Source organism: Gossypium arboreum, chromosome 3, assembly GCF_025698485.1.
Source record: "Gossypium arboreum isolate Shixiya-1 chromosome 3, ASM2569848v2, whole genome shotgun sequence".
Classification (NCBI taxonomy): Eukaryota; Viridiplantae; Streptophyta; class Magnoliopsida; order Malvales; family Malvaceae; genus Gossypium; species Gossypium arboreum.
In genome coordinates, this window is record NC_069072.1 from 60,682,127 (window position 1) to 60,826,305 (window position 144,179).

The 144,179-nt window shown below is 36.5% G+C and overlaps 1 protein-coding gene across 1 annotated transcript; it reads right to left on the minus strand.

Annotated features, from left to right (window-relative positions):
• Nucleotides 1–96,296: 96,296 nt before the first annotated feature.
• LOC108458483 (polygalacturonase 1 beta-like protein 3) lies at nucleotides 96,297–98,701 on the minus strand. Its single transcript, XM_017757908.2, has 2 exons — nucleotides 98,370–98,701; nucleotides 96,297–98,253 (listed from the first exon to the last, which is right to left on the minus strand). The coding sequence occupies exons 1-2, from the start codon at nucleotides 98,514–98,516 to the stop codon at nucleotides 96,451–96,453; spliced, it is 1,950 nt and encodes a 649-aa protein (XP_017613397.1). The 5' UTR covers nucleotides 98,517–98,701; the 3' UTR covers nucleotides 96,297–96,450.
• Nucleotides 98,702–144,179: the final 45,478 nt, after the last annotated feature.

Sequence of the window (144,179 nt, forward strand, 5' to 3'; positions counted from 1 at the left end):
ATTATGGCCACCTTAACAAAATTTGAGTTTCTAAGACTCGTGGCTAAAGGTTCTAGCATCCCACTCGACGACCACATAGGCCATTTTCACATGGCTTAAAGTTTACAACCCACAATTCGACAAAATATAATAGCCTATACATGCCAAATGTTCTTCAACAACAAAAAACAATACCACAAGATTTCAGCCGGTGTGATGACTTCAACGACGGTTCCGAGCACGCAACAATACGAGTCCAAGAGACCTAAAATGGGTGACAAGAAAACACCGAGTGAGTTTACAACTCAGTAAGTCATAAGCATTCGTCAATCCATCGATAAAGTTACTACTACATGTACAACAAATGAGGCTAGGTACTCGTCCATATCGAATCTATACCATAATACCTCGGACCTTTCGGTCCAATCTCGCACCAATTCATACATCCACATTTCATATTCTACACAACAAGATAATCAAGCATTTTTACACATTAACTCAATTTACAGCACAACCATACAATTTCAATCATCACATAGATTTAAGGCTTACCAAATTCAACCCCAAGCATGAACGTATTCTCTATTCGTCATGAGCTCGAGGTACTTACCGATTCGCTGTCCGGATTAACTCGATAATGTCGCACACTCAGTGCCAATTGTAATACAAGAGCATATAGTGAATCCGCACACTTAGTGCTATATATTTTCAGCTCGCACACTTAGTGCTATAGAATCAAACGCGCACACTTAGTGCTGTACAATTTTAAACCCGCACACTTAGTGCCAATCTTGTCACCGTGTCCATTTATACCCGCACACTTAGTGCCGTGACCAATACCTTATGCATTTTGCTGCCTTCATACATTCAACAATGGCATCATTCCATACACATACATTTTCATTTACACATCAATTCATTAAACACAATTGCATATATATTATGATCATTTAAACCAACACCAAATATATGCTTAATGACTTACCTTGTGTTAGGTAAAATAGTTCCAAGTCGGCTACTCGATGACCTTCGATTTCCCTTGTTGGACGCCTCTCCTTTAAGATCTTGAGCTAAATCAAACAAATTTACTTCTCAATCAGACACATACACACGGCAACCCTATACATTTCAAAGGTCAATTTATTCAGTATCATTTGTCCATATATTAGCTTTTAACGATTTGGTCACTAGGGCGACCATATTTAACTTTCAAGCATTCATTTCTAATTTTAGTTAAACAATGCCGAATGCCATTAGCTACTAATGACACACACACACACACATAAGCACATTTAGCATTTGATACATTCGCCTTAGCATAATTTCATTAAGAGTCCCCATTAGCCACTTCACTCATCAATTATCTCAACTACTTGATAATCCATACTTATCATGCTAGCCGAATATTTCTTATTCAAGTTCATCATCTTCATATTCGCACTAACATCACAATCTCATATCATGGCGAATGCTCCTCTTAAACTATTGTTCATCTAGATTTAGCATGAAACAACAATCATCACCCTTGTTAGTTACCCTAGCCGAAAAACTCACTTATTCAAAAACCAAGATTTCAACATGGGTTACCTAAAGAACTTGATAACTAGTTCAAATTTCATCCATCTAACTTACTAATCAAATGTGTACAACATTTCCACCATCTTCTTTAACATCTACCATGGCCGAACGTTCATATCACCATAATTTTTCAAAGATTTCGGCATGGTTAAATAAGGGGCTTAGAATCTAGCTTAAAACCATGCTAAGATTTAAAGAGCTACTTGAATTCTTACCTTAATTTCCAGCTCAAGGTGGCTGAATTTCTTCCTCTTTTTCCTCTTCTACACGGCTAAGAAGAACCAAAGTATGAAGCCTTTTCCTTCTCCCCTTTTTTTTTTCGGTCATGCATGAGAATGATGGACACATTTTTTTTTTCTTTGTTTTCTTCCTTTAATTTTCCATTAGTTTATTTCCCATGCTTCTTTTTTTTATTCCTCCTTACATAATCCATTAGCTAGACATGTTTGAAACATGTTTCCCTTGCCCACAACTTGTCATGGTCAACATTTATCCAAAATAAATGGAGTATTTGACATGCAACTCCATTTATTTTACTTCATTCTTTATTAACCTCTTAAAATAGCCACATATATTTAAATTCCTTCACATGAGTCCTTTTTCTTTCAATTCACAATCAAATTAACTAAATCAAAGAATTCAAAATTCACACATGTATTTTCACATATTCTAGACAATAAATATTACGTTTGAACATGTCGGTGACTCGGTTTAGCGGTCCCGAAACCACTTCCCGACTAGGGTTAAATTAGGGATGTCACATTTTCTATCAAAAACATAATTTCAAAACATTTATTAATATATATAATCACTCAAGTCAAACTCATTTATAAATAAAAATACAATCAACTCACAATTCAAAACATCCATCGATTTACATCTTGCATATACAGGTCACAACAAATTTCAACTTGTTACTAACAACATATAATGCATTTAATTGCACAGCATTTTCTATTACCAACATGGTTAAACATACTTCCATTACCACTTATATACTTATGCGTATAGCCGCTAAATCATGTACACAATCTTATAATTTAATAAGCCATAATTCACATCTTAAACTAATTAAAGCATTCATACGGCAATAGTCTTGCATTTCTATACACTTTATTAAAAGTAAATAATCATTAATGTCTACACATACCATTTAATCATTAGATTTTTTTATGCATTTGACCTTAGTAAACTTAACTATTTTAAGCACACATCATTAAAAGGTACACTTATTACATATATTAGTTAATATGTCTAAATTTACTTACATATTAACAAAATGTTAGTTATTATTCGAACATCTTAATCACATATTATCATTCTTGACCTAGCTCATACAACAATTTCATAGTAACCAAATTTACACATACAAATATATTAAAGAATCTAATAAGCAATCATATATGTTTAATTCCATTATACCATAGCCGAACCTGTAAATGAAGTACATATATAATATATACAACTTACCTAAAACAAAGGCCACATTTAACATAAAATACATACCAAACAATCAACCATATTTATCCATGAAGCATACACAATATTTACCAACAATCAAGCTCGATGAATATTTAACCAAGAGCATATAAAACCAAATTCAGACATAACAAGCAACCATTTTTCAAAACACATGGTACTTAACAAAAACATTATACATACATGGCACGTAACTATAAACCAAAGTGAACGTAAACTGAACTTAACATAACCGAATTTGAAAGATAAAAGTTCAGCCATTTTCGCATGGCTTACATACATAACCAACATTCAGCATTTTCAAAATATATTCCAGCCTATACATGCCATAATTTAAGTTTAGCTAATAAGGTACCAAAACAGTAAATACTGTGATGAACTTGGCTGACAGTCCCTGAGCTTGTAGTTTGGCTCCAAAATCTATAAAATAGAGTAATATAATACACAGGGTAAGCTATCACAGCTTAGTAAGTCATAAGCAAATAAATAACTTAATAATATATTCAACTTGTTTAAGCTAACGAATTAAATTATCATTATCAATGCTTAACCTTATACCCACAAATGAGATAAAATAATACATTTCCATGCACCAATTTTACCTTGGCCGAATGCTCACCTAAATTAATTAATCAAATGTCATTTAACTTTCAAGCCAAAATATCACTATATAATCACACATACATAAATACATTTAAATAAGCTCAAGAATCATAATATGACATTTTGCACACATATTTCTTATTTGGCCAAATATACACAGTCACACATATGTATATACATATAGTTAAAAATCACTTTAATGAAACTTAAGTTACTTATCTTCTGTAACGGCCCAATTTTCGGGAATTCTGTGAATGTTGGCATAGGTTTAATTATGTTAGTGGGCCTCTAGAAGGCCCAAGCTTAAGATAGAACCCGGCAATTTTAGTTAATTTTTTTGTTCCGTAAGAAAAAGTGGGTGAAATTATGAAATAGGACCTATGTGAAAATGTTTGAAAATGCTATAGGCTAAATTGAAGTGGCCAAATAAATAGGAGTGCAAAATAGGAGGATTTGCATGACAAACCTCTCATTTTACATGAAGTGGCCAGCCACCATGTTGTTGTAGACAAAATGTGCACTTGATATCCATAATTTATGGTACAAATTGATACAAATTGATAATGAGTTAGGTAAATGTTCCATGATAATGGGTTAGGTAAATGTTTCATGATAATGGGTTAGGTAAATGTTCCATGATAATGGGTTAGGTAAATGTTCCATGATGGAAATTTCATGTCTTTTGTATTAAAGAATTAAATGGATGAAATATGAAATTTTATTGAAAAAAAAGGGGTGAAAAGAACAAAGTTTTGTCCACCTTTGTTCATCATAGCTGAAAGTTAGAGAAGAGAAAGGAGAGGAGAAAGCTCTTGAATGTTCGGTCACTTGGGGAAGAAAATTGAAGGTAAGTTCATGGTAGTTTGCTTCTATCTTGATGTTCATGAGTTCTTCTTGATTCTACCTCAACTCTTGAAGCATATTTTGGTTTTTAGTTGTGTTGTAAGCATTTAGTCATGAATTAAAATGAAGGAAATGGTTGTTGTTTCATGTTCTTTTGATGAAAAATGGAAGATAGGTGAAGTTGAGCTAAACAAATGAGCATGCATGTGCCTTAGATGCTAAGGGGAAAAATCGGCTAACATGTTGTGCTTTAAAATGATGAAATGGAGATTATACTTAAGTAAAATCATAGATATGTGATGATTGATTGGTGATATACATGTTTAAATAACATGCATGCAAGCTATGTGTGAAAGAGTGATTTGGTAATAAATCTGCTTGGGACAGCAGCAGTAATGTGACTTTGGAAAATCACCATAAATTGTGAGAGATGAGTTAGAAGGTGAATAAATTATTTAATTAAAGCTTAATGAGTCTAGTTTCAAATGAAATAAACAAGAACATATTTTGAATTCTGTACAATGAGAAATTTGATTCGTAATGAAGAGTGGTCAGATTAGTCAAACAGTGAAACATGGGAAACTTTAAGAAAAATCTGGTATTGATTGGCCAAACCAAAAATTCTGAATATTTTATGGATAGAAGATATATGAGTCTATTTTCAGGGAAAATTAACGGCACTTGATTTGGAGTTTCTTAGCTCCAGTTATAAATGATTTAGTGACTATTGCTCAGGAAGACAGCTTGCTGTGAAATTATGATTATGTGGTAAACATTGACAAAAATTTGTTAATGAGTTGCTTATTAATTTCTTATAAGCTTACTATGATCTGTAGGTGTGGTTGGCCGAATATTGTAAGGGGTTAATACGTAGTTCATATTTGAATAGTTAGATTAACGTGTTAGTAATCCAATTGTAGGCAATTCGTGTGTGGATCTCGTCAGCATATCGTCGCAAACAGGTGTGTAACTGACACCCTCTTATAGACTAGATCGGCAAAAGCCGAAAAGCCGAGATTTTGAGAACTTGCGAGTGTTCAATGCTCGTGAGATTAATAGTTTGATGTATATGGTAAATTAAAGTGATAATACTGCAGAAGCGCGATTAGTGCATTTCGATGTTTTTGGGCTTAATGGGCCAAAACGGATAATGGGCCAACGGCCCAAGTCGATAAGAAAATGTGGTAAGTGTTTCGATCGTATGTAAATGGCTATGATATGCATGAAAACCTTAAGAATAGTTAAATTACTTGAATACCCCTATGTATGGAAAATTACTGTTATACCCCTAGGAGCAAAATTACCATTATACCCCTAGGGTTACTTTTGACTGAAAAGCATGACGATCTGATTCTGTATGATGTATGCCATGATTATATATATGCTGCATGGGGACATGGGTTATATTATGGAGGAAGCGCCCGGTGGCTATGCCACAATTATTCGATCGGTGGCTCGCCACATATATCTGATTCGGTGGCTATGCCACGATTATTCGATCTAGTGGCTCGCCACATATATTCTGTTCCGTGGCTCGCCACAATATCTCAGATCTGGTGACTTCATCACAATATCCGCAACCTCGCTGCGATTTCGTGGTGTGTAGCGGTTGGGTGGGTCGAGTAGTCTCCCACATGGTGTAAGGCTGGTACGGGGGTGTTATGGATGAATCTGGGTTGGGATTTCTACATTCATGTAATATCTGTTCTGTTCTGTTATGGGCCTATGGGCTTTATTCTGAATTCTGTTCTGGGCTAAGGCCAAGTTATTCTATTTCTGTGGTTTGAGCTGATATAGGCTATGGTTGGGTTAATTTACACATTGAGTTTCCCCAAACTCACCCCATTTATTTCCATCCATGCAGGTAATCCCCAACCATAGTGGGCTAGGAGCTGTGAGGGAATTCGAAGTGGCCACCCGTTCTGAAAGTTTGATTTTCTTTTGGTGAACTGGATATCCTTTTATTTACGTTTGAGGTTTTGGGTTTTTTTTTTAAATGTAATAAGGCCGCTTAATTATTCTTGATGGTTTTAATATGTGTTACTAAGATAAGTATTACTTATTTTAACTGTTGAAGTTGGAAAGCTTTAGGGCGCGTTTTCAAAAACAACAATTGATTTCAAAATACCACGATAACAAGCAAAGCTTCCGCAATGAAAGTATTTTCCAAAATTAATCACTTTTCCTAAAAAGAACTTAATCACGTTAAGGTGTGGCAATGGCGGTATGCATGTCTAGGATTGGGTCCGAAGGGAGCTTGGTACTTAAGCAGTCCGATGGACTCACCTCCTCTTTTCTGATTTCCTACCTGGTGCACAGCTTCCATTCACTTTAACCTATAATGAAATTATCTTTTAAAACACTAAGTAAGTTTTCTGGATCAACAATATAAAATGTTTTGAACGCTTCGATGTGGCATGTCAGATCTGGCCATAACGTTTGGGCCGGGTTTGGGGTGCTACATCTTCAAGGTCGAATTCACATACCATATTCGCACATATTCATTATTAGTTTCATACACAACTTGTAACATACATAAAATAGATGACTTACCTTATTTCAATAGATAACAGACTATTTCGTATCTGGTCCTTCAGTTTAGATTTTGTATTTATTCACAATTTATCGTTGCCCGATGAACCATTCGGAATTGGGTAGGACACTTGGATAATCACATATATATAGTACAATGCCAATGTCCCAGATGTGGTTTTACATGTAATCACATATCAATGCCACTATCCCAGACAGGGTCTCACTCGCTTACATATATCGAACTCATATATCGATGCCATGGTCTTACTCGCACACATATATCAGAACCCTAGGTCATGACATATGCATTCTAACTATTCCTAAGGTTCATACGGGGCTTTTGGACGTCGTAACTCGATCGAAACGAATGCTTGAACATGGTTACCAAGCTTATACACATTCGTCAATTATATGTATAAATTCATACATTGCATACCAGCATATATATTTAGCATTTAACTACAATTAGACACGTCTATTTGCTTATAAGCTTACCTCGGTCGATGTAAAATGGAATAGGGCAGCTAGTCAACGACTTCCGTTTTTCCCCGATCCAAATCTGATTTCTTTAGTTCTTGATCTAAACATATTCAAATTAAGCTCACTCAAACATATTTTCATTCAATTTAGTCCAAAATGGTAAAATTACCATTTTACCTCTGACATTTATACTTTTTACAATTTAGTCCATATTACACAAAACACAAAATATACAAAATTTCAAGATACCCATGTTTGGCCGAATATTCCTAGTGTTCAGACAAGTCCATATATTTCATTTATTTCACATATTAATCCCTCAAATTATTATTTTTGTATAGTCCTAATTACTCAAAATCATCAAAAACTCCAATACAAAATATGTTAATCTAAAACATATCTTTCATATTTCATCATCAAACAAAAAAAATCACAAGCACTCAACAATGGCATAACTCAAAATATTCACCAAAATTAAAATTTTAAGCATGGGTTTTGTAGTACTCGAAGCAACGATCTCAATAACGTAAAAATTATCAAAAACCGAACAAACCACATACCTTAATCAAGCTTGGGAAGTAGCCAAACTCTAACTTTCTTTTCTCTTTTCTTTTGTTTAAGTTTCGGTCATGAAGATGATGATATAAAACCATATTATAAGCTTTTATGCTTTATTATACATATATTATTTCATGTTTTACTATTTTACCCTTTTATAATTTAATTAAGAAACCATATATATCATGCCCATTATCGTCCACCTAAAAACACAATGGTATAATTGCATTATAAATGCCTCCACTAACAAATACAACAACAATTAAGCACTTTCACATTTAACCACCAAATTTTCTTTTTACGCGATTAAGTCCTTTTATTCAATCGGGCACTCAAACAACAAAATTAAACAACGAAAATTTAACAGATATAAATTCACACATAATAAACACAAAAAATAATTTTTATATATTTTTCAAACTCAAATTCGTGGTCCTGAAACCACCGTTTCGATTAGGGTGTAAATCGAGCTGTTACAAGTAGAGATAGAAAGAGGAAAACGAAAGACAGTCCCTCTCAGCCACCACAAGATACTGTGTCGCTAGAAGTGTGAACTGGACACGTGAAATTTGTCTTCCCATCATTCTTCTATTATTTCCTACTATTTATCCATGAATGGATTTGAAGAAAATAATGTTGAATGATATTTTGGTTCTGAATTCCATTTTCCAACCCATGAGCTAAATCTTAGAAGGTTAGGATTACAAGATGAAACCTTTATTTTCTTTAATGGTTGAAGCATAAATCTAAATTAATTTATTGTTTCATTCAAATTTTTTTATTTCTAAATTGTATGTGTGCAATCTCTAGATATCGATGACTATGCAGCATATTAACTAATTTAATTCTGAAAAGGTTAAATTAGTTAGACCCAAATTGAATGATATGAGCAAGTACTTGACAGATACTTGTAGTAGACTCTAGACATAAATCAGTGTTCATACAGAAGGAACTAGTGCAAGGTACCATATTAAAGGCCTATAGACACAAGCAAGGTAACTTTAGGTTTTTTCTCTCGAAAGAAGCAGACCACTTTAGAACTCATCTAAGCAATAGATTGATTACAATTTAGCCAAGGCATTTTCTGGTAGTAAAGGTAGATTCTTAGTAATTTCAACCTTCCATATCAACATCGTATATCCCTTATCCTTTGCCATAACATTCTTAGTTGTTTACTTTTTCGATTACATATTATTCACGTAATCATTCTCGTAATTGCCATTGCATTCTTACTCTTGCATTGCCATAGCATTTTCAATTATCCATCAATTACACATATTGTTCACATTAATATTCCTTTTATTTAACACTGCATTCTTATCATCATTTTTCTATAATATTAACTTTACTATAACTAGACCACTTGTATACCCAATATGATCCCTGTGGAGACGAAATCACTTATCACTTTATTACTTGATTCGACATGTTACTTGTACACTTTGTATATCACATTCAAACACAACAAGTTTTTGGCATCTTTGCCAGGGATCGACAATTTAGTGTAATTTGGTCTGGTTATTTGACTTAATTCTGTTAGTTTTATTTAACTTAGTTTAATTTAACTTCTATAGGTTTGCCAATAGTGTATGAGAAAAGGCATTCCTACTAACAAGGAATATCCTTTTGACCTAGAGATCAAGAGAACTTTGCGAAGAAGGTGAAAAGAATTGAGAAAAATGGCTAGAAACGAGAATGATATCAGTCTTAATGATAATCAAAATGGTCCTAGTCTTAATAATAATCCAAATGGTTAGGATGTTAATCCTCTTATTTGTCAGGTGATATTTGACCGAGACAGACCCATCCCAGAGCATCTTGTTCCAATTTAGGATGACTTGAATCTAGGGTTAGTTAGGCAACAAATACAAGATCAACCACTTGAGTTGAAACTGATAATGTTTTAGATGTTGAAAATAGTAGGACTATGTCTGTTCATTCGGGGAATAATAAAATGCACAACGATTTTAAATAGATGTACTAGTAGTCAGGGATGAAATGTGATATTTCTAAAATTGTATTTAATTGTTTGATATGTCAATAAGTTAAAGCTGAACATCAGGTACTGATACCATCGGGACTGTTGCAGTCAGTGACAATACCAAAGTGGAAATGGGATAAAGTTACTATGGATTTTGTATCAAGATTACCCTGTCTCTGAAAAAGAAAGATGCTATTGGGTAATCATTGATCGTTTGACGAAGTCTGCATATTTATTCCTAGTATAAATGGATTTCTCACTTAATAGATTGTCTGAATTATATGTTTCTAAGATTGTCAGATTACATGGTGTACTAGTTTCTATTATTTCTGATAGAGATCCACGATTCATATTCTGATTTTGGAACAAGTTACAAGAAGCTCTGGGTACACGATTACATTTTAGTACCACATTTCATTTTCAAATGGAAGATCAATCTGAATGTATGATTCAAATTTTCGAAGATATACTTCAGTGCTATGTTTTAGAATTCGAAGGCAATTGGAAAAGTAATAATTGACGTTAGTCGAATTCGCATATAATAACAGTTATTAGTTAAGTATAAAATGGCACCGTACGAGGCTCTATATGGTCTTAAATGTAGAACTCCATTGTATTAGACTGAACTTAGTGAGAAAAGATACATGGAGTTGATCTGATTCATAAAACTAAAGAAAGGTGAAAGTGATTGAGACAGTTTAAAAGCAGTATCTGATCGTCAAAAATTCTATGTGGATTTAAAATGAAAAGAAATAGAGTTTCAAATGAACGACAAGGTTGTAACAACCCGTTTTCAGTGAAATCGGAACAGTGGTTTTGGGACCACAAATCTGAGTCAGAAAAAAATTTTATTTTGATAATATTGCATGGTCTACTATTAAGATAGGAAAGACACATGAAAATTTCGATAAGAAAATTTTACCGATTACATGTTTAATTATAGAAATGACCAAATTGCATGAAATGCAAAAGTTGGATTCTATTAGCTAGAAGAATCAAATAGCTATGGAATTCAAATTTTGAGCTCCTTATATGGTCATTAGACCATTAAGAAAAGGTAGTAGATATTTATGATGATTCATCCATGGAAAATTAGAAAAAGAAAAGGACTAAATTGGAAAGTTGAAAAATTAATGGATGATAAGTTAATTAAATGAATAAAATAATTTCATATTATCATCTTCCCCAAAATTTCTATGGAAACCTAGGAAAGAGAAAAGAAATCAAGCAAGCCTAATTGGGTAAGTAATCTTGTCTCGTTTTTAGTAATTTTCATATTTCTAATATTGTAATAACTTAATCTATTTATTTTGGGGATCAACTTGTAAAGATATTAAAGTATTGAAATTTTTGCATGGATGAATATGCTGAAAAATTGAAATTTATGATAGAAAATGAAAGGTTGTTGATAGATAAACAACTTTTGTAAAGTGAATTTTCATGAAATTGTGATTTAGGGACTAAATTGTTAAGATGTAATATTCATGGAAAAATTTCTGATTTTTATGAGATATAGGTGCTATAAATGTTATATGTAAAAATCAGTTAGGCTTGGAATAAGGATTAAACTACATGAATTTCATTTTCCGAGCCTAGGGACGAAATTGTCATTTAGGAAAAGTATAGGGGCAAAATGGTAATTTTGCCTAGGATGTGAATTGAATTAAATTGACATTAAATGCATTTATTTAGATCCAAAAAGACCTAATACTTAGTTGGATCGAGGAAAACAAAAAGCATCAGATTAGTAGATCCTTGTATACGAACGTTTATCGAGGTAAGTTCGTGTAACTAAATTGTGTATATTTTCATGTTTGAATTAAATGTTGTATAGGTGAATTATGAATTTTTTATGTACATGAAAATAATTATATATCCGACATGCCCGAGAATTGTTAAGTCCCATTTGAATAGATGAAATTCGATGGATACAAGTTTTTCCCGAATTAGTTGTGGCATTGCATATGTTGCGTACACACCACAACTAGAAAGAGCGTCCTGTTATTAACCCTCTCGAGCTTCCCATTATAGGTCTTCGGAGCGTCCCGATAGGTTGTGATCCCACATTTTTTTTGGACACACCTTAGCTCTTATGAGCATCCCGATTATAGGCCCTTGGTAAGTTTCTTGTTAAATTGGATCTTTGTGAACTTCCTCATAGTGCTCACTTGAACTTCCTGATATATGGCTATTCAAAGCTTCCCGTTACATGGCTCTTTAGGAGCTTCCCGATAGACTCTTTGTGAGCTTCCCAATTAAAAGTTCTTTGTAAACTTCCTGATTATGGCTCTTATGAGCTTCCCGTTATATAGCCCAGATAAGCTTCTTGATAGGCTCTTTGTGAGCTTCCCGATATGGCTCTTGGTGAGCTTCCTATTATATTGCTCAAGAGAGGGCTTCCTAGTTATGTGTTGTAATGAGCACCCCTGTATATGAATTGTCGGATCATTGATAAGTACACCTGTGTGTACTACCTTAGTATCCATCGATATTTCAATGATTCAACGGAAAAAACTCTTGATATGAAAAAATATGACAATTAAATGATTATATCTTGAATATCCCTGAAATACCTAGAAACAGATGCATGATAAGCTCATTTCTGTTTTCTTGATAATCATATAAAATTTCATGAGTAAGTTGTTTGGTAAGAGCATGTGTCTAGGCAATTGGCTACGTAGTTTTGGATGAATGTTTATAAACGAATATGATTGGTAAGTTAATTTCCTGTTATACGAACTTACTAAGCATTAAATGTTTATTTGGTTTTCTTTTCTCTGTTTTATAGTACTCGGATGCTCATAAAGGTTGCAATCGGTCAGAGTACCATCATGCTATCCTTCAGCTCGTTTTGGTATAAATAGCAAACTTATTTTGATATAATGGCATGTATAGGCTAACTTGGCCAATGTTGGCATACAAATGGTTGCTTGTAATTGTGACAGCCTTAAAACGACCCTAGTCGAAATGTGGTTTCGGGACCACAAAATCGAGGCATAAAAATAATTTAATATTTATTTTATTGCCTATAATGTGTGTTAACCCATGTGTGACATTTTTTATGCTTTGATTTAGAGTTATAAATGTGAATTTCACTAGAAAGGACCTAGTAGTAAACTTTGAAAGTATGATGGGGAAATGTGTGATGACTAATTAAAGCATGCATGCAAAACAATGGACTTGCATGTCAAATTCCCCCAATAGCTAGTGGCCGCCATGACAAGGAATTATGGGCAAAAATCATGTCATGAAACATGTTTGGTAAGTGGGTTATGTTGGAATAAATAAAATAAGGAGTATGGAATAAAAAAAATGTGTGTGTGAAGGCTTCTCCTCCCCATTGCCAGTGCAGGTAGGAAAGAAAACAAAAAATTTTGTTCATCCATTTTCACTCTCTTTTGGCCGAAAATACTAAGGATAAGGAGGAGTTTTGCTTCATACTTGGTTTGGAAGAGGAATAGGAAGAGGTTGGCTATACTTGCATCAAGATTAAGGTATGTTTGAGGTTGTGCCATGAGATTCATGCATGTTTTTAGTTGCTAGCTTGATGTTCTTGTTAGCCCATGGTTCAAATCTTTGTTATGTCATGGGAATGAAATTCGGCCAAAGTGAATATGGTGTTAATGCCATTGCATGCTAAATATCAAGCTTGATAATGATACATGTGATGGAGGATTGAGGATTCTTAGATTTTCTTTTAGCATTTTTTTGAATGAGATACTAAGTTCTTTGTTTTACCATGACCAAATTGAAATGGTATGGTGTTGTGGTATTCGGCCATGTTATATCCATAAGTATGATTCATGCATGTTGCATGGTAAGTAAGATTTAAGCTTTGGATAGGTGTATATTTGCTTGTGATGATGTCTCGATTATGAGGTAAATGAGAGATGTGCAATGAGTTACGATATGTAATGCGTTAGTAGTAAAATGTATGTTGTTTTGTGTGGTATTATGTATAATTGGCCTCAAATTGGACATGTATATTCGCCACATGAGGGGAAATTGGTGTGCATGCATTCGGTTAGAGGCAAGCATATTGATGCCTATTCTTGGCTTAGAAAATTCGCTAAGAGGAATATTAACTAATGTGTTGAGTTCGATTCATGATTTCGTACATATGCGACTTTGATGCCTAATGAGTATATATATTGGCTAAGTATCTTGAATTCTCTTCGATGCTCACATGATAAAACCAATTTATTTGTTAAATTAAGCTCAAGAGCAAAGGGAGCTAAATCCGATAAGGGAAGGAAAAAGTCATGGAATAGCCGTCGAAATCGTTCGACCACGTCCGAGGTAAGTTCTTGAGTAATAGAGCTTAAATTCGAATTGATTAGATCATGTTTAAAGCAAATTAAAATCATGCTCTTTGTGTGTGGCTATTGAGCCGAAATTGCAAGTGTGAAAAGTGCCTTGTGTTTGAGTTTTGCTAATGAAAATGAAATACTAATGTGTCATAATTTATTGATAATTGTGCTCGGTTATTCAATGATGTCCGGCTAAGTCCTCAAGGCTTTGTGCTAAGTGACTATATCCGGACTAGGATCCAAGGCATTCGTGCGAAGTTACTAAATCCAGACTAAGATCCGAAGGCTTTCGAGCGAGCTACTAAATCGGGTTAAGTCCCAAGGCATTCGTATGAAGTTATCAGAATCGGGCTATGTCCCAAGGCATTTGAATGTGTAGCCATATCCGTTAAACTCAAGATACGTGATTCAAGAATGAATGAACCTGCTGTAAAATTTCAGCTAATACGCTTGAAAATTCCAGCAACGAGGTATGTTCGTATGTGCTTTGGAATAGTTGATTCCTTGAATAATATTCGCTCAATCAAGAAATGAGCTTTGCATTTGGCTAAGATGAACCCTTATGTATGAATATAGGGGTTGGAATGTGAAATAAGTATGATATTGAGAATTTGTGCATATGAAATTATCCGTTAGCTATATGAATGTTATGCTTTTGTTGTGCTGGAATCCTTGCTCTAACTTACTAAGCATAAATTGCTTACTCCGCTTTCTCTGCTTCTCTGTCTATAGATTTTGGCTCGTCAGCTATCGGACTCGGGAATTCTGGAAGTCGAAGTCTCCCACACTATCAAAGTCCCTTTCGTATATATTTTGTTGATTTTGAAATGGCATGTATAAGACTACCCTTTGTTGCGTTTAAGTACTTTTGTGATGTATGTGTATGCGACCATGCGAAAATGGCTTGTAAAAGTGGAGTATGGCATTACACCATTTGTGCTTATGTATATATGTATGGTTTTATGATGTTACTACGGACTGAATGGAAGTGTGAGCAAATGATCAGCCATTGAATGGCTAAAATGATTATATGTGGACCTCTGTATGACAAAACTTTAGTTGGTCCATAGAAACCACGAAATAGGTAAGGTTTACCTGAAAAACAGATGCTGACAGCAGCAGTGGTGTGGATTTGAAAAATCACTAAAAATTGTAGGAATGAAATTAAATAGTGAATAAATTATGTAAATGAACCTTGATGAATCTACTTTCATATGGAAGAAACGAAATGGTCATATGAATTATATGTTAAGAAATATTAAAGTTCTCGTGAAACAGGGCCAGAACGGTTTCTGGATCCCCTGTTCCGACTTTAGAAATTCATTTTAAATTAACCAGAGATAATTAGGAGTCATGCCATATATGTATAGATTCCTCTCTGAGTCTAGTTTCTATAGAAACAAACGGTATCAGTATTTAAGCCCTGTACAGGGAGATATCCATTTCGTAACGCACGAAGGTCAGTGTAGTCGATCCCTGCAACAGGGGAGACTTTAACTAATAAACTGTACTAATTGGCTTGACCAAAAATTCTATAAAAAAATCTGTAGATGGAAATATGAGTCTTGCTTCAGGGAAAAATTACGAAACAAATTTTCGAGCTTTGAAACTCAAGATATGATTTTTAAGGCGACACTGACGCAGTAACCAGCTTGTCTGGAAATTTCTAAATGGACTGTGAAGATAGTTAAACTAAGTTTGTGTGCACCTTGTGTTCTGTAACACCCCGAACCCGAGACCATCGCCGGTGTCGGACACGAGGGGTTAACAAGCCAAATCCACATATTTCGCCCACCAATTGACATTTCCAGTCAGGCTGGAAAACTGCGTCACTGTCGCCTTAAAATCATATCTCGAGTTTCAAAACTCGAAACTGGTTTCGTAAATTTTCCTGAATTTAGACTCATATATCCATCCATGGATTTATTTCTAGAATTTTTGGTCGGGCCAATTGGTACAGTTTATTAGTTAAAGTCACCCATGTTACAGGGATCGACTTCTCTGACCTCCGCACGTTACAACTTGAATATCTCTCTGTACAGGGCTTTAATACTGGTGCCGTTTGTTTCTAATGAAACTAGACTCAAAATGGAATCTGTAAATATAAGGCATGACTTCTAATTCTTTCTGGATAATTTATAGTAAATTTTTAAAGTTGCGACAGGGGACCCAGAAACCGTTCTGGCCCTGTCTCACAATAGCTTTAATATCTCTTAACATGTGACTCCTATGACCGTTTCGTTTCTTCCATATGAAAGTAGACTCATCAAGGTTCATTTACATAGCTTATTCACTATTTAATACCACTCCTACAAATTTTGGTGATTTTTCACATTCACGTCACTGCAGCTGGCAGCATCTGTTTTAAGGTAGGTCTTACCTATTTTGTAGTCTCCATGAACCAACTAGTCTTGCCATACATAGGTTCACATATGATCATTTTAACCATACCAATGGCTGATCATGTGACCAACACTCCCATTTCCAATCCATAATCACATCATGACACCATATATATATATACAAACCGCAAATAGTCTAAGTTCAGATTTCACTTTTACGAGCCATTTTCGCATGGCCGCATACATATACATCACAACATATTTGAACCAACAAGGGTAGTCCTATACATGCCATTTCAAAGTTCAACCAAAATTTATACCAAAATGGAGGCTTTGATAGTGTAGATGACTTCGACTTTAATGATCCCGAATCCGATTGCTATCGAGCAAAATCTATAAAACAGAGAGCCAAAGCAACGGGTAAGCATTTTATGCTTAGTAAGTCTCAAGGAATAAAATTAGCTTTAATTAAAGCAATACATTCACATAGCCAAATGCATCATTTCATTAATACACATTCACATAATCATTCTTACTTCACACTTCATCATTATATACTTTCACAAGGTATCAACCAATTCAATAGCTGAAATTCATTAGTCGATTGAGCTAATGTTGCTCAAGCATGTCGACTTTTCCAATGCACATATAATCATACCTTATTCTTTGGGCTTTTCGAGCGTATTAATGGAATTTATTACAGCAGCCAACACTCACCTCCAGCCCAAGCTTCTTCGAATACAACCGGATATAACCACGCGCACGAATGCCTTGGTCTTAGCCCGGATAGAACGACTCGCACGAATGCCTTTGGTCTTAGCCGGATGTAGCCACTAGCACAATTGCCTTCGGTCTTAACCCGGATATAATTTCCAGCATAAATGTCGCGGGACTTAGCCCGGATATCATTCAATTGCTCATGCACACATACATCAATAATCATTAGACATTCATGTTTCATTTTTGTTACTAAGGCTCAAACACAAATGTAATCACTAGCATAATCGCCTTCGGACTTAGCCCGTATCATTCAAATACTCATACACACATAAATCAATAATCATTACACATCCATATTTCATTTCACATAATTCAAGTAGGGTCACTTCTTGAGGACTTACCTCGGATGTTGTCGAACGGCTTTTACGGCTATTCGATCACTTTTTCCTTCCCCTTGTCCAATTGTGGCCCTCTAAGCTCTTGAGCTAATTCAAACAAATTCAATTTATTAAAACCTCATTATGCTAGCTTATGGCCGAATATGACAAGGAGTTTAAATGGTCATATGGCCACTCTTTAGCTTGAATACACAATGGTCATGCACATTTTATACTACATCAAGCAATTCAATACAATTCATTCAAGCATCAAGGAAAAGCTAAGGCCATCAATAGGCTACCTAAGGCCGAATATACTTGTCCAATTTGAGGCCAATTATACACTTAATACCACACAAAAACAGCATGCATTTTACTAGTTAATGTTTTACATATTGTGGCTCAATACTTATAATATAGCATCAAGCACTCATATAGCCGATTATACTTAGTCATACTTGCACCAAATCAACAATAAATTCCAAGATTTCCACATCATATGTGTACTAGGCCGAATGTACTTGCAATTTCACAAACATTCTTCAACATTTTCTTCTTTAAACAAACATATTCATCACTTACTTCATAACCAAAACATCATGTGCAAACATATATATACATATATGTGCATGGTCAATTTCAAGGTGTCCCTAGCCATCCAAAACACAAATTTTAACTAACATGCAAGAAGCATGAACCACGCTCATGAATGCATCATGGCCGAATACATCACAATCATGCCCCTTTTCAACTTCAATCATGGTTAAACAAAAAGAAAACTCAATGTCTTACTCAAGATGGCTACAAAGAAATTTCAAGAGTAGACAATCCATCATTGCATGCATCATCATCAAGCTTCACACTTAGCATGCAATGGCTTTATCACAATATCAACTTTGACCAAATACCACTTCCATGGCATAACAAGGATTTGAACCATGGCTAACATGAACATCAAGTTGGCAACTAAAACATGCATGAATCTCATGACACAACCTCATACATACCTTAATCTTAGTTTAGCCAAATCTCCTTCTAGATCTCTTCTAAACAAATAAAATGAAGCAAAAATCTCTTCTTCCCCTTAGTATTTTCGGCCAAAAAGGAGAGAACAAGGATGAACAAAAATTTTTTGTTTTCCTTCTTAGTTGCACGGCAATGGGGGGAATGCTACACTCACACACATTTTTTTTGTTTCTCTTCCCACATCTAATTATTAATCATTTCTTTCATGCTCCATTAACAAAACATGTTTCAACATGTTTTCTTTGCCCATAACCCATGTCATGGCCGCCACCACCTATAAAGGGGAATTTGACATGCAAGTCCATTATTTTGCATGCATGCTTTAATTAGTCATCACACATTTCCTATCGTACTTTCAAAGTTCACTACTAAGTCCTTTCTAGTGGAATTCACCTTTATATCACTAAATCAATCATCAAAAATGTCATACATGAGCATACACATATTATAGGCATCAAAATAAATTTTGAATTATTTTTATGCCTCGGTTTTGTGGTCCCGAAACCACATTCCGACTAGGGTCAATTTTGGGCTGTCACAACTCTCCCCACTTAAGAAATTTTCGTCCCGAAAATCTTACCGTAAATAGGGTTGGGTATCGCTCTTTCATAAAGTTCTCGGTTTCCCAAGTAGCTTCTTCTATCCCGTGCTTGAGCCATAACACCTTCACTAGCGGAACCCGCTTATTTCGCAACTCTTTCACTTCCGTGATAGGATACGAATCGGTTCTTCCTCATAACTCATATTGGCTTGAATTTCAACTTCGATGGACTAATCACGTGCGATGGATCGATCTATAGCGTCAAGCATCGAAACATGAAAGACATCGTGAACCTTTTCAAGTTCGGGGCAAAATCAAACGATATGCCACCGGACCGACTTCGCCGGATATCTCATATGGCCCAATGAGCCTCGGGCTCAACTTGCCCCTACGGCCAAATCGAGTATCTTTTTCCAAGGCGATACCTTGAGAAACACTTTATCTCCCACCGATACTCGATGTCCTTACGCTCAGATCCGCGTGATGACTTCGACGATCGGAGGCTATCTTCAGACTTTCACGGATTACTTTCACTTTCTGCTCAAAGATCTCTAATCAAATCCACCGAAAATTTTGCTTTCACCGAGCTCGGTCCAAAACAATGGTGTACGGCATTTACGATCGTATAAAGCCTCGTAGGGTGCCATCTTAATACTTGATTGAAAGTCGTTGTTGTGTTTAATTCAATCATCGGCAAATACCGCTCCCATGAACCACTAAACTCGAGGACGCAACATCTCAACATATCCTCAAGTATCCGAATTATCCGCCGGATTGACCATCGGTTTGGGGGTGAAAGGCGGTGCTGAAATGCAACTTGGTACCCAAAGCTTCTTGCAACTTTTTCCAAAATCGCGAGGTAAACCTCGGATCTCTATCCGACACGATGGAAATAGGCACCCGTGCAATCTCACAACTGAGAAACGTCAGATTCGGCTAGTTTGTCCATTGAAAAGTCAAGACGACGGGGACAAGGTGAGCCGACTTAGTCAATCTATCTACAACGACCCAAACCGCATCCTTCTTACTCACGACAAGGGCGGTCCGGATACAAAGTCCATTGTGACTCGATCCCATTTCCACTCGGGTATCGTGATTGGTCAAGTAATCTCAAGGCACTTGATGTTCCGCTTTCACTTGTTGACATATTAAGCATCTCAAAACAAAGTCGGAGATGTCTCGTTACATACCATGCCACCTAAACCGACGTTTCAAATCGTTGTACATCTTCGTACTCCCCGGGTGGATTGCCATTCGGCTACAATGGGCTTCGTTCAAAATTATCGAAATGAGTTCCAAATTCTTTGGAACACACAGATGACCTTTGAACCTCAAACAATCGTCATCATCGATTTGAAACTCCGAGTCCTTGTTCGAACACACTCATTGCGTTTTGCGTACCAACTCGTCGTCGACTTTTCGAGCTTCTCGAATTTGATGCATCAATAGTGGTTTGGCTTTCAATTCAGCTACTAACACACCGTCGGATCGAATGCATAAGTGCACATTCATCGCTTCGACAAAGTGAATAATGATTTACGACTCAAGGCATCCGCAACCACATTCGCCTTTCCGGTGATAGTCAATGACCACTCATAATCCCTTAACAGCTCGAGCCAACGTCTTTGTCGCAGATTTAAGTCTCTTTGGGTCATCAAATATTTGAGACTTTTGTGATCCGAGTACACATGGCACTTCTCACCAAATAAGTAATGTCGCCAAATCTTTAAGGCGAATACGATGGCGACTAATTCGAGATCATGGGTCGGATAATTTTTCTCGTGTGGCTTTAATTGCCTCGACGATAGGCCACAACTCGACCTTCTTGCATCAATACGCAACCTAACCCAAGGAGGGAGGCGCCACTATAGATGACAAACTCTTTGCCGATTCGGGTTGCACTAGAATTGGGGCTCCCGTCAAATAAGTTTTCAGTTGATCGAAACTTTTTCGACATTTCTCCGTCCATTCAACTTAACATCCTTTTGGAGTAGCCGTCATCGGCGTGGCTATCGTTGAGAAACCTTTACAAATCGTCGGTAATAACCTAAGAAGCCCCAAAAGCTCGAACCTCAAGAATATTTCTGAGGCTTCCAATTAAGTATGGCTGAAATTTTATTCGGTCGACTCGAATACCCGATGCAGATACCACATGACCCAAGAAGCTAACCTCTCTTAACCGTAACTCACACTTTGTGAACTTAGCATATAATTGCTTATCCCGTAAAATTTGCAGACTAACCTCGTGTGTTCAAGATGTTCGGTCTCATTTCTTGAATAGACCAAGATGTCATCAATGAACACGACTACTAATCGATCCAAATATGGTCTCAAGATCCGATTCATTAAATCCATAAATACCGCAGGGCATTAGTAAGCCCAAACGGCATCACTAGGAACTCATAGTGACCATATCTCGCTCAAGGCGTCTTGGGCACGTCCGAATCTCGGATTCGCAATTGATAATAGCCCGATCTCAAATCTATTTTCGAGAACACCGAGGCTTCTTCGCTTGATCGAACAAGTCATCGATACGTGGTAACGGATATTTGTTCTTTATCGTCGCTTTATTAAGTCGACGATAGTCGATGCACGTACCGCATGGTTCCATCCTTCTTTTCACAAACAACACCGGCGCACCCTAAGGCGAAAAACTCGGCGAGCAAAACCTCTATCCACCAATTCTTGCAACCGAGCTTTCAACTCCTTTAATTCCGTTGGCGCCATACGATACGGTTATCGAAATTGGAGTGGTACCGGTACCAATTTGATGCCAAATTCTATTTCCGAACAGTGGTAAACCCGCAATTCTTCGTGGAAAACATCCGGTATTCACAAACCACGGGCACAAATTCGGGTTTCTTTTTTCGATTCCTTGTCATCGAGCACATACGCAAGGTACGCCGCACCCTTTTCTTACATATTTCCGCCAACATTGCTGATATTACGGTGGCAACCCTTTAAGTCCGTAGACTCAACCCGAATTATCTCGTTATTCGCACCTCAAATCGATAGTCTTGCTTTTGCAATTTACAACCGCATCGTGCATGGTCAACCAATCCAAACCAAGAATAACGTCGAATTCATCGAACGGCAAAAGCATCAAGTCCGCCGGAAAACAAGAACCTCGGAACACTAGGGGACTTTTCTTGCACACTTTGTTGACAAGCACGTAATGACCCAAGGGTTTGACACGAATTACAAACTCAAGAGACTCAATAGGCAAAGTCTTCTTTGGATGCTAAGGTTTCACATATATAAGAATGAGTAGAACCAGGTCAATCAAAGCAATCACATTAGTGTTGAAAAGAGTGAAAGTACCGGTAATGACATCCGAGAGGCAAGATCCTCGGCGTGCGCGTATGGCATAAGTCCTAGCAGGAGCCCGAGCCTCGGATCTGATGGTAGCATCTCTAGATCCTCTCTGACCGCCACTAACATTGCCCACATTTCTAGGTGGCCTACCTCGAGCAGTGGTAGCACCCGGGTTTCCACTCTGACTTACATTTTGTTCAAGCAACCCCGGGCAATCCTTCATAAGGTGGTCGGCCGATCCGCACTTATAGCAGGAGCGATCACGGAACCAACAGCTCCCCGAATGCCATTTGCCACAATGCGCAGACACTCGCCTCTCTCGGCGATCATTTCTACCATTTGGCGATCAAGTGACTCGTGTGGTCACAGGGGTCGATCGCGTCCTCGTCTAGAAAAGCCCTAGCGCCTCTAGACCGGCTCACATCATCTCGAAATCTCTTCGATACTGTTGAAGAGACTTTCCGAGGACCTTTTCGAATTCTCTAGTTCCCACCTCAACTTTTTGTTTCTCTTTTCTAAGCTCTTGACTTTACAAGCTCGCTCAACAAGTACTACGAACTCTCGTATTTCGAGAATGCCAACGAACATCCTTATATCATCATTCAGCCTATCCTCAAGCGTTTACACATAATAGCTTGGACGAAATGCATTCTCACGCAGATCGGCTAAGCCTCACAAATTTTCGCTCATAGTCATGAATCGACATAGAACCTTGCTTAAGATCAAGAAATTCCTTCGCTTTTGGTCGATGAATCTCGACTAATATACTTTTTTCTAACTCGGTTTGAAAGAATTCCCAAGTCACTTGCTCTCTAGGCACCACGAAGTCGAGTACTCCACCAATAGTAGGCGGAATCACGTAGCAAGGAGATGGTACACTTTAAGCACTCATCGGTGTACAAGATAGCTCATCGAGCACTTGATAGTGTTGTCCAACCAAAATTCAGCTCGCTCGGCATCATCATCATCCGTAGCTTTAAATTCAGTGGCCCCATGTTTTGAATCTCGTCGATTGGGGCTTACTTGACCTTATTTGGTCGGCCATCGGAGGTATTGTAGGTGCGGGGTTGCATTTGTCGGGAATGGAGGTTGTGGAACAGTAGTGTTAGTTCGAATGTATTGGTTAAACCAATCATTCATCACACTATAAAAGGCTTGCCTAGCCTCATCATTCGGATTGCTGGCCATAGGTTGAGAGTCCGCCGGCTGTCCCTTGCGCGGAGCAGCGCCATACTCTCCACATCATCAGCTATCGCTTCGGTTGGGATCGGGATCCATTACTATAAACAAACACAAAGTCAACTTGTCAGAAATCACCACACTATCGATTCATCATTTAATGGCATGTATAGCTAGACCCCAAACACATCACGGTAGTCCTAGAATCGACTAAACCGTGGCTCTGATACCAATAAAATTGTAACACCCCGAACCCGAGACCATCGCCGGTGTCGGACACGAGGGGTTAACAAGCCAAATCCACATATTTCGCCCACCAATTGACATTTCCAGTCAGGCTGGAAAATTGCGTCACTGTCGCCTTAAAAATCATATCTCGAGTTTCAAAACTCGGAAACTGGTTTCGTAAATTTTCCCTGAATTTAGACCCATATATCCATCCATGGATTTATTTCTAGAATTTTTTGTCGGGCCAATTGGTACAGTTTATTAGTTAAAATCACCCATGTTACAGGGGTCGACTGCTCTGACCTCCGCGCGTTACAACTTGAATATCTCTCTGTACAGGGCTTTAATACTGGTGTCGTTTGTTTATAATGAAACTAGACTCAAAATGGAATCTTTACATATAAGGCATGACTCCTAATTCTTTCTGGATAATTTATAGTAAATTTTTAAAGTTGCGACAGGGGACCCAGAAACCGTTCTGGCCCTGTCTCACAATAGCTTTAATATCTCTTAACATGTGACTCCTATGACCGTTTCGTTTCTTCCATATGAAAGTAGACTCATCAAGGTTCATTTACATAGCTTATTCACTATTTAATACCACTCCTACAAATTTTTGTGATTTTTCACATTCACGTCACTGCAGCTGGCAGCATCTGTTTTAAGGTAGGTCTTACCTATTTTGTAGTCTCCATGAACCAACTAGTCTTGCCATACATAGGTTCACATATGATCATTTTAACCATACCAATGGCTGATCATGTGACCAACACTCCCATTTCCAATCCATAATCACATCATGACACCATATATATATATATACAAACCGCAAATAGTCTAAGTTCAGTACTTCACTTTTACGAGCCATTTTCGCATGGCCGTACACATATACATCACAACATATTTGAACCAACAAGGGTAGTCCTATACATGCCATTTCAAAGTTCAACCAAAATTTATACCAAAATGGAGGCTTTGATAGTGTAGATGACTTCGACTTTAATGATCCCGAATCCGATTGCTATCGAGCAAAATCTATAAAACAGAGAGCCAAAGCAACGGGTAAGCATTTTTATGCTTAGTAAGTCTCAAGGAATAAAATCAGCTTTAATTAAAGCAATACATTCACATAGCCAAATGCATCATTTCATTAATACACATTCACATAATCATTCTTACTTCACACTTCATCATTATATACTTTCACAAGGTATCAACCAATTCAATAGCTGAAATTGTTAGTCGATTGAGCGAATGTTGCTCAAGCATGTCGACTTTTCCAATGCACATATAATCATACCTTATTCTTTGGGCTTTTCGAGCGTACTAATGGAATTTATTACAGCAGCCAACACTCACCTCCAGCCCAAGCTTCTTCGAATACAACCGGATATAACCACGCACGAATGCCTTCGGTCTTAGCCCGGATAGAATGACTCGCACGAATGCCTTGGTCTTAGCCGGATGTAGCCACTAGCACAATTGCCTTGGTCTTAACCGGATATAATTTCCAGCATAAATGTCGTGGGACTTAGCCGGATATCATTCAATTGCTCATGCACACATACATCAATAATCATTAGACATTCATGTTTCATTTTTGTTACTAAGGCTCAAACACAAATGTAATCACTAGCATAATCGCCTTGGGACTTAGCCGGGTATCATTCAAATACTCATACACACATAAATCAATAATCATTACACATCCATATTTCATTTCACATAATTCAAGTAGGGTCACTTCTTGAGGACTTACCTCGGATGTTGTCGAACGGCTTTTACGGCTATTCGATCACTTTTTCCTTCCCCTTGTCCAATTGTGGCCCTCTAAGCTCTTGAGCTAATTCAAACAAATTCAATTTATTAAAACCTCATTATGCTAGCTTATGGCGAATATGACAAGGAGTTTAAATGGTCATATGGCCACCCTTTAGCTTGAATACACAATGGTCATGCACATTTTATACTACATCAAGCAATTCAATACAATTCATTCAAGCATCAAGGAAAAGCTAAGGCCATCAATAGGCTACCTAAGGCCGAATATACTTGTCCAATTTGAGGCCAATTATACACTTAATACCACACAAAAACAGCATGCATTTTACTAGTTAATGTTTTACATATTGTGGCTCAATACTTATAATATAGCATCAAGCACTCATATGGCCGATTATACTTAGTCATACTTGCACCAAATCAACAATAAATTCCAAGATTTCCACATCATATGTGTACTAGGCGAATGTACTTGCAATTTCACAAACATTCTTCAACATTTTCTTCTTTAAACAAACATATTCATCACTTACTTCATAACCAAAACATCATGTGCAAACATATATATACATATATGTGCATGGTCAATTTCAAGGTGTCCCTAGCCATCCAAAACACAAATTTTAACTAACATGCAAGAAGCATGAACCATGCTCATGAATGCATCATGGCCGAATACATCACAATCATGCCCTTTTCAACTTCAATCATGGTTAAACAAAAGAAAACTCAATGTCTTACTCAAGATGGCTACAAAGAAATTTCAAGAGTAGACAATCCATCATTGCATGCATCATCATCAAGCTTCACACTTAGCATGCAATGGCTTTATCACAATATCAACTTTGACCAAATACCACTTCCATGGCATAACAAGGATTTGAACCATGGCTAACATGAACATCAAGTTGGCAACTAAAACATGCATGAATCTCATGACACAACCTCATACATACCTTAATCTTGGTGCAAGTTTAGCCAAATCTCCTTCTAGATCTCTTCTAAACAAATAAAATGAAGCAAAAATCTCTTCTTCCCCTTAGTATTTTCGGCCAAAAAGGAGAGAACAAGGATGAACAAAAATTTTTTGTTTTCCTTCTTAGTTGCACGGCAATGGGGGGAATGCTACACTCTCACACACATTTTTTTTTTGTTTCTCTTCCCACATCTAATTATTAATCATTTCTTTCATGCTCCATTAACAAAACATGTTTCAACATGTTTTCTTTGCCCATAACCCATGTCATGGCCGCCACCACCTATAAAGGGGAATTTGACATGCAAGTCCATTATTTTGCATGCATGCTTTAATTAGTCATCACACATTTCCTATCGTACTTTCAAAGTTCACTACTAAGTCCTTTCTAGTGGAATTCACCTTTATAACACTAAATCAATCATCAAAAAATGTCATACATGAGCATACACATATTATAGGCATCAAAATAAATTTTGAATTATTTTTATGCCTCGGTTTTGTGGTCCCGAAACCACATTCCGACTAGGGTCAATTTTGGGCTGTCACATGTTCGATTCCGGTAACGGACTCGGGTACGGGGTGTTACAATTTTATTGGTATCAGAGCTACGGTTTAGTCGATTCTAGGACTACCGTAATGTGTTGGGTCTAGCTATACATGCCATTTTATGTGATTATTTGATAGTGTGGTGATTTCTGACAATTGAAATGTGTTTATTTATAGTAATGGATCCCGATCCCGACCGAGCGGTAGCTGATGATCTTGAGATTGTAGCGCCTACTCTCGCACAAGGGATAGCTCCGGCGGACTCTCAACCTAATGCTAGTAATCCTAATGATGAAGCTAGACAAGCTTTCTATAGCGTGATGAATGATTGGTTTAACCAATACATTCGAACAAATACGGCTGTTCCACAACCTCCTTTCCCAACAAATACAACCCCCGCACCTACAATGCCTCCGGTAACTGACCAAATAAGGTCAAGTAAGCCCCTAGTTGATAGAATCCGGAAACATGGGGCTACTGAATTTAAGGCTACGGATAGCGACGACGCCGAGCAAGCTGAGTTTTGGTTGGACAACACTCTCCGGGTACTCGATGAGCTATCTTGTACACCTGATGAATGCCTAAAGTGTACTATCTCCTTGCTACGCGATTACGCCTACTATTGGTGGAGTACTCGACTTACATTGTGTCCCGAGAGCAAGTAACTTGGGAGTTTTTCCAAACCGAGTTTGGAAGAAGTATATCATCGAGATTTGTTGATCGAAACGGAAGGAATTTCTTGAGCTTAAGCAAGGTTCTATGTCAGTTACTGACTACGAGCGAAAATTTGTTAGACTTAGTAGATATGCTCGGGAATGTGTTTCGTCCGAGGCTATCATGTGTAAACGCTTCAAGGATGGGCTGAATGAAGATATAAAAATGTTCGTTGGCATTCTTGAAATACGAGAGTTCGTAGTACTTGTCGAGCGAGCTTGTAAAGCCGAGGAGCTTAGAAAAGAAAAACAAAATGTTGATGTGGGAACTGGAGAGTTTCGTAAAAGATCCTCGGGAAAGTCTCTTCAACAGGCATCGAAGAAATTTAGAGATGATGTGGGCGGTCTAGAGGCACTTCGGCCTTTTAGACGAGATCGTGATCGACCCCACAAGGTACACGAGGCACTTCGGTTGCCAGTGTTGGGAATGAACGTCGAGATAGAACGGAGTGTCAGCATTGTGGCAAATGGCATTCTGGAAGTTGTAGATTCCGTGACCGCTCCTGTTACAAGTGCGGATCAGTTGACCACTTCATTAAAGATTGCCCGAGGTTGTCTCGAATGAATGTAGATCGAGTGGGAAACCGGCGCTACCACCGCCCGAGGTAGACCATCTAGAAATATGGGTAATGCTAGTGGTGGTCGAGAGGATCTAGAGATGCTACGACCAGATCCGAGGCTCGCGCCTGCTAGAGCTTATGCTATCACGTGCCGCAAGGATGCTTCATCGCCAGATGTTATTACGGGTACTTTCACTCTCTTTGATACTAATGTGATTGCTTTGATTGACCCTGGTTCCACTCATTCTTATATATGCGAAACCTTAGCATCCAGTAAGACTTTACCTATTGAGTCTCATCGAGTTCGTAATTCGGTGTCAAATCCCTTGGGTCGTTCGTGCTTGTTGACAAAGTGTGTAAGAAATGTCCCTAGTAATTCGAGGATCCTGCTTTTCCGCGGACTTGATGCTTTTGCCGTTCGACGAATTTGATGTTATCATCGGTTTAGATTGGTTGACCGTGCATGATGCGGTTGTGAATTGCAAAGGCAAGACTATTGATTTGAGATGCGCAAATAGAGATAATCCGAGTTGAGTCTACGGACTTAAAGGGGTTGCCAGCTGTAATATCAGCAATGTTGGCCCAGAAATATGTGAGAAAGGGGTGCGAAGCATACCTTGCATATGTACTTGATGACAAGGAATTGGAAAAGAAACCCGAATCTGTGCCGGTGGTTTGTGAATACCCGGATGTTTTTCCCGAAGAATTACCGGGTCTACCACCTATTCGGGAGGTAGAGTTTGGTATTGAGCTTGCACCTGGGACTACACCGATTTCGATAGCTCCGTATCGTATGGCACCAACCGAGTTAAAAGAGTTGAAAGCTCAGTTGCAAGAATTGACGGATAGAGGTTTCGCTCGACCCAGTTTCTCACCTTGGGGTGCACCAGTATTGTTCGTGAAAAAGAAGGACGGAACCATGAGGTTGTGCATTGACTATCGTCAGTTGAATAAAGTGACGATAAAGAATAAATATCCGTTACCACGTATTGATGACTTGTTCGATCAGCTAAAGGGAGCCTCAGTGTTTTCAAAGATAGATTTGAGATCGGGGTATTACCAGTTACGGATTCGAGATTTGGACGTACCCAAAACTGCTTTCAGAACGAGGTATGGTCACTACGAGTTCTTGGTAATGCCGTTCGGGCTCACTAATGCCCTACGGTATTTATGGATTTGATGAATCGGATCTTTAGACGATTTGGACGGTTCGTAGTTGTGTTCATCGATGACATCTTGGTCTATTCAAGAGATGAGACGAACATCTTGAACACCGAGATTAGTGTTGCAAATTTTACGGGATAAGCGGTTATACACTAAGTTCAGCAAGTGTGAGTTTTGGTTAAGAGAGGTTAGCTTCTTGGGTCATGTGGTATCTCGTGATCGGTATTCGAGTCTAATTCGAGCAAAATTACAACCATACTTAACTGGAAACCTCCAAGAAATATTACCGAGGTTCGAGCTTTTTGGGACTTGCTTACATTACCGACGGTTTGTAAAAGGATTCTCGATGATAGCCACACCCATGACGTAAACCGCTTGAAGGATGTCAAGTTTGAATGGACGGAAAAGTGTTAGAAAAGTTTGATCAATTGAAAACTCATTTGATGAAGCTCCAGTTTTAGTGCGGCTTTAATCTGCAAAGAGTTTGTCATTTATAGTGACGCCTCCTACTTGGGTTAGGTTGCGTATTGATGCAAGAAGGTCGAGTTGTGGCCTCACGCGTCGAGACAATTAAAGCCACATGAGAAAAATTATCCCACCCATGATCTCGAATTGGTCGCCATCGTATTCGCTTTAAAGGTATGGCGACATTACTTATTTGGTGAGAAGTGCCATGTGTATTCGGATCACAAAAGTCTCAAATATTTGATGACTCAAAGAGACTTAAATCTGCGACAAAGACGTTGGCTCGAGTTGTTAAAAGATTATGAGCTTGTCATTGATTATCACCCGGAAAGGCTAATGTGGTTGCGGACGCCTTAAGCCGAAAATCACTTTTTTCTTCTGAGCTACGAATGTATACTTGTCCATTCGCGCCGACAATGTGTTAGTAGCGAATTAAAGGCCAAACCATTGTTAACTCATCAAATTCGTGAAGCTCAGAAAGTTGATGAGGAGTTGCTTGCAAAATGGGCTGAGTGTGTTCTGAACAAGGAATCGGAGTTTCAAATTGATGATGACGATTGTTTGAGGTTCAGAAGTCGTTTGTGTGTTCCAAAGAATTCGGAACTTATTTCGATAATTCTGAACGAAGCCCATTGTAGCCGAATGGCAATCCACCCGGGGAGTACGAAGATGTACAACGATTTGAAACGTCGGTTTTGGTGGCATGGTATGAAACGAGACATCTCCAACTTTGTTTCGAGATGTTTAATATGTCAACAAGTGAAAGCGGAACATCAAGTGCCTTCGGATTACTTCAAATTGATTACGATACCCGAGTGGAAATGGGATCGAGTCACAATGGACTTTGTGTCCGGACTGCCATTGTCAGCAAGTAAGAAGGATGCGATTTGGGTTGTCGTTGATAGATTGACTAAGTCGGCTCACTTTATCCTTGTGCGTACGGATTTTTCATTGGATAAACTAGCTGAATTGTACGTTTCTCAGATTGTGAGATTACACGGGGTACCGATTTCTGTTGTGTCGGATAGAGATCCGAGGTTCACCTCGCGATTTTGGAAGAAATTGCAAGAAGCTTTGGGTACCAAGTTGCATTTCAAAGATCGCCTTTCACCCCCAAACCGATGGTCAATCCGAGCGGATAATTCAGATACTTGAGGATATGTTGAGATGTTGCATCCTCGAGTTCGATGGTTCAGGAAGCGGTACCTACCTTTGATTGAATTCGCTTACAACAATAGTTTTCAATCAAGTATTAAGATGGCGCCTTACGAGGCTTTGTACGGGCGTAAATGCCGTACACCATTGTTTTAGACCGAGCTCGGTGAAAACAAAATTTTCGGAGTGGATTTGATTAAAGATGCTGAACAGAAGGTAAAGGTAATCCGTGAAAGTCTAAAGGCGGCCACAGATCGTCAGAAGTCGTACGCGGATCTAAAACGAAAAGACATTGAGTATCAAGTGGGAGATAAAGTGTTTCTTAAAGTTTCGCCTTGGAAAAAGATACTCAGATTTGGCCGTAAAGGCAAATTGAGCCCGAGGTTCATCGGGCCATATGAGATATCCGAACGAGTCGGTCCAGTTGCGTATCGTTTGATTTTGCCCCCTGAACTTGAAAAGATTCACGACGTCTTTCATGTTTCGATGCTTCGGCGCTATAGATCTGATCCGTCGCACGTAATTAGTCCATCAGAGGTTGAAATTCAATCCGATATGAGTTATGAAGAAGAACCGATTCGTATCCTAGCTCGTGAAGTGAAGGAGTTGCGAAACAAAAGGGTTCCGTTAGTAAAAGTGTTATGGCTCAAACACGGGATGGAAGAAGCTATTTGGGAACCCGAGAGCTCTATGAAAGAGCGTTACCCAAACCTATTTACCGGTAAGATTTTCGGGACGAAAATTTCTTAAGTGGGGAGAGTTGTGTGACCTTAAAACGACCCTAGTCGAAATGTGGTTTCGGGACCACAAAATCGAGGCATAAAAATAATTTAATATTTATTTTATTGCCTATAATGTGTGTTAACCCATGTGTGACATTTTTATGCTTTGATTTAGAGTTATAAATGTGAATTTCACTAGAAAGGACCTAGTAGTAAACTTTGAAAGTATGATGGGGAAATGTGTGATGACAAATTAAAGCATGCATGCAAAACAATGGACTTGCATGTCAAATTCCCCCAATAGCTAGTGGCCGCCATGACAAGGAATTATGGGCAAAAATCATGTCATGAAACATGTTTGGTAAGTGGGTTATGTTGGAATAAATAAAATAAAGAGTATGGAATAAAAAAAAAATGTGTGTGTGAAGGCTTCTCCTCCCCATTCTTTGTGTAGGTAGGAAAGAAAATAAAAAATTTTGTTCATCCATTTTCACTCTCTTTTGGCCGAAAATACTAAGGATAAGGAGGAGTTTTGCTTCATACTTGGTTTGGAAGAGGATTAGGAAGAGGTTGGCTATACTTGCATCAAGATTAAGGTATGTTTGAGGTTGTGCCATGAGATTCATGCATGTTTTTAGTTGCTAGCTTGATGTTCTTGTTAGCCCATGGTTCAAATCTTTGTTATGTCATGGGAATGAAATTCGGCCAAAGTGAATATGGTGTTAATGCCATTGCATGCTAAATATCAAGCTTGATAATGATACATGTGATGGAGGATTGAGGATTCTTAGATTTTCTTTTAGCATTTTTTTGAATGAGATACTAAGTTCTTTGTTTTACCATGACCAAATTGAAATGGTATGGTGTTGTGGTATTCGGCCATGTTATATCCGTAAGTATGATTCATGCATGTTGCATGGTAAGTAAGATTTAAGCTTTGGATAGGTGTATATTTGCTTGTGATGATGTCTCGATTATGAGGTAAATGAGAGATGTGCAATGAGTTACGATATGTAATGCGTTAGTAGTAAAATGTATGCTGTTTTTGTGTGGTATTAAGTGTATAATTGGCCTCAAATTGGACATGTATATTCGGCCACATGAGGGGAAATTGGTGTGCATGCATTCGGTTAGAGGCAAGCATATTGATGCCTATTCTTGGCTTAGAAAATTCGGCTAAGAGGAATATTAACTAATGTGTTGAGTTCGATTCATGATTTCGTACATATGCGACTTTGATGCCTAATGAGTATATATATTGGCTAAGTATCTTGAATTCCTCTTTCGATGCTCACATGATAAAACCAATTTATTTGTTAAATTAAGCTCAAGAGCAAAGGGAGCTAAATCCGATAAGGGAAGGAAAAAGTCGTGGAATAGCCGTCGAAATCGTTCGACCACGTCCGAGGTAAGTTCTTGAGTAATAGAGCTTAAATTCTGAATTGATTAGATCATGTTTAAAGCAAATTAAAATCATGCTCTTTGTGTGTGGCTATTGAGCCGAAATTGCAAGTGTGAAAAGTGTCTTGTGTTTGAGTTTTGCTAATGAAAATGAAATCTGAATGTGTCATAATTTATTGATAATTGTGCTCGGTTATTGAATGATGTCGGGCTAAGTCCGAAGGCTTTGTGCTAAGTGACTATATCCGGACTAGGATCCGAAGGCATTCGTGCAAGTTACTAAATCCGGACTAAGATCCGAAGGCTTTCGAGCGAGCTACTAAATTCGGGTTAAGTCCGAAGGCATTCGTCTGATTATCAGAATCGGGCTATGTCCCGAAGGCATTTGAATGTGTAGCCATATCCGGTTAAACTCAAGAAGATCGTGATTCAAGAATGAATGAACCTGCTGTAAAATTTCAGCTAATACGCTTGAAAATTCCAGCAACGAGGTATGTTCGTATGTGCTTTGGAATAGTTGATTCCTTGAATAATATTCGCTCAATCGAGAAATGAGCTTTGGCATTTGGCTAAGATGAACCCTTATGTATGAATATAGGGGTTGGAATGTGAAATAAGTATGATATTGAGAATTTGTGCATATGAAATTATCCGTTAGCTATATGAATGTTATGCTTTTGTTGTGCTGGAATCCCTTGCTCTAACTTACTAAGCATAAATTGCTTACTCCGTTTCTCTGTTTCTCTGTCTATAGATTTTGGCTCGTCAGCTATCGGACTCGGGATTTCTAGAAGTCGAAGTCTCCCACACTATCAAAGTCCCTTTTGGTATATATTTTGGTTGGATTTTGAAATGGCATGTATAGGACTACCCTTTTGTTGCGTTTTAAGTACTTTTGTGATGTATGTGTGTACGACCATGCGAAAATGGCTCGTAAAAGTGGAATATGGCATTAGACCATTTGTGCTTATGTATATATGTATGGTTTTATGATGTTACTACGGACTGAATGGAAGTGTGAGCAAATGATCAGCCATTGGAATGGCTAAAAATGATTATATGTGGACCTATGTATGACAAAACTTTAGTTGGTCCATAGAAACCACGAAATAGGTAAGGTTTACCTGAAAAACAGATGCTGACAGCAGCAGTGGTGTGGATTTGAAAAATCACTAAAAATTGTAGGAATGTAATTAAATAGTGAATAAATTATTTAAATGAACCTTGATGAATCTACTTTCATATGGAAGAAACAAAACGGTCATATGAATTATATGTTAAGAAATATTAAAGTTCTCGTGAATCAGGGCCAGAACAGTTTCTGGATCCCCTGTTACGACTTTAGAAATTCATTGTAAATTAACCAGAGATAATTAGGAGTCATGCCATATATGTATAGATTCCTCTCTGAGTCTAGTTTCTATAGAAACAAACAGCATCAGTATTTAAGCCCTGTACAGGGAGATATCCATTTCGTAACGCACGAAGGTCAGTGTAGTCGATCCCTGCAACAGGGGAGACTTTAACTAATAAACTGTACTAATTGGCTTGACCAAAAATTCTGGAAAAAAATCTGTAGATGGAAATATGAGTTTTGTTTCAGGGAAAAATTACGAAACAAATTTTCGAGCTTTGAAACTCACGATATGATTTTTAAGGCGACACTGACACAGTAACCAGCTTGTCTGGAAATTTCTAAATGGACTGTGAAGATAGTTAAACTAAGTTTGTGTGCACCTTGTGTTCGATTCCGGTAACGGACTCGGGTACGGGGTGTTACAGTAATCTAGCCATTGGAATGGCTAATGATGATATGTTTAATTAATATAATTGAGGTTATAATATGGTTAATATATGTGTGTTTGGTATGGTTAGATTGAACTATGATAAACATATATGTCTTACAAAAGGTAAGTTTGAATACATATGATGATATATCATGTCTAATGTTAATGTTGGTTTTGTTTTAATGTCTTGAATTGGTTGGTATATGTATGTAAGTATTAATGTAGGTACAAGGCAAATTTTGGGTGAGAAATAAGGCTTGGAAATGGCCATGTTTTGTCCACAAGGGTAGACACATATGCGTGTGTCTCAGCCGTGTATTGTGAAACACATGGCTCAACACACAGGCGTGTGTCTTGGCCGTGTGAATCTTGCACCTATTTTTTTATAATTAAATTGTCCACATGGCCTAGCACATAGGCGTGTGGCTAGCCGTGTAACGCAAGTCAATAGCTACCCTAATTTGAACATGAGCTGGGACATGGCCGTGTGCCTCACATCGAATGCCCACATGGCCTAAGACACAGGCATGTCAACTGGCTGAGTGAGCCACAAGGCCTGACCACACGGGCGTGTGTCCCCTGCACCTAAGAAAAAATTTGAAATTTCACGAAAAATTCGCTGAGTTCCCGATATAGTCCCAATTTGATTCTAATGTGTATTTTGGGCCTCGAGGACCTATCTAAAAGACAATATGATAAATTTTGGATATGAATAGTAAATGATATGAAATATTCTGTAATTGATCTGTAAACTCTGGTAATTCTCCGTGACCCTGTTCCAGCGACGGATAAGGGTTAGGGGTGTTACAAAGGTATTCTTGAAAGTTTTCTCTTGGAAGAAAATTTTCTGGTCTGGTCGTAAAATCAAATTGAGTCCTCGATATATTAGGCAGTATGAAATTATTGAAAGGATTGGGCCTGTTGCATATCGATTAGCATTACTACTAGAATTTCACAGAATTCATAATGTTTTTCATATGTTATGTTATGGAACACCCCTTACCTGTGTTCAACGCTGGGACAGAGTATGAGGCATTACCGGACTTAAATATAACCAATCATACAAAACCAGACCATATAATTTCATTCAATTTAATACCATTCATACACATGCATATCGTCCCTTATACGGGCCCATGAGGCCCAAAACATACATCAAGAGTAGTTTGGGACTAAACTTAGTATTTTAGAAAAACTTAGAAATTGTTTTTTTATGAAACAGGGTCACACGCTCGTGTGGGTAGGCCGTGTGGTCACACACGCCCGTGTGGTTTGGGACATGCCCTTGTCCTCAGCCTGTGTAACTCTCTGTTTATGATGTCATCAACTCAATTAGGATCAAATGGCCAAGTCACACGCCCGTGTGCTTAGGCCGTGTGGCGAATTAAATTCCAAAAATTAAGAGCAGACTTCACACGACCTGGGCACATGCCCATGTCCTGAGGACGTGTTCTTTACACGGCTGAGACATACGGTCGAGTTTTTGCTCGTGTGTTTACTACTGGGCATTTTGTTTTACCTAATTAGGGTGTAAGGGACACACGGTTGAATCACACGCCCATGGGGCAGACCGTGTGTCACACACAGCCTAGACACATGCTCGTATGTCTACCCGTGTAGACAATTTTAAGGCTATTTTCCAAGCCATTTGTCACCCTTAAATGCTCACTCACTTATAAATTTTTGATCGCATGAAACATAGTATATTTAGTCACTCAAATACTCATAAACATGATTAATCCATGACTTTGTAATGTCAGCATATCATCTAACCAAACCATCATGCTTTCATATGGCTTTCCACACTAATTTCATATTTATTCATCATGATAAACCTATTTTCAATTTACTCAATTATACTATAGCTTTGGTCATACTTATGAGCCACAATTCATTCATTAAGCACATATGTCATTCATTTCACATATCATCCACAAGCAACCACATCAAGCACAACACATTGCATGCATGCATAATTAATTAGGGTTACAACCCAAATAATCTATATGAACCATATCACATGGCCATATACAAAATGAATCAAATATTACCATAAGCCAACACATTTGACTAAACCAATATGACATATAACAAAAAAAGACTAAGTCCCTATACATGCTATACTCAAAATGTTGAGACTAACTATACCCAATTTTCCAATTGATAGTGTGATCGAAAACTCCGACGTTCTCCGATCCCCGAGCTAGCTTGGTGACACTATAAGAAAAAGGAGAGGAAAATGGATAAGCTTTAAAGCTTAGTAATCTCACATACAAATAAAATGCAATTTAAACAAGCATTAATCATACATTTAATATAATGAACATAATCTTGCATTTTATTATCAAACCACTTAAATTTATTCTTCGGATATATATATTCTTATCACAAGTTTATTATATCCCATGGTATTCTTATGAGTTCGATGTACATACATGTGCCCACTTGCACATAATAACTTACTTTCTCATCATTGACGTATTCATTAAGATTACCCATTGAACTTCTCTTTGGATTACCCGTTGAAAACTTGGAATACCATCGGATACATCAGAATCTCACACCTAACTACCCCATATATAGCCATCGCTACCTCATATCACATATCGCATGTTGCTCGCTTTCGAGCTACTCACGGGTCCGCTCACTCTAGCTGTCTGTCAGGATGTAGCTATATGGGCTGCTCACGCAAGCTATCAGGTATCCGTAACACATGCTGGACTACCCAGCCAATGGTAGAACATACAAGACCAGCACCTGGAACCCCATAACATGTGTCACATAACTCATGAGCTCAGACCACATAACTCATGAGCTCAGATCACATAGTCCCTAATGACATGTTGCTTGTATCCTAAACTATTCCTAAGGTTCAAACGGGATTCTTCAATACCACATTTCTGTCGATTGCTCCTAATGTCGATTTCAATATCCATAACACCAATTGTATACTCATGGAATAATCAAAGCATAATTCATAATAAAATTTAAGCATTAAACGCATGATACAACATCACATTAATTATATATGTACTTACCATACATGCAATATTAAAGCATTTAAAATATGGTACATATTGCATAATTTGCATATGAACTTACCCCGGTACAAAATGATAGAAACGATTCTAATCCTCGTAAACCTTGTTTTTCCCTCGATCAAGACCCGAATCACGTTTTTCTTGATCTATAATGCCAAATTTAGCTTGTTCAATACACACATTGTTTGAATTGACCAATAATTCATACTTTGGTAAAATTACATTTTTACCCCTAACTTTTCATTTATTTACACTTTAGTCCCTAGGCTCGTAAAATTAAATGCGTGCATTTTCTTAGTTACCCAAGCCTAGTCGATTCATATTCTAACTCATATCAGCCCACATTTCTCATTAAATCACATTTCTACTACCTATTTCTACATATTTTGCAAATTCAGCTAGCACTTGGAGAAGATGAGAAAATTTTTACTTATTTTTCCCTTTTTATTCTTTTATTAACCAAATGACCAAAATGCCCTTTTTACTAAACTTTAAATTTTTGCCCATGCATGTCCGTTTTTGTCCAAAATTATAGAAATTGGTCAAATTGCTAACCTTCTAATTTATAATCCATAGCAATTTCATGCTAAAAGCTTCTAGAACTCATATTTTGCAACTTATTCAATTTAGTCCCTAACTTCAAATTGGTCACTTTAGGCATCAAATTTCTTCGTGAAAATTTCACACAAACTTGCATTCATATCATGGACCATCAAATAATTATAAAATAATTATTTTTATTTTGAATTTGTGGTCTCAAAACCATTGTTCCGACTAGACCCTAATTCGGGATGTTACATGTTACGATGATGTCGATCAGATTCGTCACATGTTATTTCTCCAATAGATATTAAAATTCAGTCTGACATGAATTATAATGAAGAACCGATCAAAATTCGGGAACTTGAAGTGAAAGAACTGAAAAATAAAAAGATAGCTTTAGTAAAAGTTTTTTGGAAATGACATGTTATAAAAGAAGCTACCTAGGAATCAGAGGAAACTATTAAAAAGCAATATTCATACCTCTTTACTGGTAAGATTTTCGAGGATGAAAATTCTTAAAGGGGGGAGAGTTGTAACAGCCCGTTTTCGGTAAAATAGAAACAGTGGTTTCAGGACCACAGATTCGATTTTAGAAGAAAAATTATTTTTATATTATTTTATGGTCTATAGTATGATAGTAATGTCGAATAAAAATTTCGTAAAGTAATTTTACCGATTACATGTTTAATTTGATAGAGGACCAAATTGCACAATGTGCAAAAGTTGAGTTCTAATAGCTAAAGGGATTAAATAGCTATAGAATGTTAAAGCGGAGGTCCTTATATGGTAAATAGACCATTTAAAAATGCTTAGTGGTTAAGGATGATGATTCATCCATCGAAAATAAAATAAAGAAAATGATGAAATTGGAAAGTGAAAAAAATAAAAAATGATAATTAATTAAATAATGAAAATATCATCTTTTTCATCATCTTTCCCAAATTATTTCCATGGAAACCCTAGCTAAGAGAAAGTAGCTCAAGCAAGCGTACGTTGATCAATTAGATTTGGATAGACCAAATTTAGAGTTACAACGAGTAAAAGAGAAAATGTCGGTTTAGAAGATTTTACGTGCACGAACATTTGTCGAGGTAAGTTCGTGTAACTAAATTCTGTATATTTACATGCTTGAATTGAATGTTGTATATGTGAATTAATTGTGACAGCCTTAAAATGACCCTAGTCGGAATGTGGTTTCGGGACCACAAAACCGAGGCATAAAAATAATTTAAAATTTATTTTGATGCCTATAATATGTGTTAACTCATGTGTGACATTTTTGATGTTTTGATTTAGAGTTATAAATGTGAATTTCACTAGAAAGGACCTAGTAGTAAACTTTGGAAGTATGATGGGGAAATGTGTGATGACTAGTGGATCATGCATGCAAAAATGAGGGGTTTGCATGTCAAATTTCCCATATATCATAAGTAGTGGCCGGCCATGATGGGCTTATATGCACATAATATGTATTAATTATTAGTTAGTAGCTTATATTTTATAACATAAGTAAATAAAATAAGGAAAAGAGAAAAGAAACAAAGGAGTCTTTCTCATGTTTTCTTCTTGGCCGATTCTAAGAGAGGAAGAGGAGGAGCCATTCGCCCATGGTAGGCCTTCATTAAGGTAAGAAACTCAAGCTAGTCCTTTAAAATCTTAGCATGGTTTTAAGCTAGATTCTAAGTCCCTTACTTAACCATGCGAAATCTTTGAAATGGATGGTGATATGAACATTCGGCCATGGTAGAGGTTAAAGAAAAATGGTGGTAATGTTATATATTTTGATAAGTATGTTAAATGGTTTGAGATTTGAACTAGTCATCAAATCCTCTAGGTAGCCCATGCTAAGAATTTTGAATTTTGGGATGACTAGAACTTTCGGCCATGGTAGCTATTGAGGATTTAGGTTTGTGTTTCATGTTAAATTGGATGAATCTTGGTGTAAGGGTGTTTGAACTAAACTAATGATCAAATAGGTGCATAGATACAAAATGGAAAGAATCGGCCTAAGTGTTTTAGTCATTGACATATATATATATGTTGCGAATGTGTGCTTAAGGAATTGGTTAAGTACATTGTTGTTAAATGCTTGTTTCTAAGGAATTTTGAATGGGTTATAAATTGAGTTTAATGTTCGAGGAACATTGGTTTGGACACCTAGTGCGAATGTGTTCAGACATTAACTTACCAAGTGCATAAATATGATAATGCTATGATGGTAGACTTAATTGGAATTGGCATTGTAAGTGATGCCTTGGGCTCTTATGATGGTTAGGGACAAAATGTGTGTTGTGAGGAATGAAATGATGTCTATGAATTGAAAATGCAAGGTATTAAGCTAGTCCTATTATTCGGTGGTGCATGAGTAGAGCACATGTATAATGCTTGAATAACTAGTCAATAAAGCTATTTAGCCTAATTGTATAATATGAATGTATTTAATCAGATTGTTAAATTGATAAATTATTAAATAAGCTCTATTTGTTTGAATTAAGCTCAAGAGCTTAGAGGACCAAAGTTGGATAAGGGGAAGGAAAAAGTGATCGAATAGCCGTCGAAATCATTCGACAACATCCGAGGTAAGTCTTCAAGTAATGACCCTACTTGATTTATATTGAAATGATTTGTCATATTATGGCGGATAGCCGAATTTGCATAGAGCCTATGTCATAAAGCCAATTGAAATCATGCTCTTTGTGTGTGGCTATTGAGCCGAAATTGGAAAGGTTTGATAAATGATTTGTGTTTGAGCCTTAGTAACGGAAATGAAATATGGATGTGTCATGAATATTGATATATGTGTGCATGAGCATTTGAATGATATCCGGGCTAAGCCCCGAAGGCATTTGTGCGAGTTGTTATATCCGGGCTAAGACCCAAAGGCATTTGTGCAAGTTGTTATATCCGGGCTAAGACCCGAAGGCATTTGTACGAGTTGCTATGTCCGGGTTAAGACCCGAAGGCAATTGGGCGTGTGGTTATATCCGGCTAAATCCCGAAGAAACTTGGGTTTGAAGGTGAGCGATTTGTGCTATAATAATTTTAATTAATACGCTTGAAAAAAAACCCAAACGATAAGGTATGTTTGCATGTGCATCGGAAAAGTTGATTCGTTTTAAATAGTATTCGTTCAATCGACTAACGAACTTTCGGCTCTTAGATAGGTTGATACCTTGTGTGTGTATATGTTGATGAAGTGTGAAGTAAGTATGATTATGAGAATGTGTATTAATAAAGTGATTCATTTAGCTATGTGAATGTAATACTTTAGTCAAAGCTGATTTCATTACTCGAGACTTACTAAGCATTAAAATGCTTACCCCGTTGCTTTGGCTCTCTGTTTTATAGATTTTGCTCGTTAGCTATCGGATTCGGGATCATCGAAGTCGAAGTCATCCACACTATCAAAGCCCTTTTGGTACTCTTTTAGTTGAACTCTGGATATGGCATGTATAGGACTACCCTTTGTTGTTTTTCAAGTACTTTTTGTGATGTATGTGTGTACAGCCATGCGAAAATGGCTCGTAGAAGTGGAGTATGGCATTAGACCATTTGTGTTTATGTATATATATATGGTTTCATGTTGTGACTATGGACTGGAATGGAAGTGTTGGGCAAATGATCAGCCATTGGAATGGCTAAATATGATCATATGTGGACCTATGTATGACAAAACTCTAGTTGGTCCATGGAAACCACGAAATAGGTAAAGTTTACCTTGAAAACAGATGCTGACAGCAGCAGTGGTGTGGATTTGAAAATTCACTAAAATTTGTAGGAATGGAATTAAATAGTGAATAAATTATGTAATCGAACCTTGATGAATCTATTTTCATATGAAAGTAATGAAATGATCATATGAACAGTATATTAAGAGACATTAAAGTTCTCGTGAAACAGGGCCAGAACAGTTTCTGGATCCCCTGTTTCGAATTTGAAAATTTACCATAAATTATCCAGAGACAATTAGAAGCCATGCCTTATATGTATAGATTCCCCTTTGAGTCTAGTTTCATTAGAAACAAACGGCATGAGTATTGAAGCTCTTTACAGGGATATATCCAAGTCGTAATACATGAAGGTCAGAGTAGTCGAACCCAGAATCAGGGGAGAATTTAACTAATAAACTGTACCAATTGGCCCGACCAAAAAATTTAGAAATAAATCCACAGATGGATATATGAGTCTAATTTCAGGAAAAATTTACGGAATCAGTTTTCGAGTTTTGGAACTCGAGATATGATTTTTAAGGTGACAGTGATGCAGTTAGCCAGCCTGTCTGGAAATTTTTTTTTTAAATGGACTGTGAAAACAAAGTAATCAAGTCTGTTAGCACCTCGCGTTCGACTCCGGCAACGGTATCGGGTACGGGGTGTTACATTAATAATTTGTTATGTATATGAAAATATTTATATGTCTGACGTGCTCAATAAATTTTAAGTTTTGTATGAATAGATGAAATTCGATGGATACAAGTTTCCCGAATTGGTTGTAGTCTTGCATATTTTGCTGACACAGCACAGCTCCTACGAGCATCCTGTTATAAGCCCTCTCGAGCTTCCTGTTATATGGTTCCTGTGAGTATCCTGATTGGTAGTGATCATGCATTTGTTGAGGACTATTGCAGCTCTTTGTGAGCGTCCTATTATATGATCGGTTATGATCCTGCTTATATTGCGGACACAAACGCAGCTCTGTGTGAGCATCCTATTTTATAATCGGTTGTGATCCTGCATATGTTGCAAACTCAAACACAGCTCTTTGTGAGCATCCTGATATGGCTCGCTTGAACTTCTCGATATATGGCTATCCGGAGCTCCTGATGAAAAGCTCTTCGTGAGCTTTCTGATGAAAAGCTCTTCGTGAGCTTTCTGATTAAAAGTTCTTTGTGAACTTTTTGATTACCCAGATAAGCTTCTCGATACGCTTTTTGTGTGCTTCCTAATTAATGGCTCTTTGTAAGTTTCCTGGTACATGGCTCGAGAGAGGATTTTTCGATTATGTGCTTTAATGAGCACTCTCAAATATGAATTGACGGATTGCTAAATTGTACACTTCGAGTGTACTACCTGTGAATCCATCAATATTTCAAATAAAATTCAACGTGCAAAATCTTGACATGAGAAAATATGAACATGAAATAAATTAATACACGTATTTACCTGAAATACATGAAAATGATACATGATATATGGAAATACGAAATGATAATATATGAACATGGAATTTGTTTGATGAATATGTTCATCCCTGATTATAGATTTGTACACCTTAAGTGTATTACCTATATGACACTAACGTTTCAAATGATTTAATTAGCAAAGTTCTGACATGAAATAATTTGAACTCGAGAAGAATTATTATGAAAACGTACCATAAATACAAGGATATGATTTGTATATGTTATATGAATACATGATGTGGAAAGTATATGTACATGGAAATCTAATTATTGTTGAGCCCATACATTTTTCTTGATATTTATATGAAATATATGACTAACAAGGGTGATGAGAATATGTGTTAAGGCTCGTGATTAAGTTGATTGAATGCTTCTTGTATGTTTGTATAAAATTTAAATGAGTGGTAAGTTAATTACCACGTTATACGAACTTACTAAGCATTACATGCTTACTCCATTTTATTTTCCCCTGTTGTAACATCCCGAATGTGGGCCTAGAAGTATTGAGCCTTGAGTGTGGGTCCGTAAGGAGGTTATATATAGGTATTTAATTGTGCAATGAAATGACACAATTAAATGTCTGCTTTGGTGGTTAATGGCTCGAAGAACTGTTGGAGAAATCTTGGGTTCAAACCTGGGCTTTAGCAAAAATTTTGGTATTAAGTGAATAAAACCCTGGTTGGATGATGGCCTTTTAAATTATTGTGTTAAATAAATGACACAAGGAAGCTTGTAGCCTAGTGGTTGTGGCATCATTAAGGCTGTGTGGAAGCTTGGGTTCAAGCCTTGGCTCTTGCAATTTATTCTTGTTTTTTTAAGGGAACCTGGACTTTGGCCTTTAGACCTTATAATTAATTGGGGATAAAATATGACACAAAAAGAGCCTGTGGTGAAGTGGCAAGGTGGCGTCATAGAGTTGGCAAGGAGGTCCAGGGTTCGAAACTCATGGCAATCAAAGAGCATTTATTTTGCTAACAGAGGGCAGCAAGAGTTGGTGTTGAATTTAAACTCTGATGTTGGAGGGATCCCACATCGGGAAGCTAATATAAGAGGGGATGCGAAGCTGGCTTTAAATAGAGAGAACCATGAGGAGAGTAGAGGTACCTTTCTTGGCTCATCCCTTTCACTTTATGGCGTGCTCGTTTGGGTTCGGCGTTGGCTAAGAGTGCTTGGAGCGTGGATTAACTCCAGTCTCCAATCAAGTGTGTATTTTTTTGCTACTCTAGCTGTAGGATGGCTACTTCGGGCTGCGATGGACCGAAAGGGGTCATATGGGCCCAATGGGCCTACGGGCCCAATTGGACAGTTGTTTGATTGTGTAGTAAATATTGGACTAGGCTAGGTGAATCTCATATTTGTGGCTAGATTTGGGCTAAAAGGGCCACACGAGCATGTGGGCCCATTTAGGCTGAGAATAGCCTTTAGGCCCATTCGTATTGTTATCCCTGTTTAGAATACTTTAGTTTACTAAATTACTGAAATGCCCTCAATTTGTAAAATTACCAAAGTACCCTCGATTTACAGAATTACCATTTTACCCTCAATTTATAGAATTACCGTTTTACCCTCGATTTATAGAATTACCATTTTACCCTCGATTTACAGAATTACCATTTTACCCTCGATTTACAGAATTATCGTTTTACCCTCAATTTACAAAATTACTGAAATACCCTTGGTTTACAAAATTACCAAAATACCATCGATTAGTAAAATTACCAAAATACCCCTAGTTTGTAAAATTACTAAAATACCCCTGGTGAGTAAAATACCAAAATACCCCTGGCTTGTAAAATTACCAAAATACCCCTGATTTGTGAAATTAACAAAATCCTCTCAATTTGTAAAATATTGAAATACCCCTGTAGGGTAGAATTACCGAAATACCCCTGTAGGGTAGAATTACTGAAATAACCCTATAAAGTAGAATTACCGAAATACCCCTATAGGGTAGAATTACCGAAATACCCCTATAGGGTAGAAATATCGAGATACCTCTGTAGGGTAGAATTACCGAGATACCCTTGTGGGGTAAAATTACCATTTTGCCCCTAGGGTGTTAAATGATTGTTTTGCCCTTGTGGGCAAGTGGTGACTTAATTTGTGTGGTTGTGGTTTAATTGTGAATATATATTGGTGGTATGAATGACTTGACTGTGATTCTTTGATTCAAATATGGACATGACATTCTGCATACATGACATGTTGCATGGGTTGGGTTTTATAAATGGAGGAAGTGCTAAAAGGGCTATGCCTCAATTTACCGAAATGGGCTTTGCCCCAGTTTATCAAAAAAGGCTTTGCCCCAGTTATTAAAAGAGGCTAGGCCTTCAATTATATGATAAAGCAGCTATGCTGCCAGTGGAGAGTTTGGTTGGGTGGGTTGAGTTATTCCCCACATAGAGAGCTTGGTTGGTACGGATGGAGAGTAGCGGATGGTGGGTTGAATAGTATCCCCAAATGGGCTTGCATACATTCATTGGTATTTCATGTGATATTGAAATGGGCCTATGGGCCATACCATTTACAATAAAGGCTTCGGCCCAGTGATATGATTTATGAAAAGGCTTGACCCAAAGAATCGATTCAACGAAAGGCTTGACCAAAGATATGTCGAGAATGAATAGGATTTGGCCCAGATTGTATCGATAGTGTTATTCACTATTTTTTGTTATTGGGATTACACTTTGAGTTTTGTAAACTCACCCGTTTCTAACTGTGCGGTAATACCTAAGCTTAGATGGTTTGGAGCTGCGAGGGACTCGAAGATGGCCACACTACTGTTTTTGTTTCTTTTAATTGCAATTAGATTTTGTTTTGGGTTTTTAATTTATGTAATAAGGTCGTTGGTGGGTTTTAAGTTTTAATTTGGATTGTGATTTCTTATACGAAACTGCTAGTCTGGGAAAACTCGAGATTCAAAATGGCATGATTTTTCTAAGGAATACGAGCTTCCAACAACAAAGTTTTCAAAATGCTTCCGCGATTTTAAACGAGGTAATATACCAAAGGCAAACAAATTGGTAAATATTTTGATGGGAACTGTGGTTTAATTATAAATTTAGATTCAGTAATGGATTTTCACCTGAAAGATCAAATTTGAAAAATGGTTTGATGTGACGCACTAGATTTGGCCATAACGTCTAGGCTGGGTTTAGGGTGTTACATTTAGTTGTATCAGAGCCAGGTTACAAAACTCGACTCTGGTATGCGTAGCAGAAAATTATTGTTATTTTTTTTCTTTTTCTTTTTCCGAAATTGGGGTTTTTCTAAAATTTTGTTTTGAAATTTATCAAAAAAACTTGACTTGTTTCTGAAAAGATGTTATTGGAAGCCTGGCACACCGAGTCTCTAGAACCAAATCTGTAAGTTCTCTAACTCTGTTTATTGTTATAGATTGAAGTGCTATATTAAGAAACTACTATAGATAGTAGCACTATACTGGAACTCTCTAGCGCTTGAATTTAGATTTAGTATTTATTTGGTGTGTGTTCTGGAAATGTAGAAATTGTTTGCATGTGAAATCTATCCGCTCCGATGGATAAATGTTTTGGGTGTATGTTAGTATTATTAGTATCAGAGTGCACAGCGGAAGTGTGATGGTGTAGTCTGAGAGTGGGAAATTTCGAGGACGAAATTTCTTTAAGGGGGGTAGAATTGTAACACCCCGAATTTGGGCCTAGAAGTATTAAGCCTTGAGTGTGGGTCCGTAAGGAGGTTATATATAGGTATTTAATTGTGCAATGAAATGACACAATTAAATGTCTGCTTTGGTGGTTAATGGCTCGAAGAACTGTTGGAGAAATCTTAGGTTCAAACCTGGGCATTAGCAAAAAATTTAGTATTAAGTGAATAAAACCCTAGTTGGATGATGGCCTTTTAAATTATTGTGTTAAATAACTGACACAAGGAAGCTTGTAGTCTAGTGGTTGTGGCATCATTAAGGTTGTATGGGAGCCTGGGTTCAAGCCTTGGCTCTTGCAATTTATTCTAGCTTTTTTAAAGGAACCTGGACTTTGGCCTTTAGACCTTATAATTAATTGGGGATAAAATATGACACAAAAAGAGCTTGTGGAGAAGTGGCAAGGTGGCGCCATAAAGTTGGCAAGGAGGACCAGCGTTCGAAACTCATGGTAATCAAAGAGCATTTATTTTGCTAACAGGGGGCGGCAAGAGTTGGTGTTGAATTTAAACTTTGATGTTTGTGGGATCCCACATCGGGAAGCTAATTTAAGAGGGGATGCGAAGCTGGCTTTAAATAGAGAGAACCATGAAAAGAGTAGAGGTACCTTTCTTGGCTGATCCCTTTTGCTTTATGGCGTGCTCGTTTGGGTTCGACGTTGGCTAAGAGTCCTCGGAGCGTGGATTAACTCCAGTCTCCAATCAGGTGTGTATTTTCTCGCTACTCTAGCTGTAGGATGGCTACTTCGGGCCGCCATGGGCCGAAAGGGGTCATGTGGGCCCAACGAGCCTACTTGCCCAATTGGATAAGTTATTTGATTGTGTAGTAAATATTGGACTAGGCTAGGTGAATCTCATATTTGTGGCTAGATTTGGGCTAAAAGGGCCACACGAGCGTGTGGGCCCATTTGGGCCGAGAATAAGCTTTAGGCCCATTCGTATTGTTATCCCTGTTTAGAATACTTTAGTTTACCAAATTACTAAAATGCCCTCAATTTGTAAAATTACCAAAGTACCCTCGATTTATAGAATTACCATGTTACTCTCAATTTACAGAATTACCGTTTTACCCTCGATTTATAGAATTACCATTTTACCCTCGATTTACAGAATTACCGTTTTACCCTCGATTTACAGAATACCGTTTTACCCTTAATTTAAAAAATTAATAAAATGCCCTTGGTTTACAAAATTACCAAAATACCCTCGATTAGTAAAATTACCAAAATACCCTTGGTTTGTAAAATTACTAAAATACCCCTAGTTTGTAAAATTACCAAAATACCCTCGGCTTGTAAAATTACCAAAATACTCCTAATTTGTGAAATTATCGAAATACTCTCGATTTGTAAAATATTGAAATACCCCTGTAGGGTAGAATTACCGAAATACCCCCATAGGGTAGAATTACTGAAATACCTCTGTAGGGTAGAATTACTGAAATAACCCTGTAGGGTAGAATTACCGAAATACTCTTGTAGGGTAGAATTACTGAAATACCCCTGTAGGGTAGAATTACCAAAATACCCTTGTAGGGTAGAAATACCGAAATACCCCTGTAAGGTAGAATTACCGAAATACCCTTGTAGGGTAAAAATATCGAAATACCCCTGTAGGGTAGAATTACCGAGATACCCTTGTGGGGTAAAATTACCATTTTGCCCTAGGGTGTTAAATAGTTGTTTTGCCCTTGTGGGCAAGTGACTGACTTGGACTGTGTGGTTGACGGATTTGATTGTGAATATATGTTGGTGATAAGAATTACTTGAATGTGATTGTTTGATTCAAATATGGACATGACATTCTGCATACATGACATGTTGCATGGGTTGGGTTTTATAAATGGAGGAAGTGCTAAAAGGGCTATGCCCCAGTTTATCGAAAAGGGCTTTGCCCCAGTTTATCAAAAAGGGCTTTGCCCCATTTATTAAAAGAGGCTAAGCCTCCAGTTATATGATAATGACTATCTTTGCCGGTGGAGAGTTTGGTTGGGTGGGTTGAGTTATTCCCCACATGGAGAGCTTGGTTGGTACGGGTGGAGAGTAGCGGATGGTGGGTTGAGTAGTCTCCCCAAATGGGCTTGCATACATTCATTGGTATTTCATGTGATATTGAAATGGGCCTATGGGCCATACCATTTACAGTAAAGGATTCAGCCCAGTGATATGATTTATGAAAAGGCTTCGACCCAGTAACCGTTAAACGAAAGGTTTCGGCCTAGTATATGTCGAGAATGAATAGGGCTTTGGCCCAGATTGCACTGATACCGTGTTATTCTTTGTTTGTTTGTTATTGGGATTAAACATCGAGCTTTAGTAAACTCACCCCATTTCTAAGCTGCAGGTAATCCCTAAGCTTAGATGGTTTGGAGTCGAGGGACTCGGAGATGGCCACACTCATTGTTTACATTTCTTTTAATTACAATTAGATTTCGTTTTGGGTTTTTAATTTATGTAATAAGGCCGTTGGTGGGTTTTAAGTTTTAATTTGGATTGTGATTTCTTATAGTAAACTACTAGTCTAGGAAAACTCGATATTTCAAAATGGCATGATTTTTCTAAGTAATACGAGCTTCCAACAACAAGTTTTAAAAATGCTTTGGCGATTTTAAATGAGGCAATATACCAAAGGCAAACAAATTGGTAAATGGGAACTGTGGGTTAGTAATAAATTTAGATTCAGTAATGGATTTTCACCGGAAAGATCAAATTTGAAAAATGGTTTGATGTGACGCACCTGATTCAGCCATAACGTCTAGGTTAGCTTTGGGATGTTACACCTGTTCTATGGTAACTTAGAGGCTCATTGGATTGGAAGCTTGGCGGATCACTCACACTATCATCAGCCCATTTTGGTATATATATGGTAAATCAATTATGGTTATAATTGCATACATAGGTTAATTTGTCAATATTGGCATGTATATATTTTGGTTACAATTAGCCATTTTTATGGCTTGTGATGAACTTATTTTGATTTATATAAGATATTATGTCATGTTTGATATGTTTTTGAAGTGATTCATTTAAGCTAGTATATTTGATAAAATATGAATAAAGGTGAAGTTGATATCTAGGTAAGTATGAGTATAAGATTGACATGATAATAAATTATCATTTGAGGTGCCTAAAGGCACATTGGTTGAATGCTTGTATTGCATATTGAATATATAAATATGTTGGTATAGGTGGAAGACAAATTGGGTGAGAAATGTGGCTTGGAAAATAGCCTATTTTCGTCTACACAGGCATAGACATGAGCATGTGTCTTAGCCGTGTGTGACCTAGCTGTGTGTCCCCTGCATCTTTAAAATTTCAAAACAGAATGCCCAGGTATTTACGCACAGACTAGCACACGGGAGTGTGGCTTGGCCGTATGACCCAAGTCAGAAAGTTACATGGCCTAAGATACGGGCGTGTTCTTTGACCTTGTGAGCCACAAGGCCTGACCACACGAACATGTGTCCCCTGCACCTTGGCAAAATTTTATATTTTTTGAAAAAATTTTTGAGTACACAGTTTAGTCCCAATCTAATTCTAATGTATATTTTGGGCCTCGAGGGCTCATATAAGGGACATTATGATTGATATATTATATGAATGCTATAAGGCATGAATTTATCTATTTATCTAATCTGTAAATTCTGGTAATGCTTTGTAACCCTATTCTGATGACAAATACGGGTTAGGGGTGTTACACCATATCAACATACCGCTAGTAGAATCTTTGGAGTAAATGCCCATTTACATGAAATTTATTAAGGATATATTGTCAAAAAAGCATAGATTGGATGCTCTTACTGAAGGGTGCACGACAATGTTTGTGAATAAACTACCCCTGAAGTTGAAGGATCCAGGGAGTTTCACTATCCCATGTTCAATTGGAAATCGTTATATTGGTAAGGTATTATGTGATTTAGGAGCAAGTATAAATCTAATGCCAATGTTTATTTTCAGAAAGCTGGGAATTTGTAATAGGCCTAATTTGACCCTAGTCGGGAAGTGGTTTCGAGACCACAAAACTGAGTCATGAAAATAATTAAATGTTAAACTTCATGTCTGTTATATTAGATAATGCATGTGTGAAAAATTGATGCAATGATTTTTATCATTTGAATGTGAATTCATTAAATAGGACTTAAGTTGGAAACTTAGAAAATGTGCTTGGTTAAATTTTTTTTAATGGCCAAACATTATATGATTTAATAGATGAGGATTTGCATGTCAATTTTTCCATTTCCAAATTAGTGGTCGACCATGTTGATTGCTTGAGTTAAATATATGTATTATATATATACATTATTAAATGAAATGAATTTAAAACATGAAAACAAAATTAAATAAAAGGAAAAAGGGTGAACAAAAAAAAAAACAATGTTTTCCATATTCCTTCTTCCATTGCCGTAAGTGAAAGAAAGGTTGAAGCTAAGCATTCGGCCCTTTAGATATCTTGAATTAAGGTATGTTCCATGAGTTTGCTTTTAAAATTTTAGTGAATTTGAGATAGTTGCTAAGTCTTTTACTTAGCCCATGTGTAAATTTTTAGTTTGGTGTTGTCATGTATATTCGGCCATGGAAGTTTTCTACTTCATGGATAGTGTGTTAATGTTTTGAAATAGATATGGTAGAAGGATAAGGTTTGAGCTTGTCTTGAATTGGTTAAGTTTGATAAAATTTAATATTTGTGGCTTAATTGTTTAATGACAGTCGGCTATGTTGAAATGCTAAATTAGTGCTAAATTGTAAGTATTTAATTGAGTGTTAGCCGAAATTGAGCTTATGATAGTAATTAGAATTTGCGAAATTTATGCATTTTGTGGTCCAAGTGTGATAAGAACCATACGGTTATGGCATGTAAGCATGAAGATTAGATGATGGATAATTTTAAATGTGAGATGGTTAGAAGTTGATTTAAAGGCTTAATAAGTTAGTTTAAGGTAAAGTCATTAGCTTATGATATTCGGTTTTGGCTACTATGTGTTGGATCTTGAATATTTTAATGTTTTGAATTAGTAATGGATGAAAGATAATGTTTGAGTTTGCTAAATATTGAAATTAAAAGTTAATTATTTATTTGTTGTGTAAGAGCCGAAAGTGAACTTAGGAGATGAATTGAGGAAAATTGTTGTTATATGTTAAATGGTTGAGGTTTTGTTGTCATGTAGTGAAGGAGGGTTAAAATATTTAATATGTCAATTGAGTGAAATGTTAATGTACGAAATCTCATATTAGTAACAACATCTTAGTGCCCCTATTATGGTCCTACGAGGCCCAAATCATACATTGAAAAGGGTCCAGGACTAGACCGAGAACTTGAGAAAGTTCTTAGAAAATTTTCTAGGTTAAGCCTCACATGCCCATGTGGAGGCAATGTAAACGCCCGTGTGCTTTGGGACACGCCCGTGTCCTACACCCGTGTTGAATTTCTAAATATTATTTTCCATTTCAAACCTACAGGGGTTTTCACATGGCCAAGCATACGGCCGTGTCCCTAGCCCGTGTCCTTCACAAGGCCTAAACATGCCCGTGTGGTCTCCCGTGTCCAAAAACTCGAGCATTCTATTCATGACATCAGCATGCATTTAGGGGGACATGGCCAAGACACAAGCCCGTGTGTTAGGCCATGCCCTCCATACGGTTGAGACACACGGTCATGTCTCTACCCATGTGTTTTCTACAATGCATTCTGACTTAAAACTTTTAGGTGCACGGGACACACAGCCATACCACACGCCTATGGAGTGATCCATGCGTCACACACGGCCTAGACACACGCTAGTGTGTCTACCTGTGTGGACCTTGTTAGGCTATTTTCTAAGCCTTTGGTCACCTTCTATCAACCCCATACTCTTATAAGTTCCCATAATACATAACAAGGCCTAATTATACATCTTGAATGACCTTGATAAACCTCATTGCATGTTAACCTCATCTCATCGGTTTTACACATGCTAGGTTATTCCCTTTGTATTAAGGATTTCTATGCCTTAAAATACTTTGAAGATTGGCTCATTATTATTACTCATTGCCAATTATGACCCAGTCATCCCATGTGATTTGGTCACATTACATGTATGGAAATGTGGTAGGCCATATTTCATCCTTACTAGCATAAATGAACATAAACATGCAACAATTTGTAGGTCATAACCTATATCAAAATGAGCCAATTCCCATGGCCATATACAAGTGAACATGTATACCTTTACAAGCCTTCATATTGGCAAATCAAATGACACATATAACAAAATAAAGAAAGGACCCATACATGTCATTGAACAAAATAAAAACATCTATATACCAAAGCTAGGCAAGTTGATAGTGTGTTGACTCTCCAACCGTCTTCCAATATTTACGAGTCCTCGAGCTCTGTTAGATAGGGAAAAGAGATGGGTAAGCATTTACATGCTTAGTAAGCCCGAATAACTAGAAAGTAAACTTACCGATTAATTAGCATGCAACCATATTAGGCAATAAGACCAACAAGCACGGAATGGTTTTCCTATCACATGCACTCAATCAACAAGATAGTCACATAACAATGCACCATGTACCTTGTCTAAGATGAGCTCATCATTCAATGTTTTCATTTTTATATATCATGTTAATCCCGTTGAGTTTCCTGGAAATCTCGATGGATTACCTATTTACCATCAAGTCATAAGAGCGATCATCTCATGTACGCACTCCCGCAAACCTTGCATCTTACGAGGGGTTATCAGTCCAGGCTAAATCCCCCATAATATCAACTCATAAGGTGATGTCAAGATTACCAGTCCAAGCTAAATCCCTTATAGCAAAAAACACCTTTAGTGAGCTCGGATTTGAATTACCAGTCTAGGCTAAATTCAGACCCTAATCAGATTACCTGTCCAGGCTAAATCCATAATGCACACATATTCTTCAGGAGGCTCGATCACTCAAGGAACACCCGTTCGGGCTAGATCCTTTCTATATTTGAGATCAACGAATTACCTATCCGGGGTAAATCCTTTCTGCAACACATGCAGGATCTCAAGTCACATGTAAATCATGGTTTAGCCATCGGACTTCCTTTTTAACCTCAACCGGGACATTTACCATAATGTCATTATTAATAACGCATTTCATGGATTTTTATGCCATCATCAAATACAATATTCATAAAAAATGCAATTAGGTATATTATGATTTTACTTTAAGTTATTCGAACTTACCTGGTATTCATCTCGGTTTCGCGTTTCAATTATTCTAAAACCTTTCGTTTTCCTCGATCGACCTCTGGAATTTGTTCCTCAGGGTCTATAACAAAAAAAATGAATCATTAATACCTTACATTATTCCTTTCGAGTCTAAGTTTCACCCTCAGACAAAATGATCGTTTTGCCCCTAACCTTTCACATTTTTACGATTTAGTCCCTAGACTCGTATAATGAAATGCATGCAATTTCTACCTTACCTAAGCCTAGCCGAATGTTCTTTCCTCTTATGGAAGCCCACATTTTCCCATTATTTCTCATCTTGCTACCCATTTTTACAACTTTTATAAAATGGTCCCTAAAGCTATTTCCATAAAAAATCACTTAGTAAAAGTTGTTTACCATCCTTTAAACTTTCATATTCCTCCATACACCATCAAAATACAAGTGACTCATGTATTGGTAAATTTCTAAACATGAACCCTAGCATGAAATATGGGTAGGAATAGAGAGAGTAAGTTATCGGGATTTCAAAAATACAAAGAACATTAAAAACGGGGCTTAGGAGCACTTACTATTGAGCTTGAAAATGTTGAAAACCCTAGCTATGGAGGGCTTGAGAATTTTGACTGGATGAGCGAGAAGAATGGCTAATTTTTGCCTTCATTTTCTCATTCCATTCCATTAATTAGCCAAATGACCAAAATGCAATTAAGCCTTTCTTTAAAATTTCATCCATACATGCCTATTTTTGTCCAAAAACTTAGAAATTTGGAAAATTTCTCTTTAAGACCTTCTAATTAATAATCTAAAACAATTTCGTACAAATTGCTTCTAGAATCCAAGTTTTTCAATTTATTCGATTTGGTCATTATTTTCAAATTAGGCACCTTACTCATAAAATTTCCTCATGAAACTTTAACACATGCATATTCTCATATTCTAGACCTTATAATAATCAAAAAATAAATATTTCAATGTCAGATTTGTGGTCTCAAAGCCACTGTTCTGACTAGGCCCTATTTTAGGATTTTACATTTCTCCCCCCTTAGGGACTTTCGTCCTCGAAAGTCCTACCAGTAAATAGGTTCGAATATTGACTTCTCATGGTTTCTTCCGGCTCCCATATAGCCTCTTCCACACCATGTCGATACCATAAGACTTTTACCAAAGCCATATCTTTATTTCTTAGTTGTTTAACCTCACGAGCCAAAATTTTGACTGGTTCCTCACCATAAGTCATGTCCGGTCTAATTTCAATCTCCATCGGTGAAATCACATGAGAGGGGTTTGATTGATATCATCTTAACATAGATACATGAAACACATCATGAATCTTTTCCAGTTCGGGTGGCAATGCCAAATGATAGGCTAATGGTCTAACTCTTTTAGTGATCTCATACGATTTGATAAATCGTCGACTCAGTTTGCCCTTCTGGCCAAATCTCAACACCTTTTTCCATAGAGATACTTTCAAGAATACTCTATGTCAAACTTGGAACTCAATCTATTTTCTTTTCAGATCAGCATATTACTTTTGCCTATTTAATGCCACTTTTAAACAGTCACGTATCACTTTAACCTTTTCTTCAGTTTCCTTAATTACATCAACTTCGTGAATTTGACTCTCCTTGAGTTCTGTCCAATACAATAGAGTTCGGTACTTCCTTCCATATAAGGCCATATAAGGCGCCATCTTCAAACTCGTTTGAAAACTGTTGTTGTAGGAGAATTCTACCAACGACAGGTATTTTTCCCAGCTACCTTGAAATTTTTAGGATGCAACATCGCAACATATCCTCAAGAATCTGAATCATCCGCTAAGACTGACCATCGGTCTACGGGTGAAAAGTTGTACTAAAGCTTAACTTTCTACCCAAGCTTCTTGTAACTTTTTCCAAAATCGCAAAGTGAATCTCGGGTCTCTGTCTGAAATAATCGATAACGACACCCTGGGTAATCTCACATCTCAGATATATACAAGTCGACCAACTTATCAACTGAATAATCTGTCCTTACAGGAATAAAATGAGCTGACTTTGTCAACTTATCCACCACAACCCATATAGCATCTTTTTTTCGGGGTCAATAGTAATCCTGTCACAAAGTCCATAGTAACTCTATCCCACTTCCATTCAAGGACCATTATAGGTTGTAACAAACCTGAAGGTACTTGATGTTCAGCTTTTACTTGCCGGTATATCAAGCATTTCGATACAAGTTAGGAGATATCTCTCTTCATGCTGTCCCACCAGTACATTTTCTTCAAATCATTGTACATCTTTGTACTTCTCGGATGAATAGACAAACGACTATCATGTGCTTCTTACAAAATTCTCTAAATAATTTCATCATTCCTCGGTACACAAACTCTACCTCTGAACATTAAGCATTTATCAGGACCAATCTGAAAGTCTGATTCAATGCCCGACTCACATTGAGTTCTTTTAGCTTGCAGGTCATTATCATTAGTTTTAGCATCATAAATTTCCCAAAAAAATGTCAGCCTAGCCCTTAGCTCTACTAAGACTGAACCATCATCAAACAACGCCAATTAAGTGCCTATGGCCATCAATACAAACAAGGATTTTCTGCTTAACGCGTCGACGACCACATTCGCCTTTTCAGGGTGGTAATCGATGATCAGCTCATAGTCTTTAATTAATTCTAACCATCTCCGCTGTCTCAGATTCAATTCTTTTTGAGTCAGCAAATACTTCAAACTCTTATGGTCTGTGAATATACGACAAGTCTCACCATATAAGTAATGCCTCCAGATTTTCAAGGCAAAAACAATGGCGGCAAGCTCTAAGTCTTACGTCAGATAATTCTTCTCGTGTGGCTTCAACTGCCATGAAGCATTACTGTAGTAACCTCGAAACTCTGTTGACACTTTTTTCTCCATTCAAACTTAACATCTTTCTGTAGCAACCTCGTCATTGCAGTCGCTATCATGGAGAATCCTTTCACAAATCTTCGGTAGTAACCGGGTAAGCCCAAAAAGCTTCTAACCTCGGTTACATTTTTAGGTGGTTTCTATTCAACGATAATAGAGATCTCACTTGGATCAACTCGGATGCCTTCACCCGAAACAATATGACCCGAAAACCCTACTTCTTGGAGCTAAAACTCACTCTTGCTAAACTTAGCATACAATTGCTTTTCCCGTAAAGTCTGCAACACAGTTCTCAGATGCTTCACATGTACTGTCTCATCTTTGGAATAAATCAAAATGTTGTCAATGAACACGACGATGAACTTGTCCAGGTACGGCTGAAATATCCTATTCATTAGGTCCATAAATACGGCCGGTGCATTCGTTAACCCAAATGGCATGACAAGGAATTCATAGTAACCATACCTCGTTCTGAAAGTGGTAGGTGATATTCATGACAGGTTTTAAAAATTTATAATTAATTGTTCTTGGAACTAACTATTATCACAATGAAGGCAAGTGTACTAGTAATTACTTTCTTTTTATTATCTAACCTAAAAATTAAGAGATTTGTTTATCTAGACTAATTAACTAACTAAGGGTGCACAGAGAGAAAATTGGGAAAAAAACTTTTGGGAAAACTCGATTGATTAAGACAATACCCAAGGAAAAATCCACTTAGACTTCACTTGTTATTTGACTCTGAATCGGACGATTTATTCATTTGACTTGATCCGTAGAAATCCCTAAGTTATATTATTATCTCTCTCGAGACTAATAACGTCTAACCCTAGGTTGATTAATTGAAATCTCTTTCTAATTAACACCTAGTGTTGCACTAACTCGATCTATGGACTCCCTTATTAGGTTTCACCCTAATTCAAAAAAATCTTGTCACCCTATCTCTAGGCGTGCAATTAAATCCGCTCAATTACGACAAATTTAATCTTTAGACAGGGTTTATTCCTCCTCTAAATAAGAGCATTAACTTGAATCAATACCCTGGAATACTAAAACAAGAATTAAGAACACATAATTAAGAACAAGTTAAATATTTATCATACAATTCAGATAATAATAACGATATCCATCTTAGGTTTCATTCCCCTTAGGTATTTAGGGGTTTTAGTTATTAATTATAAAAGACAACACCTCAGAAGAATAATGAATATAAAACATAAAGGAAACCCAAAAAAACCCTCTAAATGGAAATTGAAGGGAGATCTTCAGTCTTGACGACGAATCCTGCTTCTGAGATGGACCAATCGGCTTCCCTTGAGTAATTCCTTACCTCCTACTCTGTATGTCTCTTCTAGGTGCCTCCTTAAGTATTTAAATAGGCTCTCGAATGCCTAAGAGCCCTCAAAAGTGTCCTTTTCCAAATAGGACTATACTTGGGCTCGATAGGGACACGCTCGTGTGACACGCTCGTGTGACACGCCCGTGTGCGATTGCTCTAGCCCGTGGTCAAGGCTGTTGAATAGACACGGGCGTGTAGTTTACCCGTGTAAGTCATGCTTTGATCCTGCCAAATGGACACAATCGTGTGGCTTACCCGTGTGAGGAAATCCAGGCCGTGTTGATTTCCCATGTGGGTCTATTTTTTCCGTTTTTGGCCCGTTTCTCGCTCTTTTTACTCTCCTATGCTCACCTAAGTATAAAACATGAAATTAAAGAATTAGGAGCACCGAATTCACCAAACCTAAGGAGAAACCATTCATAAATGTGCTCAGCATGGGATAAAAACATGTATAAATTACGGTTTATCAAATACCCCCACACTTACGTGTTTGCTTGTCCTCAAGCAAAATCCTCAACTCATAATCAAAATAAATTCTTCTCAATTTACAATCCCTATCACTAATATCTCAAAATAATCCATAACTATTCATACGTTGAAAATTCAACTAAAAGTAAACCAAAGTTTCAAACATTCCAAGTTGAGCATTTTATCACGAAAATATAGGTGTCCTCCATCATCTAAGTAATCACCTTGATCAAAATATCACAGAGTTTCACATCCTCACTAAAGATTCACTCAAATCACTCGAGGTGTTTAAGGACATAATGTAAAGTACTCATTATTCAATATGAGAAGTTATTACCATAGGCTTGCATGAAAATCAAATCTCAACCACTATAAATTGAGATGATACATCAATCAAAAAGGTCTTTAGAGGGTTGTAACGTGGCTTTGGTTAGGGGGTGTGGTCACAAGCTGAAAGAAACGGTTAGAGTCGAGATTGAATTGAAAAAAATCACTTAACTAGAAAAATAACTAATTATCAGTTGAACATAAGTGAGCTTCTTCTCAGAATATAAAATTAACACTTAAGCTTAAAAACGACGAATTACTACTAATATGTATGTAAGTATTGTTTTTTTTAAGAACAAGTCAAAGAACATAGAACTTAATTATTGCAACGAAGAATAAAACATAGCTAAGCAATTAATTCAAATCAAATCTAGACAAAAATAGGGATAAAATTAGGGGATTTCAACAATAATGGGTTATGGGTTAATATTGAGGGTAAATCAATTAATGGCTTATTAGGCTCAAGGGGGTTCACTAAGGGTTAATTATGAAGGTAGGCTTTTGTGGAGTGAGTGGGTTAAACCTAAGTGCCTTTGTCATCTCGACATATCAAATCAAATGGTGTGGTCTTGACATGCATAATCAAGCAAGATCTAGAATAACAAATCAATATTGACGCACTCATAATAAAAGTGAGCACGAAAGAAATAACATATGCTCTATAGGCTCAAGATCTCACAAAAATTATGGCTTTTTGATGTTTAAACTAGTGAATTTCAATTCAAGATAATACCTAAACTTAGGGAAGTAACCTAAAAGTTTTTAATCCTTCAAAAATCAACTTATCATACTTGATTCCCTAATGTCTTAAAGTTTAAACAATCAATGCATAAATGTCTATGTTTTAATTCAAGACATATTAATAAAAATCATAAATTAATTAAAATTCATTCTAATAGTGATACGAGAAGATTACATGAGAACAAGACCAAATTCATGGATTTCTGATAATGATATAAAGGACCCCCCACACTTAAGATGTACATTGCCCTCAATGTAAAAAGATAGATTTAATGAAAAATATAGATATAAGATCATAAGATAGGGAGAGAAGTGAAACTTCCTGAATAATGAATGGACTCCTTGAATTGGAGTTATGGAGAATAATCAGCCAAGGCAATGATAAGATTGAAGGAGGATACTTCGGTGGTGGTAGAGGTTCATTAGTCCCTAAGTCCTGCACCAAAAGAATATTATATCTGGTAGTAGCTATGGTCGTGTTCGAGTAGGACATGGCAGTCGTGGAGAACCTTTGCCAGTGGAGTTTTTAGTTTCTATCTGATGATGAGCTTTGGAGCTCTTTATGACTGTGATAAAATCAGGAACTCTTTAGGAAATATAAGGAAGCATAATTACTTGTAATGAAATAGTCAAAAAATTTATTCAATAAAAATTATAAAAACTAATATTAAACTAATATTAAAGAAAAATGAAATAAAAGGTACTTAAAGAAGATAAATAAAGATAAAAGTGAAAATAAAAATAATAAATAAAAAGTTTTTAAATGTCGTCGTCGCCGGATGGTTCGCAAGGTGGTGGTGGGGATGAGATGTGCAGGTGCTAACAAATCTAATGAAGAATAGCATCAATGTGATCAAAACGTTGAAAAACTGCTGCTCAAATCTAGTGAGGCACTCAGAGATGTCAGGATATGAAGCTGCCGCATGGACTGGGCGATGGATGGGTGGGGGCTGAGATGGTGGGTCCTCATGACGTGGAGCGACATCATCAGGGATGTCCTCTGGGTCCTCCTCCTCGGTGGACTGGATGAGGCCGCACTGAGGAGGGTAGGTGCCACGTCGTTTCTCAATCATCCTCATATGTAGCATGCTCAAGATGCCCTATGGGGACATCTGGCCGATAAGACTGAGGGAAGATGATTTTCCTGTTGTGTTGAGGAGCCCGAAGTACCGAGCTAATTGAGTCACATAGGGGTCAATGGAGATGACTCGCTTTCTATGCCACTCTATCTGATGGTGAATGGCGAGGGTAATGAAATAACCAAGGTCGAAGACGTGCCCGTTTGCCATACTCCATAAAAAGTAGGCATCGTGAGTGTTGACGACGCAAGTGCTCTCTCACTGCCCTGTCAGAGTGTGGGCCAAGATAGCGTGTAAGTACCTCAGGGATGGGGCGAGGGCCGATGCCTTGGAGCGACTAGGGTCGTAGGTGGCCGAAACAAGAACGAGGGCCCCCCAGCAGTTAGAGGGAGACATGTGGATATGGCGATGGAGTGTGTCAATATCATCATCATCCATGAACTCTTCTGTATAGAGCCCTAAAGTGACATCGAACTCAAGTACGCTCAACTAGCAGACTAAACCGCCAAGACGGAACTGGACTGTTCCGGGATCATCGAACTCCATCATAACTACTTGGAGGTGGAAGGTCGAACAGAGTTTGAGTATGAGCTCGAGGTATGTCGGTTCGACAATCTCAAAGAATAGTCCCTACAGGTCAGTCGTCAGGAGGGCTCGGACCGTGTCAGCCAGTTAGATTTGCTCAAGTCCATCCTAGTCAATGCAGCGGCCCGCACCTAGGGGTCGAGCCCGTAATATCTAAAATAGTTCCTCCTGGGGTCCTAAGGGAAACTGAAGAAAGAGATTCCTAATCTCCGCGATAGGACCCGAGGATGATGCTACTCCTTTTCTTTTCTTAGAAGCGGGGACAGCGATTTTCTTACCACAATTCCACATGATGAATCTACAAGACAAACGAAGAATATAACATAAACTAACTAATTCAAGAAGTAATCATGCATGTAGTTAAGCTAACTAATCCAACCAACTGAACAATACTCAGCAATTTAATCTAGATGATAGAAGTTTATATAGCAAATGACGTAAGAAAAGCATGATTATTTTCAACATGAAATGAATGAAATAGACTCTGTGGGAACATAAGAAAGAATGAATGTACCAGAAAGCATTGACTAATAATGGAAAAAACTAAAAGCATATTTCTATAGTGAGAACTATGAATATTCATAAAAAATTAGCCAAATAACACCATAATAATCATAAAATTAGTAAAAGAGATGAAGAAAATAGAGAGAAAAGAATAAATAAAGGCAATATGTTGGTGGAGGGAGGAGCTTGGGTCGTCTAAGGAGAGCTATCGGGCGGCCACGGGTGTGGTGTTGATGGCGTGTAAAGGAGTTGCAGTGGCTAGGGTTAGGTTTTGGGGAAGGGGATGATGAATAGTGATGAGCTATTTAAAGAAATTAGGGCACACGGCCATGGGGCACACCCATGTGTCCTCATTTTAGCCAGTGTGTTTCGTAATTTTGAAATTTGGGCTTGTCTAAAATTTGGCCTACGTCCGTGTTCTTTGGGTGTGTTGAGGCACACGGCCGTGTCGCTCGGCCGTGTCTTACTTTGTTCACTTCTCCCACGCCTGTGTTCAAATACGCACGCCCGTGTTATTTCATCAGTCTTGAGCACGGGTGGTGGGCATGGGCGTGTCTAACGCCCATGTTACTATCTCAGTTTCAACCACGGCTCCTGGACACGGGCGTGTCGAATGCCCGTGTTGGTTTGACAAACTCGCCCACAGCCATGTCGTACGGACGTGGCCACTTATCGCAGCCCGTGTTAAGGAAAAATTTTACCCTATTTTCGCAAGGCCGCGTCGCACGGCCGTGTCTACTCCCATTGTGTGAGCACGATCCTAAGGCACGTCTGTGTGCCCGGCCGTGTGGATTAGAAAACCTGTGTTTCAATGACTCAGTTAGTGATTAGATGTTAAAACTAAAATTTTAAAGAGGTCAATACTGTTAATGCTTGGGTTGCCTCCCGAGAAGTGCTTATTTATAGTCTAAGCTCGACTTACCTTTCTAGTATATGGTCACGGTGATGCGAGGAGTTTACACTCCTCATCCCTGCTATCAATGTTATCAACATAAGGTTTAAGACGAGTATTGTTTACCTTAAAAGTACCAAATTTGGGATGAATTACCTCGACTGTATCATATGGGAAAATTCTGAGTACCATAAGAGGGATTGCTCCGTTAGGTTCACAAGTGGCAATATGGGGGTCTGCTGCATCTAGTAGTACTTTGTCTCCAACCTTAAGTTGATTTGGTGCGATAATGAGCTCGTCATGGCGTGGTTTTGGTTTATCGTGTGCCTTCGGTTTATATGTCCGCCATTCATCTAGTTCTTCGATTTGTAGCCTACATTCTTCATAGATAGGTCCTTTGTTGTTGCTTGAACATGGCTCGTGTAGGTTCTTCAAACTTATTTCCTGCAAAGTAGGTTGCACCACATGGTCAGTTTTAGTAGAATGATTTATACAAACACCTTTAATTTTTGATATGTTACTCGAATTACGAGCTTGAAGGGTGATTGTTTCGCCTCCCACATTGTAACACCCCGAACCCGTGACCGTCGCCGGTGTCGGACACGAGGGGTTAACGGGCCAAATCCTCTCAAGGTACCAACCAATTTGGCATTTCCAGACAGGCTGGAAAACTGCATCACTGTCGCCTTAAAAATCATATCTCGAGTTCCAAAACTCGGAAACTGATTCCGTAAATTTTCCCTGAATTTATACTCATATATCCATCCATGGATTTATTTCTAGAATTTTCGGTCGGGCCAATTGGTACAGTTTATTAGTTAAAGTCACCCATGTTACAGGGGTCGACTACACTGACCTTCGTGCGTTACAACTTGAATATCATCTCGTACAGAGCTCTAATGCTCATGCCGTTTGTTTCTAATGAAACTAGACTCAAAGGGGAATCTATTCATATAAGGCATGACTTCTAATTGTTTCTGGATAATTTATGGTAAATTTTCAAAGTTGCGACAGGGGACCCAGAAACCGTTCTGGCCCTGTCTCACGAGAACTTTAATATTTCTCAGTATACTGCTCATATGGTCATTTCGTTTTGTCCATATAAAATAGATTCATCAAGGTTCAATTTCATAATTTACTCACTATTTAATTCTACTTCTACTATTTTTAGTGAGTTTTCAATCTCATCTCACTGCTGCTGTCCGCAACAGTTACTGCAGAGACTATGCCAATTTCATGAATCTTTCCTTGGCCTTAATCATCCATCATACATGACACAAATTATGGCCACCTTATCAAAATTAAAGTTTCTAAGACTCGTGACTATAGGTTCTAGCATCCCACTCGACGACCACATAGGCCATTTTCACATGGCTTAAAGTTTACAACCCACAGTTCAACAAAATATAATAGCCTATACATGCCAAATGTTCTTCAACAACGAAGACAATACCAAAAGATTTCAGCCGGTGTGATGACTTCAACGACGGTTCCGATCACGCAAACAATACGAGTCCGAGAGACCTAAAATGGGTGACAAGAAAACACCGAGTGAGTTTATAACTCAAGAAGTCATAAGCATTCATCAATCCACCGATAAAGTTACTACAACATGAACAATAAACGAGGCTAGGTACTCATCCATATCGAATCTATACCATAATTCCTCGGACCTTTTGGTCCAATCTCATACCAAGTCATACATCCACATTTCATATTCTACACAACAAGATATTTGAAGCATTTTCACACACTAACTCATTTCCACCACAATCATACAATTTCAATCATCACATAGATTTAAGGCTTACTAAATTCAACCCCGAGCATGAACGTATTTTCTATTCGTCATGAGCTCGAGGTACTTACCCGATCCGCTGTCCATACTCAACTCGATGGAGACACACCTCCATATATATAGAGTACGCACACACACAGTGCTTAATACTCGATTTCGCACACTTAGTGCCACATAATTTAAGCCCGCACACATAGTGCCATACCCTTCGAGCTCGCACACCCAAAGGTCAGTATTTTTCCAGCATGCACACTTAGTGCCATATATTTCCAGCATGCACACTTAGTGCCAATCTCATCACCGTACACACGATTGTTCAAGACACTTAGTGCCGAAAGCAAACTTTCTACACATTTCACTATTTCTTTTACATTCAACAATTGTCATCACTCCATACACATACAATTTCATTTATATATATATATAGCATCCCATTAAATACAATTGCATAGATTTTACAATCATTTAAGCAATATCAAACATATGTGCTTAATGACTTACCTTGTGTTGGGCAAAATGGTTCCAACTCGGCTACTCGATGTTCTTTCCTTTGCCTTTGCTTGTTTCTCCACCTCGAGCTTCTTGAGCTTAGTCAATAAATTAACTAGTTTAACCGTCTTGCCAAATATTTATACATATATACATGACATCAACTATACTATCATCATTAATACATCAATTCACAAAATTTTATCTCATGAGCATATGACCCATTTTTACCCCATATGGCGAATGCTTCATTCATTACCCAACTAGCCATTCAACAATTTTCAACCTCATTACCACCCTTTTATGTCTAATTGTCTAAATGAGATTATCAACATGCCTATCTATAGCCGAATGTGCTAAAATTGATCTAACATCACCTACACACTTGATTAAATGGCGAATACCTATACTATCAATTATGGCATCATTTTTTATTCTTTCAAACACTTAGTTTTCCTCCCATGAACACTTGGTCAATTTCTTTTCTCTTCTAGCATAGCTTCACACCTATTTGTAACATCCTATGAATCCACATACATCACATTTCTACATAAATTTCTTTTACTTTTCTTCTACTTCCATTCACAACATCAAAGACACCATACACATATATCATTACAAAGCTTGACACTTAGGATGCAAATGACATCCACACAAACCCACCTTAGCGAAACTTAACTCATCTTCATGCCTCACCACCACAACATCAAACATCAAACATCAATGATACCAAGAAGACAACACCCATGGCCGAATATCATCCCCATTTCATGGTAAAGGTTTAGACCATTGTTTAGGTGGAACTCAAACTATCAACTAAAAACGTGCATGAATCTCATGGATAACATCAACATACCTTAGTCTAGCAAACTCCCATGGCTGATTTTCTCAAGCTTTCCCCCCCTTTCTTCTTAGTACATTCGGCCAAGCAAGGAGAAAATGAGAGAATGAACACTTTTTTTTTTCCTTTTCTTTGTTTTTCTTCATATTCTCTTTCTTTTTTTTTTCATTTCTTTATTCTTTCTACATAATCCACTAACTAAACATGTTGGCAACATGTTTCCACTCATAGCATGGCCGGCCATCTAGCACTTGGGGGGGTGAATTTGACATGCAAGTCCTCCCTTTTGACTACATGTACTATTAGGTCCTTACAGATTAGCCTATCATTTTTCAAAAGTGTCATACAAGTCCTACTAACTGAATTCACATGCAATCGACTAAACCGAAGCTTGAAATTTTCACATATTCATAAATACATATTCTAGACAATAAATATTACGTTCAAACATTTCGGTGACTCGGTTTAGCGGTCCCAAACCACTTCCGACTAGGGTCAATTTTAATGTCACAACTCTCCCCACTTAAGAAATTTTCGTCCCGAAAATCTTACCGTAAATAGGTTTGGGTAACGCTCTTTCATAGAGTTCTCGGGTTCCCAAGTAGCTTCTTCCATCCCGTGTTTGAGCCATAACACTTTTACTAACGGAACCCTTTTGTTTCGCAACTCCTTCACTTCACGAGCTAGGATATGAATCGGTTCTTCTTCATAACTCATATCGGCTTGAATTTCAATCTCGGAGGGGTTTATTACATGCGAAGGATCGGATCGGTAACGTCAAGCATCGAAACATGGAAAACGTTAGGATCCTTTCGAGTTCGGGGTAAAAGCAACCTATACGCTACTGGGCCAACTCGTTCGGAGATCTCATATGGCCCAATGAATCTCGGACTCAATTTGCCCTTACGGCCAAATCTGAGTATCTTTTTCCAAGGTGATACCTTAAGAAACACTTTGTCTCCCACCTGATACTCAATATCTCTTCGTTTTAAATCCGCGTACGACTTCTGACGATCTGATGCTGCTTTCAGACTCTCACGAATTATACTTACTTTCATTCAAAGATCTTTAATCAAATCCACTCGAAAATTTTACTTTCACCGAACTCGGTCCAAAACAATGGTGTACGGCATTTTTGACCATACAAAGCCTCGTAAGGCGCCATCTTAATGCTTGATTGAAAACTATTGTTGTGCTTAATTCAATCAAGGGTAAATCGTTCCCATGAACCACTAAACTCGAGGATGCAACATCTCAACATATCCTCAAGTATCTCGAATTATCCGCCGGATTGACCATCGGTTTGGGGATGAAAACCGGTGCTAAAATGCGACTTGGTACCCAAAGCTTCTTGCAATTTCTTCCAAAATCGTGAGGTGAATCTCGGATCTCGTCCGACACAATAGAAATCGGTACCCGTGTAATCTCACAACTGAGAAACATACAATTCAGCTAGCTTATCCAATGAAAAATCCGTGCGACGACGGGATAAAGTGAGCCGACTTAGTCAATCTATCAACGACGACCCAAATTACATCTTTCTTACTTGCCGACACTGGCAAGCCAGATACAAAATCCATCGTGACTCGTTCCCATTTCCATTCGTGTATCATGATTGGTGAAGCAAACCCGTGGGCACTTGATGTTCCGCCTTTACTTGTCGACATACTAAGCACTTCGAAACAAAGTCAGAAATGTCTCGTTTCATACCACGCCACCAAAACTGGCGTCTCAGGTCATTGTACATTTTCGTACTCCCCGAGTGAATTGACATTCGGCTACAATGAGCTTCGTTCAGAATCATAGAAATGAGTTCTAAATTTCTTGGGACACACAAACGATTTCTGAACCTCAAACAATCGTCATCATCAACTTGAAACTCGATTCCATATTCGAACACATTCACCCGTTTTGCAACCAATTCATCATCGACTTTTTGAGCTTCACGAATTTGATGAGTCAACAAGGGTTTGGCCTTTAATTCCGCCACTAGTACATTGTCGGATAGAATGCATAAGTGTACATTCATCGTCAGAAGGCAAAGCGGTGATTTACGACTTAGGGCATCCGCAACCACATTAGCCTTTCCCGGTGATAGTCAATGACAAGCTCATAATCTTTTAACAACTCGAGCCAACGTCTTTGTCGCAGATTCAAGTCTCTTTGAGTCATCAAATATTTGAGACTTTTGTGATCCGAATACACATGGCACTTCTCACCAAATAAGTAATGTCGCCATATTTTCAAAGCGAATACGATGGCGCTAATTCGAGATCATGGGTCGGATAATTTTTCTCATGTGGCTTTAATTGTCTCGACGCATAGGCCACAACTCGACCTCCTTGCATCAATACACAACCCAACCCAAGTAGGGATGCGTCACTATAAATGACAAACTCTTTGCCTGATTCGGGTTGCACTAAAATCGAGCTTCGGTCAAATAAGTTTTCATTGATCGAAACTTTTTCGACATTTTTCCGTCCATTCAAACTTAACATCTTTTGAAGTAGCCGTCATGGGTGTGGCTATCATCGAGAAACCTTTTACAAACCGTCGGTAGTAATCGACAAGTGCCAAAAAGCTCGAACCTCAAGAGTATTTCTGAGGCTTCCAGTTAAGTATGGCTGAAATTTTGCTCGGTCGACTCGAATACCCGATGCCGATACCACATGACCCAAGAAGCTAACCTCTCTTAACCGTAACTCACACTTGTGAACTTAGCATATAACCGCTTATCCCGTAAAATTTGCAACACTAATCTCGGTGTTCAAGATGTTCGGTCTCATTTCTTGAATAGACCAAGATGTCATCAACGAACACAACTACGAACTGGTCCAAATCTCGTCTCAAGATCCGATTCATCAAATCCATAAATACCGTAGGGCATTAGTGAGCCCGAACGGCATCACTAAGAACTCGTAGTGACCGTACCTCATTTAAAGCGGTTTTGGTACGTCCAATCTCGAATCCAAGAATCGAGAATAACCCGACCTCAAATCTATCTTGAAAACACCGAGGCTCCCTTTAGTTGATCGAACAAATCATCAATACGTGATAACGGATATTTATTCTTTATCGTCACTTTATTCAGCTGACGATAGTCAATACACAATCTCATGGTTCCGTCCTTCTTTTTCACAAACAATACTGGTGCACCCCAAGGTGAGAAACTTGGTCGAGCAAAACCTCTATCCACCAATTCTTGCAACTGAGCTTTCAACTCCTTTAATTCCGTTGGTGCCATACGATACGGAGCTATCAAAATTGGAGTGGTACCAGGTACCAATTCGATGCCAAACTCTATTTCCCGAACAGGTGGCAAACCCGGCAATTCTTCAGGGAAAACATCCGGGTATTCACAAACCACCGCACAGATTCGGGTTTCTTTTCGACTCCTTGTCATCGAGCACATACGCAAGGTACGCCGCACCCTTTTCTTACATATTTCGGGCCAACATTGCGATATTACGGTGGCAACCCCTTTAAGTCCGTAGACTCAACCCGAATTATCTCGTTATTCGCGCACCTCGGATCGATAGTCTTGCTTTTGCAATTTACAACCGCATCGTGCATGGTCAACCAATCCAACCCAAGAATAACGTCAATTCGCCGAACGACAAAAGCATCAAGTCCGCCGGAAACAAGAACCTCGAAACACTAGTGGACTTTTCTTACACACTTTGTTGACAAGCACGTAATGACCCAAGGGTTTGACACCGAATTACAAACTCAAGAGACTCAATAGGCAAAGTCTTCTTTGGATGCTAAGGTTTCGCATATATAAGAATGAGTAGAACCAGGTCAATCAAAGCAATCACATTAGTATCGAAAAGAGTGAAAGTACCGGTGATAACGTCGGGGAGGATGCCTCCTCTCGTGCGCGGATGGCATATGCTCTAGCAGAGCGCTGGTCTCGGATCGAACAACCAGATCGGTGGCTCCTCTCGATTACCACCCCTACCTCCCGAAATCCTCGGGGTCTACCTCTAGTCGTCGCCCCACTAGATCTTGCACCTTGCATCTTATTCTTCTCATCTAGTTCGTGCAATCTCTAATGAAGTGGTCCTTGAACCACATTAAATAAAGTCTTGTTAACGGACTTACACCAACATTTACCTAGGTGTCGTCTTCCACATTGGGGGCATTCAGGTTGCTCTTGACGATTATTGCCCACACTAGCTACCGATGTAGCTCGAGTCTGTCAATGGTCGGGCTCGATGGAAATTCCCGCGATCGCCTCGACTTACTAGTGTCCTCCACGAATTTCTTTACGATCGAGAACGGAGCTTTACTCGCCGATCTTTTACGATAATCTCTTGCTTCAAATTCAGCCTTCTTCTTCTCCTTTCCAAGTTCTTCCGCCTTGCGTGCTCGTTCGACTAGTGTTACGAACTCCTTTATCTCCAAAATACCCACTAGTAGCTTTAAATCTTCATTCAATCCTTCTTCAAATCTTTTGCACATAGCAACCTCATCAGCCACACACTCCCGAGCATACCGACTAAGTCTTACGAACTCATGTTCAGATTCGAGATCTTGTCATACGGCCTTGCTTGAGCTCCAAAAATTCCTTACGTTTCGATCGATGAACCGTTGACTAATATATTTCTTCCGAAATTCGTTTGAAAGAAATCCCAAGTAACTTGTTCCTTTGGGACTATGGAAATCAAGGTCCTCCACCAATAGTAGGTGAGTCTCGTAACAAAGATATAGCACACTTAAGACATTCATCGGTGTGCATGACAGTTCATCAAACACTCTAATGGTGTTATCAAGCGAATTCGCCCTTTCGGCATCATCGGTAACTATGGCCTTAAACTCCTCGCCCCACGCTTCCTAATCAAGTCCATAGGTGGTTTACTCAGCCTCACGGGATCGAATCGATGGCATCACGGGCTCTTGGGGTGGATTATTTAAATTCGGGAATGGTTGGACAATAGGATTAGTTCGGGCATCTTCTGCGACCCACTCATTCATCATGGTGAAGAAGGCTTGTTTCGCCCTTCATTTTGATTATTCGCGGATGACCGAGGCTCAACAGCGGTGTCCCTTGCAGGAGCAGCCGCTACACTTTCAACGTCATCCGCCAAGGGTCTCTCTATCCGGGTTCCATCGCTAATCAAAACAAAAATTTCAACCGTCAAGTCATCACATTATTAAGCACTAACAATTTGGCATGTATAGCTAGACTCACACGCTCTATGGTAGTCCTAGAACCGACTAAACCATAGCTCTGATACCAATAAAATTGTAACACACCGAACCCGTGACCGTCGCCGGTGTCGGACACGAGGGGTTAACGGGCCAAATCCTCTCAAGGTACCAACCAATTTGGCATTTCCAGACAGGCTGGAAAACTGCGTCACTGTCGTCTTAAAAATCATATCTCGAGTTCCAAAACTCAGAAACTGATTCCGTAAATTTTCCCTGAATTTAGACTCATATATCCATCCATGGTTTTATTTCTAGAATTTTTGGTCAGGCCAATTGGTACAGTTTATTAGTTAAAGTCACCCATGTTACAGGGGTCGACTACACTGACCTTCGCGCGTTACAACTTGAATATCATCTCGTACAGAGCTCTAATGCTCATGCCGTTTGTTTCTAATGAAACTAGACTCAAAGGGGAATCTATTCATATAAGGCATGACTTCTAATTGTTTCTGGATAATTTATGGTAAATTTTCAAAGTCCCGACAGGGGACCCAGAAACCGTTCTGGCCCTGTCTCATGAGAACTTTAATATTTCTCAGTATACTGCTCATATGGTCATTTCGTTTTGTCCATATAAAAATAGATTCATCAAGGTTCAATTTCATAATTTACTCACTATTTAATTCTACTTCTACTATTTTTAGTGATTTTTCAATCTCATCTCACTGCTGCTGTCCGCAACAGTTACTGCAGTAGACTATGCCAATTTCATGAATCTTTCCTTGGCCTTAATCATCCATCATACATGACACAAATTATGGCCACCTTATCAAAATTAAAGTTTCTAAGACTCGTGACTATAGGTTCTAGCATCCCACTCGACGACCACATAGGTCATTTTCACATGGCTTAAAGTTTACAACCCACAGTTCAACAAAATATAATAGCCTATACATGCCAAATGTTCTTCAACAACGAAGACAATACCAAAAGATTTCAGCCGGTGTGATGACTTCAACGACGGTTCCGATCACGCAAACAATACGAGTCCGAGAGACCTAAAATGGGTGACAAGAAAACACCGAGTGAGTTTATAACTCAGTAAGTCATAAGCATTCATCAATCCATCGATAAAGTTACTACAACATGAACAATAAACGAGGCTAGGTACTCATCCATATCGAATCTATACCATAATTCCTCGGACCTTTTGGTCCAATCTCATACCAAGTCATACATCCACATTTCATATTCTACACAACAAGATATTTGAAGCATTTTCACACACTAACTCATTTCCACCACAATCATACAATTTCAATCATCACATAGATTTAAGGCTTACCAAATTCAACCCCGAGCATGAACGTATTTTCTATTCGTCATGAGCTCGAGGTACTTACCCGATCCGCTGTCCATACTCAACTCGATGGAGACACACCTCCATATATATAGAGTACGCACACACAGTGCTTAATACTCGATTTCGCACACTTAGTGCCACGCAATTTAAGCCCGCACACATAGTGCCATACCCTTCGAGCTCGCACACCCAAAGGTCAGTATTTTTCCAGCATGCACACTTAGTGCCATATATTTCCAGCATGCACACTTAGTGCCAATCTCATCACCGTACACACGTATTGTTCAAGACACTTAGTGCCGAAAGCAAACTTTCTACACATTTCACTATTTCTTTTACATTCAACAATTGTCATCACTCCATACACATACAATTTCATTTATATATATATATATAGCATCCCATTAAATACAATTGCATAGATTTTACAATCATTTAAGCAATATCAAACATATGTGCTTAATGACTTACCTTGTGTTGGGCAAAATGGTTCCAACTCGGCTACTCGATGTTCTTTCCTTTGCCTTTGCTTGTTTCTCCACCTCGAGCTTCTTGAGCTTAGTCAATAAATTAACTAGTTTAACCGTCTTGCCAAATATTTATACATATATACATGACATCAACTATACTATCATCATTAATACATCAATTCACAAAATTTTATCTCATGAGCATATGACCCATTTTTACCCCATATGGCCGAATGCTTCATTCATTACCCAACTAGCCATTCAACAATTTTCAACCTCATTACCACCCTTTTATGTCTAATTGTCTAAATGAGATTATCAACATGCCTATCTATAGCCGAATGTGCTAAAATTGATCTAACATCACCTACACACTTGATTAAATGGCGAATACCTATACTATCAATTATGGCATCATTTTTTATTCTTTCAAACACTTAGTTTTCCTCCCATGAACACTTGGCCGAATTTCTTTTCTCTTCTAGCATAGCTTCACACCTATTTGTAACATCCTATGAATCCACATACATCACATTTCTACATAAATTTCTTTTACTTTTCTTCTACTTCCATTCACAACATCAAAGACACCATACACATATATCATTACAAAGCTTGACACTTAGGATGCAAATGACATCCACACAAACCCACCTTAGCCGAAACTTAACTCATCTTCATGCCTCACCACCACAACATCAAACATCAAACATCAATGATACCAAGAAGACAACACCCATGGCCGAATATCATCCCCATTTCATGGTAAAGGTTTAGACCATTGGTTAGGTGGAACTCAAACTATCAACTAAAAACATGCATGAATCTCATGGATAACATCAACATACCTTAGTCTAGCAAACTCCCATGGCTGATTTTCTCAAGCTTTCCCCCCCCTTTCTTCTTAGTACATTCGGCCAAGCAAGGAGAAAATGAGAGAATGAACACTTTTTTTTTTCCTTTTCTTTGTTTTTCTTCATATTCTCTTTCTTTTTTTTTTTCATTTCTTTATTCTTTCTACATAATCCACTAACTAAACATGTTGGCAACATGTTTCCACTCATAGCATGGCCGGCCATCTAGCACTTGGGGGGGGAATTTGACATGCAAGTCCTCCCTTTTGACTACATGTACTATTAGGTCCTTACAGATTAGCCTATCATTTTTCAAAAGTGTCATACAAGTCCTACTAACTAAATTCACATGCAATCGACTAAACCGAAGCTTGAAATTTTCACACATTCATAAATACATATTCTAGACAATAAATATTACGTTCAAACATTTCGGTGACTCGGTTTAGCGGTCCCAAAACCACTTCCCGACTAAGGTCAATTTTGGGCTGTCACACACATGAAGTGTGGGTTCACCTATGCCAACATCGATTTTTGTTCTAGCAGTTGCTAAAAAGGGCCTCCCTAAAATTAAAGGAATGTTACTATCCTCTTTTATATCTAGAACAACGAAATCATCTGGGAATATAAATTTGTCAATTTTAATGAGTACATCTTCAATAATCCCCCTAGGAAATCTGGTTGTTTTATCAGCTAATTAAATACTCATCCTAGTTTGTTTGGGTTTCCCAAGACCTAGTTGCTTAAACATTTTGTAAGGTATGACATTGATACTAGCCCCTAAATCAGCCAAAGCATTATTAACATCTAGGCTACCAATTAAATAGGGAATCGTACAACTCCCTGGATCTTTTAATTTGTTGGCCAACTTATTCTGTAGTATGGCTGAGCAAACCACATTTAGCTCCACATGCGAGGTCTCATCCAACTTTCGCTTATTTGTTAAAAGCTCCTTTAAGAATTTGACTGCGTTTAGCATCTGCAAAAGAGCTTCAATAAATGGTAAGTTAATCTGTAACTTCTTTAATAATTTAAGGAATTTACTGAATTGTTCTTCTGTGAGGTCTTTCCTTGTCGCGTTTGGGTATGGCACACGAGGTTTGTATTCTTTACTTACCGGTTTTTGTCATTGTAGTCCACCTCACCTTTACCTTTACTTCGTACAGTTTCTTGCCTCAGTTCTGGTTCAGGTGCAACTAACCCTTCTTCATCTTGAATGGTAATTGCATTGATTTGCTCCCTTGGGTTAGATTCAGTGTTACTCGATAGGCTACCTTGTGGTCGTTCAGATATCAATTTAGTGAGCTAACCTATTTGAGTTTCGAGCCATTAGATCGATGCCTGTTGATTTTTAAGTACTATCTCGGTATTCTAAAAACGAGTTTCTGACACCAAGATGAATTTTGTTAGCATCTCTTCAAGGTTCATTTTTTCTCTTGTTGGTTGGGTGGTTGTTAGAAGCCTGGAGGTGGTGGTGGTCTTTGATTTCCTTGTCCTCCCCATGAAAAATTTCGGTAGTTCCTCCAACCTGCATTGTAAGTGTTACTATAAGGATTATTTTGAGATCGAGGATTATTACCCATGTAATTTAACAGCTCGTTCTACATGTTATGGCCATAGGGTGGGTATTCTGAATTACTTGATCCACCTCGACTTGCTTCGCATTGCATTTCTGGGTGAACCTATGAAGAACCAAGAAAATCGTCAATTTTTTTGTTCAAAAGTTCTACCTGATTAGAGAGCATAGTGACCGAATCGACGTTAAAAACACCGACTGTTTTCATTGGCTTTGTCCTCATGACTTGCCACTGATAATTATTCAGTGGCATCTCTTCTATAAATTCATAAGCATCCTCAGGTGTCTTATTGTTGATAGTTCTTCTAGCAGCTGCATCAATCATTTGTCTAGTCGAAGGATTCAGGCCATTGTGAAACGTTTGAACCTGTAGCTAGAGTGGTAACCCATGGTAAGGGCATCTTCGCAAAAGGTCCTTGTATCTCTCCCATGTATCGTAGAGTGTTTCTAAATCCATCTGCACAAAAGAGGAGTTATCATTACGTAATTTAGCTATTTTAGCCGGTGAAAAATATTTTAATAAAAACTTTTCGGTCATTTTTTCCCAAGTAGTGATGACCCTCATGGTAACGAGTTCAACCACTGTTTAGCTTTGTTCCTCAATGAAAAACGAAATAATCGAAGGTGAATGCATCATCAGAAATGCCATTGATTTTAAAAGTGTCACAAAACTCTAAGAAATTTGCCAAGTGAGTGTTGGGATCCTCGTCCTGTAAACCATCAAACTAAACAAACTGTAGGATCATTTGAATGGTGTTAGGTTTTAGTTCAAAATTATTTGCAGTAATAGTAGGCCTAACTATGCTCGATTCAGTTCCTGTTAAAGAAGGTTTAGCATAATCATATATAGTACGTAGAGTAGGATTCTGATTAGCAGTAATTGCAGAAGGTAGCAGATTTTCTTGGTTTTCAGCCGTCTCCTCGGTTGTGGTTGAAATATCGTCCTCTTGCTCTTCCTCTGTGTATCCGGCCTAATCCGACTGCACAACAACCTCCACTCTCAACTAATCTCTCTTTGATACCTGTTATACCTCAAGTGAGTGATCCGTTGAGATTGCTTAAGCCACAAGTTAATAAAATCAGAAAACACGGGGCCGAAGAGTTCAAAGCTACTGATGATGATAATGCTGAGTGAGCTGAATTTTGGCTTGATAATATTATCCGTGTGTTCGATGAGTTATCTTGTACTCCCGATGAATGTTTAAAATGTGCCATATCTTTGTTACGAGACACTGCATATCACTGGTGGAATACACTAGTATCGGTGGTTCTAAAAGAGCGAGTGACCTGGGAGTTCTTTCAGACTGAGTTTCGTAAGAAATACATCAGCCAGAGATTTATCAACCAGAAACGCAAAGAATTTCTAGAGTTGAAATAGGGTCGGATGACCGTGATAGAGTATGAGCGAAAATTCGTGAGACTCAGTCAGTATGCCCGAGAGTATGCTTCCACCGAAGCTATAATGTGTAAAAGATTTGAAGATGGACTGAACGAAGACATTAAACTACTAGTTGGCATACTCGAGATAAAAGAGTTCATAGTACTGGTTGAGTGAGCCTACAAAGCTGAAGAGCTCGGGAAAGAGAAAAGAAAAGCTGACTTTGAAGCTAGAGATGCATGTACGAGGTCATCGAGTAAGTCATTTCAGTTGGTACCAAAAAAGTTCCAAGATGATTTAAGCCGTTCTAAGGCTACTTCAGGTTATTCATGACGAGATCGGGACAAACCACCTGTGAGCTCGAGAGCTACCTCAGTAGCTAGTGTTGGAAATGTCAAATCAAATAAACTTGAGTGTAAACATTGCGGCAAACGACATCCCGAAAGTTGCAGATTGTATGATCAGACCTGTTTTAAAAATGAATTAGTGGATCATTATATTCATGAATGCACAGAGTTAGCTGAACAAAATCCGATATAGAATACGAGATCAGATAACACTACAGCTCGAGGTAGACCACCCAGAAATACGGGTAATGTGAGTGGTAGTCAGAGAGGGACTAAAGATATATCAGTTAGATCCTAGGCTCGTGCACCTGCCAGAGCCTATGCTATTCATGCACGCGAGGAGGGCTCATCCCCATATGTTATTACCGGTACATTTACTCTCTATGATACTAGTGTAATTGCATTGATTGATCCAGGTTCGACTCATTCTTATGTGTGTGAGACTTTAGTATTCAGTAAGACTTTACCTATTGAGTCTACTGAGTTTGTGATTAGAGTATCGAACCCCTTGGGCCGGTGTGTTATGGTTGACAAAGTGTGTAAGAATTGTCCCTTGATGGTTCGAGATTCGTGTTTTCCAGCTGATTTGATATTGTTGCCATTTGATGAGTTCGACATAATTTTGGGTATGGACTGGTTGACTTTGCATGATGCTATTGTAAACTGCAAAAGAAAGACCATTGATCTACAAAACAAGAATGATGAGGTTATTCGGATGAATCTAGTGATTTGAAAGGTTTACTAGCAGTGATTTCTCCGATGCTAGCTCAGAAATATGTGAGGAAAGTTTGTGAAGCTTATTTTACTTATGTGCTTGACAGTAAACTGGTCGAAAGAAACATTGAATCAATACCAATTGTATGTAAGTATACGGATGTGTTTCCTGAAGAATTATCTGGTTTGCCACCTATTCGAGAAGTTGAGTTCGATATTGAATTAGTGCTGGGGACTACTCTAATATCGATAGCTCTGTACAGATTGGCACCTACTGAATTATAAGAATTGAAAGCTCAATTGCAAGAGTTGACAGATAGAGGTTTCGCGCAACCGAGTTTCTCTCATTGGGGTGCACCTGTTTTATTTGTGAAAAAGAAGGATGAAACTATGAGAATGTGCATCGATTATAGACAGCTCAATAAGGTGACTATAAAGAATAAGTATTCGTTTTCATGGATTGATGATTTGTTTGATCAACTGAAAGGGGCTACAGTGTTTTCAAAGATAGATTTGAGATCCGACTACTATCAATTGCAAGTTAAAGACTCCAACGTGCCAAAGATTGCTTTTTGAACGAGGTACGGACACTATGAGTTTTTAGTCATGCCTTTCGGACTTACTAATGCACCTGCTGTTTTCATGGATCTGATGAATTGGATCTTCAGACAGCATTTGGATCAGTTTGTAGTTGTGTTCATTGATGATATATTAATCTACTCCCGTGATGAAACTGAACATGCCGATCATTTGAGACTTGTGTTACAGACTTTGTGAGAAAAACAGTTGTATACGAAGTTTAGTAAATGTGAGTTTTGGTTAAGTGAAGTCAGTTTTCTGGGTCATGTTGTTTCAGCATCAGGTATTCGAGTTGATCCGAGTAAGATTTCAGTAATACTTGACTGGAAACCTCCGAGAAACATGTCTGAAGTCTGAAGTTTTCTGGGACCTGCTGGTTATTATAGATGATTTGTGAAAGGGTTCTCAATGATTGCAAACTCGATGACCAAGCTACTACAAAAAAGATCATAAGTTCGAGTGGTCAAAAAAGTGCTAGAAAAGTTTTGATCAGTTGAAATCCCTTTTGACTGAAACTCCAGTACGAGTTCAACCAGAATCAGGTAAAGAATTAGTTATTTATAGTGATGCTTCTTTAAATGGTTTGAGCTGTGTTTTGATGCAAGAAGGAAAAGTTATAGCTTATGCCTCGAGATAGTTGAATCCACATGAAAAGAACTATCTGACACATGACCTAGAATTGGCAGCTACCGTGTTTACATTAAAAATTTGGCGTCACTGTCTGTTCGGTGAAAAATGTCATGTTTATTCTGATCACAAAAGCCTAAAATACTTGATGACTCAGAAAGACCTAAATTTGAGACAACGCTGATGGTTAGAATTGCTAAAAGACTACGAGCTTGTGATTGACTATCATCCGGGAAAGGCTAATGTAGTTGCTGATGCTCTAAGTCGAAAATCACTTTTTGCTTTGTGTGCAATGAATGCACATATGGCTATGTTTGATGATGGTTCGCTAATATTAAATTAAAAGCAAGACCATTATTTGTTCAACAAATCTGTGATGCCTAGAAAGTTGATGATGAAATGATTGCAAAACATGTCCAATGTAATTCGAATGATGATTTAGAGTTTCAAGTTGATAACGAAGGCTGTCTGAGGTTTAAAAACCGAATATGTGTTCTGAGAAATCCGGAGTTAATTCAGATGATTTTGAACGTTCACAGCAGTCAGTTATCAATTCACCCGGGTAATACAAAGATGTATAATGATCTGAAATAGCACTATTGGTGTCAAGGTATGAAACAAAACATTTCTGAATTTGTTTCAAAATGTTTTGTCTGTCAGCAAGTAAAAGCTAAACTTCAGGTACCTTCTGGATTGCTTCAGTTGATCATGATACCTGAATGGAAATGGGACAGAGTCATGATGGATTTTGTATCCGGTTTACCATTGACACCGAGCAAGAAAGATACAATCTGGGTTATTGTAGATAGATTGACTAAATCTGCTCACTTTATTTTGGTTCGTACAGATTACACGCTTAATAAGCTGGCTGAATTGTATGTTTCTCAGATTGTGAGGTTACATGGTGTGTCTATATCTATTGTTTCGGATAGAGATCCAAGGTTTACATCGCAGTTTTGGAAGAAACTACAAGATGCACTAGGTACGAAATTACATTTCAGCACTGCTTTCCATCCGCAAACAGATGGTCAATCTGAGCGAATCATTCAAATACTTGAGGATATGTTGAGATGTTGCATTCTCGAGTTCGAAGGTATGTGGGAACGATATCTACCTCTGATTTAATTTGCGTATAATAACAGCTTTCAATCGAGTATCAAAATGGAACCTTACGAGGCTTTGTACGGTCGTAAATGTCGTACACCATTGTATTAGACTGAGCTCAGTGAAAATAAGATACACAGGGTTGATTTAATCAGAGAAATAGAACATAAAGTAAAAATGATTCGTGAAAGTCTGAAAACAGTGTCAGATCCTCAGAAATAGTATGCGGATTTGAAACGTAAAGATATAGAGTTTCAAATTAGGGACAGAGTGTTTTTGAAAGTCTCACCATGGAAGAAAATACTTAGATTCAGTCGTAAAGGCAAATTAAATCCGAGATTTATTGGGCCATATGAGGTTATAGAGCATATCAGGCCGGTTGCTTATAGACTGTTGTTGCCACCTGAGTTAGAAAAGATCCATAATGTATTTCATGTTTCGATACTTCGTAGATATCGATCTGATCCTTCACATGTGATTAGTCCGACTGAGGTTGAGATTAAGCCCGATATGACGTATGAGGAAGAACCAATTCGCATTCTGGCTCACGAGATTAAAGATTTATGAAATAAGAAAATTTCGTTAGTTAAAGTATTATGGCATAAACACGGAGTTGAGGAAGCAATGTGGGAGCCAGAAGATGAAATGAAAGAACGTTATCCAAACCAATTCACCGGTAAGATTTTAGGGGATGAAAATTCCTAAGGGGGGAGAGTTGTAACAGCTCGATTTAGACCCTATACGGAACGGTGGTTTCGAGACCACGAATCTGAGTCAGAAAAATATTTAAAAATTATTTTATGTGTTTATTATGTGTGAATTTGTGTGTGTGAAATTTTCGTGATTTAATTTTGTTGTTTGAGTGCCGATTAAATAAAAGGATTTAATCGCGTAAATTATAAAAGTGACTAGCTATTTATTAGAAGTGTTTAATTGTTAAGGCTTATTAAAGGGAAGGTTTTTATGTTGTAATTTGACCATTAAAAGTTTAGTGGAATTTATGGTTTGGCATTTTGGTAATTATAAATATTTTAATGGATGGTTAGGTAAATATATTATTAATGTTAAATAAATGAAACAAATGGCATGAAAATAAAGCCATTTTATCATCTTCTTGCCGAAATAAAAGAACAAAAGAAAGAAAAATAGACAAGTTAGGTATTCGGCCATTGTTGATTCAAATTCAAGGTTAGTTTGGTTTCAGTTTTTGATAATTTTTACATTTTTGAGATCGTTGCTTCGAATACTATCCGGCCCATGCTAGAATTTCTGATTTTGATGAATATTTTGAGTTATTCCATTGATGAATATTTGTGTTTTGTGATGTTTGATGATGAATTTTGGAAGATATGTTTTGGATTAATATGTTTTGTATTGGAATTTTTGATGAATTTGAGTAATTAGGGTTAAATTACAAAAATAATAATTTGAGGGACTAAAATGTAAAATAAATGAAATGTAAGGACTTGTATGTATATAAGGAAGGTTCGGCCTAACTATGTTGTTGTGAGATTTTGCATATTTTGTGTTTTGTGCAATAAGGGCTAAATTGTGAAAAATGTGAAATATCAGAGGTAAAAGTATAATTTACCCATTTGTGTGTTTTTGGATAAATTTGATTGAATGTTTGATTTAATAAGTTTAATTTATATTAATTTAGATCAAGAAAAGAAAAAATCAGATTTAGATCGGGGAAAACTAAAGTTGTCGACTAGCCTATCCGTACCGGTTTTTCATCGTCTGAGGTAAGTTTATAAGCAAATAAACGTACTTAATTTTAATTAAATGCAAGTTATATATGGTGAAATGAAATGTGAGAATATTTAATTGCAAATGTCGAATGTATATAAGCTTGGTAACCATGATCACGTGTTCGTTTCGATCGAGTTACGACGTCCGAAAGGCCCGTATAAACCTTAGGAATAGTTAGGATACATATGTCATGACATAGGATTCCGATTTATGTGTGCGAGTAAGACCATGGCATCGATATGTGACTCCAATATATGTGTGCAAGTAAGACCTTGTCCGGGACAATGGCATCGATATGTGATTACATGTAAGACCACGTCTGGGACGTTGGCATTGTACTATATGTGTGATTATCCAAGTGTCCTATCCAATTCCGAATGGTTCAATGGGCAATGATAAGTGTGATCAAATGTGTAAAACGAGCTAAATGACCAGGTATGAATTAGCTTGTTACTTAATTGAATTAAGGTAAGTGAGTAATTTGATTATTAAGGTAAGTGAGTAATTGCATTCGATACAAATGAAATATAGATGTGATTATAATATGTATATTTGACCAAATAAGTAATAAATGTACATGATGTTATATTATGATTCTTAAGTTTGTGTATTGAGCATATGTATGTTTGGTTATTTAATGACATTTTGATTATGAAAGTAGAATAACATTTGATAAATTTGATCACTTGAACATTCGACCAAGGTGGAAAGTGGAGTATGAAATGTATTATATATATGTAATTTTGTAGTTTGAGATTAAGGAATGATGAGTTTAATATAATTTGGTTGACTTAAATGAATTGATTATATAATTTGAATTTTTTATTTGTTTATGACTTACTAAGCTAAAAAAGCTTACTCTATGTATACATGTGATTCTGTTTTATAGATTTTGAAGCAAGTTACGAGCTCGGGGATCATCAGCAAAGTTCATCACACTATCCACTGTTTCGGTATTTATATAGTTGAACTTGAATTATGGCATGTATAGGCTGGAACATACTTTTGAAATGTTGACTATGGTCTGTATAAGGCCATGTAAAAATGGCCAAATTTCCATGTTTGATTTTGGTTAAGTTTGCTTATGGATTGAGTTCATTTTGGTTAAAATGATATGTGATTTAAATAAGTATTGTTTGAGTTATGTGTTATGTGATTTGGAATTAGCTTGATAATGTTTGTATATATATAATTGATCATGTCTGACTTTGAGTTTAATTATTACTTTTGTGAGTTATATGCTTTAAAAAAATTGGTTAATGTTTTTGCATGTATATGTTTTTTAATTCAATTTTGGTATATGTATAGTCAATTATAAACAATAGTTCAGATGTTAAGCTTGTTTAGGGTATATTTAGATGTGCATGATATAGGTATGTTTTGTTTTAATGAATGAAACTTGGTTTTGGTTATTAACGGATTAAAAATGTTAATGATGTATGTGTATGTTCGAATATGCATAGATTATGTTGGTTTGGTTTGCATGGAAACTATATGTGTACTTAAAGTGTTTAAATGGTTAAATAAATAGGTATGGTTAATGAAGTTAAATAATGATTATCTATTGAGATTGTTTTGTTTAATATGGTATGTAAGTGAGACGATACTAAATAACCAAATGAATAGTGATTTGAACAATAGTAAACCATGGGAATTATATGAGTTTTAGTGTGATGTATAAGTGACCTACTTGATGTTAGATGAATGTTGTATAATGTATAAGTTAGTACTTTAATTATGATTATAAAAATTGATTGTACATGTTATAAAGTACAAACGCCGAATATAAGTTGATCAAATTGTAGTGATTATGTGTATTTGGTTTTGTGGGTTCTATTAATGTATAATTTTAGTTTGATTTTAAAGTGTAACGTAATTTGCATGTTTTGCATATTATTTAAGTTACATTAAAATTATATTCGGCTATGTCATATTTATATATATATATAAGGATTGGTTGGTTTAAAAGTTTATGCAAGTGCATATTTATGATTGTTTGAAAATTGTGTCTTGTCCTGTAATACCTCATAACCCTATTCTGGTGACGGATACGGGTTAGGGGTGTTATAGCTTTTAACTCTTTCAGCTCGGTTGGTGCCATCCTGTATGGAGTAATAGAAATAGGAGCTGTTCCTGGCACCAGTTCAATACCTAACTCTATCTCTCTTTTAGGAGGTGATCCGGGTAATTCCTCCATGAACACGTCTGGATATTCACATACTATTGGTACGGACTCAATCTTCAACTCAGTTTCCTTAGTGTTCAGAACAAAAGCAAGGTAGGCTTCGTACCCTTTTCTCACATATCTCTGAGCCATCATTGAGGTAATTACAATCGGCGGTGTACCCAATTCTCTTTAATCAACCTGTAGAACCATCTGGGCACTTCAATACAATATATTTGCTACCACAGTTTACAATTACATCATGCAGGGCTAACCAATCCATACCAAGTATTACATCAAACTCATCAAATGGTAATAACATAAGGTTAGCTAGAAAGCAATGACCCTGAATCGTCAAAGAACAATTCTTACAGACTTTATCAACTAGGACTGACTTGCCTAATGGGTTCGTCACTCTGATAATAAATTCTGTAGGTTCAATGGATATATTCTTACTAGACAACAATCTCATGCAAATGTATGAATGCGTCGATCCCGGATCAATTAAGGAACAACACAAGTATTAAAAAGAGAAAAGGTACTCGTAATAACGTCAGGAGCAGAGGCTTCCTCTTGAGTGCTTATTGCATACGTTCTTGCCGGGGCTCAAGCCCATGATTTTGTAGTGTCTTTGGCCACAACTCGACTGCCACTAGCACTTCCAGGATACCTTAGAGGTTTACCCCGTGGAATAGGACCAATCTTCTTCGGGGCTACTTCCACCTCTTTATCGGTTAGCTCAGGGCAGTCTCTGAGGAAGTGGTCAAGAGAACCACATCTGTAGCATGCACCGCTCTTCATTCGGCACTCTCCGAAGTGAAATTTATTGCAGCTTTTGCACTTTAGCTTTTGATCATCTACACTCCCCCACACTAGTCACCTTCGGGGAGGAAGACATTTGGATATGTCGTTTGGAGCTTCTCGTTCTACCTGAATATCCTACCGATGGAGTGGAGCGTTCATGTTGACTCCTTGATTTCTTTGTGGGAAATGAGAGCGTCTTACTGCTGGATCTCTTGCTCACAACTCGAGCTTTTCTCTTAGCTTGCTTCCTTTCATTATTGAGTTCCTCGGCCTTCTTGGCCCGATCAGCTAATGCAACAAACTCTCGTATCTCAAGAATTCCAATCAATAGCATGATTTCCTCATCCAGACCTTTCTCGAAGTGTTTACACATTTCTAACTCTGTTTGAACCCATTCAGTCGCATACTGACTTAGCCTTACAAACTGACTTAGCCTTACAAACTCCATTTCGTATTCTACTACTGTCTTATTTCCTTGTTTGAGTTCCAGGAACTCCTTCCGCTTCGAATCCAAGAACCTTTAACTGATGTATTTCTTCTTAAACTCTGCCTGGAAAATTTCCCAAGTGAGGTTTTTCTTTGGTACCACTAAAGATACAATCTTTCACTAGTGGTATGCAGTATCCTTTAGAAGAGATACAGCACACTTTAAACACTACTCAGGTGTGCATGATAATTCATCCAATACTCGTGTAGTATTCTCGAGCCAGAACTCGGCTCGTTCAGCATCATCATCAATCTTATCTCTAAATTCCTCATCCCCATACTTTCTAAGCTTGTCTACAGGGGCTTTACTAATTCTTACAGGTGTCATACCTCGTGGGAATTCCTCATCAGGTTGGTTAGGGGGTGGGGGAGGTCGTGGTATGCTGGCACGATTTCTCAAATAATCCCCAAACCACTCGTCCATCATGTCAAAGAAGGTGGCTCTTGCCTCTTCCCGGACTTCAGACATAGGCCTTCTACTGCTACTAGAAACATCTTATCGTACGGAATCTGGAGCATGGCTCTCGGCTCCCTCAGACTCATCTTGCGCTTGATTGGAAGACATTTACTATATTTAAAGACAATTAAATAGTTAGGAGATATCACACTATCAATGTTCGTATAATGGAATGCATAGCTAAACTTGTTACACTCTACTGTAGTCCTAGAACTGACTAAACCATAACTTTGATACCACTAAATGTAACACCTCTTACCCATACCCGAGACCGAAACCAGGTACGAGGCCTTACCAGACATGTACTCGAACATTTTCGGGTAATATGGGTTACAAAATTTTGTTCCAATTTGAAACCATTCAAATAAAATCTTAGTGTCCCTATTATGGGCTTACGAGGCCCAAATCATACATTGAAAAGGGTCTGGGACTAGACCGAGAACTTGAGAAAGTTCTTAGAAAATTTTCTAGGTAAACCTCACACTCCCGTGTAGAAGCAATGCACACGCCCGTGTGCTTTGGGACACTCCCATGCCCTACACCCGTGTTGAATTTCTAAAAATTATTTTCCATGTCGAACCTACAGGCTTTTCACACGGTCAAGCATACGCCCGTATCCTTCACAAGGCCTAGACACGCCCGTGTGGTCGCTCGTGTCCAAAAACTCGAGCATTCTATTTATGATGTCAGCATGCATTTAGGGGCACACGGCTAAGACACACGCCCGTGTGCTAGGCCGTGCCCTCCACACGGTTGAGACACATGGCCGTGTCTCTACCCATGTGTTTACTACAATGCTTTCTGATTTAAAATTTTTAGGTGCAGGGGACACACGGCCATACCACACGCCCATGGGGCGATCTGTGTGTCACACACGGCCTAGACACAAACTCATGTGTCTACCCGTGTGGACCTTGTTAGGCTATTTTCCAAGCCTTTGGTCACCCTCTATCAACCCCATACTCTTATAGGTTCCCATAATACATAACAAGGCCTAATTATACATCTTGAATGACCTTGATAAACCTCATTGCATGTAAACCTCATATCATCAGTTTTACACATGCTAGGTTATTCCCTTTGTATTAAAGATTTCTATGCCTTAAAATACTTTTAAGATTGGCGCATTATTATTACTCATTGCCATACTTTTAAGATTGGCGCATTATTATTACTCATTGCCAATTATGACCCAGTCATCCCATGTGATTTGGTCACATTACATGTATTGAAATGTGGTAGGCCATATTTCATCCTCACTAGCACAATTGAACATAAACATGCACAAATTTGTAGGTCATAACCTACATCAAAATGAGCCAATTCCCATGGCTATATACAAGTGAACATGTATACCTTTACAAAGCCTTCATATTGGCAAATCAAATGACACATATAACAAAATAAATAAAAGCCCCATACATGCCATTGAACAAAATAAAAACATCTATATACCAAAGCTAGGCAAGTTGATAGTGTGTTAACTCTCCAACCTTCTTCCAATCTTTATGAGTCCTCAAGCTCTGTAAGATAGGGAAAAAGAGGGGTAAGCATTTACATGCTTAGTAGGACCGAATAACTGGAAAGTAAACTTACCGATTAATTAGCATGCAACCATGTTAGTCAATAAGACCAACAAGGACGGAATGGTTTCCCTATCACATGCACTCAATCAACAAGATAGTCACATAACAATGCACCATGTAACTTTTCTAAGATGAGCTCATCATTCAAAATTTTCATTTTTAAATCTCATGTTAATCCCGTTGAGTTTCCTGGAAATCTTGATGGATTACCCATTTACCATCAAGTCATAAGAGCGACCATCTCATGTACGCACTCTCGCGAACCTCGTATCTTACGGGGGATCAGTCCTGGCTAAATTCCCCGTAATATGAACTCATAAGGTGATGTCGGGATTACCAGTCCAAGCTAAATCTCTTATAGCGACAAACACCTTTAGTGAGCTCGGATCTAAATTACCAGTCCAGGCTAAATTCAGACCCTAATCGGATTACCCATCCGGGCTAAATCCACAATGCACACATATTCTTCAAGAGGCTCGATCACTCAAAGAACACCCGTCTGGGCTAGATCCTTTCTATATTTGAGATTAACGGATTACCTGTCCGGGCTAAATCCTTTCTGCAACACATGCAGGATCTCAAGTCACATGTAAATCATGGTTTACCCATCGGACTTCCTTTTTAACCTCAACCAGGACATTTACCAAAATGTCATTATTAATAACACATTTCATGGATTCTTATGCCATCATCAAATACAATATTCATAAAACATGCAATTAGGTATATTATGAGTTTACTTTAAGTTATTCGAACTTACCTGGTACTCGTCTCAGTTTCGCATTTCAGTTATTCTGAAACCCTTCGTTTTCCTCGATCGACCTCTGGAATTTGTTCCCCGGCTCTATAAAAACAAAAATGAATCATTAATACCTGACATTATTCCTTTCGAGTCAAAATTTCACCCTCAGAAAAAATGACCCTTTTGCCCCTAACCTTTAACATTTTTACGATTTAGTCCCTAGACTCGTATAATGAAATGCATGCAATTTCTACCTTACCCGAGCCTAGCCAAATGTTATTTCCTGTTATGGCAGGCAACATTTTCCCATTATTTCTCATCTTGCTACCCATTTTTACAACTTTTACAAAATGGTCCCTAAAGCCATTTCCATGAAAAATCACTTAGTAAAAGTTGTTTACCATCCTTTAAACTTTCATATCCCTCCATAAACCATCAAAATTCAAGTGAATCATGTATGGGTAAATTTCTAAACATGAACCCTAGCATGAAATATGGGTAGGAATAGAGAGAGTAAGTTACCAGGATTTCAAAAAAACAAAAAAATTAAAAATGAGGCTTGGGAGCACTTACTATTGAGCTTGAAAATGTTGAAAACCCCAGCTATGGAGGGCTTGAGAATTTCGGCTGGATGAGGGAGAAGAATGGCTGATTTTTGCCTTCATTGTCTCATTTTATTTCATTAATTAGCCAAATGAACAAAATGTCCTTAAGCCCTCTCCTTAAAATTTCATCCATACATGCCCATTTTTGTCCAAAAACTTAGAAATTGGGAAAGTTTAAGACCTTCTAATTAATAATGTAAAGCAATTTCATGCAAATTGCTTCTAGAATCCAAGCTTTGCAATTTATTTGATTTGGTCCTTATTTTCCAATTGGTCACCTTACTCATAAAATTTCTTCATTAAACTTTAACACATGCATATTCTCATATTCTAGACCTCATAATAATCATAAAATAAATATTTTAACATCGAATTTGTGGTCCCAAAACCACCGTTCTGACTAGGCCCTATTTCAGGATGTTACAGAATCAAAGACTCAATGATTAATCCTCTAACTGCCTACCCAAATCTATTCTATCCAAGTCAGTTTAATCTGCAGCTTAGCCAACAAACTTTCGTCATCGAACAAACTAAGTCGAGTTAACATCACTCTCAAATCAGTCATCACCCTACGGCTCAACACATCAGCCACCACATTGGCCTTGCCAAGATGGTACTCAATACTATAGCCATAATCCTTAAGTAGCTCAATCCATCTACGCTGCCTAAGATTCAACTCCTTTTGAGTCAGAAGGTACTTAAGGCATTTGTGATCGGTGTAGATAATGCACTTCTCACCATACAGATGGTACCTCCAAATGTTCAGTGCAAAAACCACAGCAGCCAATTCCAAATCATGCGTCGGATAGTTTGTCTCATGCGTCTTGAGCTAAAGAGACACATATGTCAGAACCTTACCGTCCTGCATTAGATCACAGCCTAAACCTACATGTGACGCATTACTATAAACCATAAACTCCTTCCTAAGTTCAGGCTATATCAGAACAGAAGCCTCAGTCAGAACAGCCTTGAGCTTCATGAAGCTCTCCTGCTATACATTAGTCCAAACAAACAGAACACCCTTACGTAGCAGCTTAGTTAAGGGTGCTACAATTAGTGAAAAATCTTCCACAAACTGCCAATAATAACCCACTAAACCTAGAAAATTACGGATCTCAGACACATTCTTAGGTTTTTTCCAATCCAGAACAACATCGATCTTACGAGGATCAACTCAAATCCCTTCAGTAGAAACTACATGCCCTAGAAAAGTGACTTCACAAAGCCAGAACTCACACTTACTAAACTTAACGTAAAGCTGTTTCTCACGCAGAATCTGGAGTACAACTCTAAGATGTTCATCATGCTCATCTTTATTCTTAGTGTATACCAAAATGTCGTTGATGAAAATCACGACAGACTGATCCAGATAGGGGTGAAACACTCGATTTATCAGATCCATGAATGCTTCTGGTGCGTTAGTCAATCCAAAAGGCATCACTAGGAACTCGTAGTTCCATAACGAGTCCTAAATGTCGTATTATGCACATCAGCTTCTTTAACTTTCAACTGATGATACCCAGAATGTAGATCAATCTTGGAGAACATAGAAGCCCCTTGGAATTGATCAATCAGATTATCAATCCTTTGGAAGTGGATACTTGTTCTTAATGGTCAGCTTGTTCAACTGTCGATAGTCTATATACATTCTCATGGTTTCATCCTTCTTCTTAATAAACAGAACCGGAACTCCCCATGGAGACACACTGGGACGGATGAAACCACGGTCCAAAAGTTCCTACAATTGGGTCTTAAGCTCTGTAAGCTCCTTCGGTGCCATACAGTAGGGGGCGATAGACACCGGAGCTATGCTAGAAAGAAGTTCAATCCCAAATTCTACTTCCTAATTCAAAGCTAAACCCGGTAACTCCTCAAGGAAGACGTCTAGAAAATTCTTTACAGTTCTGATGTCCTTTACAGTAGAGTCCCTAGAAACGAAAACACTAATATAGGCCAAAAACATCTCACATCCTTTATGAATCAGTTTCTCAGCCACCAGTGCAAAGATCACATTAACCAAATAATTTCGACGTTCTCCAATCATAACTACCTCATTATCCTCCTCAGTTCTCAAGACGACCCTCTTAGTCGCACAATCCAAACTGACACGGTGCTTGACTAACCAGTCCATACCTAGAATTAGGTCGAGCTCTCCAAACGGAAGCTCTATCAGATTAGCCAGAAATACTGACCCTTGAACCTCTAGCGAAACATCTCTATATAGTTTACTAACCATAATCAATTGCCCTAGTGGACTCAGTACAGTCATCTCACTAGAAGTACTCTGAACCAAAATTCCTAAGTTTCTAGACACAGTGCTAGCTACATAGGAATGTGTGGAACCTATGTCTATCAAAGCAAAGTAAGGTACATCATAAATTAAAAACGTACTGGTAATGACGTTTGGAGCAACTCTATCTTCTCAGCAATGAGTAGCATAAACAAGAGCAGGCTGTCTCGCCTCAGTCTGTCCAATACTTCTGTCTGGTACTCTTTATCCATGACCCATATCGTCACCACCCCTAGCCTGACCTCGACCCCTCTGTGGTTGCTGAACTACCCCTTATGGCTGCACAGTACCAGTACCCGGAGCTTGCATCTAATCGACCTTCAGCGAACACTCCCGAATGCAGTGCTCTAATGACCCACACCTCAAACACACCTCAGTCTTCCTCCAACACTCACCCTGATGGCGTCTACCACAATCTCCACACAACTACAATCCAGTAGGAGCAACAAGGGGCCCAGCTCTAATTGACCCAACTCTAATCGGCCCATCAGTCCTAGCCTTTTTCTTAGGCCTCTGCTCCGAACTCGAGGGCTCTGAATCCCTCTTGTTCTTACCTTTTCACGATCTCTGTTTTAGCGCTTAACGCACTCGACTTCTTCTACGATCTTCGTCTTGTCCACCAGAACGGAGAACTCTCGCTCCCTCTGTGAAGCTATCAACGCTCTTGGATTATCTCTAAGGCCGTCCTCAAAATGGACGTGTCTCTCATATTCAGACGCCACCATACCTCGCGCATAGCGGCTCAATCTCAAAAACTCAGCCACTGATCGGTATCCCTATGTGAGGTTCAGAAACTCATGCATACAAGCATCGATGTAATTTTCTCCTACATACTTCCCTTGGAAGGCAGACTTAAAGAACTTTCAAGACAGACGATTGGGCTGAGTGCCCTCCTTCACAGTCAGCCACCACTGATAGACCTCATCGCAAAGCAACGAGACTGCACCCATCAATTTCTGCTCAGGGGCACAGTCTAAATTGTCCATTATCCTCTCTGTAGCCTTCATCCAGTACTCAGCCACATTAGGGGTGACTCTAGTGACACCCCTAAAAAGTTCAGCTCCATTGGATCGGAGTCACTCCGTAATTGACCCTCGGCTCCCAGATCCAGTGTTAGGCCCAACGACCCTCTCAAGTATCCTTTAAATAGCCTGGGACAATACGTCGTCCCAAGCCATGCGACATTGAGACCCAGTCTCAGTGGCAGGTGACACCGGTGTCTCACTAGTGTCCAGGTTCGGCATGCTGTCCAGAGAAAAGGACTCAGCTCGAGCCCCTCTATGGCCTCTACCTCATCCTCTAGTACCACGTCCACGGAGACCTCATGCGCTCATGACTATTTAGATTTATCTGTATTATGAATTTTATGAATCAGTTACAGTTTTAGTATTTATTAATAGATGTTTTATGTAAAGCAGCATCATAATTTCAGAGTTTGTTTTTTGCAAGTATAGTCTCTATCAGTTTTAGTTTCACAATAGTTTCAGTATACACTAACTAGAGTGTTTTCAGAACAAACTATCTATAATACCATAACAGTTTATCAAAATACTTATAGGATTGGCGCTGGAGACTCGGTGTACCATATTCCTAGTCAAATCATTTCTAATCATTTGAAAATCAGTTCTTTAAAACCAAATTTTAAAACCCAAAATCTACAGTCGAGTTTTGCAACTTGACTCTGATACCACTAAATGTAACACCCGAATTCGGCCTAGACGTTATGGCCGAATTTGGCGATGTCACATGAAATGAAATCTGAAATCGAGTTTATCAAGTTAAAACTGTTTCCATTTATTAGCTTTCATTCATCTCTCGTCAAATTCAAAATTATTTTTCTCGTGTAATTTGACCTGTTTAAAATTACTTTCTGTAGTGGAAGCTTTTAAAATTGTGAAATTTGGAAAAAAATCATTCGTGTTTAGGAAAAACGTTGTTTTTAATTTAAACCTAGTTTCGTTAAGTTTTGTAGTTTAAAAGTCCATGAAAACAGTTAAATCCAAAATAAAGGAAAATGACTAAAGTTCCCAAATTACATAAAAAATAACCCATAAGAATAGAGAAATAAAACCATAAATGAAGTTTAATAGTGAGATAAACATGTGGTCATCGTTGAGTCCTCCGCCGCACCGGTCCGTCTCAGTCTGGGGATTACCTAGACAGTTAAAACAGAAAGGGGTGAGTTTACGTAAACTCAGTGTGTAATCCCTACAAAAAACATGCACACAGTCAAATAACAGTTTCAGTCAAATGTAGTCTGGCCTAAGCCCATTACAGATTCAGATACAATTAGGGCCTTATCCCATTCAGATACAGTAACAGATATCAATGTCCTACCCACCAACCTCTAAACACCATCTCCGACCATCTCTATACACCATATGGGGTTTAAAGCACCCACCCAGCCCTACACACCAAGTCGTACTGAATGCGACACATATCAGTAATATTGTAGCTAAGCGGCCAGATATTAGGAATGAAAGCCTTTCAGTACACTTCCTTCAATAATTTATTATCCCACCCCGATGTAGATGCAACTAACATGCTCAATGCAAACATTCAAAAATACATGTTTATATCTATGTTTCAGTCATCAGTCATACATACAGATCAGTAAACATGCGTAAACTTGGCATGCTCAATACATACATTATATATTCAAATCACACAATTTTAGGGTCTAAGTAGCGCTTACCGACCCTACAGTAGGTTCACAGTCGACTTGGGCGACCCGTGTAACCCTAGGAAACATATTAGCTAAATGAGCCCACATGTCCATGTGGTTTTCCCGTGTGGCCTACACACCCAGATTGGCTTTGCCCGTATGGATCACACAGCCTTGCCCAAATATCACACGCTAGTGTGGTGTGCTTGTGTGGCCAATACTTCTAGTTTGGTTTAGCTTGTGTGGCTCACACGGCCACACCCCGGCCATCACACGGTCGTGTCTTGTACACGGCCTGGCCTTCGTCGATCACACGGCCGTGTTGGCGTACACAGTCTACCACACAGGCGACCACACATCCATGTGGCATCGACAGTGAGGTTTTTTAGCTTTCACCGAACCTCATTTTTCTGTGTTTCGGGTACACACCTAATTTGTTTTCGTCGCAGAAGCACTCCCGATACTACCGAACCTAGATAACAACAACCAAAAACCCTAGTTCAATACACGATTGCAAAACTCAATCCGAAACCAATCCACATACACAGCTTAACAACATCTACCATGGAGTTTGAAAACTTACCACCAACAACAGAGATTTCCCCTAGCAATCAAATTGCTGAAAACGTACCCCTTACTTCCTGACCTTCCCCTAATCGAGAGCAGTACAGAAAAAAAAAACCTACAAGAACACTAGCCATTAAACACGAAGATCACAACAACGCATAACTTACCAGTGAACATAGTCAAACGTTGCACCGAACAAAAGTGAGTTTAGAAAATCAAAAAGATGAGAAAGAAAAGTAAAAACAAAAATTTGGCAGCAGAAAAGATGGAAGAGTTGACGTCCAAAAATTTTGGGAAGAGAAAATTTTGAAAATAAAATAAAATAAAATAGTGATAATACCAAACTAACTTCCCCATTCCTCAAATCTCTCCACTAATCCACTATTCAACCTCCTCAACACACCAAACCCCCTAACTATTCGAACCAACAAGCTTATTCTAATATAAAATTAAAAATAATTTACTATAAGCCCGCTGAACAGAAAGAGGGTTTAATTCCAAAAATAAACAAAATTTGTCCAAGCTAGAGCTTGAACTTGGGACCTCTCATACACACCTAAAACACTTAACTACTAAAACAGTTACACAATTGTGTCACATTTTCACAAAAGTCAAAATAAGAATTTTGGAGCGTTATAGATATTGATGATCTTGTTATTCTTGATTCTTCCTAAAAAGTGGTAGTGACTTTCGACTTCGTTTTTTATCAAAAAAAAATTAACATGTCTTATTAGTCATCCTCTATGTTCAGGAAAAGAATGGTTGTATAAAATAGTGATATTATTCATTTCAATAATTTAATATTACATCAAAATTTCATCCTAAATTTTAGATTTTTAGTTGGATTTAATTTTTTAAAATAAAAATACTAAAATTTAGGATGAAAATACGATTGTAATATTAAACTAATAAAAATAAATACAAATGATATAACATTACTGTTTTATATAATCATTTTCCATATTTGGGATAGTTTTTATATGGTTATTATAAATTATTGATATTAACTACTCTCCTAAAAGATTTGGCAGTAAAAGCATATTTAATTTATCGAACTAATCGAACACTCTGGCCAATAAAATAGAAAAAAACCAACCAGCATAAAGTTCATGATAAAATTATAATATGATAAAACAAAACAATTGAAACCCATTGTTCATACGAGATACAGAAATAAATAAGTAGGACCAAAAATAGCTTTCTTTTTTTTAAGGAAAAAAAAAGTTTTCAGCAATTCAATCCACAATTGTCCAAGTCATGTCATTCTCAAAGATCCAATGACAGACTTCAACTTGTCCAGGGCTGGATCCAAGGGCTAGAAAGGCACCATGAGTGGGACTCCAAGCTGACGTGTCAAGATGACAAATGGCAACCCCATGATTAATCTTGGATTTGCTTGTAACATCAAGAATTTCAGCTTCATAACCCCTAACCTTGGGCACTGAGTGACAATAATAGAGTAGGTAGGGGTACAAACTCTGATGGCATGACACCGATTTTGTCACCTCCCCACCGTTGATACCTTTGACTTCTCCGATCATGATCTCTTGCTTTGATCCCTTCACATTTTCTGTTGTTCTCACCGTAACACTGAGGCCTAAAACCGATGTGGCGAAGTCAATCATGTCTTCCACAGACCCAACGCACCGCTTCGTCTCACCTCGGCTAGCTGGCCTCTCGCATTCTGTCAGTGCGTTCTCAAGCATGCCCTCCATGCTTGCACCAAAAATGTTCCTAAGCTCAGATAAGTGAGAGGTTGAAAATGGTAATTTACTCAAAATCCCTCGGGGTAAAAATGACCTTCGAGGCATCTTATCCCTTATGTCTGGCATCACCATGACATTCCCTTGCTTCAAAACCGACTCCCTAAAAAATTTACCTGGTTCAACCCATCTATTCACTGAAGTTTCTTTAGAGCTTGAGTTTGTGTATCCAGCAAATGTGACGCCCTTTTTGGCATAATCCAGGAATGAACGGGCCAAATCATACATTTTGAACCCTATTGTGGTGGAACCAGTGGAACCTTTACCATATTCTTTGAATGTAGAGTTCCCAACATTAAATGTTTTCCCATAATTTACAAAATTAGCTTTCCCGGAATTTGCATCCCTTGCGTAAGACTGAAAAGAATCAACTCCAACATTGGCTGAATCTCGATAGCTAGTAAAGTTGTCAATCCCCAACTTAGAAGCTAAACCATAGATTTTAAAGTTATTGCGGGGATTGTTACCTGAGTCACCATAGGCTTTAAACGAGTCGTTTGCTGAGTTCCCTAACACCCCATACCCTGCAAAACTCGACCCGATGGTGTTAGCATTTGAACTATAGCTTGTGAACTCAGCTGGAACTGCCTTGCCCTTCTTCCCATAATTGATGAATGCCTCGGACCCTGAGTTTGTCTCAGAGCTATAGGTTGAGAAAGAGAGTTTATGCTTGTTACCATCGGAGTCGTAGCTGGTGAACCGGAGGTTTGGCACGTTAACTCGGTCCTGATAGTTGTTGAACCCACCAGAGCCGCCCGTGGCGCTGGAGCCATAGTTGGTGAAGTTATCAATAGCGACGTTGGCATCTTTGGCATAGCTTGTGAAGTCTTCACTGTGGGCACTGGATCCCCTGCTGTATTTCTTAAAAGACTCGTTGGGAGTATTTAACCCATCGGAGTAGTTCTTGAAGGAGTCGATCCCTCCGCGACTTAACGAGCCATAACCTTTAAAGTTTTTACTGGAATACACTGCGAAGTTTGCATCCCCTTTACCCTTGCCAACTGCGTCTAGTTTCGAGGATTCCTCCTGGAATGAGCAGAAAAGATTGGCTAAGGAACAAAAAGATTCAATGTGGGAAGACAGAGAGTTATGATTGGCAAGTTGAGTGAGCTTGGCCAAGTCAATGGCGTTTAGTGGGGAAGCTTTGGAGATAAGAAATGGTGGCTTGGGAAGATTGTTGGAAATGTGATTGTTCCAGTAACGAATCAACGAGGCTTTGGCTGTAAATGGGTTCTCCTTACCCTCGCTTCTGCCTGTACCGAATACTTGCACCACCTGGAAATAGAAATAAATAAATTAAAGCAACAAAGTCTAGAATGTAAGTATATCAAATGAAAATGTAGAAAAGACAATATAGAGCAAAAACAAGACTAGGGAATTTAGTTTCTTACATTGAAATATGAGAGAGATAATAAGTACAAGAAAAAAAGGGAGGTTTTCATGTTGTTTTGTTGTCTACTCGAAGCTAGTTGGGGAAGAGAGAGTGGCATGTTTGGGGGAATATATAAGTAGAATTGGGGCCTTCTTTTCTCTCCCATACAATCTTTTTGTTTAAGCTTCGTTCCCTTTTTTGAATGTTGTTTATTTTCGGTGCTATCAGGCCAACAAACTTTTATGTGGGCAAGTTATTGCCGGTAAACCCACACAGTTGAGAGGTTTTACTTTAGAAAAATAAAGTTGGTCCAATTCGAAATGACAAGATATCAATGAAATTTAAAAGCTTGTATTGCGTGTTAGGTTTAGCAACCATTTATGTTGATTTAGCAAGAATAGTGATGTAGATATGTTAATTAAATGTTTGTTTTCCCGAGATTTACCTACAATATATATTTGCATTCCTCAACCTCAACTTCAATGTGTTCATACCCTTTAATTACAAAAATTCTATTTTTGACTTTATTCAAATAAAATTGTTTTTGAATTTATATTTTCCAATTTTAATTACATAAAATTATCTTCTTTTTTATGTTTTTAGACACTATTTGACAATTTAATTTTTTCAATTTATATATTTATCTAAAATTTAATTTATAAAATCTATAATTATAAATATTTATTAAAAATCTAATTAAACCTTAATTTAATCACTTTCAATTTTCATTCAACATAATCAAATGTTAAATTATTTATATTTTATAATTCTTAATGTGTAATGACAACAAAAAAAATACCCGAGTTGAAAATGTTAATAATGATAACTAAAATTTTAGAGATTTTAACAATAACAACAATAATAAAAAGAATATATTGTATAATAAGTAAAAAGATATAAACACTTGAATTTTTGAAAGTTTTAACAACAATTCATGAGAGACTGGCAGTAAAATTAGATTTTGGTTTTATTTTTTATTTAATTATAAAATATGTAAAATGATAATAAAAGCTATATTTAGAATTTAGAAGTAATAGGTTTTGTTTTGGGTTTTAAATGGATTTATGTATTGGACTTATATGTATTAAAAATATTGCTTGTTTTTTTTAAATATTTAAACTGTATTTGTTTTTTCTTTTTTTTTACTTTTTGTGTCTAATAAAATAAATCAAAACCGAACTAAATTAATATGGTTAAATAATATTATTTAAACGAAATTAAACTGAACTATAAAAATTTGAACTAAATTAAACTAAATTATCTATTCAAGTCGATTTTTCGATTTGATGAATTTTTTCTCAGCGATAGCAATTTCTACCTTTTTATATTGGGTAGTTGTTAAATTTAATGTTGGATTGGGATAGTTTAATTTTTAACTTAATTGTGTTAAATGAATGCTTATGTTACCATCCTTATTTATTTGTCTTCATTAATATTTATAGAAATTTTCTTTTAACCTTTATGATTTCTTATTAATTTTTTTTGTTTTTAATCAATATTAATCAAAATTCAAGTGACAGGAAGTAATATAAATCTGAGCATATTATTATTATTATTAGTTGAAGTTGATAGGATCTTAATGAATTATTATTTTTAATTAGTAATGAAATAAAATTTTAGTTCGAACTTTATTCCATCATAAATTATCGGCTTTGGAATCAAATATAAAAATCAATGATTAAGTAGATAAATTAAATGGAGTGAATTTAATATTTAACTTAAATTAAAAAATTCTAATCGAACATTTATGAAATTTATAAATCCTGGTGCAGCTTACATGGAAGAGCATCCGAGGTTAAATTTATTTGTTTAGAATATTTTAAAATTAAAAATAAAATTAAAACTGAACCCAATAATATTAAAATTAGAATTAATCCAAATCAAATTTCATCTCCGGAAAACAACTTGGGTCGTTGAACGTTTTCTTAATTTTATAACATTTTTTTTATGTAGCATTCACTAACATAGAAACATTATATTATAAAAATTTAAAATTGAATACGCTATGCAAAGCTCAATTCATTCTGTTAGTTACGATATTTTAATTTATGCCAAATCAAATGCTATTCCATGCTGAACTACCAAATTTAATACAAATTAATTTGAGTATCATTTTTAATTTAATTTTTCTAAACCCTCGTTTTCTATTTGTTCTTGGAATTAAAAAAAAAAAGGTCACAAATTCCCATAGTAGACAACTTGAGCTGCGTAGCACGTGGGCGCCATTAATTGGAGATATTTGCAATTGGAAAAAGTAAATATAAAAGAACATGGTGGTTTAGTATCCGTTAGAGGCTAACAGCACCGTTAAAGTGATTTAGGGGTTAGGGATCCAGATTGTAGACCATCCTTTTTGGGTATTTAGTGGAAAGAAATAGATTAAAAATAATTAGATTACATTTTATCTTTTTATTTAAAAATAGATAAATTAATTTATTTATATTATATTAAAAATTAAATTAATTTTTTGTTAAAATTTATTTATTTTTACTATTAAAAATAGATGTCTATATATTAACATGTGGCACATCAAATGTTTTTGTTTAGTTATTCTATTTATTTTGCTAGTTTTTAATTTAGAAATAGATAAATTTTAATTAAAATAATTAATTTATTTTTAATTACTATTTTTAATAAATAAATAAAATATAATTTGACATTTAATACAGAAGTGCAGAGACCCATTGCTTCATGTCTCAAAGCCTTCTGCCTTGTTGAAAAAACTAATTCAAATAGGACTACACCATTACCCAAAAGGGGTGGCCGGTGATAAAATAATTAGGATAATAACCGGAAAATATCATGGATCACAGTTTAATTAGCATTGTTATTGGAAAGTTTTTAGACTGTTGAGAATGTATTTAAAAAGTATGATTAGAAGTACCTGTTTAAAAATGGGGGTTGTTATTTCAACGACCTTGTGTTTTAGTGGGCGAGATTATTATATTAAGAGGCATGAAATTATCCAAAATAATTTGGGTTCTTATAAGGATTAAGATATAACATGTATTTTATTTAATTTTTAAAAAAATTTAAACTAATCTCAAAATGTACATGTCATCATGATTGTAATTATAAAATTTTTACTTTTTACCCGTACTGTACCAAAAGTTTACAATGTTCAACATTGTTGTGAAGAACTAAAATGTAAAATTTAGTGAAATGAGATTAATAAAGTCGTTTTATTTAAAAGTACAAATTTAAAACTCAAAAGGTTTTAGTTTTTTGCTTTTGGTTAGGGTTATCAAGCCATGAGTTTATGGTTTAAATCTAAATTTGGCGGTTAAACTATTATTTTTTTTCTTTCCACACTATCAATTTCATCCATGGTACTGTCCATTGTTTTGTAATATATATATATATATATATATATATATATATATATATATTCTTTTGTAAGTACACTAGCAAAGGGATGAAGCAAAGTAAAGCAGCAGCATGCTTATTTTTTGTGTGAATATATTATTTGATATCAAAATTTAATTTCAAAATTTAATTTGGTATTTAAATTTTTTATCTTAATTTGATATTTAAATTTAACTTCAATGTTTATTTTGGTGTCTAGTTTTTAGAATTTGATAATTGAGCTTTTCTTTGTATCATTTAAGTACTAGAGTTTACTTCAATTTGATACATGAGGGTTTTTTTTATGTCAATTAAGTACCTATGTCTTTTACTAGAGTATATATGTCTAACATTTACTGAATTATTTACTTTGGATATCAAATTGAATATTAAATTTAAATTCAAGTACTATATTAAACAAAAAAAACTCAAATATCAAATTAAATATTGAAGTTAAATTCAAATATCAAATCGTATATTAACCCTCATTTATATTTTTTCTTTCATTTTATGAAGACAGGCTTAACTTTTTAACTTTGTCTGTCGAGTTTATAACAATTAATAATAAGATACATTTAATTTAGAAAAGAAATTTGAAAAACAAAATATTTAAATAATTAATTTAATTTAAATTATATATTAGAAAGATTCAATCGCATATTCATTTACAGAATATTTATAATCTATTAGATTTTATCACATCTAGATTGTAGAGTGAATACATATTTTATATTAAAAATATATTTGTAGAACTATATCAATAAATAATTATTAATAGAGTAAAAATAGATTTTTTATATGAATTTGTTGGTCTTGTGATACGAACTCGTTTCGGTGATGTCTTGAGTCATAGTTGTTGCCCAATCGTGAATTTGAGTAAGGATAAGTTTGTTTCGGGTTAATTGAAACAAAATTTAATAAATGGCTTCAAACAATGGTAGTAGGTAAAATGGGTAATAAATAAAGGATAATTTGACTAAGACCGAGAATGAACCAACAATATTGGATTGTTGACCCAAGTCTCAGAATGGTTCTTAGATGATTTACAGATTAAGAAAACAACAAAGGACCTTGACCCGCTATCAAAATTGATAGGAACCAAAGGTATATGAACGCCTCACTCGAAAGTGATAAGTTCGGTTAACAATGGAAAGGAAATGACACGACAAGCTATACTTGATAAGTCAAATTAGTCTTAAGAGAACAAAGGGATTTGAAATCTCACAAATATCAATTTAATTCAAATATTTTGCAAAAGTCTATCACAATGAGCTGATTACAAATATTTATACGGCTAGATAAAGGCTAGCTGAATAGTCACAAGTATTAGCTTAAATGAGTTGTTAATGGCTGAAATAAAGCTTAATCAATAAGCACAACTCTTGGCAACTCAATAGACACAACTCTTAAATTCCCCTAAGTCTAAGCAACTCCAACCATCAATATGATTTATTGCTCCAATTCAGCTGATTTAATGAATTTGAATGCGTAGGTTTCATTCTTGAGCAACCGAATAGACACTAGCAACTTGTTGATATTTTGAGCAATTGAAGAAGAAGAAAAGGCAGCTGAGTTTAAAGGATATATAATGCTCTCCTTTAAATGATGTAACAGGTCCTTTAAGTGATGAATAATGCTCTTCTTTAAGTAATGTAACAGCCGCATTAACACTTTATAACAGTTCCATTGGACATAACTTATTTCAACTGAATAGTCACCTACAAGCATTAACAAATACATTAAAAACACATTAAACACATTATACTTAATAAACTTAGTCCGTAATAAACACTTTTAACTCTTAACTTGATTTAATAAACTGTAAATAAACATATTTAACAATAAGTTATTCCAACAATTAAATAAACTAAGATAAACATTTATTCCAGCAATTAATTAACTAAAAAGAGTTTAATGAAAATGAAGTCCAGCAAATCAATAATTAACTAAGATGAGTAAAATAAAGTCCAGCAAATCAATAATTAACTAAGATGAGTTTAATAAAGTCTAGCAACTCAATTATCAAACTAAAATTATAAGCTTCATTTTGCACTTGGACCCCTCGAGTTTGGGCCAATCTCGGTGTTGTGTAGTTGGGTCATAACATGATGCAACTAGGTTCGCATCATACCCTCCCTCTTGAAAAGGATTTGTTCTCAAATCGAGCCACTTGCTCGCAAAAAAGAATTTTTCATTGTCACGAACACCTTTGTTCATAAACCTGACAGATTCGTTTCCAAAAACCTGATAACCAAAAATGGTTCGAAAAGGAAACATGTGATTTTCATGCCTTTCCTCTTTAGGAGGAAACCATTCCAAATTGACTCCTACACAATAATGGAATAAATCAGTGATACTTTGAATTTTGAACAGAAAATAACTTTTCGACAACCTATACAAACTTGGAATGCTTAAACTGATACCAGGATCAAAAATAGAAGTTGATCTCACCTTCTCATAATGAATCAAAATGTTCTTCAATGGAAACAAACCAGAACCATAAAGTATTTGAAAGATATAATCTTGGAAAACTAAATTCCATGGCTTAAGTCCCTTGAACCATAATATAGAACTATAATCACAGGGATCAAAAACATAGGTTTTTCTTACCATATCAATCTGAATTGAACATTTCATCGCCGACAACATGGTAGGAACATGAATTAATAGAAAGTTATAACCATGCAAAATACGCTCAAATCCTTTAAACCACAATTTAGAATATCATCTGGAATCAAAGATTTGATTTTGACTTTGCAAACTATCAAAATTCACATATTTTATTTTCGGGAATAAAGATAAAACTTGGAGGGAATGGAAGGGTTCAACACATTTATTCAAGATAAAATTATGATGCTTACCTTCACTTGACAACAACTTAGGAATACATGCTTCAGGTTTAAAAATATAGTTTTGATCGGTCATTTCGCCAAGCAACGAAAATTTCATTTTCACCAAGACATCACACATGCCAAACAAACAAGATTTAGGCATACAAATATTCGAAGAATCAAACCTTTCACATTTTATTCGTAAAGTCTTGCTCAAACATGTGGTTTTTGCACAACATATTAAAGAATTCACATTATCAACACAAACAAACAGTTTAGGCATTTTAGATGTCAACTTTTTACCACACGAAATCAAATTTTGTTTATGCTGATTCATTCTTACTACATCAATAAATTTGTCAACGCAATACTCATCAATAGTAAGACTCTTCAAACCATTATCTAAAACAAGGTCATCAAGAATCGAGTGAGGTTGGGAAGATTCAAATACGGTAGAACCCTTATCTGGCTTACCTTTAAGCACTTGTGGACTAGGGTCATTTATGATCTTACCTTTCTCGATCAATCGAAATCGCCTCTCGTCAGGAAGGTAATGAAGCCGGAACTTGTTAATCGAATCTTCAGAAACCTGAAAAGAAACAACACGAGAAAGATTCACATGTTGGTTAGTAGAAACATTGCTCATATTTTCTTACTCACTTTCATTTTTTTATTCATTTTTTTTACATTCTTGATCTCTTTTTGCATTCTCTCACTCTCTTTTTCTTTTTCACTCTCAATCTCTTTTTGTTCTCTTTCGATCTCTTTTTCCTTTTGCTTTCTTTTATCATTTTTTTCTTTTTCACATGCTTTTTCGATTTCATTACAAAAGAAAGACAACAAGAAGAAATCATCAAAATGAGAAGCCTTTCGTTGAAAATAAGAGGAAAGGTCTTCATATAAAAGACGATCATCTCTTCGAAATTGAATCTTCATGGATAAATATCTTGATGTATAGACCAAATTGCTTTAATCTTCTCGCTTGCTACCATAATAGGCTTCAAGCTCAAAGCTTGAGTTATTTTGACTTGAAGTCCTTGTTGAATAGGAATCTCGATAAGAGTCTTTTCTCACATAGTCGTTGGACGTTAAACTCTTTGACGATCTCATTTTCATCCTTTAGCTTGAAGAAATTTACTCCCGATGGTAGAAAGATGGGAGGAAATGCTTGCGCATCATATCTTTCATTTTAGACCAGGTTGATATTGGGCACTCTCCATTTCATCTTCGACTCATGGTGAATTGATCCCACCAAGTCATGGCATAATCGGAGAAACTGTTCGCCACAAGCCTCACTTTCTTACTTTTCGAGTAGTCGTGTACTCAAAAACCAATTCTACCTTATTTTCCCATTCAAGGTATACCTCCGGGTTGGATCGACCTTGAAACGGTGGAATGGCTAACTTGTAATTCTTTAAATCGCCATCAATAAGTTCATGCTCTCTAAAGACTCGGTTTCTATGAACGCGTTTCCTTTCACTTTGATTAGATGCATGGTATGTTGGGTCGAACTAAGCACCAATAGCAGCAACTTCTCTTTCGAAACTTAGAGTCATTTTATTTGAACCTCACTTGTAACACCCCAATCCTGTATCCGTTGCCGGAATAGGTAAAGGGGTATTACCGGACTTGAAACTCATATCAGAATAGTAAAATTTGTTTTTTTTTTTGAACATTCCTTTAGGTAAGTACTAAAGACAGTCAGGGATACAATTTAAACTTCTATAAGTACACATTCAAAAGATGCCATTTTCGCATGGCTTATATACATTAACCAAAATATTCTTCGGCCACTGGTCTATTCTATACATGCCATAAAATAATTCTAAACATAACAATAACAAGCAATGGATAGTGATAGTGTGACTAGTTGCTGACGATCCCGAGCCTGTAGCTTCGAAATGAGATCTATAAAACAGAGAAAACAAAGTAAACGGAGTAAGCATTACAATACTTAGTAAGTTTTAAGCAGTGTCAACAGATAACAATCAAATTATAACATAGTTGTTCGTATTTTTTTTCACTCTTCCTTCGGGCATACCATCCCTTTACCGAATATGCACATCTCATCATATACAATAGGCAGATAAACTTTCACATAAAAGTGAGCTCATGTGACATAGATATATTGTATAATTTCACATAACCTCTCACACTGATCCGATGTCACATAATCATAGGAATAGTCTCATAGATTGCTCTCGTATGCATCACATAACTACCTTATGATTTAGTTCAAATCAAGCTCACATATAAACTTGGAGTACATACTGCTTAACCTTTCGCATTGAATATATTTATAAGCAATTCTTATTACGAAGTCTTATAGCTTTAACCTCTACTCGGATTATCATGAGACCTTTAGCTCGATGAAATCTCCACACGGTTATCGGGTCTTACTCGGACAAAATCTCCACACGTAGTCATCGGGTCTTACCCGGACATAATCTCCACACGTAGTTATCGGGTCTTACCGGAATATATTTCAAGTTTCATGTACATTTAATCACATGTTACAACATTCACATCGATGTCATATTTGTAATTCATTTGCCTCATCAAATATCTAATAATACACACCTTTCACATTTGGTCATTCGCCACAATATACACACATCGCCTACATATTTCACACTAGCCATTCACTTTACCACATATACATATCTCATACATATTTCACACTAGCCATTCGGCTTTACCACATATACATATCTCATATATATATTTCACATTGACCATTCGGCTTTACCACATATGCATATCTCATACATATTTCACATTAGCCATTCGGCTTTACCACATATACATATCTCATATATATATATTTCACATTAACCATTCACTTTACCACATATACATATCTCATATATATATATTTCAGCATTAGCCATTCGGCTTTACCACATATGCATATCTCATACATATTTCACATTAGCCATTCGGCTTTACCACATATACATATCTCATACATATTTCACATTAGCCATTCGGCTTTACCACATATGCATATCTCATACATATTTCACATTAGCCATTAGGCTTTACCACATATACATATCTCATATATATATATATATATATATATATATATATATATATATTTCACATTAACCATTCAGCTTTACCACATATACATATCTTATGCATCAATTTCAGCAATAGCTTATAAGCAACTCAAATAGTTTCATCAATGTTTACAACAAATTCACATATTCACTACAAGCTATTTTCCTGAGCAATAGTCACTAAATTATTTATAACTGGAGCTAAAAAACTCAAAATCAATTTCCATTAATTTTCCCTGAATATAGACTCATATATCTTCCATCCATAAAATTTTCAGAATTTTAGGTTTGGCCAATCAATACCAGATTTTTCTTAAAGTTTCCCCTATTTCACTGTTTGACTAATCTGACCACTCTTCACTACAAATCAAATTTCTCATTGTACAGAATTCAAAATGTGTTCTATTTGATTTCATTTGAAACTAGACTCATTAATGAGTCTAAGCATATAAATTTTATCTTATAACCATTTTTTTACAAATTATAATGATTTTCTAAAAACCAAACAGGGGATTTCGGAGTCATTCTGACACTGTCTCACTCAACTTTAAATATCTCTTTATAGGAAATTTCTTTGCTCACACGGTCTCTTTTATAAGAAACTAGACTAATTAAGCTTTGATTACATATTTTATTCAGCCTATAATTCCACACCATAAATTTATGGTGATTTTCTAAAATCACGTTACTGCTGCTGTCCTAAGCAAAATATTACAATTTGCTCTTAAATTTCCAAGTCCAAACACTTATGAACTCACCATTTGAGTTTAAAACATATCATGGCCACATCATATCTTATTAAATCAACTCATTATGTCCTATTATGATTGAATTTACTCAACGTTTAATCACTTAAAACTTACCTCGGAAGTGGTCGACGACTAGATATCCACGGCTATTCGTTTACTTTCTCTTTTCCCCTATCCGACTTTGATCCTCTTTGCTCTTAAGCTTAAGTAAAACAATAGATTTGCTTAAGTACTTAACTAATATTATTCACTTAACAATCACATTTGGCAATCACATATCATTTAATCTATATCTAAAACAATAGATTTCAATATGTATCATATTTAATAATTCATGCCATGAGTCGATCTCATGCTTATTTAATTTATATCTAATTCACGTTCACAAGCAAAGAGCCACTTAATTTATCATGCTTCCTTATACATGAATTTAATCATATTACCGAATATTAACCCAACATCACAAGCATAATCACCATGAAACTTGCCTTAATACACATTTTATCCCATTGCCAAATACATATATATATCAAACAAATATTTATTCACATAACAACAATTCATTCACATCTCTATAAATGGTCATAATCGGACATTATAAACAAATCAACTAGTTTAGCATTCAAATTCTTCTAACCATTCCTCAACCATTTACTCAATGAACAACAATCCAAGCACATCAAAGCATAGTCGAATGTATCATTCTTCTTAAATTCAAAAATAAATGCATGGGCTAACTGCAAAATCTATTTAACAACTCAACTTTATAAACACATATTTGGCTAGGAAGAAAGATTGATAATTTAACAACCTTAGCTTAACATATAATTTGTTGTAACACATCTTTAAGCATTCTTTTATTCCATCAACTCAAAACACATTCATCATTCACAATAACTAAGTTCATATTCGGCAATGGCCTCCAATATAATGACCGATTCTTCTCAACTAGCACCTAGTGTACACACACATGATCATTTGTTTGATTCAAACACCTATCCACCAAAAATTCATCCAAATTAATAAGAACAACAACCACATTCCTTGTTATCTACCATGACCGAAACCCATATTCATTCACCAAATATCAAAAATTTAACATGGGTCCAATAAGGAACTTAGAAATTTACTAGGATTTAACTAATATTTCAAAAATTAACCAAAACTTCTTACCTTAATATTGACCTTAGATGACCGAATGCTTCACTCCCTTCTTCCTCTTTTCATTTCGGCCAAGAAGAACCGATTTATTCTCTTGTTTTCATCACACTTTCATTCTTTTCTTTCTTTTATTATCCTTAGTATTTCTTTTTATTTATTCCCTTTCTTTTACATAAAATAATGACCATTTCATGAAGATTCACTACATATTCTAATATATGCACCATCATGGCCGGCCACTATGTATAAAAAAAGGAGTATTTGACATGCAAAACCATTGTTTTCACTACATGCTTTAATAGGTCCTTATAGATTAACCTATCACATTTCACAAGTGTCACACATAAGTCCTATTAACTAAATTCACAAGCAATTAACTAAATCGAAGCTTAAAACTTTCACACATACATATTCACATATTTTAGACAATAATTATCATATTCAAATAATTTGGTGACTCGGTTTAGCGGTCCCGAAACCGCTTTCCGACTAGGGTCACTTTAGGGCTGTCACATCACTTCAAACCTCTCTATTCACTCGCAAAGAAAGGAAATAATTTAGCACTCACACTCGTCTTTGCACTTGATATGAGGCTTTTTCTTCACTCGATTGCTCTCATAAATCTCTTGCCTTTTACCACTCGAGTCGCCTCTCGAAGTTCTTAATGGACTACTTAAACAAATCAGCAATCGGTGTGGAATCGGCTTCAAAATTTTATGTAAGTGTAGGGAAAGATTTTAGGACAAAAGGGTAAGCTAGAAACAAAATAAAATTGATGTAAGTGTGGCCGAATGGTAGGAAAGATAGAGTAATGAATTCTGGTAGCAAATGAATTTTCAAAACTACCTTCTTTTTTTCTCGAAATTTTTTTCACTTACAAAACTTGATACCCACTCCTTGAATTTGAATGAAGAAAAAAACACTTTTTTTTAATTCATTCTTTTTGAAATAAACTACAATACCGTAATGCCGAGAACATCGATTCTTACCCCAAATTTCACTAGCTCTGATACCAAATGATACGAACTCATTTCAGTGATATCTTGAGTCGTATTTGTTACCCAATCTTGAATTTGAATAAGGATACGTTCATTTCGGGTTAATTGAACAAAATAGAATAAACGGCTTCAAACAATGGTAGTAGGTAAAATGGGTAATAAATAAAGGATAATTTGGCTAAGACCGAGAATGAACCAACAATATTGGATTGTTGACCCAAGTTTCAAAATGGTTCTTAGATGATTTACGGTTTAAGAAAACAACAAATGACCTTGACCTGCTATCAAATATGATAGGAACCAAATGTATATGAACGCTACACTTGAAAGTGATAAGTTTGGTTAACAATGGAAAGGAAATGACGCCACAAGCTGTGCTTGATAAGTCAAATCAATCCCAAGAGAACAAAGAGATTTGAAATCTCATAAATATCAATTTGATTCGAATATTTTGCAAAAGTCTATCACAATGAGCTGATTACAAATACTTATAGGGCTAGATAAATGCTATCTGAATAGTCACAAGTATCAGCTTAAATGAGCTGTTAATGGCTAAAATAAAGCTTAATCAATAAGCACAACTCTTAGCAACTCAATAGACACAACTCTTGAATTCCCCTAAGCCTAAGCAACTCCAACCATCAATATGAGTTATTGCTCCAATTCAGCTGATTTAATGAATTTGAATGTGTAGGTTTCATTCTTGAGCAGCTAAATAGACACCAGCAACTTGTTAATATTTTGAGCAATTGAAGAAGAAGAAAAGGCAGCTGAATTTAAAGGATATATTATGACAGCCCTAATATGACCCTAGTCGGGAAGTGGTTTCGGGACCACAAAACCGAGTCATAAAAATAATTAGCTGTCATGTTTGGTGCTTACTATATGTATATATGCATGTGTGAAAATTTCATATTTGAATTTTGCTAATTGTAGGTGAAATTTAGTAAATAGGACTTATGTGAGAAAATTTAGAAGTGTGCTAGGCAAATGTAAAGTGGCCTGTTAATGCATGTTATAGAAGTGAGGGGTTTGCATGTCAAATTGCCCAAAAAATTGAGCTAGTGGCCGGCCATGCTATGGGTCATAGCATATTTTAAGCATGGTGTGCTAATGTTCATGTTGGAAAGAATAAAATAATGAGTTAGTAATAAAATAAGGGGGATGAAGGGTGAAGGAAAGAAAAAAAAAGGCATCACATTGTTCTTCTTAGCCGTACAAGAAGAAGAAGAAAGAAGTAAAGGGGTGAAAGAAACAAGTCTTTATTCTTGTTTCTTCTTGGCCGATTCTAAGAGGGAAAGAGGGAGCAACCATTCGGTGATTCTAAGTCATGAATAAGGTGAGAAATTCATGTTAGCTTATGGATTTTTTTTAGCATATTTTGAGTTAGATGTTAAGTTCATTACATAGCCCATGACAAAATTTTTAGTTTTATGGTGTCTTGAGCATTCGGCCATAGGGGAAAATGGTAGGGGATAGATTGATGTTTTAAGGTTTAATAGAGTTTAAGCTACTAATACTTAATTTTTGGTATTTATATGTGAAAGAGATGAACTTGAAATTTTTGAATTTACATGAATAAATCTTTTGGTTTGTCTTAGTATTAAATTGAAGGGAATGCCGTAGGTGCTTGAATGTACTAACTAGATATTGTTTTATATACATCTCTCAATAGGTTCGGCTTTGTGCATGAATTTAGGGGATTAAACCTTGAATGATGTTATGTATAGGTTTCGGCTATGAATCTTTGTGTTTAATTTCTTTATGTGTTGATGTTTGAATTGAAAAGGGGATGTTAGTTATGTTATAACATTTGCTTAATAATGAAAGGACATGAGCTTAAAGCTTGAGTAGCATTCGGTATTAGAGTAAGTTAAAATTTGTTAGAAAATAACTCCCAAGTTAGTGAATCACGAGTTGAGAAATGATTTCTAATGTCTAAAATAATATTCAGCCTAGGCTTGTAAACATGTCTAATCGGTGTTAAATGTTTTAATTAGGAAAGATTATAAATTGAGTTTAGTGTTCAAGGAATATTTGGTTGGACACCTAGTGCCAAACGTGTTCAAACCCAACTTCCCAAATACATAAATATGATAATGCTATAATGGTAGACTTAATTGGATTTCGGCATTTTGAGTGATGCGTTTGACTCTTGTGTCGATTTGGGACAATATGTGTACTATGTAAAACTAAATGATGTCTATGAAATCCTAATATGCAAGGTATTAAGCTAGTATTATGTTCGATGGGGCATGAGTAGAGCATATGTATAATGCTTGAATAACTAGTTAATAAAATCATTCGCACTTAATTGTATAATATACATGTATTTAATCGAATAGCTAATTTGATAAGTTATTAAATAAGATCTATTTGTTTGAATCAAGCTCAAGAGCTAAGAGGGTCAAAATCAGATAAAGGAAAAGAAAAAGCAATCGAGTAGCCTATCCGCAACTATTCAAAATATCCGAGGTAAGTTTTAAGTGATTAAACGTTGAGTAAATTCAATCATAATAGAACATAATGAGTTGATTTAATAAGATATGATGTGGCCATGATATGTTTTAAACTCAAATGGTAAGTTCATAAGTGTTTGGACTTGGAAATTTAAGAGCAAATTGTAATAATTTGCTTAGGATAGCAACAGTAACGTAATTTTAGAAAATCACCATAAATTGTTGGTGTGGAATTATAGGCTGAATAAAATATGTAATCAAAGCTTAATTAGTCTAGTTCCTTATAAAAGAGGCCGTGTGAGCAAACAAATTTCCTATAAAGAGATATTTAAAGTTGTGTGAGACGGTGTCAGAATGACTCTGAAATCCCCTGTTCTGTTTTTAGAAAATCGTTATAATTTGTACAAAAATGGTTATAAGGTAAAATTTATATGCTTATACTCCTTAATGAGTCTAGTTTCAAATGAAATTGAATATAACACATTTTGAATTCTGTACAATGAGAAATCTGACTCGTAGTGAGGAGTGGTCAGATTAGTTGAACAGTGAAACAGGGGAAAATTTTAAGAAAAATCTGTATTGATTGGCCACACCTAAAATTCTGAAAATTTTATGGATGAAAGATACATGAGTATACATTCGGGGAAAATTAACGGCAATTGATTTTGAGTTTTGTAGCTCCAGTTATAAACAATTTAGTGACTGTTGCTCAGGAAAACTGCTTGTAGTGAATATGTGATTTTGTTGTAAACTTTGATGAAACTATTTGAGTTGCTTATAAGCTATTGCTGAAATTGATGTACAAGAAAAATATGAAATATGTATGAGATATATATATGTGATAAGGCCGAATGGCCAATGTGATGAATGTGAAAGTGCATATATGTGATAAGGCCTAATGGCCGATGTGATGAATGTGAAAGTGTATATATGTGATAAGGCCGAATGGCCAATGTGATGAATGTGAAAGTGCATATATGAGATAAGGCCTAATGGCCGATGTGATGAATGCGAAAGTGTGTATATATGTGATAAGGCCTAATGGCCAATGTGATGAATGTGAAAGTGTGTATATATGTGATAAGGCCTAATGGCCGATGTGATGAATGTGAAAGTGTATATATATGTGATAAGGCCTAATGGCCGATGTGATGAATGTGAAGGTGTATATATGTGATAAGGCCGAATGGCCAATGTGATGAATGTGAAAGTGTATATATGTGATAGGGCCGAGTGGCCAACGTGATGGATGTGGAAGTGTATAAATGTGATAAGTCCTGAAGGGCATTTGTGTTAGTACTATATCCGGGTTAAAACCCCGCAGGCTTTATGCGAGAATATTATCACCGATTAATGACCGTAGGCTTCATGCTCGTACTATATCCGAGCTCTAATGACCCGATGACTACGTGTGGAGATTTTGTCCGGTAAGCCCCGAACTAAAGGTTTTTTGAAGATTCAAGTAAAGCGTAAGATTATGCGACTTCACAGTGACAATTAGTAATAAATACGTTCAATGCGTTAAGTTGGTCAGGTATGTATTTTGAGATTATATTTAAGTTTGATTTAGACTAAATCACAAGGTCGTTATGTGATGCACATGTGAGTAAAGCAATGAGACTGTTCTATGATTATTGTGCATTTGGTCAATGTGGAAAGTTAGGTAAAAAAATATGTAATGTACCTATGATCATAAGAGGTCACCATCAAGTGAGAATTTATCTGCCTATTACATATGATGAGACGTGCATATTCGAAAAGGGGATGGTATGCCCGAAGGAAGAGTGAAATAAAATACGAACAACTATGTTATAATTTGATTGTTATCCGTTGACACGGCTTAAAACTTACTAAGCATTGTAATGCTTATTCCGTACTTTGTTTCCTCTGCTTTATAGATCTCATTTGGAAGCTACAGTGCTCGGGGATCGTCAAAGAACTAGTCACATTATCACCATCCACTGTTTGGTACTGCTACATTTTGGAATATCTTATGGCATGTATAGAATAGACTAGTAGTAAGAGGATATTTTGGTTAATGTATAGGACTACCCTTTTGTTGTAGGTCATGTACCTTTCGGTTTTGTGTAAATTTGGATAGCCATGCGAAAATGGCTTAAGTACACTTTGATCATAGCATTATAATCGTTTTGTATGTCGTCCGTCGAGAGGTATGGAAATGTTGGTAACGGTTAGTCATGGGAATGGTTATCCATAATCACTTTTGGTATATGTATGACAAACTCTAGTTGATCCATGGAGGATCATGAAATAGGTAAAGTTTACCTTAAAAATAGATGCTGGCAGCAGCAGTGATGTGGATGTGGAAAATCTCTAAAACTAGTAGGAATGTAATTAAATAGAGAATAAATTATGTAATCGAACCTTGATGAATATATTTTCATAGGAAAGTAACGAAACATTCATATGAACAGTATATTATGAGATGTTAAAGTTTTCGTGAGACAGGGCCAGAACGGATTCTGGATCCCCTGATCTGACTTTGGAAATTCATTATAAATTAACAAGAGACATTTAGAAGTCATACCATATATGTATAGATTCCTTTTTGAGTCTAGTTTCTATAGAAACAAACGGCATCAGTATTGAAGCCCTGTACAGGGAGATATCCAAATCGTAATGCATGAAGGTCAGTGTAGTCGCACCCTGTAATAGGGGAGGATTTAACTAATAAACTGTACTAATTGGCCAGACAAAAAATTCTAGAAAAAAATCTGTAGATGGATATATGAGTCTAGTTTCGGGAAAAAATTACGAAACTGATTTTCGAGTTGTGGAACTCAAGTTATGATTTTTAAGGTGACAGTGACGCAGTTAGCCAGTCGTCTGGAAAATTTTTAAATGGACTGTGAGAGTAAATGAATTAAGTCGGTTAGCACCTTGTGTTCGACTCCGGCAACGGTCTCAGGTACGGGGTGTTACATATATAATGCTCTCCTTTAAATGATGTAACAGGTCCTTTAAGTGATGAATAATGCTCTTCTTTAAGTAATGTAACAGCCGCATTAACACTTTATAACAGCTCCCTTGGACATAACTTATTTCAACTGAATAGTCACCTATAAGCATTAACAAACATATTAAAAACACATTAAACACATTATACTTAATAAGCTTAGTCCATAATAAACACTTTTAATTCTTAACTTGATTTAATAAACTGTAAATAAACATATTTAGCAATAAGTTATTCCAATAATTAAATAAACTAAGATAAACATTTATTCCAAAGAATTAATTAACTAAAAGGAGTTTAATGAAAATAAAGTCTAGCTGTAACACCCCATATCCATATCCTATGCCGGGGCAAAATACGAGGCGTTACCTAACTTGAACACATACTTACAACCAATTTCGAATTTTCATAACTTAGAAAATTTAAAACTTTCGTAAACTTATCGATATATTCTTAATATGGGCTTACGAGGCCCAAAACACACATCGGAAATCATTTGGGACCAATCCGGGTCCTTTTGACAACTATAGAAAAATGTCACTTGACACAGGGGCACACGCCCATGTGGGAGGGGCAACACGCCCGTGTGACCATTCCAACATGGCCGTGCTATTGGCCCGTGTATCTCACAAGGCCTAAGCAAAACAGGGACACGCTCGTGTCCTCTACCCATATGGAATTAATTCTAAATGCACACCTACAGGGGTTTTCACACGGCCTGGCACATGCCCGTGTCCCTGGCTCGTATCCTTCACACAGCCATGACACGCCCGTGTCCTAACCCTTGTGCACAAACCTGGACATTCTGTTTCTGACGTCAGCATTTCATAAGGGTCGTATGGCCAAGGCACATGCTCGTGTGCTAGACTGTGCCCTTCACACGACTGAGACACACGGCCGTGTCTCTACCCGTGTGTTTACTATCATGCATACTGACTTGAAATTTTTTAAGCACAGGGGACACATGGTTGGACAAAATGCCCATGGTGCTGGCCGTGTGTCACACACGGCCTAAACACATGGGCACACGGCCTAGACACACACCCGTGTGTTTATTCGTGTGGACAAAATCATGCTGTTTACCAAGTCTCTTTGCCACCCTTACTTACACAAAAGCAACCAAAACCAGTACAAGACTATTTCATGCAATAAAATCAGCTACAATAGACAACATTTCATTTGTGCATTCTACTCATCCATGAACATAACACCATTTGCATATATCAAAATGAATATTAGGCATCATTCAAGGCCTAATAAAAAATAAGGAATTTATCCCAATCTAGCACATTTGGCGAAATTAATAACAACACAAAACACAAGTCTAGTTCCCTATACATGCCATATTCAAAAATATAAATCAAAATATACTGAAAGCTTCGATTGATAGTATGATCGATATCTTTGACTTCCATTGATCCTGGAGCTAGATAGACAGCACTATAAGAAAAAGGAAAGGAGAGGGACTAAGCATAAACCTTAGTAAGTTGCATATAAATAATTATATAATAATACTTTGCCATTCATCAACAAGTATCATAATACACAAGTGGGCATAAGCAAAACTTACTTATCAATACTCAATACACATCATATAACATATAATATGGCTCACATTTTATACATACCAAATGGGTACCTGTATTGCTCACAACACGGTTATACTTTCCTCATTAACTAGAAATTAGAACTCCCACCGTTGAACCATTCGGAGTGCTATCGAATATACCATAGCCTCAAACGTGAGGTAAGGTGTCGATACCGTGTCCCAGACACGGTGTTACACTGGCTTACATCTCAAGCCAAAGCCATGTCCTAGACATGGTCTTACACTCATCTCGTAGTCGATGCATGTCGTAGACATGTCTTACATTGGCTTACATCTCGAGGCGCATGTCCCAGACATGTCTTACACTAGCGCTCGTCTAAATGCCGATGCCATGTCTCAGACATGGTCTTACACTAGCTCTCACAAATGACCCCATCGTCATGGCATGAATATCTGATTTATTTCCTCAGGGTTCTAACGAAAATTTTACTATCTCTATTCTCATCACATTTTCTCATTTCCAAGAGTCAAGCAATTTATGCTATAATAATTTCAATACAAATCAAACACATATATCATCAATGTAGTTGTATTATTTACATACAACTTACCTCGGATTATAAAATGTGGCGACTAGTCAATTTGCATGGCTTTCCCTCGGTCTAGGTTCGGATTTGGTATTTCTTGATCTATAATAGCAAAATACACTTATTTAATCACGAAATAAAATTAGGCAATCGAAAATTCACTTCTTTAGTAAAATGACCATTTTTCCCCTAGACCTTAACAAAATGACCATTTTACCCTTAGGCTAGAAAATCAATTTTTATCAAATTTTTTTTTATTTCTCAAGACTAACCGAACCTCTTTGACTCTTATAGCAACTCCAAATTCCCACTATTTCACACATTTAAAATCTATTTTACAACTTATGTACATTAGTCCTTTTAGGTGTTTTCATGCTAACACCTTTCACAAAAGTTGTTTATAAGAGACTCAAGATTCATTTTCTTCCATAAAAACTTAGAAAAAATCACAAATCCTTTCATGGAAAAACCCTAGACTCTTAATCATTTTCCAAAATAGTACCCTCATTTGAAAGCTCATGCTTCAAGGGTCCCAAAAGTACAAAAATATTTAAGAAAAGCTATTAGGATCACTTATGTGAAGGCTTAAAGTTGCTGAAATTTCAAGCTCTTAAAACCCCATTCTTTGCTGAAAATTTCGGTGGAGGAAGAAGATGAAAAGGGATGATATCATCCTTCTTTTATCTATTTCTATTTTTGTCAAAATAAGCCACCTAACCCACCAAATTTTAAAATTTTGTCTCCTTTTTGACTCTATGGCCGGCTATGCTCCTTTAAAAGGATCTAATTGCCCTTTAAAATCCCCCAATTTTGATTCTCTAATAAAATAACACCTTTAGCTATCAAATTAGGACATTTGCACTTTATGTGATTTAGTTCTTTTTCGCAATTGAACTCACAAACGTTAAAATTAGCTCACCATTTTTTTTATGCACTAATATAAACATGCTATGACCCTATATTAATAATTAATTTTTTTTTCTAACTTTAGATTTGTGGTCCCGAGACCACTATTCCGACTAGCCACAAAATCGGGCTGTTACACTAGCAAATCAATAATTAACTAAGATGAGTAAAATAAAGTCTAGCAAATCAATAATTAACTAAGATGAGTTTAATAAAGTCCAAAAATTAATTATTAAACTAAAACTATAAGCTTCATTTTGCACTTGGGCCCCTCGAGTTTGGGCCAATCTCGATATTTTGGAGTTGGGTCATAACATGATGCAACCAGGTTAGCATCATCTTGTGTTAGATTCTCAAATGATGCATTTCAATTGTTTTAGTTCAAGATTATATAAAAATATGAAAAGATTGAAATGTCTTTATAATAATATTAATTATCTTTTAAAGGTATTTGAGTAATTTTATAGTTGAGTTGGTTTATGTGTGGAGCGCCAGGTTAGTAAGTTCTCGACCCCTTTAAAATGGGAAAAAATTCCTTTTAGCCATTTATAATTTACAAAATTATAAATTAATAATGGTAAAAATATACTTTGCCCCAAAAATGATAAAAAAATTGATTTAATTATTTAAAATGATAAAATATAGGTTATTAAAATTATGAAATTGTATTTTTTCTATTGTAAAAATATACAATTTAATTTGAATCCTCCAAATTTTTTTTTGACTTCACCTGAATTAATATAGAATTAACTTGTAATACCAACTCAATTAACTACTTTATATATAATATATACAATTAATTAGTTGAAAAGTATTTTGTATAGCTTTAAATGATATATTTGAAATAGTTACTCCTTACATTTATTCCAAGTAGATTGAGTATCTACACTCAATCGGCAAGAAAAAAAGGGTTCTATTTTTATTTTTAAATGGTGCATATAAAATAAATTTTAAAATGATTAATTGGTAAGTTAAGTCGCAGATCAATTTATTATCTATATGTTTAAATTCAAAATATTTGTGAGGAAGGAAATATCGGATCAATATACCATAATTTGAGTTTTATAATTAATGTGTACTTCTAAATTATTAGAATATGTTTTAAAATTGTTAGGACAAAATTAGCTGTTTAGGATTAAGTTTAAAATAAATGTATTTCTTTCGTTATATATTATATAATATAAAATTTCATCAACACCAAACACCAAAATTTAATATACTATATATGTAATATATGAATACATTTGAATTTATATCTATAATATAATGAGAAAAAATTTATAAATTTTACATTTTATAACCTTAAGTTAATATACAAGTTATTTTTCAAATGTATCGTGTAACAAATTCCACCAAAATATGAGCAAACTATGTCTTGTGAATTAATTCAAATACTTTTAATAATAAATATTACTGAAAATAATACCATTAAATATTTGATTCAAATACTTGTTAATTGTAAAAATTATTAAATATACATAAATTTATTTTTTATTTGATAAGAGTAATTTTGTAAACTACAATTTCATTTTTAGGAAATGTGTTAGTGTATAAAAATGTTAGTGTATAAAAATGTTAATATATCTAAAATATTATAAATTAATTTTTTAACAACGAGATTCTCCTTAATCACATTTAATTAAAAAGAAAACATCAAATACTCTGTAAGAATCATTTTTAGTATTAAATAAATAAATAAACCATAAAAATTTTGAAAATCTCCGACGTTTGTGGAGAGTGAAGTGATTCATATTATTTATGTACACCTGAATTCAACTATATTCAATAATTCAATAAAAAATTATATTAAATAAAGATAAAGTAGTCATTAATTAATATTGTCAATTTGAACATGGTTTTAGCTTAAAATGATTTATTTATTTCTTTTAAAAAGTTCACTATTTCAAACTTCAATGCAATTTTTTCAACTATCCTTCACACTCAGTCTTCTTTTATATATGAAAAGGGAAAGAAAAGAGAAAATTCGAAATATGAAGTGATAAAACCATTTATGTTGAAATATAAAAATGTAGTGGTATGGTTCTAGGAGATCTCATAAATGCACTCCCTTACAATATTGATTGTTTACAACCTACAACAATCTTATTTCATTCACCGAAACAAAATTGTGCCAGAACCGAAAACGACGACGTTGTGTAAATTTATTAACATCAAAACTCTCTCCAGGAATTCCAAGAAATTAATGCAGATTCTTCGATTAATGTGTCGATAATTAATCGAACCAAGAGAAACTACATTAATCAAGTTCAGAACAGCACATCTTTTAATACTTTTTAAATAAATTAATTTATTTTTGGATAAATTATAAAATTAATTATGTTTATGTGAATTTACGATTTTGTCATTAAATTTTAAATATATATATATATATATGATTTATAATGTTACGTTTTATAATTATTTAGCTGTTAATTACTGTCAAAAGTATAACAGTAAGCTATGCCCAATACCACATTTTTTTATACAAAGTTAAAAAGATACGATTTCATTCCGATTTCTTCCTTTTATTATTATTATTATTATTATTATTATTATTATTATTATTATTATTATTATTATTATTATTATTACTCTAAGACATTGAAATTGAAAGCTTTATTAGCGTTTTGGATCTTTTATAATTTGCTAGAGTTTTAAAAAAATGCATAAAATGAGTTTTAGACTGCTTCATGTAATGGAAATGGTGTGATTGTTTTTCTTGAACAAAAGGAAAGCTTTTAATGCTATATTTAGCTTGTCTTTTCCTTCTAAAATTCTTAGAATGTGATTGTAACACCCTTACTTAGACCATCAACAATTTCAGAACATCCATACTACACTTGATGCCCGAAGATACTTACATCTTTTCTTAACAGATGTATAAACTTTAAGAAACATGTTTTGATGATGATAGTCAATAAAAAAAAAAATTCAAATTCGTGCAATTCAATTCAATAATCAATTGACGGTAGTGTCACATGAATTACAAAAATCACTTATACATATTAAAATTCAATAAAATAGTAATATCCTACATACATGTTTTACTGACATTAAATTATGCAATATAAATGACTCAAACAGGTTTATACGTTTGTGTGATGTGAGTTGACTCGATGCAAAACTTTAGTGACTTATCTCCTCTTGTTCGATCTCCAACCTACGCATGGAAAAAAACAATCCAGCGCTAAGCATGCATTTATGCTTAGTAGTACTAAAGTGAATTCCAATAAACATACATTCTTACAAGCTTTATAAATTATTAAAATATGATATAAACAAATAGTATGCACAAACTTATAATAGGCAAAAAGAGCATTCTTATCATTTAAAGCATAATTGATTTATTTACACAACTTCTACGTTATCATTCAACATTACACACATATATCAAAATAATTCATTATGGCAGTATAGCATAATGTTCCAATTCAATTTTTACTGCAACAGTTCGTTTTTGGGTCAAATTGGAACAGTGGTTTAAAGACCACAAATTCGAAATAAAAACATTCATTTTATTACTATTTTTAAGGTCTACAGCATGATAGAATAACTGTGTGAAAATTTCGTTAAAAAATTTTATCGATTGAGTGATCAATTTGACTAGAAGGTTAAATTCTATAAGTTAAAGGTGTCTAATTGCTATGAGATTTTAATTGGGGGTCCTTACATGGTAACTAGAGCATTATACTTTAAGGTGGACAAAAATGGACATGGTTAGGTGAAATTTTAAAGTTATGCATTAAGGGTATTTTAGTAATTTGGTAAATAAAGACAAAATTAACTAAAATAAAAGTGTCCATCTTCTTCAATTTCATCCCCCATAGCCGAAATTTTCAAGGGAACCCTAGCTAGGGTTTGGCCAACTTTCAAGCTCGATTGTAAGTCCGTTCTTGTCCCGTTTTTAATGATTTTTATATTTTTGAGATCGTAGTAACTTGATCTAGCTATTTCAAGGACCAATTGAAAGAAAGTTAAAGTTTAAAATCTTACCCATGTTGAATATGTTTGTATTTTGATGTTTGATGATAGAAAATGCATGTTTGTTGTTAAATAAACAATATTTGTAAAGTGATTTTTGATGAAAATGTCAACTAGGGACTTATTTGTAAAGTGTTGTAAAGTGTGTGGTAAAGTGTGAATAAATGAGAAATGAGGGCTGTTATGAGTAAGGGTAAGGTTCGACTAGGCTTGGGTTGGGAAGAAATTGAAAGAAATTCATTTTACGAGCCTAGCGACTAAATTGTAAAATGTTAAAATATTAAGGGAAAAAATGTAATTTTTGCCATAATGTGATTTTGGACTGAACTGAATAGCTTGATGATTAAATGAGTTAAATGTGGTATTATAGATCAAGAAAAATGAAGTTCGGATGTAGATCGGGGGAAAAACAAAATAATTGACAAATAGATCCTTTTCGCCGTTTTTGTAACCGAGGTAAGTTCGTATGTAAATAAGCTTTATTATAATTGTAAGTTTAAATGCTTTAATTTTTGCATGAATTGTGTAAATGACTTTACGGACACGTTCGACGATGTTTTGGAAAACGAGAAATCCCAATCGAACCTTAAGAATAAATTAGGATACAACTGACATATCATTAGGGTATTATGTTATGTGATCCGAGTGCTGGTCCTATACATCCTACCGGTGGCTGAGTATACTGGCATATGTTGCAGTTACTTGACAGCTTGTGTGAGCAACACCGTGTAGCTACGTCTTGACTAACAGCTTGTGTGAGTTGGCCCGTTGATGGCTCAAGAGCGAGCATATATGTGTTATGAGTAGAGGTAGCAATGGCTACATATGTGGCACCTTGTGTGCAAGATTTCCTGAGTATCCGATATTAGTATTCTAAGTGGTTCATTGGGTATGTTAACAATGAGAATAAGTATGAAATTATTATGAGATGGTATAGGTATGTACATAAAGCTTATGGTTATTAAATTTGTGAAATGATGATTTCAAGGTAAGTTTGTGATGGAATGAATTATGGTCATGAGATTATGGTAAATTACATTATCTTATATTACATTACATGAATGTTAAATGTGACAGCCCTAAATTGACTCTAGTCGAAAAAGGGTTTCGGGACCGCTAAACCGAGTCACCGAAGTATTTGAGTATAATATTTATTGTCTAAAATATGTGAATATGAGTGTGTGAAAGTTTTAAGCTTCGATTTAGTTAATTGCATGTGAATTTAGTTAATAGGACTTATGTGTGACACTTTTGAAATGTGATAGGTTAATCTATAAGGATCTATTAGTGCATGTAATCAAAAGGGTGGACTTGCATGTCAATTTCCTCACTTTGATAGTAGTGGCCGGCCATGACAATGAGGATAGACAAAATGTGATGGGTAAAACATATTATAAACATTTTGTGATAACATGTTGTGTTAAGAACAATAAAATATGAGGGGAATGGGAGGAGAAACCAAAGTTGTTTCATCCTTGCTCCCCCATTTTGCCGTAACTAGAAGAAAAAAAAAAAAGCTTCATCCTTTTTGATTCTTCTTGGCCGAATTGAAGAAAGAAAGAAGAGAAGGTTTCGGTCACTTTAAGCTTAAGGGAGGTTAGTAAGTTGTGTTAGATTTTTTTTAAATTTTAAGCTTGTTTCTAGTTGATTAGCTAATTTCTTACATAACCCATGTCAAAATTTTGAAATCTTGGTGATGGTTTGAGCATTCGGTTTTAGTTATTAAAGGATGAAATTGGGTTATAGCTTTTATGTTTTAGGAAGAATTGTTGAAGAAAAGGGTTTAAGTTAGTCAAATTATAAATTTTAATGCTCATGGGTACAATGGCCAAACATAGATTTGTCTAATGAGTTGAACATATGCCGTGTGAGTGATTGAAATGATGAGGTATGAAAATGATTGAGTTTGAGTGCTTAATAAAAAGGATTGGAGGTGAGTATGTGTGAGAATTTGAAAAGGGTAGGTCTTAGTAACTTCATGAAGTGTTCGGCCACGGTGCTAAAATGTTGTATTGTGTTTAAACTTAGAATTTTTGGTTATATGGTTAGTATAGGCATGGATGACCGAATATGATATCAGGAATAGATGAAGAGTCTTGTAATTATAAAAAAAAAAAGGGGTTGGCTAATTGATATGTGGTAAATGTTAAGTGTTAGATGAAATGGAAATGATATCATATTGGAATATGCATATTCGGCCACATGAATGAATACATAGATTGATGTTGTACGTTCGGCTATAGGTAAGCATATTGATGGCTTTATCTTGACTTAGATAATCGGCTAAAGGAGAATATTGGCTAATATGTTGAATTTGATTCATGATTTCATATATATGACTCTAATGCCTAATATATATATGGGCTAAGTACCTTGAATTTCTCTTTGATGTTCGAAATGATTAAATCAATTTATTTGTTAAATTAAGCTCAAGAGCAAAGGGGAACTAAATCCGATAAAGGAAAGGAAAAAGTAATTGAATAGCCATTGAGGTCGTTCGACAACATCCGAGGTAAGTCTTCGAGTAATGAAACTTAGTTTATGAATTGATTAAGTCATGACATATAAGCATAACGAATAAACGGAGATATAATGATTCTACTTGAATGATATTTTGAGGTGATTAGTTTATACCTATGACCGAGAGGCGAATGTGTATAGAGATCATGTTATAAAGCCAATCAAAATCATGTTCCTTGTATGTGGCTATTGAGCCGAAATTGGTAAGGTTTGATAAGTGTCTTGTGTTTGAGCTTTAGTAATGAAAATGAAAAATGGATGTGACATGATTTATTGATATATGTGCATGATTATTCGAATGATATCCGGGCTAAGTCCCGAAGGCATTTGTGCTAGTGACTATATCCGGGCTAAGACCCGAAGGCATTTGTGCGAGTTGCTATATCCGGCTAAATCCCGAAGGTACTTGGGTTTGGAAGTGAGCGATCTTGCTGTAATAATTTCAATTAATACGCTTGTAAAATCCAAACGAGGAGGTATGTTTCGTATATGCATTGGAATAGTTGATTCCTTTTAAAATAGTATTCGCTCAATCGATTAACAAGCTTCCGGCCTTTAGCCAAGTTGATTCCTTATGTATGAATATAAGGGTCGGAAATGTGAAGTAGGTGTGATTTTGAGAATATGTGTATATGAAATTATTCGTTTAGTCATATGAATGCTATACTTCAGTTGTGCATGATTTCATTACTCAAACTTACTAAGCATTAAATGCTTATTCCGTTTCTTTGATTCTCTGTTTTATAGATTTTGGTTCGTCAGCTATCGGAATCGGGAGTGTCAAGGTCGAAGTCGCCCACACTATCAAAGCCCTTTTGGTACTCTTTTGGTTGAACCTTGATAATGGCATGTATAGGACTGCCCTTTGTTGTTAGTCAAGTACTTTTGGTAATGTGTATATATTCGGATAGCCATGCGAAAATGGCTTAAATATTTTGAGCATAGTATTAAAATCATTTTGTATATATATGGTTATTGAGAGGTGTGGAAATGCTTGGCAATGACTAGCCATTGGAATGGTTAATCACGATCATATTTGGTGCTATGTATGTCAATGGCTAGTTGAATCATGGAAACTATGAAATAGGTGAAATTTACCTTAAAATAGATGCTGACAGCAGCAGTGATGTGAGTTTGAAAATTCACTAAAAATAGTAGGAATGTAATTAAATAATGAATAAATTATGTAATTGAACCTTGATGAGTCTATTTTCATATGGAAGAAGCAAAAAGACCATATGAGCCGTATTTTTTTGAGATGTTTAAGTTTTCGTGAAATAGGGCCAGAACGGTTACTAGATCCCCTGTTCTGACTTTGGAAATTTACCATAAATTAACCAGAAATAATTAGAAGTCATTCTTTATATGTACAGATTCCTTTTTGAGTCTAGTTTCATTTGAAACAAATGGCATAAGTATTGAAGCTCTGTACAGGGAGATATCTAAATCGTAATGCATGAAGGTCAGAGTAGTCGAACCCTGTAATAGGGGAGACTTTAACTAATAAACTGTACTAATTGGCCTGACCAAAAATTCTAGAAATCAAATTGTAAATGGATATATGAGTCTAGTTTCAGGGAAAATTTACGGAATCAGTTTTCGAGTTTTGGAACTCAAGATATGACTTTTAAAGTGACTGTGATGCAGTTAACCAGCTTGTCTTGAAATTTTAAAATAAACTATGTAAATCAATGAAATAAGTCTGTTAACACCTCGTGTTCGACTCCGGCAACGGTCTCGGGTACGGGGTGTTTCAATTTTATTGGTATCGGAGCTACGGTTTAGTCGATTCTAGGACTACCGTAATACGTTTGGGTCTAGCTATACATGCCATTATGTGTTTATTGATAGTGTGGTGATTTCTGACAGTTAAAAATGTGTTTACTTATAGTAATGGATCCCGATCCCAACCGAGCGGTAGCTGATGATGTTGAGAGTGTAGCGCCTGCTCCCGCGCAAGGGACAGCGCCGGTGGACTCTCAACCTATTGCTAGTAATCAGAATGATGAAGCTAGACAAGCTTTTTATAGCGTAATGAATGACTGGTTCAATCAGTACATTCGAACTAATACGACTGTTCCACAACCTCCATTCCCGAGTAATACAACCACCGCACCTACAATACCTCCGGTAACTGACCAAATAAGGTCAAATAAGCCCCCAGTTGATAGAATCCGAAAACACGGGGCTACTGAATTTAAAGCTACGGACAGCGATGATGCTAAACAAGCTGAATTTTGGTTGGACAACACTATTCGGGTACTCGATGAACTATCTTGCACACCCGATGAATGCCTAAAGTGTACTATCTCCTTGCTACGTGATTCTGCCTACTATTGGTGGAATACATTGATTTCTGTTGTGCCCAGAGAGCAAGTAACTTGGGAGTTTTTCCAAACCGAGTTTCGAAAAAAGTATATTAGTCAGAGATTCATTGATCAAAAACGGAAGGAATTTCTTGAACTTAAACAAGGTTCCATGTCGGTTACTGATTACGAATGAAAGTTTGTAAGGCTTAGCCGGTACGCGCGAGAATGCATTTCTTCAGAAGCTGTGATGTGTAAACATTTCGAGGATGGATTGAACGATGATATAAAGCTGTATGTTGGCATTTTAGAAATCCGAGAATTTGTGGTACTTGTCGAACGAGCTTGCAAAGCCGAAGAGCTCAGTAAGGAGAAAAGAAAAGCTAATATGGGAGCAAAGGAGTTTCGTAAGAGATCTTCGGGAAAGCCCTTTCAACAGTCATCGAAGAAATTTAGAGATGACTTAGGCCGGTCTAGAGACACTTCGGGTTTTTCTAGACGAGATCGCGATCGACCCCCTGTGAGTACACGAGTCACGTCGGTCGCCAGTGTTGGAAATGATAGTCGAGACAGAACAGAGTGCCAGTATTGTGGTAAATGGCATTCGGGAAGTTGTAGATTCCATGACCGCTCCTGTTATAAGTGCGGATCAGCTGACCACTTTATCAAGGATTGCCCGAGACTGTCTGAACAGAATGTATATCAGAGTGGGAAATCGGGTGCTACTACTGCTCGAGGTAGACCATCTAAGAATGCGGGAAATCCTAGTGGCGGTCAGAGAGGATCTAGAGACGCTACAACCAGATCTAAGGCTCGTGCTCCTGCCAGAGCTTATGCTATACGCGCACGCGAGGATGCTTCTTCGCCTGATGTTATTACCGGTATATTCACTCTCTTTGATACCAATGTGATTGCATTGATTGACCCTAGTTCTAATCATTCTTATATATGTGAGACTTTAGCATCCAGTAAGACTTTACCTGTTGAGTCTACTGAGTTTGTTATTAGAGTGTCGAATCCCTTGGGTCATTGTGTGCTTGTTGATAAAGTGTGTAAGAAATGTCCCTTAGTAATCCGAGGTTCCTGTTTTCCGGCCGATTTGATGCTTTTACTGTTTGATGAATTTGATGTTATCCTCGATATGGATTGGTTAACCGTACATGATGCAATTGTAAATTGCAAAAGAAAAACCATTGATTTGAGGTGTGTAAATAACGAGATAATCTGAGTTGAGTCTACTGACTTGAATGGGTTGCCAGTTGTAATATCATCGATGTTGGCTCAGAAATATGTAAGAAAGGGGTGTGAAGCATACCTTGCGTATGTACTTGATGACAAAGAGTTAGAAAAGAAGCCTGAATCTGTGCCGGTGGTTTGTGAATATCTGGATGTTTTTCCCGAAGAATTACCGGGTTTACCACCTGTTCGGGAGGTAGAGTTTGGTATTGAGCTTGTACCTGGGACTACACCGATTTCGATAGCTCCGTATCATATGGTACCAACGGAATTAAAGGAATTGAAAGTTCAGTTGCAAGAGTTGACGGATAGAGGTTTCGCTCGACCAAGTTTCTCACCTTGGGGTGCACCAGTATTGTTTGTGAAAAAGAAGGACGAAACCATGAGGTTGTGCATCGACTATCGTCAGCTGAATAAAATGACTATAAAGAATAAATATCCGTTACCACGCATTGATGATTTGTTTGATCAACTAAAAGGAGCCTCAGTGTTTTCAAAGATAGATTTGAGATCGGGTTATTATCAGTTGCGAATTCGAGATTCGGATATACTCAAAACCGCTTTCAGAACGAGGTACGGTCACTACGAATTCTTAGTGATGCCGTTTGGTCTCACTAATGCCCCTGCGGTATTTATGGATTTGATGAATCGGATCTTCAGACCGTATTTGGATCGGTTTGTAGTTGTGTTTATCGATGATATTTTGGTTTATTCGAGAAATGAAACCGATCATCTTGAACACCAGGATTAGTGTTGCAAATTTTACGGGATAAGCGGTTATATGCTAAGTTCAAGAAGTGTGAGTTCGGTTAAGAGAGGTTAGCTTCTTGGGTCATGTGGTATCTGACGGGTATTCGAGTTGATCCGAGCAAAATTTCAGCCATACTTAAGCTGGAAGCCTCAGAAATATTCTTGAAGTTCGAGCTTTTGGGACTTACCGGTTACTACTGCGGTTCAGAAGGGTTTCTCGATGATAGCCACACCAATAACGAAACTACTTGAAAGATGTTAAGTTCGAATGGACGAGAAAAGTGTCGAAAAGTTTCGATCAATGAAAACTTATTTGATGAAGCTCCAGTACTAGTGCAGCTCGAATCAGGCAAGGAGTTTGTCATTTACAGTGATGCATCCTTACTTGGGTTAGGTTGTGTATTGATGCAAGAAGGTCAAGTTGTGGCCTATGCATCGAGGCAATTGAAGCCACATGAGAAAAATTATCCAACCCATGATCTCGAATTAGCTGCCATCGTATTCGCTTTGAAAATATGGCGACATTACCTATTTGGCGAGAAGTGCCATGTATTTTCGGATCACAAAAGTCTCAAATATTTGATGACTCAAAGAGACTTGAATCTGCGACAAAGACGTTGGCTTGAGTTGTTAAAAGATTATGAGCTTGTCATTGACTATCACCCGGAAAGGCTAATGTGGTTGCGGATGCTTTAAGTCGTAAATCTTTGTTTGCTTTCTGACGATGAATGTACACTTGTGCATTCTATCCGACAATGTGTTAGTAGCTGAATTAAAGGCCAAACCATTGTTGATTCATCAAATTCGTGAAGCTCGTAAAGTCGATGATGAATTGGTTGCAAACGGGCTGAATGTGTTTGAATATGGAATCAGAGTTTCAAATTGATGATGACGATTGTTTGAGGTTCAGAAGTCATTTGTGTGTTCCAAGAAATTCAGAACTTATTTCGATGATTCTGAACGAAGCTTATTGTAGCTGAATGTCAATTCACCCGGGGAGTACGAAAATGTATAACGATCTGAGACGTCAGTTTTGGTGGCATGGTATGAAACGAGACATTTCTGAATTTGTTTCGAAGTGTTTAATGTGTCAACAAGTGAAAGCGGAACATCAAGTGCCTACAGGTTTACTTCAGCCGATCATGATACCTGAATGGAAATGGGATCGAGTCACGGTGGATTTTGTATCTGGGTTGCCAGTGTCGGCAAGTAAGAAAGATGCGATTTGGGTTGTTGTTGATAGACTAACTAAGTCGGCTCACTTTATCCCCATACGTACGGATTTTTCATTGGATAAACTAGCTAAATTGTATGTTTCTCAAATTGTAAGATTACACGGGGTACCAATTTCTATTGTGTCGGATAGAGATCCGAGGTTCACCTTGCGATTTTGGAAGAAATTGCAAGAAGCCTTGGGTACCAAGTTGCATTTAGCACCGCTTTTCATCCACTGGCGATGGTCAATCCGAGCGGATAATTCAGATACTTGAGGATATGTTGAGATGTTGCATCCTCGAGTTTAATGGTTCATGGGAGCGGTATTTACCTTTGATTGAATTCGCTTACAACAATAGTTTTCAATCAAGCATTAAGATGGCACCTTACGAGGCTTTGTACGGTCGTAAATGCCGTACACCGTTGTTTTGGACCGAACTCGGTGAGAGTAAAATTTTCGGAGAGTAAAAATAATTCGTGAGAGTCTGAAGGCAGCATCAGATCGTCAGAAGTCGTACGCAGATTTAAAACGAAGAGATATTGAGTATCAGGCGGGAGACAAAGTGTTTCTTAAGGTTTCACCTTGGAAAAAGATACTCAGATTTGGCCGTAAGGGCAAACTGAGTCCGAGGTTCATTGGGCCATATGAAATATCCGAACGAGTTGGTCCAGTTGCGTATAGATTGATTTTACCCCCTGAACTTGAAAAGATTCACGACGTCTTTCATGTTTCGATGCTTCAACGTTATAGATCTGATCCATCACACATAATTAATCCATCAGAGGTTGAAATTCAATCTGACTTGAGTTATGAAGAAGAACCGATTCATATCCTCGCTCGTGAGGTGAAAGAGTTGCGAAACAAAAGGATTCCGTTAGTAAAGGTGTTATGGCTCAAACACAGGATCGAAGAAGCTACTTGGGAAACCGGGAACTCAATGAAAGAATGATACCCAAACCTATTTACCGGTAAGATTTTCGGGGACGAAAATTTCTTAAGTGGGGGAGAGTTGTGACAGCCCTAAATTGACCCTAGTCGGAAAGGGGTTTCGGGACCGCTAAACCGAGTCACCGAAGTATTTGAGTATAATATTTATTGTCTAAAATATGTGAATATGAGTGTGTGAAAGTTTTAAGCTTCGATTTAGTTAATTGCATGTGAATTTAGTTAATAGGACTTATGTGTGACACTTTTGAAATGTGATAGGTTAATCTATAAGGATCTATTAGTGCATGTTATCAAAGGGTGGACTTGCATGTCAATTTCCCCACTTTGATAGTAGTGGCGCCATGACAATGAGGATAGACAAATGTGATGGGTAAAACATATTATAAACATTTTGTGATAACATGTTTTTAAGAACAATAAAATATGAGGGAGTGGGAGGAGAAACCAAAGTTGTTTCATCCTTGCTCCCCATTTTGCCGTAACTAGAAGAAAAAAAAAGCTTCATCCTTTTGATTCTTCTTGGCGAATTGAAGAAAGAAAGAAGAGAAGGTTTGGTCACTTTAAGCTTAAGGAGGTTAGTAAGTTGTGTTAGATTTTTTAAATTTTAAGCTTGTTTCTAGTTGATTAGCTAATTTCTTACATAACCCATGTCAAAATTTTGAAATCTTGGTGATGGTTTGAGCATTCGGTTTTAGTTATTAAAGGATGAAATTGGGTTATAGCCTTTATGTTTATGAAGAATTGTTGAAGAAAAGGGTTTAAGTTAGTCAAATTATAAATTTTAATGCTCATGGGTACAATGGCCAAACATAGATTTGTCTAATGAGTTGAACACATGCCGTGTGAGTGATTGAAATGATGAGGTATGAAAATGATTGAGTTTGAGTGCTTAATAAAAAGGATTGGAGGTGAGTATGTGTGAGAATTTGAAAAGGGTAGGTCTTAGCAACTTCATGAAGTGTTCGGCCATGGTGCTAAAATGTTGTATTGTGTTTAAACTTAGAATTTTTGGTTATATGGTTAGTATAGGCATGGATGACCGAATATGAGAGCATGAATAGATGAAGAGTCTTGTAATTATGAAAAAAAAAGGGGTTGGTTAATTGATATGTGGTAAATGTTAAGTGTTAGATGAAATGGAAATGATATTATATTGGAATATGCATATTCGGCCACAAGAATGAATACATAGATTGATGTTGTATGTTCGGCTATAGGTAAGCATATTGATGGCTTTATCTTGACTTAGATAATCGGCTAAAGGAGAACATTGGCTAATATGTTGAATTTGATTCATGATTTCATATATATGACTCTAATGCCTAATATATATATGGGCTAAGTACCTTGAATTTCTCTTTGATGTTTGAAATGATTAAATCAATTTATTTGTTAAATTAAGCTCAAGAGCAAAGGGGAACTAAATCTGATAAAGGAAAGGAAAAAGTAATTGAATAGCCGTTGAGGTCGTTCGACAACATCCGAGGTAAGTCTTCAAGTAATGAAACTTAGTTTATGAATTGATTAAGTCATGACATATAAGCATAACGAATAAACGGAGATATAATGATTCTACTTGAATGATATTTTGAGGTGATTAGTTTATACCTATGACGGGTAGCCGAATGTGTATAGAGATCATGTTATAAAGCCAATCAAAATCATGTTCCTTGTATGTGGCTATTGAGCCGAAATTGGTAAGGTTTGATAAGTGTCTTGTGTTTGAGCTTTAGTAATGAAAATGAAAAATGGATGTGACATGATTTATTGATATATGTGCATGATTATTCGAATGATATCCGGGCTAAGTCCCGAAGGCATTTGTGCTAGTGACTATATCCGGGCTAAGTCCCGAAGGCATTTGTGCTAGTGACTATATCCGGGCTAAGTCCCGAAGGCATTTGTGCTATTGACTATATCCGGGCTAAAACCCGAAGGCATTTGTGCGAGTTGCTATATCCGGCTAAATCCCGAAGGTACTTGGGTTTGGAAGTGAGCGATCTTGCTGTAATAATTTCAATTAATACGCTTGTAAAATCCAAACGAGGAGGTATGTTTCGTATATGCATTGGAATAGTTGATTCCTTTTAAAATAGTATTCGCTCAATCGATTAACAAGCTTCCGGCCTTTAGCCAAGTTGATTCCTTATGTATGAATATAAGGGTTGTAAATGTGAAGTAGGTGTGATTTTGAGAATATGTGTATATGAAATTATTCGATTAGTCATCTGAATGCTATACTTCAGTTGTGCATGATTTCATTACTCAAACTTACTAAGCATTAAATGCTTATTCCGTTTCTTTGATTCTCTATTTTATAGATTTTGGTTCATCAGCTATAGGACTCGGGAGTGTCAAGGTCGAAGTCGCCCACACTATGAAAGCCCTTTTGGTACTCTTTTGGTTGAACCTTGATAATGGCATGTATAGGACTGCCCTTTGTTGTTAGTCAAGTACCTTTGGTAATGTGTATATATTCGGATAGCCATGCGAAAATGGCTTAAATATTTTGAGCATAGTATTAAAATCATTTTGTATATATATAGTTATTGAGAGGTGTGGAAATGCTTGGCAATGACTAGCCATTGGAATGGTTAATCACGATCATATTTGGTGCTATGTATGTCAATGGCTAGTTGAATCATGGAAACTATGAAATAGGTGAAATTTACCTTAAAATAGATGCTGACAGCAGCAGTGATGTGAGTTTGAAAATTCACTAAAAATAGTAGGAATGTAATTAAATAATGAATAAATAATGTAATCGAACCTTGATGAGTCTATTTTCATATGGAAGAAGCGAAAAGACCATATGAGCCGTATTTTTTTTGAGATGTTTAAGTTTTCGTGAAACAGGACCAGAACGATTACTGGATCCCCTGTTCTGACTTTGGAAATTTACCATAAATTAACCAGAAATAATTAGAAGTCATGCTTTATATGTACAGATTCCTTTTTGAGTCTAGTTTCATTAGAAACAAACAGCATAAGTATTGAAGCCCTGTACAGGGAGATATCTAAGTCGTAATGAATGAAGGCAGAGTAGTCGAACCCTGTAACAGGGGAGACTTTAACTAATAAACTGTACTAATTGGCCTGACCAAAAATTCTAGAAAAAAAATTGTAGATGGATATATGAGTCTAGTTTCAGGGAAAATTTACGGAATTAGTTTTCAAGTTTTGGAACTCAAGATATGACTTTTAAAGTGACTGTGATGCAGTTAACCAGCTTGTCTGGAAATTTTAAAATGAACTGTGTAAATTAATGAAATAAGTCTGTTAACACCTCGTGTTCGACTCCGGCAACGATCTCGGGTACGGGGTGTTTCATTAAATGTATGGTGAGATTTCCTTATTTCTTTTATACGAGCTTACTAAGCTATATAGCTTACTCCATTTTATTTTTCCATGTTTTATAGTGTTACCAAGCTAGCTCAGGTTGGAGGTCGTCGGAGATTGCAACACACTATCAAACTGTCATTTTGGGTATAAATGGTTTTAAACATTTTGAGTATATGGCATGTATAGGGACTTGGTTATTTTGTTATATGTGTCATTATGATTTTGGCCAAATGTACTGGCTTGTAACTGTTAAAGGCTTGATTTGGTATTTAGCCATGTAATTTGGCCTATTTTGGTTAAATTGATTGTAAGCTTATACATAGATATGCATGTATGTACCAATGCCTCTTGGTGATGTGCTTTATATTGGTTTGCTAAATGTTGATTGTGGCTTAAATTGATTGTAAGCTTATACATAGAGAAAAGCTGAGTTTGTAACACCCCTTACCCGTACCAGCCGCCAGGATAGGGTTCGAGGCATTACTAGACTTAAACATGAACATTCATATAAAACTGGGCCATAAAATTTCGTCCGAATTAAAAAATTTTCAATCACATGCAAATCGTCCCATATAAGGCCTACGTGGCCCAAAACATACATCGGAAGCGGTTCGGGACTAATCCGAGAACTTTTAGGACCTCGGGATAATTTAGAAAAATTTTCTTGTTTTGAAGAGCCACACGCCCGCGTGGGTTGCTCGTGTGATCACACACGCCCGTGTGGCTCGGGACACGCCCGTGTCCTTAGCTCGTGTAAGTCTCTGACTATGTCGTCATCAACATAATAAGGTCACACAGCCAAGTCACAAGCCCGTGTGCTTATACCGTGTGGCGAATTAAATTCCAAAAAGTAAGTGCAGACTTCATACGGCCTGGGTACACGCCCATGTCCTAAGGCCGTGTCCTTCACACGGCTGAGACACACGGTCGTGTCTCTGCTTGTGTGTTTACTACTAGGCATTCTGTTTGGCATAATTAGGGTGTAGGGGACACAAGGCCGAACCACACGCCCATGGGGCAAACCATGTGTCATACACAGCCTAGACACACACCCGTGTGTCTAACCATGTGGACAATTTCTAGGCTATTTTCCAAGCCATTTGACACCCTTAAGCACTGACATACTTAAATCCACATTATGACATGCAATATGACACATTTAATCACTTAAGCATACACATTCATGGTTAACTTATGACTTGTCTGTAACACCCCGTACCCGAGACCGTTTCCGGAGTCGAACACGAGGTGCTAACAGACATAATACATTTATTTTCACAGTCCATAAAAATTTTCCAGACTAGCTGGTTACTGCGTCACTGTCGCCTTAAAAATCATATCTTGAGTTTTAAAGCTCGAAAATCAGTTTCGTAAATTTTCCGTGAAACTAGATTCATAAGTCCATCAACATATTTTTTTCTAGAATTTTTGGTCGAGCCAATTAGTAGAGTTTATTAGTTAAAGTCTCCCCTAATCCAGGGTTCAACTACACTGACCTTCACGCATTACGAATTGGATATCTCCCTGTACAGGGCTTCAATACTGATGCTATTTGTTTCCATAGAAACTAGACTCAGAGAGGAATCTATACATATATGGCATGACTCCTAATTATCTCTGGTTAATTTACAATGAATTTCCAAAGTCGGAACAGGGGATCCAGAAACCATTCTGGTCCTGTTTCACGAGAACTTTAATATCTCTTAACATATAACTCATATGACCGTTTCATTTCTTCCATATGAAAGTAGATTCATCAAGGTTCATTTAAATAATTTATTCACTATTTAATACAGTTCCTACTATTTTTAGTGATTTTTCACATCCACATCACTGCTGCTGTCAGCATCTGCCTTTAAGGTAGGCTTTACCTATTTCATGATTTCCATGATTCAATTGGCCCTTTTTGCATACATAGCACAAAGTGTGATCATGATTAACCATTCCAATGGCTAATCGTTTCAAAACAATTCCGTACCTCATAATGATCAACATACAAACGATTATAGTACTATGCTAAAAACGTATATAAGCCATTTTCGCATGGCTATCCAAGTTTACACAAAACCGAAAGGTACATGACCTACAACAAAAGGGTAGTCCTATACATGCCATTTTAAAGTTCAACCAAAATTGTACCAAAAAAGGGGGCTTTGATAGTGTGGGAGACTTGACTTCCTAAAATCCGAGTCCGATGGTGACGAGCCAAAATCTATAAAACAGAGAACAAAGAAACAGAGTAAGCAATTTATGCTTAGTAAGTTTTAAGCAAAACAAAGTGTTCTCAATCACTATCATTGGTCATTCATTTCAACTGTTCGATGAAGTTAATCTAGAGCTTCATCTCGATCTATAATGTCATTAAACGCAACACTTGGCTGCCACATATATACTTTCGAATAATAATGACCTAGATGGTCAAATATTTCCAAAGCACATTCTTCATCGATTATCAGCTTTCAATAATCCTTTCCACTTGTTCATAATCACATCCATACTTAAGCTTACAAATCATAATCCTTACCAATTAGATCATTCTCATATTTGGAGTTATAATATTAATCACATTTACCTACCTCTTTGATACCGATAATTCACCTCAAATCACTCCACCGATGAGTAAGTGATACGTACCTGAACATCTTAAATACATAATACTTATTTGATGGTAACTTAATGCAGATACTCAATATCAAAGTCTTACTTGAATCCTAGCATTTAGCCGTCGGGTCTTTAAAGCTCGGATATAGTACGAGCACGAAGCCTACGGACATTAATCAGGATAATATTCTCGCATAAAGCCTGCGGGGTTTTAACCCGGATATAGTCACCACATATAGTCATCGGGCCTTAAATCCCGGATTTACATCACAGAGTTACATGCATATTTATTCACACGTTACAGCATTCACATCGACTATCATATTTGTAATTTATTTATCTCATCAAATATCTAATAAAACACACCTTCCGCCGTTTGTCATTTGGCCACAATATATATATATATATATATATATACATCTCATACATATCTCACATTAGCCATTTGGCTTTACCACATATCTATCTCATACACATTTCGCATTAGCCATTCGGCCTCACATTAGCCATTTGGCTTTACCACATATCTATCTCATACACATTTCGCATTAGCCATTCGGCCTTACCACATATATACATGTTCACATTCATCACATTGGCCATTCGGCCTTATCACACATACGCATGTTCACATTCATCACATTGGCCATTCGGCCTTATCACACATACGCATGTTCACATTCATCACATTGGCCATTCGGCCTTATCACACATACACATGTTCACATTCATCACATTGGCCATTCGCCTTATCACATATATATATCTGAGTTCACATTCATCACATAAAATCCTAAATCAAAATATAAATTTTCATGTATTCACATCACAATTATCCAAATATACTTCACATACCACATATACTTTCACGTATACACCTTGTCTTGGCTGAATCTACATCTATCATTTTCATATTGAATACTTATAAACTTACAATTTCACAATTTCGAATTCACGTATGGGTTTAATCAAGAGCTTATGAGCAACTAAAACAAGTTTTATCAAGGTTTGCAACATAATCTCAAATTCAGCACAAGCTGTTTTTCCTGAGCAGTAGTCAATAAATTATTTATAACTGGAGCTACAAAACTCCAAATCAATTGCCGTTAAATTTCCCTGAATGTAGACTCATGTATATTTCATCCATAAAATTTCCAGAATTTTAGGTGTGGCCAATCAATACCAGATTTTTCTTAAAGTTTCCCCTGTTTCACTGTTTGACTAATCTGACCACTCTTCACTACGAATCAAATTTTTCATTGTACAGAATTCATAATGTGTTCTATTTGATTCCATTTGAAACTAGACTCATTAAGGAGTCTAAGCATATAAATATTATCTCATAACCATTTTTGTACAAATTATAATGATTTTTCGAAAACAGAACAGGGGATTTCGGAGTCATTCCGACACTGTCCCGCACAACTTTAAATATCTCTTTATAGGAAATATCTTTGCTTCCAAGGTCTCTTTTATAAGAAACTAGACCAACTAAGCTTTGATTACATATTTTATTCAGCCTATAATTCCACACCAACAATTTATAGTGATTTTCTAAAATCACATTACTGCTGCTGTCCAAGCAATTTATTACAATTTGCTCTTAAATTTCCAAGTCCAAACACTTATGAACTTACCATTTGAGTTCAAGACATATCCTGGCCACATCATATCTTATTAAATCAACTCATTATGTCCTGTTATGATTGAATTTACTCAATGATTAATCGCTTAAAACTTACCTCGGATGTGGTCGAACGATTTTGGCGGCTATTCGATCACTTTTTCCTTCCCTTATCCAACTTTGATCCTCTAGGCTCTTGAGCTAAATCAAACAAATTTACTTCTCAATCAAACACATACATACGGCAACCATATACATTTCAAAAACCAATTCATTCGTATCATTTGTCCATATAGTAGCTTTTAGCATATTTGATCATTAGAGCGACCTATTTAACTTTCAAGCATTCATTTCTAATTTTAATTAAACAATGCCGAATGCCATTAACTACCAATGCCACACACACACATGCGCATAAAATTCATCCATACATAACCTATAGCTCATTCAGTCATTCATCTCTCAAACCTATCAAAGTTTCATGTCAAACTTCCCTGGCCGAATACACATAATTGAGCAATTTACCAATTTACCCCTAATATTATGCACTTTTACAATTTAATCCAATTTTCTCAAAACACAAAATATGAAGAATTTGCATATACAATGCTAGGGCCGAATGTTCACTAAGCTTATATAAATCCTCCCATTTCACTAATTTCACAATCTAGTCCTTCAATTTAGTATTTTTTCAATTTAACCCTAAATGCTCAAAATTACCAAAATCCCAATACCAAAATGTTAATCTAACACATTTATTTTATTTTCTCACATCAAACGTAAATTTTATCAAACTATTAACAATGACACTTCATGAATATATCATCAATTTCAAAATTTCAAGCATGGGCTTTATAGTATTCAAAGCAACTATCTCAAAAGTGTAAAAATTAACAAAACCAAACTCAAATCACTTACCTAATTGAACATGCAAGGACCGAAAATATCAAAGCTGAAACTTTCTTTTCTTTCTCTTAGTTTCGCCAAATAAAATAAATGAAAGATGAACACTTTCATCTTTTATTAAATATAATATATTAACATATATTAAGGTATACCATAATGCCATAAAATATAACAAACAATTCAAGTCATTAATCCATGCATATTGGTCGGCCACCAATTCCTATTTATGGCCAAATTGCAACCTTAATATTCCATAATATAAAAACAATCATAAATTGGCCCTTATACATTAACCCTTAAATTTTCCATTTTACGCGATTAAACCATTTTTTTTATCAATTGACCTCCAAACACTAAAATTTTTAAACGAAACTTTAATACCATCTTTTTGCCACTTTGTAAATATTTATAAAATATTTATGACTCAATTTATAGAAATGAGGTCCCGATACCTCATTTCCTAAACCCACTTGACCTTAGGGTCATACCACTTGAACTTAATAAATCACTTATAAAACAAATATCACAATATCAAAAATATTTTTAAAAATCACAATTAACTCGTAAATATTAAATATAATATTTACAAACCTACTCGTCGGGTTTGGTGACCCCGAAACCACTGTTCCAGTTAATCCTAAAAACGGGCTGTTACATTGTCAATGTCAACCTATCACCTATCCAAACTATTATACTTTCATATGGAATTCCACACCAATTTCATATTTGTCTATCATCTTTGCTAACCTATTCTCGAGCTATACATTTGTACCATATTTATTGCATACACAGTTGTCATATTCCATGCACCCAACATATATGTAATCCATCACACCCATTAACCATAAACAACTATAACCGCATTAAAGCACAAGCACATTTGCATGCATGCATCAATAATTAGGATTACAACCCAAATAATTAATATGAGCCACCTTTCATGGCCATATAAAAAATGATCATAATAACATCATGAGCCAACACATTGGCTAATCAATATGACACATAACAAAATGCCAAGTCCCTATACATGGCACACTCAAAATAATAAGGCTAGCTATACCCAAATGCTCAATTGATAATGTAATCACGCCTCCTATGTCTTCTGATCCGCGAGCTAACTTGGCGAAACTATAAGAGATGAAAAAGAAAAGGGGTAAGCATAAAGCTTAGTAAGTTCACATGCAAATAAAATGCAACTTAAACAAGCATAATTCATGCATTTCACATAACGAACATAATCTTGCATTTTATCAAATCTCATAAACTTATTCCTCATACATATATATATACATGTTCTTACCACGAGCTCATCATAATTCATGTCACTCACATGAGTTCGATATACATACCTGTGCCCACTTGCACATAATAACTTACTTTCGTGTCTTGATGCAATCGTTACGATTACTCATTGAACTTTCTTTAAGACTACCCGTTGAACACTTGGAATACTATCGGATACATCGGAAGTTTGCACCTAAGTACCTTATTTGTAGCCAATGCTACTTCATATCTCGGATCACATGTTGCTCATTTACGAGCTACTCATGGGTCTGCTCGTGCAAGCTGTCAGGTATCTACAACACATGTCAAACTACCTGGCCATCAATAAAATATACAAGACCAGTACTCGGACGCCAAAACATGTGTCACATATATCACGAACCTAGACCACAACTCAATGACTTCGGACGTCACATATATCATGAACTCAGACCACAACTGAATGAGTTCATATTTCATAATCCCTAGTGACATGTCACTTGTATCCTAAACTATTCTTAAGGTTCAAACAAGATTCTTTGATACCACATTTCCGTTGAGCTTGCTCGTTGTGTCGATTCAATACTCTTAACACCAATCACATACTCAAGGAATAATTAAGACATCATTCATAATAAAAATGTAAGCATTTAAACACATGGTACAACATGTCATTAATTATATACATACTTACCATACATGCAATATCGAGCATTTAAAGAATGATATATGTTGCATTATTTGCAAATGAACTTACCTCGGTACAAAATGAAAAAAACGAGCCTAATCCTCGTAAACTTTATTTTTCCCTCGATTAAGACCCAGATCAACCCTAGCTATGTCCTTAGAAATTTTGACACCCCTTGAAGAAGATGAACAAGATTTTCATTTCATTTTTTTATTCATTTATTTACTAAAACATAAAAAGCCCTTAAGGCCTTTCTTTAAAATTTTAACCATGCATGCCAATTTTTGTCCAAAATTTTAGAACTTGGTCAAATTTCTATTTAAGGGCCTATATTAATAATCCAATGCAATTTCATGCTTAAAGCTTCTAGAACACAAGTTTTGTAACGTATTCAATTTGGTCCCTAAAGTCAAATTGGACATTTTAGGCATAGAATTTCTTCATTCAAATTTCACATTGGCATGCAATCATGTCATGGACCATAAAATAATCATAAGATAATTATTTCTATTTTTGGATTTGTGGTCTCAAAACCACTATTCTGATTAGACCCTAATTCGGGATGTTACAGAGTTTGAGGCTAGAGATTCGAGAAAAAGATTGATGAATAAGTCATTTCAATCTTCGTCAAAGAAATCGAGGGATCTGTATACTCGTTTGAATGTTTCAACTGTGTATCCCAATAGAGATCGACGAAAGTAATATTCGGGTTCGAAGGCCCAAGCTTTGTCAATTGCTAGCGTTGGTATTGCTAGGTCCAATGGACCTAAATGTCAACACTATGGTAGACGACATCCCGGTGAATGTAGAATGAATGATCAGAGTTGCTTTAAATGTGGCTCCCAAGATCACTTCATTCAAGATTGCCATGAAATGGTTGAGAAAGATAAGTTTCAGAATGCAAGATCGAGTAACAATGCCACTAGAGGGAGGCCATCAAGAAATACGGGAAATGAGACTAGTAGCAAAGGTGTAACGAAAGATTTAACCATGAGATCAGAGGTTAGAGCACCTGCTAGATCCTACGCTATTCGTGCTCCCAAGGATACGTCATCCCTTGATGTTATCACTGGTACATTTTCTCTCTATGAAACTAATGTAATTGCATTGATTGATCCTGGATCGGCTCATTCTTATATTTGCATGAATTGGTATCTAATAAGAATTTTCCTGTTGAGTTTACTGAGTATGTGATTAAATTGTCGAACATGTAACACCCCTAACCCATATCCATCGCCGGAGTAGGGTTACGAGGTATTACTGATCAATTTACAACATATAGCATACATTTATCAAACATAAAGCATTCATTCTCATAAATCATTCAACATAATCACATTGTCCCTTATAAGGGCCTACGAGGCCTTAAACATGCTTTAAAAGTGGTTTGGGACTAAACCAATAACATATAAAAAGTTTGGAAACGTAGAAAAATTTCAACCATACAGGGGTCACATGCTTGTGTGAACAGGCCGTGCGCCTCACATGGCTTCAGATACCCCCGTGTTTCAGGCCGTGTGGAAACAGGGCATACATACTAACTTGGGTCACACGGCCAACCACATGCCCGTGTTTCTAGCCCGTGTGCCCTTCGAAGTGGCCACACACGCCTGTGTGCCAGGCTGTGTGTTAGGCCGTGCCAAAACTTTAGGTTATACTGGCTTATGCAACACGGCCAAGTTACACGCCTGTGTGCTAGGCTGTGTGCCTATTAGGGAGTATACTGACTTTTACCACTCAGCCAATCATACGCCTGTGTGTGAGACCGTGTGAGCATACTAACTTCACTTAAATTTCATCACCAGGGGACACATGACC

What these genes read in the sequence shown, in the direction of transcription:
- LOC108458483 (XM_017757908.2), bottom strand. Translation starts at nt 98,516, where the DNA reads ATGGGAGAGAAAAGAAGGCCCCAATTCTACTTATATATTCCCCCAAAC. An exon ending in TATCTCTCTCATATTTCAAT is followed by an intron (nt 98,254 to 98,369) that starts GTAAGAAACTAA and finishes TTCTATTTCCAG; the next exon opens with GTGGTGCAAGTATTCGGTAC.